Source organism: Sturnira hondurensis, unplaced genomic scaffold (assembly GCF_014824575.4).
Source record: "Sturnira hondurensis isolate 20B ecotype Veracruz unplaced genomic scaffold, ASM1482457v3 Scaffold0000780, whole genome shotgun sequence".
Lineage (NCBI taxonomy): Eukaryota > Metazoa > Chordata > Mammalia > Chiroptera > Phyllostomidae > Sturnira > Sturnira hondurensis.
Genome location: NW_028073411.1, coordinates 11,803,561 through 11,947,739, shown reverse-complemented (window position 1 = coordinate 11,947,739; position 144,179 = coordinate 11,803,561). Strand labels below are relative to the sequence as shown.

The window sequence follows — 144,179 nt, the reverse complement described above, 5'->3', positions numbered from 1 at the left end:
CATAGAAAAATCATCTCTTTATTTTAGCAGTAAGGGCCAAGGTCAAAGACATTCATTATTCTTGTGAGTAACTTTTGCTGAGAGCACCAGGCACTGTGTGCTCTCTATACACACATTCTCTCATTCGTCCCATGAAAGTCCTTTTGTCTCCATCCGGGATCTGCCAACCAAATGAAGGTGTCTCCTACCTACTTTTCTCAAATGCGCATTTAAACCATAGTTAAGAATGCTGACTCTAGAGCTTCCCCAGGTTTAAATTTTTGTGCCACTGTTTACTAGATGTGTGCCTTTAAACAAACTACTTCACCTGGCTCACAGGCTCCGTTCTCCTACCTGTAAAATGGAGGTGATCAGAGGACTTGCCCCATAGGGTTGTCATGAGCATCAGAGAAGTGAATCACTATTGAGTGTTTGGCTCCACGCCCAGCACATTGCAAATACCCCACACGTTAGACATTTTTCATGTTTTGATATGATTGTGCATATCAACGTAAAAGGATAGATTTTGCTCATTGTGACTTTTTCATTGAATGGCTACTAAAAGTACAGTTAGTGTGGCAACATGAAGACTAAAAGGCGGGGGCACAGACTCACAAAGATTACATACTACATGCCCACCTCACAAGGCTGCTGAGAGAGTTAGACAGCGATGGCACTGGGTGGCCACAGTCCAGGAGGTCCCACTCCCCTTCCATGGAGGACAAAGCCTGCAGAACCAGAGTGGGTGGGCTCTGGGGCTTGTGTGACAGTGACGGGGGGGCAGGGGTCTGACAAATCTCTTCTCAGACGCTGGATCAGGAGTTTGATAGGCCAGACCTGCCTGCATGTTAAGAGTTCTAAAGTGTAGCCGAAGGTTCAAACACACAAAGCCAACAATTCCTAAGCCCAGGATCCCACAGTGAGTGATAGGGGAATGGCTCTCAGGAATCTCTTGGGGTTCTGAGTTTAAAAAAAAGATATATATTAAAATAAGATACAAGAGAAGAACAAAAGAAGGCCAAATGAATGGCACAGACTGGAAGAAATACCAGGGAGATTATATTTTCATTCTACAGTAATATCCACATCTCTACCACAGCTATATTTAATTCTGTGCTTTTATCAATAATCTCATCTTTTCCATCAAATTAGGAGCCATCTTACTCAGACTCGGCCAGCAATGTGAAATTTGGGCATGGCCCTAAAACATAAATACCCACAGTGATAATTGCTTATTTTCCATCTCTCTCTCCTCCCTGTTCATACTGCTTGGCTTTTCTCTTTCTTGGGATATGGAGTCCTCATTTATACTCATCAAAATGCGTTAACGAGAACTTTGCAGAAAGAAAATGAGGAAAGAAAAAGGGGGAAAAGAGAAAAGACATATCAAGGGAGTTTAGATTCTATTCTAACTAATAAGCTAGAGCGCAAAGTCGGACAAACACAAAGTTGTAGTGTTTGGGCATGAACGCATTGTTTGTTTACTAAAGACGCTTATTAAACATTCCCTGGTTCCTGTGAGTCTAAAGAAAATTCTCTAGTGGCATGAATTTGCTTTTAATTAAGTAAATTTATTTTGAATATTTACTGGACAGAAGATACATAGCCAGATGTGTTGAAAAACATGAAGCTCAAAAATATGTCTTCTTTCTCCCTAGGCCTACTTGGGTCAACCGCAGTCACCCTCCAAGGTTCCTATGTATACAGTGCTTGGCATATAGTAGGTACTCAACAAATACTTGTTTAGTGAATAAATAGGTCTTCCTCGATACTCACACATAATCAAGTCACCCCATCATACCAGTGGGCAGGGCCGTGTCTCTTTGTTTAAAAACACTCAAACCAGCCAAACCATGACCATTCTTTTGTGTTTCCTTCCTTTGAGACACCCCTAGATAGAGATTCCCCTTGCCTCCTTCATCTTGTAGCTGCTGTCACCCCCAGTTCTTCACTCCAGTTCCGGCACCTTCCACCTGTGGCACGTTGTCAGCATGGCTATTGCAACCTCTGTCCACCGATTCTAACATCCCTGCAACGTTTCCCATCAGACCTGTTGGACTGGGTGTGCGGTGAGCTTTCAGCTCTTCAGAAAGGAACCCCCAGATGAGGGGGATGTTGGTCTCCCTCAGCCCTGCTTTTCCGCTCCACTCTGCCAGTTTTTAAAGGGCGCATCGACATGGTCAGAGCCGGGTGTGCTGGGAGGGTTACCCTGAAGAGAGTGAGAAATTAAAAGGAAATTAGACCAGAAGGCTGGAAGTTGAGAAGATATTCAGTCATCTAAGTGAGAAGAAGTGAATGTCCAGACTAAGGTGGCAGTGGGAAGGAGAGGGAGGACGAGATGAAGTAAGAGGGAGGAGGGGGGCAAATGGCCGGGGAGAGTGACCGGACAAGATCCAGGATCCACAGACGGTGGTGGCGACCTGGTGGTCTGAGAAGCACAGGCTATGTCAGAGAGCAGAGCTGTCCCACAAGGTGCCATAGAGGCTATCACGTGGGAGCCGAGTCCTGAATGACAAGGAATTCACACCCAGGCACCTTGGTGAGTGGGTAGGATTCCAGGTGGGAGACAGTGAGTGGGAAGCCCCGGCTGGAAACCCCAGACGTGACCTTGAATACTAGAGTGTCCTTCACACCTAGACAGGCAAGTTCTTGTCTGTCCAGCACTTCTTTCCTCTCCTTCTGGAAACCAAGCCCCCCTTTCCTATGGAGACCAAAACATTATGAGTCATGAGTAGCTGTGCCTCCTCAGCCAGGCTCCGGAGTGAACAAGTTACCCAGCCAAGTGAATGTGAGGATTCTATCACCTGACCTCAGTGATTGGCTCACTTTTGAACAATTGGCCCCAAAAGGTCCAATTAGAATTACTGAACTTGAGATTACTTATTACTAGGCATTAAGATGAAATTTCTTATTCTAGCTAGATTGTGAATGGTTTCGAACTCATTTTTCTCACTCCTCTATCCACACACCCACTGTTTCGGGCACAGGGATCTTTCGGTTACACATAATAAAAACCCAGTGCCAACTAGAATAAGAGCTTAAGAGCAAAAAAAAAAAAAAAAGCCTTATTCTAGTTCCTGGAATAATTTTCCTTCCACTATCCCCTACTATCTTTTTCACCCGTGTAGAGACATCAGCAAAGTTGTGTAATGGAGACAATTTATCCCTTCTCAGGAAAGAAATGTATTCTGATAATTACACAACTGTCCTTTTGACATTGCTGGTCTGTTACTTCTTTACACAATTAAAAAAAAATACAATAGAGAATGTTTCTTGCCCTTACACCTCAGTACACCCATGCCTTTGGAAAGTGCCAGTAACTTTCCCCTGCCTCTATTTGACTGTTTTTACAGTTCTCTTTATGTTTCTATGCTGGGCTTTTTGAAGCCCAAAATTAGCCTTAGAATCAGACGGAGGTTACTTATGACCAAGACCACCCATGTGTGATAGAGCTGAGGAGACTGCACCAAGCAAACACCCACGTTGTCTGCCTCGCAGGCATGGGCCGTGCCAGACCCCAGGGTCTGCAGAACGACTGAGAATCGGTCCATCAGTCCACGCCAACTAACCTCTTGCATTTCCAAAAGAACCAACTCTGTCTTGCTCAATAGCGGTATGGATGTATCTTTTAATATTACCCTCCAAGTTCAGTACCATGTGTGTCTGTTGTCGGTCACCTTTCAGGAGGCAAACAGATGGGTTTGGTGTCCACCCACCCAACGAAACTCCATTATCAACAGAGTGAGTTTTTCTAGGAGTTTAGAGCAGCACATTTAGAAGCTGCTTGAAGTGGTTTAGGTAGAGATATTTAAATAACCCCCAATTTTAAAAACTGCTCACTACATGACTTAAACAATAACAGTCTTGGGAGAAATCAGAAACTCACAAGAAAATTTGCCGACGTCAGGGATTTTCTCAAAGTAAAATTCTAAACATCTAATCTAATCACATAAACAGCTACTTGTGTTTTTCTAGGCTTTTGCCATTTTCAGGGATTTCACGCATAGGCTGTTATTTCCACGAAGGACAGGGAGCACTTTTATTTTTACCCGCTTCAGACAGATGCTGAAGTGGCCTGGTTTAGCAAATTGCCAAGGTTCAGACCACGAATAAACGGGAAGGTGTGACTAAAGTGTACTTTGCCTTTTTTGCCCAAAAGTCAAAATGAAGGAAGACGGGCTCTAAAACCAGGGCTCCCCGGCCTCCGGCTAACCCTGTGACGTTCACCCAGTGCCTAAATCTCGTTAACTTTTTCGTTAGTTTTCTCATTATGAAATACGGCTAAGATTTACTTGAAAGTCTCATTTTGAGATTTGACTAAGATAAAGTAAGATGCCCCACTGACAGTAGGTAGTCACTATTAGTTTCCTTCTTCCTTCTTTTAGAGTAAAATACACTGTGTGCATTCGATATGAACTACGATTGTAATTCTAAAGCCATAATTGCTATGTAGATGTCCACGTATTCAGAATTAAACCCATCTGAGATCCTTAGCCATCAGTGAAATAGTCATTCATGCTCACCACCACCAGGCCCACCCTGCCACTACTCAACTGTGTGCCTCTTACGTCAGCAGGTGGCACCACCATCCACCCAGGTCCCCCAAACTGAAACCTGTAGGGCAGCTCGTGCTCCTCCTTCTTCGTGCCCTTGACATCCCATTAGTCATTGAATCCCACTCATGTCACCTCCTGAACACACCTGCGAAATGTGCTGCCTCCCCTCCGTTACCGTGTCCCGTGCTCCGATGCACACCCCAGACACCGCTGTGGCATAGTCTGCTTCTGGTCTCAGCGCAGGCCATCCTTCCTCCCTACGCTTTTCCCTGGGAGTCTGTAAGAGACCGGTCTGATCACACAGCCCCTGCTCCAAGTTATCCCACCCTTCCAACTGCCCGAGGAGTCCACGCTCTCTAGCCTGGCACACAAGACCCACCACCAGCTGGTCTCTACCATGACCCTCTGCCTCCACGCCCATCCTTCTTCCAGAGCCTCCCCGGGCCAAGTCTAACTATCATGATTCCCTAAAGGTGCTTTGTTCTTTCTCATCCTCACTGGTGATCTCTCTGCTTGGAAACCTTTCTCCATTTAATTTCAGGAACAGTAGCTTCATCGTTAAAACTCAGCCCAATGTCATCATTTGCTGCAGGGTGCCTCCCCTGATCTCACCCCCAAAAGCTGGGCTCTGTGCCCCCTCACGTGCTCCTATAGCGCCTTATGTTTGCCCCATGTTTTCAAAGCATTCATCACAGTTACTGTAACTGGTAGCTTATATATCTCTATGCAGATAAAAAAGTTGCAAAGAGAGGTGCAATATTCTATTAGGTTTGAATGTAAGCTCTAAAACTGCTTGGGTTAATCTCCTGCGATATCACTTGCCAACTTGGGGATCCTAGGTAAGTTTAATTGAACTTCCATGCCTCCTTTATATACAGCACCAGCAACTCAGTGACTTGGAACAACAGAAATTTACTCTCTCACAGTTCTGAGGTGCCAAGGACTGACATCAAGGTGTCAGCAGGGTTGTGCTCCCTCTGAACGGGGTGGATGATCTGCCCCCTGCCTTCTCCACCTTCCCGTGGCTAGGCGTGTTCTTTGCTCGGGGCCACATCCTGCAGTCTCTGCCTCCATTGTTACATGGCCTTTTCCTCTTCCCTACGCGTCTTTCCTCTGTGTGTTTCTTATAAAAATCCTTGTCATTGGATCTATGGTCCATCTTGATAATTCAGATGTTGTCCTCATCTAAAGATCCTTAACTTAATTAGATCTTCAAAGACCTTTTCTCAAGTGAGGCCACATTCATAGTTTCCAGGGATTAGGACATAAACATGTCTTTTGCGGGGATCACCATTCAACACACTACAAGGTGCTACAATGGTTTGTCTAGCTCTTATATTGCTTGGCAACATGGAATGAGATGATGTATGTAAGGCTCTCGGAACAGTATCCGGCAGAGACTAAATGTTCAGTAGATAATAGCTCTGGTTCATATTAGTATTAGCATTTTTTTCCATAGTGGTCTTAGAGGTTGGCATATATATAGTCCTTTAATACCTGGTCACTTATTTTAAAAACTGTTTCTTAGATCAAAAAAAAAAATGAGAACACTTGAGACATAGTGCTAACAGAAAGGGTTTAAGTAGGTTTCACTAGCTAATCTTTGCTTTAACAAGAAAATTCATTTAGCCAGGGTTCTCACCACACCCCCGCCCGCACCCCGTCCCAGCACACACTAACCTTGGCGGGCTGTCTGTAGTGGCTCTTCCCCGAAGGGAGATTACCCAGGCCAAGGGCGGGAGGCCTTTGTTCTTTGCCAGCACCAGAATAATGAATGACTTTATTTGAAGTCATGTTGGAGAGGTCATGTGTGTGTGATTATAGACTTGGAAGGGCTAGGAAAGCAACCATCAAATAACCACTCTTCAAGATTACAAATGTGAGGGTTTATCAAGGTTGGCAAACCAATTACTTTCCCCAGATCACTTCCTGAGTTGGTGAGGAAGCAAAGCCTAGGACCCTGGTCCCTAGATTCACCCAACTCTGAGTCTCACTAATGATCTATCTCATCCTGTTGACACTATTCAGTACAAGAAATTAATACAAATAGTAACATCAGCTACTGAAAAGGATGGAGAAGGTCAAGAACCAATTTATGTGACTTACCACAGTCCTTGTCATTTTAATATTCTATTCCAATGGATCCCTGTAATGATACAGATAATAGCTATATGAACTTATATTTCACTTTTATTTGGTAATAGAAACAGAGAGAAGTAGTGAAGTATATTCAAGTCACCTTGTTTTGACACCCGAATTCCTCTTGAACTTTTCTTGATAATAGGATCACCTTCTCTTCCCCTTCACTTACCTTCTGCTTCAATTAAGGGAAGTATTCACTCATTGCCTACTTGTTCCATTCTTTCAACCAGTCAACATTTTGATCCAGCTCTTGTTCTTTGTATCTTACAGATCTTTTTCATCTGTGCATCTCCAAGCCCTGCTACCCTTGAAGGCTCAGTTCCAATGGCATATGCTCCAAAAAGCCTTCCTTGCTTCATGCTACATGGAAGTGACTTTTTTGGTCTCCAAAGGCCATTTCATAATTTTTACATCTCTCTTGTATGATTAATCATGTCTTAATTTATATTTTAGATCTTCTGTCTTTATTTAGCTCTCATAGACTTCAATAAAATGAAGTTAAATAATATTTCTGTTAGGTTATTACAAACTGGAAACCCCCATGTCCACGGGACCTTCTGAGAGAGTTTCGACGTGTGATCTTGATGTTGTGACCACGGCTGAATGGTCCAGGATGGTCTTAGCCCAGTCCAAGACCAGCTAGTCTCTGTGTTGACCAGAAACTATGCAGTGATAGGCATAATTGAAAGTGATATCCAAGTGGGTTCATACTGACTCTTAGGATCTAATTGTTAAATTATCAGGATTTGCAGAGCCAGGTGACAGCTTGAAATCAGCTGTAGCGGAAGTGTCTGTGCCATGAAAATTGGCAAATGTGACAGACCAGGGCTTCCCTTCCACCCTAACCCTTCACACATAGCCACTTATTAAACATTTCTCAACACCCCACTGATGCTAACAAACTAAATCTTCTCCCTTAGCAACCAGAGGGCGAGGCCTACAGAGTGAGCTAGTGGTCCTGAACAGAAACAAAAGCACAGGGACCCAGAAGAAAATACTCTGAGCAGAAGACAGGAGATGGCTAACATGATGAGGCAGCAAAAGCCGCAGGTGGAGAGACAGGAATAGAAACTAAGCTAATCAGTAGTGGCAGGTTCGGTGTAAGCAGAGGCGGAGGGTGGTGATGTTGTTATGATGACGAATTCTCTTAGCAGGAAAACGCGGATGCCTCCTTCCTGGATGGTGACTAACCCCACTCCTGGCATCTTGCTGGGTCCCGTGTGACCTTTCCTAAACCCGGCTCTTCCACGAAGCTGGCTCTGCAGGGCTTCCTGTTCTCCTTACTTTCCTGTCTCTCTCGGAAGAGGAACACTCATCCCAGAGGACTGGCCGCCAAGGAACATGACAGAGTGACTGTGCCACTGGGCAGCTCAGACAGGGCTCTCATGTCCATCCTCTCATTGAATTCACACAGCAACATTAGGAGACACATAGGCCACCAACAGGGCGGGACCTGTCAGGGTCACATAAGTTGTGCAACGCTCTGACACTCTCACTGCCCACTCCCACTCCATGAAGGACGAAAAGAATTAGTTAACAATCAAAAAGAGTAAAGAGGACGAGAGGCAGAAAAAAATGATAAAATAGAGAAAGGGAAACAAAGGGAAAATATAATTTTCAAGTTTAGATATCATATATAGATAATACGGTATTTAGGCATACGCACCTATGGCTATGGAATATCACATAGGTTGTATTTCATGTATATTACGTGGCATCAAACATACCTGGATTCAAATCTAAGCTCCCTACTCATTGCCCGTGAGAATCTGAGCAAATCGCTGACTCTGGCTTCATCCATGAAATGCACATTAGTTTCTCTGTCTACTTTGTAAGCTTCTGGTGAGGCTTAAAAAGAAAATGTATGTAAACCGTTTGGCACGAAGCTTGACACAAAATAAATATTTGATATATTTGCTGAATAATTGCTATCACTTTAAGTAAAATAATAAAAATAATGAATAACTATGATAATTTTAGTTAATCTGACTTTATCCTGAAAAACACTTACTGCAAATGGAAACACCGCTGTCCATAAATCAGTGGTATTTTATACAGGCACACAGTCTTCTCTACAAAAAAAAAAAAGAGAGGGAACACACAAGGCTCAAAATTAAATGTCTTTAAATAAAACATAAAGCAGAAACAGCTGCTGCTGAAACTCGGTCCCTAGGCAGATTTGATTTTTGAGCATGATGAAGAGGCCGAACTGTGCTTCGATTTCTGGGCTGTGTGCAAGTTAGGAAACGCGATTGCTTCCCCACACCGACAGCCTGCTGGAGGGGACGCTGGAGGGGATGCTGGAGGGGACGCTGCAGAGCCTCAAACAAAGGATATCGCGCATTCTGGACACACAGCTCTCCTGGACGCTCAGCCGCCTGGGAATTCTGCAGCCACGTCATCAATAGCATTGCTGAATTTCCTTCCACTTTCTGAAACAGCAACCACCACGAATGAGATACCCTAATAGGCACCGTAAATGCGAAAAGAGCAAATTCATTAGGCCGATAGAGGATAAAACTCCTGCCCTGGGCAAAGAAATCACCTATATTTCCAGGGACCTCAGTATGTGGCCTTATCATTTCCTAATAAAGCCTTGGCTAATGTGTCACAGGCCGAGACCAATTCCACCTGGGAGATGAGTTTCTTGCACCGCGTGCTCAAAATTAGACCCAGGATGTGCGTCAGAGATCTTTCTGAATACCATTCAAGTATAATTCTTTCTAATAGAATTTTAAAGTCAGTAAAATGAAACTGAAGAAAGCACACGATGCGGAGGCATGGATAAACGACACCACCAAGCACATCACCCTCACACCATTGCTGACTTTGGCATCTGTGCTTCCCGGCCTTTTATTTCTCACACGGTGGCTTTGGCAGGTCGGAAGTCAGCGTATCCACACGACTCTGCAATTCGAATCTTCAGGAACCAGGCTGGTGGGCTGGGAAGTGCAGGTCAACAGTGGGAAGTGATATGAAGTGTGTCCATTCTGCCCCACCCACCTGCCAGGCTACCAGAAAATAACCCTTGGAGGGGCCCCGTTTCCTTAAGGAAAGGATTTTCAATTCAGATGCTTCCCTTCCACATGAGTAGGACTGTATCATGGATGAAAGTGAGAAATGGCTCCTTTGCCGCACGTCCAGCTCACCTGTCTTGTGTCCTCATGTCACTTTCCCCCTGGCACCCAGTGTTCCTGGCCCAGTGAATGGAGCCCAGGTTTTGACCACCTCTCAGGGTATTTATCCACTCTCCCTGAAGCTCTGTCCGGTTTGCATCGAACTCCTTTGGTCCGTCCAGGCCTCATCGTCTACACTCCTCTGCTAGGAAGCCTTTCCTGACCTGGCTGACCACCGGGACTCTGGAGCTGATTCAGAACATGGCAGTTGCCTCTTCATGGCACTCTTTATTATAACTTCGGTTTCCACACCAATCTCTTTCCCAAAGGGAAGACAAAAAGTCATATCCAGAGGAGAAGTTAAGGACCAGGCACCTGCCCTGTGCCACCAACTGCAGTGTGCAGTGGCCTTAGAGATATGTGAGCGGAAAGAGCTTAGGCCCAAGGCTGCAGAGGGAGAAGCGAGGTCCAGAGGCAAGGCCACGATGGAGACTGTGGGGGTCTCCATTTGGATGCTCCTTTCCCAGAGCTCTGCAGGTCTTCCAGGCTGGATCAGTTCTTAAAAAGACCTCACCAGGAGAAGCTGAATCTTCGACAACTTGGAGGAATACAGTCATGATCAAATGGCCTGAGGCTCAGAGAGGAGGTGGGCCAACATCAGTTCTCACAGTGAGGTATGATTCTGGGGAGGAGTGAGAGCAGGAGGCAGCTGAAGTCCAGCCTGGGTGCTCCTTGAGATACTCCAAGATTCCGAACTGTCAAGAATGAAGAAGAGGACACGAAGCCATGGACGAGAAGAGCCATCAGCCACTGCCGGGTTCAGAGAAAGAAGCTGGAATGAACTCAGATCTGTGGTCTGTGGCTGTCCAGGAAGAAAGACATTAGAACTGCCCATAGCTGTCCTCAAGGGTAGAACTTGTCGAGACTACAGACCTCTGGAATAGTTTACTTGTCCGTATACTTGTGTGACCCCTGCCCCCAGAATAGCACCCAAAACAAGAGCTGGTCCACAGAGCATGTTAGATGAGTATTTGTTGGGTGGATGGGTAGATGGGTGGATGAATTGCTACTACAGAATTGCTTAGAGACAATTGTACGTTGGAAAGTAATACAAAAACAGCATTACCCAGGCAGTCACGTGTCAACCAGGTGTCCGAAAGGGCAGACCCACAAGCGCAGAGAGAAACAGCTTGCGAGAGCACAAAGGGAAGCCGTTCTGGCCCTGGTTCTCTTCGTCAGCTGCACCCTGCTTCTTCCCTAGGTGCCACGTGAGGGAATACTCGGGGCCAGGTGCCAGGATCCCGAGGCACGAATGAAGAGCGATGTGGACTTTCAGAATCCCAAAGGACTTCAGGAGTCCTAAATGGGAGCTTTTGCATCCCCAAATTATTCAATAGTTCAGCTGTCCTTATAGGAAATTTACCTTGATCGACCAAATTAACTTCACTTGGGCTAGCATGCCGGAAATCACAAAACTGCTCCTGGGTAGTAATGGGGGAACAATGGGAACAAATGCAATTGAACAACCATAAAAAAAAGTTTTAAATGCACATGGGTTGAATTCCTCTATTAGAGAACAGAGTCCGATATTTTTATTTTTTAAAATACAAATTAATGCATCATAATACACACTCCTAAAACAAAAGCATAGAGAAAAATGAAAGATTAGAAAATTAGATGGCAAGCAATAGTTGACAAAAAGAGAGGCAGATACAGCAATATTAGTACCACCCAGTCTAACCATAAAGTTGCCTCTTTGCCAATGATTCAGGTTCATTAACACACTGAGGTGTTAAAACAGGTCATCTCCTGCTGACTAGCTATTCTCATTAGCATTTCAGTACTGGATTTACCTAAACAAAAGTTAAGTAAATTAATACTATAACTCTATCACTTGATAAAATAAGGATAAGTTAATACAATAAATGTAAACTTTATAAAGTTTATAATAAAAAGCTAATTTGCTCTCTGTTTGGTGAATATCAACTTTCAAAACTCGGGTTCCTTGTGGCAACAGTAAACACAAGGGGAGGTGCCCTGCAGAGACAAGTATGGGATCCCCGACGTGGTCCGAAGTTCTCAAAGCACGGCACTGGGCCTGCAGAATCTCTGGAAGCTGCCCACGAACATACCACTGGGCTCTTTGACTCCAACACTCATGCTCATGTGTAGTCTGTCATTTCTGTCCTACTGAATGGAAAGGCTGGGTGGCTAAAGACCCTGCAGTCTCACTGCCTAGCCCCCCTCCCAACTCCCCGTGGCCACTCAGCACCCAGCAGGCGATGGTATGGAGTCTCCCTTCCACAGTCTATAGTGAAACAGCAGGTGCCCCTCAAACGCAGCTTGAGCCCGAAGGCTGGAAACTCAAGCAGAATTTCCATGTTGCAGCTGGGGCGCAGAATTCCTTCTTTGGGAAAACTCAGACTTTGTTCCACAGTTTAGCCAAGTTGACTCACAGCATTAACCCTCATAGCCACACTTCTCAGCGCCCAGAAAGCTCCTGCCGCAGGAAGGGAAAAGGCCCTTGTTTTTGAAGATCTAAACTTCTTTGACCTCGTTTCCAGATTCTGGAGATGGGGAAATAATACATTGGAGGTGAGAGAATTATGAGTTTTCAAAATGCCGACAAGGTGCAAACCAGCCACAAACGGCCTTCTAACTAGGTGACTAACCCACGCAGGGCAGAGCTACCCGGGCACCACCTTCTCAGCACATTCTTGCACCCAGGGCCCGCTGCGTTTGCCCGTGTGCCTTGCTCCTGTGGGGAGGGAGGAAGACCTAACCGTGCACGATGTAAAGGAGTTCTTTTATCATGAGATGTGACTCTTGCCCCAGCTTGCTCCACCTTGTTGGACTGCATTGCCAGGTTGTCATAAAGGTCTTTCCAGCCCCAAGCCACATGCCCTTTCTGCTTAGCTGCATTTTGGTGTCATGGGAAAGCATTCACACACCCCTTCCTTCTGTGAGCCAAGGGGAAGCGCCCGAACCGGCTGTGGGAACCTCTGGCTCGGGTGTCTGCGTCTCGGCTGCCTGGCGCTGACTGAGGCACTGGAGACTTTGTCGGTTTGACTCACTGACTCAGTCGTGCCCAAGTCCAAGAAATCACAGTTTTCCTTTTGATATTTTATTTATTTATTTTTAACATGGCATCTGTTGTCTCCTCCAGATATGAGCTATCTTTCTGCTCTGGAGGTTGCCCACACCCCCATAATAGACCTGGCAGCAGACTCTGGGAAGGCTGCTATACTCTTGGGGCCCTGGTGTGGAGAGCGAGGAACACAGCACCTACCCTCAGGGTCTTTTGAGAATTCTATAAGATACTGGTCCCAAGTTCTTGACAAAGAACTGAACAAAGTCCTTTTCCTCTTTCTTGTTATCTGCATAAAGCTCTTGTTGCAACCGAATTGCCGTGTGTTGTCCCACTGAACTACATGACATCCCCTTGAGAGAGGCGTTGACTGTCCCCAAATGGCAGAAGTGGAAAGTGAGAGACAGTTTGCCATCTTTCCTGCTTTGGAGTGAATGGGAAGAGGACCCACTTTGTTCCCAAATTTGTCCATTAGCACACTCAGGTCCTTTGTTTGACAGTATATGACACATCAGGACAGACAGATGTCTGAGAAAATAATGACAACCCACCAGGACAGGCTGGCCAAACGAGCCCTGGGGCCACCACCGCAAGGCAGGGCACAAAGAGGCTACAGAAGAGGAAGAAGGTGGGCTGTTCAGGCTTGGAGAGCACGTTTGGGAAGCTGGGGAGAGAAGGCGGGGATCTGAGCCATAAGGAGGAGCAGGAGAAAGAAAGACACCACTCTCGCGATGAGCCATCTTTCTGGGGTTCTGTGCACACTCACGAGAGACAGGCTTTCACCAGGTGAGAGGAGGTGTGTTGGGAGAAAGGCAGCTCTCCCACCCCCGCCGCTACGTGGAAGCCACTATCATCTCCAGCCTGGATGGGCAACAGCCTTTCAGCTGGTTTCCCTGCTCCCAACTTTGACCACTCCAGCCCAGGCTCCACACAGTGGCCAGGGGGAGCCCACAGCAGCCTCAGTCCGCATCTGTCACTTCTGTGCTCAAAACCCTGGAGTGGCACCCACCTCTGAGCAAAGCTAAAGTCCGCACAACGTCCTCGCCATGACCTTTGTGGTTTGCCATGATCTGCCCTCCATCCCTGACCTCTCCTATTCTCCCACATGTGTACTCTGCTCCAGCCAAACCAGCCATCTTGCCTTTCCACACACACAGGTCTGAGAGCCTTTGCATTGGGTGCTCCTCCCCCCCCGGGATGTTCTTTCCCCAAAGATCTACTTGGTTAAAGCCACTGCTCACATCTCATACTCAACCCTGCTTAAAGCTCTTATTTCAATGGGGCCCAATCTGCATGTCTTATTTCCTACTGCAAATTACCATATTTTTTTGGACCATAAGATGCACCTAGGTTTTAAGGGGAGCAAAAAATGTGGTAAAATATTTAATAACATAAATAACATAATATTTCACCAATGTAAATGTAAACAGAGCTCAACAGCAGCATTAACAACCATTATTCCTCCCAAATTTGGGGAGGAGGTGGGAGGAGGCCGCATCTAATAGTCAGAAAAATATGGGACTCCCGGTCTCCACAGTCTCAGTTCCCTTTCTCTGCTTTTCTTTCTTGTTTGTGTCCACATGTTCTTTTTAAATTGTTTACTCTTGATCACCTGTGTTACCTCACTAGAATATCAACCTCACAAAGGCAGCGTTCTTTGTCTGCCTTTTTGTTTACACTATATTCTAAAGTCTAAGGCTAGTCCCTGACAAATAGTGGGTGCTCCATAAATATTCATTGAATAAATAAATGAATGAAAGACAATGGACCTTGGAGCCAAACAGACTCAGGGCACGAATCTACCTCCACATTGCCCCTCTTGGCAGACATATTAATTAAGCTTCCTGACGCTCAGTTTCCTCATCTGTAACAGCAAAATCACATACACCTAATAAGATTGCTATGGGGATTAGCTATGAGAACTTCATATAAATCTCCTGGCATAAAACAGGCTTTCAATAAGTATTAATTTTCTTTAAATGTTTTCAGAGATGGCACTTAGAGTATCGAAGAAGAGAGGCTGCATACTTTGATGTTCCTGGCTGAAAGAATCAACAAATGTTTTTGAACACCAACCCAGTGCCAGGACCTATGCTAGGCCAGTAAGAACAGATAAGAAAGTAACTGTGCCCTCATGGAGCACTGAGTTCTAAGGGTGACATGTCCTACTAGAGGCATCCGGAAAGTGTTATGGGAAAGAAGGAGCAGCAGAAATTAACTTGTCAAAAAGACATGGTTAAAAATAACTTTAGAGTTACAAGCAATTGCCAAATTATAGAAAGTTCCTGTGTACCCTCCCCAATGGTAACATCTTACACACCCACAACACAGCATCAAAGCCATGAAACTGACATTGGTGAGTTTCAAGGACAGATCTTACTCAGAGTTCACCAGCTTCTACATGCATTCGCTGGGTGTGTTTGCTACTATGGCGCTGATAGAGAGAGTCACTGTTGAAGAAAGCAAGAAAAGAGTCGCAAAGGTAGCATCTTCTCTTGTTTATTTCTCTGATGTGGATTTAACATCTGCATTTAACAGATAGTATAACGAAGCTCAGAAAAGCTAAATGACGTGCCTAAGTCGACATAGTTCCCAAGTGCCAGACTTGGTACCTGCATGTGTTGTTGGGAGAAAACCTTAAGGTCAGAAATTGGGTGCAGTAGTATTAAGAAGACTGAAATCAGCGCTTTGTCTTCAGACTAAACTTGCCACAGACAAGCCTATGGCTACAAAACTGCTGTTTTCTAAGCTCTACCAAACTGCTATTTTCTTTCCTGTCACCCCAGCATTTGTGCTTCAGAATGTCTTTTACGAAACGCAGGGAAAAGAGCCATGGTATTCCAGTCTTTACTGGGGAAATGATTCCCCAGGAATCCCTACTTCCCTTATACTTTCCAGGCAGACTCACCTCTGAGCTGTCAGCTGGAATCCTACAGAGCAAAGAAGGCAAAAACATTTCAAATCGGGAGACATGGAGAGAGGTTTGAACAGCCTGGGAGGAATCCTGCGTAAAGAAAGTGACTGTTGTTCTTCCCTCTGAAGCTCCTTTTTGTTGCCCCGTCTGGCTGAAAGCAGCAGGAGCTGAACCTCAGCCAAGGGACAAAAGGCTTTTCTGGCTAGGGGAAGCAACTGTGGTAGGGATGGGCCAAAACAGGAGGGAAGTGTTTTACATGGTAACGGCCTACAAAATGTCACGATCGGTGCCTGCAGGATGTAATTGAATTCTGCAGGCATGTACTGAGCACCTGCTTTGTTCCAGGCACACTCACGTGATGAAGACACCAGCCCATCTCTCAGCAAACGTGCAAACTAGAACAGGAGTCATTCCTTCTGCCCACTGATGATTCATTCCATCTCTCACTCCTCTGGCCACATAATACAGTCGTTGAGAACACAGCCTGGAAATAAGAGAAGCACGTTTACTGACTCATTCAATAAGTATGTTTGGTGTCTACTAAGTGCCCAGCAAAACCCCACGGGAACAAATGTAAACAAAATATAGATTCTTACCCTCACGGATATCGATTGGTGGGAGGCTGGGAGAGGAACAGACAATGAATAGTAAACACAACAAATAAATTCTCTAGTACATTAGAAGCTGGTAAGTGCTCTGGGGTAAGTGCTCTGGGGTAAGGGCCTGGGGCACATGGGCCAGGGGTGTTTAAAGTGCAGAATTAAGTGGGGTTGTCAAGGTAGACCTTACATGTGAGCAGAGACAGGAAGCAGGGGAGGGAGTGGCAGTCACGGGGACATTGATTTGGGGAGGCAAGAAGACAGGCAGGGGAACAACTCGAGGCAGGTCCCTCGTGTGGGGCCACGCCTGCTCTACGCGGGAACAAGAAAGGCCATGCCCTTTTCAGAAAAAGTTTACAAGCCCTTGACCTAGATCAAGAGCTGTGTTTTTCACACGGGTTTTCACATAGCTACAGACGTGGAACCATTAAACCCTTTCTTCAAATGGAGCCTCAGTCAGAGGCCAAACGCACTGGAATCGGTGTGGATCTGGCGCCGGGAGCGGGGCTGGGAGTGGCATGGGAGGCGTCTCTTCTCACTCAGACCCGACCTCTCGCACATCCGAGGTGCACCACAAGGCACGGCCTCTTCGCCTTCAGGGTTCCTACCAGGACCATTGGAAAAACAGGAGCAAGTATAAAGGACGCATGGCCAAAAACAAGGTGGGGGTGGAAAGGAGAGGCAGGCAGGGAGGGCTGGGAGGATGGGCGGGGATGGGAGTAAAAAAAAACAGAAAACTGCACTTGAACAACAATGAAAAGAAAAGAAAGAAAACCAGGACTTTAAAATCGTCTCTAGCAGCTCTTCCAGGTCTGTAAGTCCAACGGCCTGTAAATGATGTTGAAACAAAGTTTAAATAAACTCAGATCAAAAGTGAACAGAATAATAAAAACAACGATCTCCAGCAGGGAAACTACGCCAAATAAACTCTACAAATTGGATAAACTAATACTTGGGCTGAGAGCCTTAACATTGTTTTTTCTCACTCACGGGAAGTTCATGTAAATCCAAAATTCAATATTTATTGTGGCAGATACTTGCAACCTCAAAAGTCAGAGAGATGGCATTTCTACATTCCTGGCTTTCCCTAATGATCAATTAGGTTAAAAGTTTCTCTTTCTCTTAATATTCTGAGAAGCCCTGGCAAATTTTCAACTTCAATCACTTTTGCCTTTTCTAAAAAACTCCTATAAAAAAGAATTTTCTGTATCCCGCCTTCCTCTACCTTTTCATGATTTGAATTCCTGTGTGTTACAGACTGTAATCACTCCCCCCACAATCATATGTTGAAGTCCTATCCCCCAAGGAGGCCTTTGGAAATGGGGCTTTTGGGGGATAATTAGATCACGAGGGTAGAGCACTATGCAGGAGATTAGTGTCCTTATAAGAAGAGACACAACAGAGCTTGCTCTCTCTTTCCCCACGTGAGGCACAGCCACCAGAAGCCAGCCCTCTGCAGCCTAGGAAGAGAGCTCTCACCAGAAACCAAATCGACTAGCACCTTGCTCATGAACTTCTGACCTCCAGAACTAGGAGAAGACAAGTCTGTGGTTTAAGGCACCCACTCTATAGAGACAGGAAGCAGCTGTGGGTCAACATCAACAGTCTATCCCACACAAGTGTCCTATCGCTAGTTTCCAAAATAAAATTAAGCATTCCCATGTCCTCCTGCACCCATCCTCCCTGCTCCCTTCTGTTAATGCCATCATCCTCCCAGTCATCCTGGTTAACAAACCTAAGGCTCTAGTTCTACATTGTGTTGCTTTGCGCCACAAATCCAATCAGTTATCAGTATCTATTATCCTGTCTCCAGAACATACCATACATTTGCATTCTTCTCATCTATTCCATTCCCACCACCATTTTCTAGATCAAGTACTGGTGAGTTTTTTTGAGACTGGTATATTTGTCTTCTAATTCACTTTCCTGCCTTTGGTTCCTCTCCCTTCACAGCCAACTGTCTTTCACAAGACTTCCAGTAAATGTCCTTTAAGTGCAAATCCAATCTTATTATTCCTCTATTCAAAAACCATCAGCGATTCTCCATAGCCAGTAAAATAAAGTCAGACCTTTGTTTCTCATCCCAAGCCCTCTTCATCTACCTTCCTGTCTTTAATTCTCACTGTCCCCCTATACACACCCTGCATATGAGACTAATGGTGTTCACGCTCCCCTGAGCACGGTCCTCACTTTCCTCTGGCTTCTTCTACCTGCATTACCTCCCCAGCTTTGCTACATGTCCAAATCCTTCCCAAATCCTTCTCTTTGTTGCTGTCTCTTCTGGCCCCCTCCTTTAAATATGCTCAACATTTTAACTGAACTTTTAAAGTGACCTAATTTTGATTGCTTTAAACTGTACCTGCCTATGGTTGATCCCTGGTACCTTTAGCATTTAGCAATGTTCTGCTTGTCAGCCTACTACTAGCTGTTTTAACAAATAACACCCACATTGCATGGCTTAACACAAGAAAATCTCTTTTTCCCCTCAGGTAAGAATTTAATGCAGGTGTTCCTGTTCAATGGATAACTTTCCTCGACGTGATGACTCAAGGACCTGGGTTCCTTCCATCTTGTGGTCCTGTGATTTTCTAAGACCTCAGAATCCTCTGCTCCCAGAGAGTAAAAGGGAAAAGACTAGAGGTGTCATACTTCCTAGTTACCTTTACCTAGGCAAGCGTCATGTACATTTCTATTCTCCTGTGAGAACCAGGCACTGGGCCCAAAGGGGAGGGAGCTGCCTCGGCCCAGCAGCGCTTCCCCAGAGGCAGTTCTATGCCTTAGAAGGAAGAGTGGAAACCTTGGGTGGAGACTCAGCCTCTCTGCCTCATGGTGGAACACAGGGGATGTTTTACACCAAATATACACAGCTAAAGAGGATACTATTGAAAATGCTCACCAGTTATTGATTACCCATAATGGGCTCTTTTGTGCTGGAAATCATATATTTCATGTCTTTAACACAAAGAGCAACATTGCAATAAAAACAATAATCACATTTTTGACATGGAAACATTTATTTCAGAGCTCATAAAGAATGATGATAATAATAAGCCAGGTGTTGAAGGACAAATACCATATGATCTCACCTTTAACAGGAGGCTGAACAACAAAACAAACAAGCAAGCAAAATATAACCAAAGACACTGAAATAGAGAACAGGCTGACAGTGACCAGGAGGTAGAGGGGAGGGAATTTCAGGGGAAATAGGGGAGGGATTTAGAGGAACATATATAAAGGACACATGGACAACAACTGAGAAGGGTGGAAATGGGAGGGAGGGGGGAGCACGGGGGGTGGGATGGGATGGGAGTAATAGACAGAAAACTGTACTTGAAAAATAATTAAATTTTAAAAATATTTTTTAAAAAAGAATGATGATAATAACAGCAGAACTTTTTGAACACTGACTTTGAAATGGACTAAGGACTTCATATATGTCCTTACCTAATCCTATATAAGATTACCCAAGGTTATTAGCTGAGCAAGGTTTCGAACCCAGGCGTGTTTGATTTAAAAGTCCATGTTCCCATTCATGACTACTTCAACCTGCTCTTCACGTTCCATAGCTAAAATGCGCATAATAATAGATGTTGGTATTTATGGAGTGCTTCCTTTTTGTCAGGCTCAATTATATACATTTCATATGTATTGACGGATTATATTACTCAACCTACATATGATATACACACATATATACAGAATGTGCAATATATATATATATACTGTTGTACATTCAGTATGCATGCAAATATACAGATATGTTTATATGCACATACAGTCTTCAATATACATATGTGTGCATGCACACATGCATATACAGGTACACACATACCATAGATACCATAATTAATATATTGCACGTAGATATACATATATTGTACATAGATACCATAATATATATTGTATAAGGTATGTGCACATGTATATATACACAAAATACACTATATGATGCCATTATCATGTCCATTATACAGATAAGGAAACAGCACAAAGAGGCTAAGTAACTTGTTCAGGGTCTCATGGGGAACAGTGACTCCTGTAGATGTGATTCAGGAAAGCTGGATGCCCTAGCCAGAGCTACAAACACAAAGGTAGGCCACCTGCACTGATTCTCTCTGCTCACGGGCCGGCTTGTCTGCCCTGACGTCAGATTCTGAGGCCACTGAGAGCAGGAACTCAGCCGTGTTCTCCATGACCCTCCCAGCACCTAACACTGCCCAGCACCACACTTCAATCGACACTTGTTGGATTGAATTCAGGAAGTTCAGGGAAAAGTGCTATGAGAGTAGGACTAGAGTTCAGAGTCTGTGAGGTTACAGGAGAAGTAACGAAATCTATGGGAGAAAGTAAATAGCCTGGCATTTCAAGAAGCAAATGAAAGTCCAGCGTTTAGTGAACTTCTCACTGTTTGTCTTTCTGGTGAACTGCGCTCTTGACAGTGAGCCAGGGCTGCAGAGCCCAGGCAGGAAGGAGGCCTTTCGAGCTCACCCAGCCGGTCGCAAATGCCCTCATAACCATCTCCTTGTGTGTTTCTGGGCCAAACATTGCTCACAGAATCAAGACACAGGGAAATGCATTTATTTTGCATTGCAAGTTTGGGGAATATGATGGAGACAGAGAGAAATCCCAGGACTTTAATGTTTATCTGTTATGTTTGGAACACAAATTAAAAATTGGGGCCTGTGTGAGGAAGGTTTTAGGATTTCTTAATGAGGTGACACAGGCACATAAACATAAAATAAACAATTAAGATTGACGAGGGGCTTTAGATACCACAAGGCATAGACATGTACAATATCCTGGTTAGTCCACCCAAATCGCATCTTACCACTTTTACCAAGTGAAAGGGAATGGGTTTTCATTTGTTTGGGCTTCTCTATGTTGTTCATTTTTGATGCACCAACATTTAGACTTTCAGTGAAAATGGTGTATTGAGTTCATGCTTTGTTTCTCTGATCCAAACAAATAGAAGTAACAGAAAAAATACACAAATATATATATATATATATATATATATATACACACAAAAAGACATTGTATAGATGCAAATATATATTCATACATATATACATTTGAATATATTATCTATTCCTACAGAAATAAAGAAGGAAGTAAAAATCATCTCTCTTGGATGAGGCATGAAACAAAGGTGCAAATGTGCAAAAGATGCAAAAGCCCCTAGGCTCTGGCTGGGGAGTGGAACTGAGGATTCAGCTTCTGTAGTGACTAAAATAAAACTGAAGCCGCCTCGCAAGACAGGGAGCCAGGACCAGGCTCACCACTCATAGCCAGCACATAGATACATGGGGTTTCTCACTTAAGACACTGCGGGAAATGCCTACGACCCAACTCGCACACTCCCCTGGAGCTACGGAGGAGAGCTGGGAGGACAGAGGCACCATCTCTCAGCTGGGAATGAAACCAAGCAACCTGCCGACTTGGAGACTGGGATCTACAACATCCCCTTTGCTGTTGTGTGTGAGACAGGGTTCCTGAGATGTCAGGGTGCTACCTGGAGATCTACACGTGAGCCTGAGGGCAAGGAGGAGGCAACTATCAAGCCATTAGAAAAGGTGGCATTAATATGGATGGAGGGAAAGAATAAATGAAATTCTCTCATTTAACTCCAAGCCTAAGCCTAGCTCTACTTCCTACTGTAATCCTAATGGAATAAAAACCAGAAATTAGAAATACTAGATGCCTCTGAATTTGGAGATATAGTAGATCAAAGACTAAGAGGACTCATGAAAAGTGAATAGTTATGCACCACTTAACAATGGGTAATTTAATTTAGGGTGAGCCCTAAATCCAGTGAGTGGTGTCCTTATGAAAGGAGCAGTGGACACGGAGGGACACTCCAGGAAAAGGCTTGGAATAAGAAAACGTGGAGGCAGAGATTAGAGTCAAACCACCACAGCCATTTCTCAATACCTTCTGAGAAATGTGTTGTTAGGTGATTTTGTGGTGTAAACATCAGTGTGTGCACTCACAGAAGCCTAGATGCTATAGCCTGCTATACACCTAGGCCATAGGGCACAGCCTATAGCTCATAGACTGCAAGCCTGTGCAGCATGTTACTGTACAAAACAAACTAAGATTAAATCAAGCACAACAGAAAATGATGCCATCAAGATAGGTGGTAAACAGGAGATATATATGGCTACTAATGGTGTAACACGACCTACTGTTTTACAGCAACCTTCTTATTTATAAGTAGAAAGAGTACAGTCTAAAATAACTCTGAAAAGTATATTGCAGTAAATACATAAACTAATAACACAGTCATTTATTATCATTACGAAGTATTATGTACTGTACATGATTATATGTGCTATACTTTTATATAACGGGCAACACATAGGTTTGCTTACACCAGCATCGCCATGGACGTCAGAGTAATGCATTGTCCTATAGCATTATGATGGTTAGGCAATGTTGTCAGGCAATAGGCATTTTTAGCTCCATTACAATTTTATGGGACGATGAGTGTCGGCATGGTCCGTCATTGACCGAAACATGGTTAGGTGGCACCTGCCTATGTATGTGTAAGGGGCAGGTTTCTAGGACACCTCCTGTACTCAAAAGGGTATAANATTTATAAGTAGAAAGAGTACAGTCTAAAATAACTCTAAAAAGTATATTGCAGTAAATACATAAACTAATAACACAGTCATTTATTATCATTACCAAGTATTATGTACTGTACATGATTATATGTGCTATACTTTTACATAACGGGCAACACATAGGTTTGCTTACACCAGCATCACCATGGACATCAGAGTAATGCATTGTCCTATAGCGTTATGATGGTTAGGCAATGTTGTCAGGCAATAGGCATTTTTAGCTCCATTACAATTTTATGGGACGATGAGTGTCGGCATGGTCCGTCATTGACCGAAACATCGTTAGGTGGCACCTGCCTATGTATGTGTAAGGGGCAGGTTTCTAGGACACCTCCTGTACTCAAAAGGGTATAATCAGTCTTCCCATTCCACTCACCCACACGGCCACAAGAAGACCGGAAGTCTACTGCGGGAGCCACCGAACCGCAAACCTCTGGACTCAGGAACACCAGGCACAGCTGAGGGAAGGCGCCGAAAACGAGAGCCAGCCCCTTTCTACCAGTCAACTCCCAGAAGGCCACCTGTCAGGCCTACACCAACAGGTGAGACATTGGGGGATTCTAGAATTCCTTAGAAAGCCAATAAATCCAAGTAAGAAGGCTTGCAGTTACTGGACAATTAGAGATTCTGCAAGGATATAGTTGATTATTTGTTCAATTGCCCCAAACTGAAACCCAGCACTCAACAAGTCCTGACGTCATGTGTTGGGCTTTCAGTTAGGTTTTCAGGGCCTAACTTTACCATATAAATGAGCAATGAGGAATCACCAGTTTTCAGGGAACACTTCCAACATAATAAACAGATCAACACTATCATTAAAGACACAAAATAGATAAAATGCAGGAAGCAAAAAAATTTTATGTGTATATATTTATATGGAGATTACATATGAATAATCAAGTTAAATTAAAAAGGGAGAATTCAAAAATCCATTAATGTAATACACCATATTTAAAATATAAAGGAAAAAATCTCAATAGATACCAGAAAAACATCCAGCTTATCTCAAAATTTATTCAAGGCAAAATGCTTAGTAAACAAGTACTATTAAAATGGAATTTCATTAACCTAAAATAATTGCAAGTAGCGTATACAATAATGTTGATTTAGAAATATTAAAATGAAGGAACGAGAAAATAATGCCCTCTTTCTCTGATTCCATTTGACATTGTACTGATGGCCCAGACAATGCAATAAGATAAGGAAAAGAAATAAGAGGAATGAGAATTGGAAAATAATAAGAAGCCTTATTTCACACAGTAAAATTTTCTCGTGGAAACACCAAAATAATTTATAGAAAAACTATTTAGAATTAAAAAGAGAGTTTAGCAAGGTTTCAAGATATAAGATCCACATATCAAAGTCAACATGAACCTCTAGCATCAAGTGGAAAAGAAGACCTCTCCCAAAAATGCTCATCGTGTCTATGTTCTCTGTACCAAAATGCTAGAAACCACTTAAGTGTTCAATAGGAGTTCATTAAATAAATGGTATAATGAGTTGTAAACAATAAAAATAGACAAGTACTAAATCTGGTAAGATAAATACATTTCAAAAATGTAACTTCAAACAAAAAATAAGTTGCAAAGTAGGTAAGTACTATTAGCCTTTTTTCTCTGCTATTGTCTCAAACACCGGTGTCCCTGTTTGATCAGAACAGCATAAAGACATCCATGGTCTAAAGCCTTCCCTTATTATGCTTCATTTACACAGCTATAAAACACTACAAATGCTCATCTGCCATAAACTAATCCCTAAATGATCATTATACAAAAAGGGCTTTTGCAATTTGCCTCCACTTGAGGTATCAGCATTTAGGATTGCAATTAATGGGAAAACAATTCCCACCCCCAACAGAAGAGTTTTTTAAAAATTCTACCAAGTTGGCATACTGAAGGATTTAGTGTGAATAACGGGTTGTCAGAATTTCTACATCATCAAAAAAGTTGGCAAAGAAGAGCAAAATCTCNTACAAATGCACATCTGCCATAAACTAATCCCTAAATGATCGTTATACAAAAAGGGCTTTTGCAATTTGCCTCCACTTGAGGTATCAGCATTTAGGATTGCAATTAATGGGAAAACAATTCCCACCCCCAACAGAAGAGTTTTTAAAAAATTCTACCAAGTTGGCATACTGAAGGATTTAGTGTGAATAACGGGTTGTCAGAATTTCTACATCATCAAAAAAGTTGGCAAAGAAGAGCAAAATCTCTGTCCAATGGCCAGGCACCTCATTCATTTTGCATTGTTTCCAGTAAATTTGCATCAGACACAACCCTTAACCTTTTCAGATCTCAGCTCTAGTGGAGATATATGAGTCTTCCCAAAGCCTTAGAAAATCAGAGCTGAAAGCATCTTAGGATACACCGTCTCCACCCCTTCTGGCACGCTTCCCAGAATCACACCGTGACAAAATCTGGGTTTGCGCCACCTTTTACAGGGCAATGAACAGCATACATGTGAGAAAACTATTATTCTATTTATCATCTATGTTAAGTTTAATGACTTAAAAACTGCAAGAGTGATATTATTGATAATATTATTACTACTATTTGTAGTAGATTGAATAGTGCCCGTCATAAATTCATGTCCAGCCAGAACCTCAGAATGTGACCTTATTTGGAAATCAGACCTTTGAAAATGTGATTAGTTAAGGATTTTAAGATGAAATCATCCTGGACGTAGGGTGAGCCCTAAATCCAGTGAGTGGTGTCCTTATGAAAGGAGCAGTGGACACGGAGGGACACTCCAGGAAAAGGCCTGGAACAAGAAAACATGGAGGCACAGATTAGAGTCAGACCACCACAGCCAAAGAAAACTCGGTGCTGCCAGGAGCCACCAGAAGCCAGAAGCAGAAAAGAAATACCCCCACCCCACCCCCGACCGAGACTTGGCAGGGGGTGTGGCCCTGCGGGTACCTTGAGTTCAGATTTCAGCCTCCACAACTGTCAAAGAATAAAGTTTCGTGGTTCTAAGACCCCATCTGTGACACTTTGTTATGGCAGCCCTAGGAAACAAAAATACTGCAAGTTTTCCAACATTAAACTAATGATTGCATCATTGGTTGAAAAATTATAAAAATATGAAACTGCTGGAAAACACAACAATAACAAATGACGTTGTCACTGGGAAGAATATGAGGAAGCAGGAATTCTTGGGAAGCATTAGGAAAACTGGGTCCCCCCGCCCCAGCCAGACCGGGTGTTCTCATCCGTGGTACTGAACACTAAAGTACTAATTAGGGGAGTCACCAGTGTTCTTTCAGGTGATCTCATCAAACCCATTCTTTCACAAAGAGGATTTTTTTAAACTGAAAGAGCAGTTGGGAACTGCAGAACTCTGCAAAGGCAGTGATGATGCTAGGTCATAGGAGCACTTTTTGAGTGCTCCTGTGTTTCAGACACTCGTCCAGTGTTGGCCCCTCACCACCCGCGTGTCAGGCCCGCTCCACGGATGCCTGCTCTGTAGATGGCACCCGTTGGATTGGAGGCTCCGTGATCACAGGGACGTGCACTTCTTTGTGGGATGGTGCCTGGCACAGTCCAGATGCTCAGTGAATACTTGGTGAACTAAATGGAGCTGAGACTTGCCCAAGGTAACAACACAGCCAGTGAGCGTTGAAACCAGGACTACAGGATTTGGACTGAGGTAATATGGCTTTAGGAACCACACCCTTAACCAGGGTCCCATCCTGTCACTAGTAGAAGGCAAATTTGCAGATCGAGAGAAGGAAATAGTTGCCCAGTAATCTAGCACTCAGTCGGTCAGTGTTAGCACTGTGTTGGTGTTTCCTACTGGGGCTGTTCTTCTCTTTGTGTTATATTATTTGCCCCCAGAGTTTTCGGCACAATTTAGAAGCATGTTCTGCTTTTTAAATTTACCATTGTAGCAAATCATATTTCTATGTCATTATAAACTCTTCATAGATAAAACATATACTTCATTGAGAGGCTGTTACATAATTTGCTTTAAATATTACCTATTATTGGACACAGGTCATTTCCACTGTTTTTTTTCAACTACCAAAAGTTCCCCAATAAGTATGTTGGCTCATAAACTTTTAACAGTATTTACAACTATTTCCTTAGAATAAGTTCCAAAACAGAAAAAAAATAGTCTCCTGGGTCAATTGGTATAAAAAGGTTAAAGGCTATTATTACCGTACACTGACAAAATGCTTTCCAAAGGAGCATAGCAATTTATTCTCCCACCACCAACATGTGAAAGTGAGACAGGAATATGTGGACATTCTATATGCTAACATATTTACTAATTGCTTAGGCAGTAAATGATATCTCATTACTTCACGTGCATTTCTTAGATGCCAGAATAAAAAGAAAAACACATGCCTACATTATGCCCCAGCTTTTCCACTCCTAAATGCCTTCGTATGTCCACCAGTTTAGTCCTACAGAGATACTGGAGGGAACTAAGTACATGTCTACCATAGTCACTTTGTTCAAAGACGCAAAGACTGGAAACAAATGTCCATCCTCAGCAGAATGGATAAATCAGCTGAGGCGCCTTCCTTAAATGCAACATTACAGAGCAATTTAAGGGAGGAGGAAGGCCATCCGACAACATGAACGCCTCTCACAGACATTATGTTACATGAAAATCGAGCACAAAGAAGAAGATACTGTAAAATTCCATTTGTATTGTATTCAAGGACGGGCAAAATTAGCCGATGATAACAGAAATCAGAATAGTGATGGGGGATGTAAAGGGTGTGGGACTGGACTGGGGAAAGGGCACAAAGGAGGCTCTGGGTGCGGGAAAGTTTCTCAGTCTTGATCTGGCTGGTGGGCAGACGGGAGTACACAAGTGTAGAAATTCATTGAGCTTAAAATGAGTTCAATTTATTACACAAAGGTTATGCCTTATGGAAAGCTAAAAATGTGAAAATAAAAATAAATAACAAAGCATGAATTCTGAAGAATTACATAAGTACACAGACCCTCCTGTGAAGGTCTTTTGAGGTAAATGGTTCATTACTCTATTTTATGGGAGTGAGAATTGCCTTTTGATGATATCATGCTTTGCTGTTCAGGGAGTTAGATAATGAACTCACTGAACTATTTACACATATGTTTGAAGGTTACAGGAAGCTGGAATAGTGCCCAAAAGACTTAAAGAGTAAAGAAAGTCATTTTAGCAATTACCATCTGGCAAATCTACCATTTCAATGATTATTTAAGTAACTCTTTTAGGGACAAGTAATGATAAGCCTAAAAAAAGGCACCACCAAAATCTTCCACGACAGAAGAGGAACAACACCAGGAGCCAGAATGACTGAGTTCTGCCTGAGCTACCAGGAGGCTCGTCAATGTGTTTCTATACACCGAGCGTTCTTCGGTGTCCCGGGCTTTCTCCTACCTCCCTTTTCTCTTCGGTCTCCTTTAAGTGCTGCCCAATCTGCCTCTCTTCCTTTAAATGTCAGTGTGCTCCAGGACACCATCTCCCAGGACAATTTCGTGTAATTCCATGATTTTATGGACCATCTATAAGCCAGTGCCTCCCAAGTTTAGACCTCCAGATCTGACTTCACACCTAGTCCTCAAACTCACGTACCCCTGCTCGACATCTCCATTAGGAGCCTCATAGGAATCCCAAATTTAAAACTGAGTTTCCAAAACGACTCCTCTCCCAGCTTCTCCACCTCAGGCCAAAGAATCACACGCTGCTCAAAGCTGCAAACCCAGAAACAGAGAAGGGTCGTAAAGTGATGAAAGGCATTTTCCACATTTGCTTTTGTTTGCACTTACCACCATTTTCCATCCCATATACGAGTATTTTTATTACCTGCCCCTTTAAACCAGAATTAAAGCTCAGGAAAGCAGGGGCTTTGTTTTGTTCACGGCTGTGTCATCGGGGCCTAAAGCAGAGCTCAGGGGTTACAGGTGCCTGGCATGTGTTGGTTCAGTGCACGACTGATAGAGTGAACATCAGCTATTCCTGACTGCAGTTGTTTCCCGTAATATAGTAAATCACTATATTAGTAGTACTATCATTTATTCATTGGGTTATTGGGAGATTTGAATAAGATACATCACAAAACATGTGGGGGGCTGGTTTTTGCAGTAAAAATGGCAGATTGCTTTGCTGGTCTCTGCAGGACAATGGCCTCACGACGACTCTGGCATTGACATTTGTAGGCGGAAGTCAGAATGGCTGTGTTTAAATCCAGATTCTGTCTCCAATAGTTAATTGGGAGAACTTAGGTTACTTAGAGAATCTCTCTGAACCTAGATAAAAGTATTAGAAATCATTAAACCAGTCTCACAAAGTTAGGATGCAAATTGCTTTAAATGATACAATGTTTATAAGTCTGTCAATCAAGCACAAGTTCCTGGAAAAAAAATACAAAAAAACAGGCCTCTGTATTTGTGTAAATGATGCCATTGATCATTGTGCTTTCATGGGAGGTCAAGTATAATTTTCAACCAATATTTATTATCCTATAAATAATATTTATTTATCCTCATTATAATACATACATGCTTATTACATAGAAATTTTGAGATGTGCATAGAAATATTTTTAAAATAATTTTGTATTTTTAAATTATAGTTGATATACAAAATTACATTAATTTCAGGCATACAACCTAGTGATTAAACATTTGTATAACTTATGAAATGAATATCTTTTAAATGAAATTTACTTAAAATTCTGCATCCCAGAAATAACCATTGCTAACATTTTGGTTATACATTTTTCAAGTCTGTTTAACATACATACCAGCATATATGGTATCCCAACCTGTCCTATGTTAATAATGTTATCTGAATTCTTAAAGAACATGACTTATGAAAGGTATTCTTCTGAGCTCTTATTGATAGTCTACAGGGCTGACTTGATTTACATGCTTATAACTATAACAATGTTGTTAATAATTTTTGTCATTATTTCCATGGGTGAAGTATCCAAATGGAATTATTGGATGAAAGGGAATTAAAATTATTGAAGCCTTTGATGCAGTTTGCCAAATTCTCTTTGAAAAAAGATTTCTCTAATCTACACTAAAACCAGTAGTGTATAATTGCCTATTTCCACACATTTTCATTCTATACTGAATTGCAATATGGGAGAAAAAAAAGCACAAATACCATTGTAGTACACACACACAAAGTCTTGTTATTGTTTTATCTTTATAAATATATAATAATATAGTATCAATTTGATATAATAATGACTTTATAATATTTGGAAAAGTGTGTACCGTATTTTTGTTTTTAAGTAAAAATTTAAAATTCCACCATCTAATGGAAAATTCCTGCTGAAATAAATGTTCCTTGTGTAGTCTATTTAGTGCCACGTTTTTGCACTGTTGAGCCTTCCATGGTGATTTCACTATGTAAATCGCCCCCTAAGTATTGAAGTGCTGTCCAGTGTTTTAACGAACAGGAAGGCTGCCACGTGCCTCGAGAACGAGATACATGTTTGATGAGAATGTCCTGGTGTGAGTTATGGTGCTGTTGGCCACTAGTTCACTGTCAATGTTCAACATGCTGCATGCAATAAGGTGCCTTCAAATAGACACACACACAAACTAAGGTTGCGCGCTGCTCAGTTGATGGAAATGCTGTGCTCAGAGGCTCACAGGAACCTAACCCTGTCAGCTCCCCTGGGAGCAATGGCTCTGTGTTTGCTAACTCAGTTTTTGCAGTGACTTTCTAGAACGCAACTACCACGGATATCAACAAGTGACTGTACTTCAGAAAACTTACAAAAAGGTTTTTAATGGGTCATGCTCTAAGTGCTACAATTAATAAAAATATTAACTTACTTTTACTTGAATTAACAGTAAAAGTGTAAATCATATAGAATGAAAGTATTTGCTGAAAATGACTCAATTCCCTTCTCAGCAAAAAATGTCAACTCTTAAGTGATGCCTCCAGATTGCTAAATCTGAAAGGATGAAAATGATTTTGAACTTACTGAGAGGCTGGATTGCTTCAACTTCACCATTCATGGACTCTCTGATACGGGGGAAATCGGAACATGGTTGCTTCCTGTCATGCACATCTTTCTCCACCTTTCACCCTGAATGTGTTCAGTTATCATTTTGGCATTATCAAAGTCCATGTCATTTGTATTGGAACTGTGACCATGAATTCAAGAGGTTTTCAGACTGATCTGTTTTTATTCCAATTCTGTGTCCGTCACCAGTGCTTTGACTGCAGTTTCTCTACTCCTGAAGTCGGACTTTGCAATGATGTGGTTTGGTACTATTGTTTCTGTTATTCTTATCACCCGTGATTACTCGACCAGAACTGTAATGGTATATTTAAAGCAGAGGGACATGCCTTTGGTACGCACACACACATACCACACAGACACACAGCATACCAAAGCACATCACACACACCTAGAACACTTCTCATTGGCCCTTCACTTGGGTACAAACTGTGATCAGTCTGGACAGTAACAGCTGCCCCCAGCAGGGTAAGCCAGCTGCCTGGGAAATGCTATCTACGTCCAGGTCCAGGGGCCACACAGCCTGGCACATATTGACAATCGGAAACTGACCTAGACAGAAACAATCGCCTTGCTGCATTTCACTGATCCTAAGACACACATTTTTGTCATATTTTAACATTTCATAAAACGAAGTGTGCCTTATAATTGATGTCATGTCAGAGTGTAATCAGCAGTGGTTTTTGTGTGTTGCTTACGATACACAAAAGTAACAGTGCATCTAAGAATGGATGGCATCTTTACTTTAACAGAATGTGGAGGCTCAGACCTGGAAAGGAAGCCATGAAGGAAGAGGGTGGGGGAACTGTCAGTGATTGGCAGGCAGAGAAGACGCTTGGGTAATTGGGGCAGAAAATGGCAAAGGTGAATGAGTGGGAAGTTTCACGGTCATGGACAGAGAACATGTTAGTTGAAATACTGTGTGTGCAAAGGTTACCTGTCCATGATCGTCATCCTCAAATATGTGATGGGCTGCCATGGGGAAAGAGAGAACTCGGCAGTTGCAGGCAGCTCCTAGGGGCAGAATAATGACAACCAAGAGGAGCAAATGTGGGCTCCCAAAAGTGAAGATTTTTTTTTATTTTAAATAAACCAGATGAACTTCCATGTGAGAAAGAGGTTTATTGAAAGGAGTCAGGAAGAGACATGTTGCTTTAGAAGGTACCTCTGCCTTGAATTTGAGATTTGACATAGCAACTTCTCTTCCAGTTTGCAGTTCTAAAACATCTAAGAATTTATACCCATTTTAGCCTCTTTTAGGAAATCATTTTATCTAAATAATCAAAAAGAATAAAGGGCAGATGTGTAGGATGTGATGTTCATTGTAGAGCAAGAAAAATTTAATCAATATTTATTTACTGGGATATGGTCAAGTAAATACAATGGGAGGAAATACACAGCTGCTTAAAATGGCCATTATGGAAACCACGTACCAGCGAGGAGAGCTGCACGTGACAAAACACTGAACAAATAGATTGCAACACAACACAGCATCTTCACTGACAGGAGGTAAAAACATGCTGGTAGGTGGACAAGGACTAGTTACAAAGAAGTTACAACGTGACTTCGGACTGGCAGAATTCTGAGTTAGTCTTTTTCTTTTCTAAATTTCGATTTCTGTTATCATCGGGTTGGCTGAAGCAAGCCCTGCCGTGGGGAAGTTGGCTCCAGTCCCACTCCCTGGATCCAACCTCTGTCAATCACTTAACCTGTTTCTCTTGGTGATTATCTCCCTATCTCCCAATAAGACGCCTATACTGTTATACCTTGTTCTACAAATTGAAGTTTTATATATCAACTTATTATTATGGAAGTAGGCTTTCTACACCATTCTAAACATCTTAATTTAATTATATATCAAATATTGGGTTCATAAGAAGCAGCATTTGCCTCATTATATATATATATAATTATATAAATATTATTACATATATATAATGTATCACTAAACCAATTAATACAGATTGCACATCCTTTCTCATAGAACTTACTGTTTTTTCTATACTTGGTAATCAACTCTGTTTTCATTTGTTCATTTTTAAGTGAACAAATTACTACTTCAGCATTATACTTTTTTTCCAAACTACCTCAACAGACATTTCAAAATCCATCAGTAATTGCTACAAACGATCAACCACAGATTCCAACACTCTGTCCACCCCTGCCTTGCGCTCTCCCTGCCACCCCTACACGCACACTCACCCTGCAGCCTCACTCCCTTGGTCCTCAGTCCTGGGCTCCTATCCCGACCCAGTCACGCCCAGGACCACTGTGCAGCCTTCACGCTGAGCCTCTTATTCTCCACCCCCTCTACACCAGGCATTAAATGCCCTGGGTTTTTAACCCCATCCCTTCCTCTTTCTGGGCCAACTTGTTTTACAAATTACACCCTTTAGCAGCTTCCTAAGAAAAGACGTGTAGTAGGAATGAATTTGAGCTTTTCATGTTAGAAAATGTCTATATACTACCTCATACCTGCAATTGATAATTGGGCTGAATATAGAATATTAACTTGAATATCATTATCCCTCTGAATTTTGAAAACGTTGCCCTTCTGTTTTAGCATCCAGTGTTGCCTTACTATGGTTAAATACGGAGCCACTGTGGATTCTGAATCTTCCCTGACTCTCTCTGTCTCTCTACCTCTCTCATTTTATTTTAAGTGTTCTGAAATTTCATAATCATGTGCCGTGGTGTAAGGTCCTTTTGCACAGCAATCTCCAACCCTTTTGGCACCAGGGACCAGATTCCTGGAAGACAATTTTTCCAGAGGTGGGGTTGGGAGGTTGTTTTGGGATGACTCAAGTGTATTCCATTCAAGCTCACCTCCTGCTGTGCACCCTGTTACTAACAGGCCTGGACCAGTACCAGTCCGCAGGTCCACGCAGACCGGGGTTGGGGACCCCTGCTTTGGCATACAGGGTGCTGGTCCATCAGGGACCCTGTGAATGTAAAAGTTTACATATGTCAGAGACATTCCTCCATTATTCCTTTGATAATTCCAACCTTTTCATTCTATCTTCTCTTTCTGAATCTCTTAACGTACAGACATGAGAGTCCCTGGATTGAGCTTCTACTCTTTTTATCTTTTCTTTTTTTCTACCCATCACTTTCCCTTTTGTTAGGCAACAAAGTTATTTTGCAAAACTTATATGTGCTTTTTAAAATTTCTTTGGGGTGGGGAGTGAAATAAAATCATTATTCCCCCTCCCCAAGAGTTCTTTATCCTTCTGATGTTTTCTTTTCCCAAGCATCCATTTGGTTTTCCATAGATGTAACAATTTTCTGGTTGTTCAGAAAATGTTAGTTGCAAGGTTTTTGTGGCACTCTCCTCCGTTGCCCGCATTGTCTCTCTTTCACCGAGCTCCTTTCCATTGTCGTCTTCTCTCGGTTTGTTTCACTGGTTGGTTGGGTTTTTAGCCCTGCAACTCTTTCACATGGAGCGCCTCTTTAAATAACTAGTTACCCTGGATCGTCCACTTGTTTTTCAAAGAGTAAAGGATTAACTGTTCTCCCTGACATGCTGTGAACATGGGTTTTACGTGGGGTCAGGAAAGGGCACGCCACCCTGTTGAAAGGAAGCTCCGTATGTCCGCCTCTGGAACTCTCTTCTCTGGACCTACTTCGTTTCTCTACAAAATAACCTTCCAGTCTGCTGCTCCAGAGGTTTGGGGGAAAGGACACAGATGTGTTCAGTGCTGGCCTTGTAAGGCAAAAGAGGACGGGCACTGTGGGTCCAGAGTCTCCCGTTAGTAGGTTATCCTCAGTCCTCTGTTGTAACCCAGTGCCACCCTTCTCGTTCTCCCAAGATCTTGGGGTCCCTGAAACCAGAATCTCGCAAGTTTAACTCTGCAAAGGCAAGGATAAAAACTCTTCCGGTTGCCAAGGATTAGGGAGGGACCTAGGGGTCTGTGGGTCACCCAGCTTCAGCCGGTGCTGCTCCAACTTCTGCTGCTCCTGGCACTCTCTGCAGGGCCACTCAGAGGCGGCGAGGGCAAATCACCTGCAGGCATTTACGTGGGGTCTTTCTCCGCTGCGCTGGGTTGTTTGCCGCGCCTGCCTCTGTTTCCTATCTTCAGCAAAGCCGTTGAGCCCCTCCGTGCATTGCTGTCTCTTCTGCTATTCTTGTCCCGGCAGATTAGTCTCTTTACTCTTCTGCCACCGTTTCAAGGGTTTGGGGAGGCAGAAGAGATACATCTGTTGTCAGCAACGTATTATGATTAACCAGAAACCTACTGTGTATTTTAAAGAAACAACAGGTTTAGCCAAGGGAGGAAACCAGAGTCTTCTAGGCAGGGTGCTACACAGCGGTCTTCGAGCAGACATCAGGAACAACCTGCCCATGGCGGAGACTTCCTGCCTGCTCCGGAAAAGGCACCGCAGTAGCGTAGCACTTAATTTCCAAGCTCAAGAGCTGGAAGGGCGCAGACTTCATCCCCGGTCTCTCACTTAGCAGTTGTGTGTCCATTAGAAAACCTTAGCCACTTTGGACCTCCGTTTCCTCATGTGTCACGCGTGGGGAATAACCAGACCGACCTCAGAACTTACTGAGCCATTCAAATGAGGACACGGCTTCACGAAGAGTTGAGCACTACATCCAGCAAAACAGCAAGCACCAAATAAATGTAAACTATCATCATCGTCGTCATCATCATCCATCTACAAAATATGCCATAATAGGAAAAATCTCACTGAAAAGATTGGCAGTAATAATTTAGATGGGCAGAAAAGAAAACTGTATGGAGAATCAGCCATGGAGTTATGAAAGCTTTACATTGGATTCTGTTTCCTGACTGAAACTGGAGTTATTTGAACCATGAGACTAAATACGAGTATTTGTGCAAGATGCTACTTCAGGACCTATCACACAGGCACGTGTTACGTGACAGTGATGTTGTTGTCCTTGCTGTTTCATGCGACGAGAGCAGGACAAGCCAGGCACCGTGAAAGTTCAGAAACGGAGAGTTGGGATCAAATCGCAAGGACTTAAAAACTGGCCTAGAGGTACACTCTCATAGTCCATTCAATCCACTATAAAACTGAGGTACCCCCTTATTTTCTCCCACAGGGGTCTGGTAATTATCTTAAACATTTCATTGTCTGTTCGTCTCTTCCTCACAAGAGACCAAGGCTGTTGGTGGGAGGAACACCATGGGCCTCGTTCTCCTCTGTGTCCCCAGCACCTGAGTATCTAGCACACAGTAGTTTTTGATAATAAATGAAAGCTGCTTAAACTCTCTAAATAAACATTTTTAAAGCAAATGAGGTAGTGGGAAGAGCAGAAAACAACTGGTTCAGCTTGCCTTTCACTTCATGTTCAAAGCCTAACAAGCCTCAAAATAGTTCATGCTCAGCCTTTTATTTATTTTTTAACAAAGTTTCTTGTTGATAAACTGGGCAGACCCAGCAGCACTGAACAAACAACCAAACTGACTCCAGCTCTCTTCACAAACCCCCACGGCTGGCAGATTCCACCTGAGCCCGCCCAGCAGGGCCGACCCCCGCTGCCCCACTCTGCGGAAGGAAGGATTGGCAGCAGAGGGTTTCGGGAAAAGCCTGCAGGATCGACTGTTTCTGTTTACCACATGCATCCACCCTGCTCCTCTTATTAGCTAGACATTTGGTCACAGATTGTTAAAATGAAACGATGCCTGTTAAGACAAATGGAAAAAAGATGCTCTCTGTAATGTCTTAAATTTTACTCTTTGTAGACCTGCCAAGTTGCAGGACTCTAAAATGCTTCCTGTCACTGAAGGGAATGATGGACGTTTTCTGCATAATTCCCAGGGTTGAGAACCATCCTATGATGAAACCTCATATTTCAATGGTGCATTTGGAATTCTCAAAGCCCCTTCAAGTGTTTATATCATTTGATTCTACTTAATAAGCCAGTGAGAATAAGTCCATTCTTGCAATGGAAAAACAAAGACTTGGCCAGGTTTAGGTGACTAAAATCAAGGTCACAGAGGGGGTTGGGAGCTCACAGCACGGCTGAAAGCCCCTGGATGAGCAGCAGCCTGGGAAGGAGACCCGGTTCTCTTCCTGGCCCCGAGTCTAAAAAGCTACGTAGCCTTGAGCATGTCACTCCATCATTCTGGGAATCAGATTCCTTATTTGCAAAATAAGAAGGTTAAACTAAGAAACTTCCTGGTCCCCAAAACTCAAATTGTAGAATCCTACCCAAATTTTCTGAGTTTTTTCTTTCTTTTTACACTTCAGTATGAGGGATTAAATCTCTTCTATCACTAAGAACCCAATGCATCTTAGCTTCTCAATTTTCAGTTGCTTACTTTGAAAAACAACACACTACAAATAGATTGAGTGACTACTATTTGCCAGGCACTACACTAGGTGAAGAAACCCTGTGCCTGCCCTCGAGGGGCTTCCTGCCCAATGGAGGCACGTATGCAGCTACAAAGCTATTCCATGGCTGCAGTAATGGTGAGATGATGTACAAGATACACAGGCAGCATGGAAAACAATCAAACTCAGGTCTGGCTTCTTTCGGAAGTGTTGACTCCTGTTAATGTTCAGGGACAAGACATTGCGGCAACAGCTGCACAATCAAGAAGGCACAATGCATCCAGAGAACAGCCAGTCCCTCTGGAGCCAGGACAGGGCTGAAAGAGAAGTACACACAAAGCAGAAAAGGTTGGAGAAGTGGGCTGGGATCCAACCATGAATGACTCCTCTTGTTGACATGGGCTTTCACTTGTTAGTCTTGTTTTGTTTACTTGGGCTCTGCCTTGCTCTCAAAAGAACTTGAAGTTGGTTGTTCAAATGAGACAAGCAATCCAGACCGGCTGAAATAATAAGGGAATGTACTGGGCTAAGGTAAGATGTAGATTAGAGACCAGTTAGATTTCAGAATTTACTAACCCAGAAACTCTAGCTCCGTTTCTCTGTAGTTTTGTGACCATCACTTCCTCTGGGTATTTATTTCCCTCCAACGTCCCGTGGTTTCCTACTTGGGGACAGAAAATATCTGACTTAGAGTTCTAAGAAACTTTCTCTCTTGTCTCTCTGGCCTGAGCTGGGCCCTGTGCCCATTCATGAGTCAGCCCCTGAGTCCAGGGACCTGCCAGACACTGACTGTGTCTTAGGCCTGGATCCTGAACCACTGTCCCAATATTGAAGGGTTTATCAGAGGACATGGCTCACATCCACCTCTGGAGCTGAGGGTGGAGCGATCCTTGCTGAGCTGTGGTGGTAAGGGGGGCATCAGTACAGGGACACTGGGATAGTTTACAAAGAATGGAGAGAGAAATGGCTATGGGAGCTAAAGAGAGTAATGTCCACCGAATTTAGAATGCATTAAAAAGTGATACCAGATATCATATATAATATTATGATATTATTATATGACATAACAATATCATAATAGTATTATCTTATGGCATATATAATAATATATACCAGATAATAATACATGGTGTCATATTATGTATAAAAATAAAGGTCAAGGGATAGTAAAGGTAAAATCGTAATATGACAATATGGGAAAATTACTAGATAGACTCTAAACAGGAAAAGTCACAAATATTGAAGACAAAATGGTAATTCAGTTTTCAGCTTCCTAGCAGCCAAGGCAAAGAAGAAAACTGGTCAGTTGAAGAGTCAAAGTGTACTATGGAAGAGTAAAGCTCTTTCCGGTTCAAGTCTTCAGAGAAAATATCTTCCCCAGGGATCTCCATAAAAGGATCATTAAATAATATTATAGAACTGTCCATACATAGGATTCCTACATACCGGCAGGTTTTAAAACAGCTGTCAACCCCAACACAAGTTTCACTGAGACTGCCCTGGGACTGCCCTGAGATACTAGTCTAAACCAAGGCGTCTCTCCAGTGCCTTGTGTTACCCCAGGGGTAGAAGCTAGATCGATGAGAGCCAGGTTTCCCAACTCAGGTAAAATGGGCATCAGGAGATGCACCATTTTGACCGGCCTGCTTTCCTGGTGATAAAGGATTTCAAGCATTAATTATATGTCTAAGCCAACATGAATGTGAGCAGAATAGTGTATAAAATGCATATGTGGTTTGAAAGAGAGAGCATGAAACCTCAGTGAAAGGAATGGCCCATGCTCTTCTGCCCTAGGGCTTTGTCCGGGGGAGAGTTCTGGAAACACTTTCCCCTGCCGTTGCTCCTGGGGCCAACTGGCAGTCATCCTTGCTGCTCCTTGTACTTCTCTAGTCACGCCCCTCTTCACACGTTATAGTGGTTGTTTGTTTACCACCTGTCTTCCCCCATAGAGAGAAAGGGGCTGGCTACCTGGCTGCTTTCATTCCTGGCAGTATCTGGTCTGGTGTGAGGAGTCAACAAATTAATCAGTTAATTAGCCAAAGATGTCTGGCTGTTGTGGATTGAATTGTGTCCCCAAGAAATTTATGTGTTGAAGTCCCAACCCCCAGGAATAAGAACTTCCTCCCCCACCCACACCTCCCTTTGAGGTCCTATTTGACAGACTCACACAGATCACCTTGTTTATTTTTTAAAATTGATCCTTTATTTTTCTTTTGTTTTTTTAATATATTTTATTACATGTATTGGGGTAGCATTGATTTCAAGTGTATATTTCTCTGACACAAGGTCTTCATACTGCACCGTGTGCCCTTCTTCTTTATACATGGGCTCTGATGTAGCTAGCTGTAGGATCCGGGCCCAGCTGGTTAACTGTTCTCTGTCCCTTTGTCTTCAGAAATGATATATTATACCTAAGCCAAAAGTCAAAGTAATGCACATAGAAACTCCTCATATGGTCTGTCGCATAATAGGACTCCAAACACATGAGTCTCCTTGCTCTCTTGCTCTCCTTATAATAGAATACATATTTTCCCACAGAAGGAGTAAGTAGGCCTCTAAATACTTTACAATTTTAATGTGTCTTTTTCCTTTAATATTATAATCTGGCAACCTTCTACAATAGGCCGAAAATCAAGGAGATGTTTAAGTAACAAGAGGACAAAGAAGTGGCATTTTCTTATGGAAAGAATTAATTATTGTGAACTAAACATCCACATTAGTATCCTAAAATGTTTCATTAAAAAGCAATCCCGGTCCACTGAGTTCTCTTATGAACTCTGGCTGAGGTTTACACTTAGAACAAATGTTTTTAATTTCGTCATACACTACCAAATCAAGCAAATCATGTGTGTGTAAACTCAACCTCCATACCTTGCAAATGTGTTTTTTTTCCCCTAGTGCCTTACTTGATGTGATTTTCATTGTTTAAATTTTTTTTCTGTATTGCTTCTCAGTAGCTGAGAGCTCCTTAAAGTAAGCAAAGACCAAAAAAAGGACACTTTCAACAACGGGTTTGAGGTCACTTAATCTCAGTGATCTTTGGCTTTCCAGGGATTAAAGCCAAATTTAAACCAGAGTGCTTTTCCAGAACTAGCAATAAAGAGATTATTTCTTCTAAAGTTCACTTTCTATGGGAGAATATATAAAATTCAGCACTATATTTACTCCAAGTCCTAAAAACCTTAGTAAAAATTCCAAAACTCCAGGTTAAAATTCTGTTTCACTTAATATGACCCAGTATTAATAACTAGTCAACAAAGATGAACGTGCTATAAAGATTAAAGAACTTTGCTAAGCAACCTAAATGCCCACCAATAAATGAGTGGATAAAAAAACTATGATACATTTACACAATGGAATTCTACACAGCTAAAAGAAAGAAGGAGCCTCTACCCTTCACAACAGCATGGATAGAACTGGAGAGCATTTTGCTAAATGAAATAAGACACTCAGTGAAAAACAAATACCATGTGATCTCACATATAAGTGGAACCTAATGAACAAAACAAACAAGCAAACAAAAGCTAACCAGAGACATGGAAATAAAGAACAAACTGACAGTAACCAGAGAGGAGAATGGAGAGAGATAATGGGGGAAAATAGGGGAAGGTCCATAAAGGAACATGTATAAAGGACACATGGACAAAGCCAAAGGGGGTTAGGTTCAAGGCTGGGAGATGGGGGTGGGTGGGGCAGAGGGCTGAGGTGGGATGAAAATGGAGACAACTGCACTTGAACAACAATAACAGAAAAAGAACTTTATTAATAAATACTTAGCATCATCTATGGAGAATTCAAGTACCTGTCACATATTTGGAATTTAGGTATAAATTATGAAGTATCCAACAAAGTTTAAAGATAAGAGAAAGCAAGCCAGGCTGGCTCCAGGCAGGGGCATTTAGGGCAGGGTGGAGTGATCATTGACATCCTTACAACAAACTTCAAGGTAAGCAGGAAAACCACAAAAATTGGTCACGAGCTTATAAATCCTCGGCATTCTTTTTTTTTTTTTGTACAAGCAAAGAGTATTAAGTATACCACAGGCTGCAGGACATTATTATGATGTAACCCAGTAGAAAAAGACAGGGCAGCTGCCTCTTCTGCCTCAAGGCACAGGGGTCAGGAGCCCCACTCTTTGAAGGGCCCTGATTAGCCAGTCATTTGAGAAGTCATTTCAGTCTCTCAAAGACAATCTTTATCTCCAACATGAAAATAATTCTGTTGCTGCCTATTGCACATGGTCATAGTGGGAATCAAAAGTAAACGAGCTATATGGAGTCACTGACTTGATTTCATACCTCGGCCAGCCCTTTCTCCTCTCTTGGCTTCTAGGACCTCACACTGTCCTGTTCCCCTCTAATGTATGGGCTAGTTCTGTTCAGCCTTCTGTCTTGGTTTCACTCTCTGATCTCCACATTTTGGAGTACCCTACAGTTCAGTCCTCGTTATTTTTCTCTACAGTCTTTCCCTAGGCAATCTCGAAGCTTTATGTAGGATTCATTTTGCTCATCACTCCCATGTTCATATCTCTAGACCTAACCTCCTTTCTGAACTCCGGCCTCGTTAACCCTATGGAAAATCTGAATTCCCACTTGCTGTGTAATAGGTATCTCAAACTTTCCATGGCCAATGTTCACCTCTTGATTCTTCTCTCTGTGAATCTAGTCTTCTCTATTCTAATCAATACCATTCACTCAACTGCTAAAGCCACAAACCCGTAGAAATTATTTTGTGTCTTTTCCCTTCTTTTCTCACATCCAATCCATCAGCAAAACCTATCAACACCCCCTCTAAAACAGGCCGCAGATCGACATACTGGCCCCCGGGCTGCCTCACAGCCATGCTGTTCTCACAGTCATGCTGCAGCACAGTTGAGCTGTTCTGCACCAGATAAAGCTTCCTCTTCACCACCCCCTCCCCACAAAGTATCTGTCTACTTCCTTCTTCTTCCATCGCCACTTGCCTCGGCCAAGCCACCATCTTGGCTCATCTGAATGTCCACAATCAACTCTCAACTGGTTGCCCCGGTTACCTATTGGCCTAGGCAATCTTTTTCTTTGCATTTATTATAACTGTTATATAAATGTAATGGTATTTAAACGATGCATATATAAAAGATACCATTTTTATTTTTTAAAGATTTATTTACTTATTTTTAGAGAGATGGGGTGAAGGAAGAGAAAAAGAGCAGGAGAGAAACATATATGTGTCTGAGATACACCAATTGGTTGCCTCTTGTATACCCCCAACTGGGGACCTGTGCCCTGACTGGGAATTGATCCAGTGACCTTTTGGTTCATAGGTCAGTGCTCCATCCACTGAGCCACACTAGCCAGGGGTGGACAAGGACAACAGGGTGGGGACTGACTGTGGGAGTGGCGGGTGGGGAGGCAGGGAAGAGCAATGGGAGAAAATTGAGACAACTGAAATAGAACAATGATAAAAAAATTCCTTCTTTTTAAAGGAAATAAATAAATAGAAGCATTTTAATGCAAAAATCACCAAAGAATAAAAATACATGTTTGTGTAAAGAGTCAAAATTCAGCAAAGACCTAGAAGGTTACACACAAAGTTTATGACACACTTAACTTCATAGAAAGAAAATAGGGGAGGAATGAAGAAGAAAATGGACTTTACTTTTATGCATAGTATTTCCTTATTTTATTAAAAACAAGAACTATAAGTGAGTATGTCAATATATTATAATGTCAATTCTTAGGTTAAATATTTAGATATTATTTTCTGTAATTTTTTTCTAATTTTCTCAAGATAAAAACAGAGAAGGAAAGATAAAGGGCAATAAAATAAGTAAAAAGGTAAAATATCCCTGAGACATACACTGAATTAAAAATTTAAATACATCCTATGCATGCATAAACAGCTGACAAAATATTTTAATTTCATAAATAAGAGAGCAAAAGTCTTACTGTATTCCTGATACTAACTGAAATGCCCATATTGCCTTCACACCACATAGTATCTTGAAAATATGCATCATAATAGCCTGTTTAAAATCCTCCAATGTCCTCCCAGAACATTTATAGTCACATTCAAATTCCTCACCAGGACACCCAGACCTACTGAGCTGTCTGTCCCCTGAGTGCCTCCCCAACCTCCCTGTGAGCAGACACTCCAACCATCCAGGTCACGGCCATGCTGCTCTTCTCTCTCTTGATCACAAGTTCTTTCCCACAGGAAGCCCTTTGCCTTGGCCCCTCCTTGGCCTGGACAGTTTTTCCCGAGACCAAACTTGGCTGGAACCTTCTTGACATAATAAGCCCTTTCAAATACGACGGCCATTGCTACCAGACTTCCCTTCCAAGGGATCTAGAAGAACCACTGCCCCACCCCCAACCATTCAGATTTGAACCCTCTGTAACATGCTCCGCAGCACTCGACTGCAATCTGATCTTTCACTGTGCGCTTGTGTTGGCTTTTCTTCATTGCATCTCCTTTATCCCCCATCCTCCCAGAATATGAACTCTATGATTATGGAGGCCATTATATTTCCAGCACCAAGACCTATGCCTAGTACACAGAGGGTGTGTTAGCTTTTATTGCTGCATAACAAAATCAGCTTTTATTGCTGATTCACAAATTCCAGTAAATCACACCAACATTCATTATCTGCTCAGAGTCCTGGAGGTCAGAAATGCAGGTGCGGGTTGGTTAGGTTTTACCACCTGGCCAGGGCAATTAGACACTGAAATCCAGGTGTCAGCCAGACTGAGTTCTTGTTTGGAAGCTCTGGAGAATCTGCTTCCAGGCTCTTCAGCTTGTTGATAAAATCCAGCTCCATAAGGCTATAAGACTGAGATCTCTATCTCCCGACTGACTGTCAGCCAGAAGCCATTCTCAGCTCCTGGTGGCCACCCACCATCCTTACCATGCGGTCCTGTCTATCTTCAAGCCAGCACGACGATCAAATCCCCCTGTGCTTTGAATATCTGACTTCCTCTTCTATAACCAGCTGGAAAACTCTCTGCGTTCAAAAGAGCCATGTGATTCCATCAGGCCCACCTGGACAATCTCAGTATCTTAAGGTCAACTTGCCAAGTAACATAACTCAATCCAAATCCATCATATACACAATCCTGAGGATTATATAAAACATGTACACCTTGGGGGGAGGGAATCTCGGGCCCACTGTAGAATTCTGCCTACCACAGAAGTTATTCTACAAACATGTGTTGTATTAAAAAATGAATAACAAATGTGCTCAGATAGAATCATAAATAACCTCACAAGTATTAACATTAAAGTAATTATGATTCATAAAGATGTCCCTGTGATGTCAGGAAAAAGTTAAAGTGGAGATGAGTTGCCATATCTAAGACTATTTTTCTTTAAGTTTTGGGGTTCAGAAAAATAAACTCTAGTGAGATGACAAAGTTTAAAAAGACAAAAACAAAAACAAATAAGCAAAACCGTAGGCTGATCCGTAAGCCTGGGTGTTCATTTGACTCAGCTACTTCCTAGCTTGGACTTCGGGCAATTTATTTAACATATGGAGTTCAGGTCGCTTCTGTCCAAAATGGGTGGTGATTTCACAGGTAGTTGTGAGGTTTAAATTAATAGATGCATGCACATTACCTAGCATGTTATCCAGAGTTTAGCATTTGCTCAATAATTATCTCCCAGCAGTCTGGAGAAGTCAGCTGTTTAGAGGGAAAATTCACAGACTTGTTTCACCCAGGCAAGGCTTTTTGGTGAAGTTGCAGGGTAAGAGAGAGGGGTCAGGGGTGTGTTCTAAAGTCAGGAGGTTAGAGTGGGTGTGATGAGCATTCTTTTCCTTTAGGAACTTGCCACACTGAAGACTTTCTTAGTGAACTCAGTGCAGCCAGTTTTTCTGCTAGCATTAGAAGAAATTCTGTTTCTTTAGCTGCTTATGATGCAAGGAATTGACTAAAGTTTAGAGGGCATATTTTATTAAAAATACTTATCTTTAGATGCTGCAATCTCCGCGCAGCAGGGAACACCTGACATGGGGCACAGCACAGTGCAGTGGCAGTAAATTCCAGCCCTGCCACTTAACAGCTCTGTGACGTGGGACAAATTTACATTAATCTCTGCCTACCTCACTGCTCTCATTTGCAAAATGGAAGTAACAATTCACCACAGGGCTGATGTGAGAGCTAAATGATTCAGCATAGGCAAAATGCTTACAACTATGCCTGGCATGGAATAAATGCTACAAAATATTTATGCTACAAAAATTGCAGACTGAGAGAAACAAATGGAACCTGGCTGAGGGAACAGTGCATCGGCACCTCCTACTCACTCCATTTCTGTTTAGTAGCCTCTGAAAAGTGCCTACCCTAGTGGTCACTCTCCTTTCCTCCCCCCACCCCTTCCAAGGAACAGCGGACTGGCCCCAGAACAGATGCACCAGAGATTTAGTGGGGGAAACACTTACAGGATAAAGGACAAGGGAGCAGGAGTCGGCAGGGAGAGCACTGGGACCCCGAGACAGGTCAGACACCTGTGAAAGGAGCGAGGGAAGGAAGGAGGACTGGTGAGGAAGAGCCACGAACCACGGTGCAGTTCTTAGAGAGTCTCAGTCTGGCCAGAGCCACGAGCAGACAGTGCCTGTTAGGGGAATCCCATGTCGGGCAACACAGGGCCAGGCTCTGGTGCGCCTGCCACGCTCAGGTGTTGGCTAGGAGGAGCCCAGGGGAAGTGCAGCCTTGGCACATTCGGACAGCTGTCTGGCAGCTGTCATCAGCTGAGCTCCCCAAGCCAGGGCTTGTGGAGAGGAAGAAAGATCTGGGTGGCCCACCTCCATGACTGCCACGGCCCTGTGGTTTCATTCATGCAGGTGAAACGTACATAGAATGTAATGGCCACCGGACACCCGGACACTAGGTGTTACTGCACATCTTGTTATTCTTTGGGGACCAGCCAGGAAGCGGCAGCTGAGGCCAGTGGTGGCCCTCTGGTGGGACCCATCCATAGGCAAAGCCATTGCCTTGCTGGTTGCATGTGTCTGGGAACTAATGCATTGAACCCTTCCTGATTTGCACATTTGCTCAGCATGGACTCCAATGGTAAGCAACCACCTTTTGTGTGAAGGCAGATTCAGGGATAGTATGTATGTATGCTTGTGAATGCATGTGTGTGTGTGCCTGTGGGGGTGTATTTAGAAGCCACATTTCTTTCCTTCTGAACAAAACCAGCCTTACTGGGTTCCACAGAAAGTATAGCTCTTCTTGGAACTCAAATTACCTACTTAACTGAGTAGAAGAATGTCATCGGAAGAGCTGGCATTGCTTCTTAGCCACCAAAATTGTAAGATGGTATTCAGACTTGTTTGAAAACCATCAGTAACAAGGTAACTCTTTAGTTTTCCTTTGGAAATGAGATCACAAATAAGAGTGTCAAGCTGGACAGCCCCAGCTGGCTCTCGCCTGGGTGTTGACAGCGTCTCTGTGCTGTGCCTGGCACTGTGAGGGCACAGAGGGCACAGAACGCAAAGACTCAGTGCCAAGGCCGGGAGGAACAGAGCGGGACCAAAAGGGTGTTTACAGGCACTGTCAGGACTCAGAGGAGTGAGTCACCAATAACGATTATGGGAACCGCAGTGAAGAGCTCAGGCCTGCAGACACTCAGCTCCACCTGGACAGGCCGCTGCTCACGCCCGCCAGTCAGCTTTTTCTTCATCTCCCTCCGAACCTCAGCCTCCAGCTTAACCTTGGCTCGCCCAGGGCAGAGGGGGTCAGTGTGATCCTTGCTACCCCACCCCTAAACGATACTATCATTCACTCATTCATCTACCCACAGAGTCAAGAATATATTAAGTACAGAATGCACTTAGATTACAGTTTGTATTAACATCAGGTCCCTTACACAAAAACATCTATTTTGTTGTATCAATGTGTAATATTAGCCAACTCAGATCCCTTTGGGAATGAATAAAAGGATAAAGAAGGTAAATTCCAGTCATTGCAAAGGACCTTCTTTCTCAGCTCCATGTCGCCCAGACAGCATGGCAAGAGCTTCCATCCTGGTTCTCAGTATCGACCACATGTGTGACCTGGTTAGAAACCTCATTTTCCTCCTCGTGATCTGAAAAGCGAGGATAACACATCTTGTAGCATATGTGTTAAATTAGATACGCAAAAGGCAAAAATTATTGGAGCAAAATAAAATGTAGAAAATAAACTTATACACATGCAAAGTGGAAATTTAGATTCCTTAAAATAATCTGATGTAGGAAGAGTCCTCTTAAACATGTAAAATAATCCAGAAATCATAAATAAGAAGTATAATAGATTTTAATATATAAAAAATTGTTCACCTCTATATAGTAACATATAACATAAACAAAATTCTTTAAAAAGCATGTAACCGATGAGGAAAAACATAGTTGCAAATACATATTATACATGTATATGTACATGTATTAAAGATTAATAGTCATAGTATTTAACGATCTCTGCAGATTAATAAGAAAAATGCAATTCTAGAGAAACATGACCATACGCATATGAGCAATTCACAGAAGAATTGCAAGGAGCCAGTAAAGACTTGAAAACATTCTCAGCCTATTTCTTAAGAAACACAGATTTTAAAAATAAGGTGATATCATTGTTTTAACCCACATGTTGACAAAAAGTATTAACTATTAATAAAACCCCTTATAGGCCAATGCATGGGAAATGGGTACTTTCACACGTGGCTGCATGAGAAAGAGCTGAGGCAAGGCGCTTGCTGTGCGGTAGGCTTTGCTGATACATCTTGGTCCCAACGTGGGGGAAAGCTAGTTTACAATAACTTGAAGGAAAAAAGAAAAGAATGACTATTATCACAATACAGAGCTTAGGGTAGTTCCAGAATCTCCTGCAGTTTGTAGAAAGACAGGAACCAGGCACTCAAACTGCATTCGGACTCATCGTTCTGCTCTTCTCTGCATGTTGACTTTAGATTCCCTTCTTTCCTTCTTCTTCTTCTTCTTTTTTTTTTTTTTGGTGCTGACTGACTCTCCATTTGGTGGCAAACACGGCAACCAGAAAATTGTGAGTTCTATGTCTTACAGCTCCAACTTAACAGAAAATGACTGACTCCAGCTTCAAGTTCTCCAGGTTCAGAAATCCGAAGGAAGGCCTCACTGGCCCTGATTAGAGTCGATGACCATGCCTGGACCAATAGTCAATGACCAGAGAGATAGAATTCCTCTAGTCGTGGCCCGCTCCTGTTCCAATCCACTTCGTCAGAAGATGAGGACGTACTTCCTTGGCATCGCCCACCAGAGGGATAAGAGAAGGCAGGATTCCTAGAAGAGAATGCTATTCCTAGAAGTAAAATATGCCACCATATATAAAATCGTTCAAAATATGCAGGCATGAAATAGTTTTAAATTAGGCAATTAAAAGATAACTAGGTATAGTCAATTGGAAGAGATATTTAGCAATATCTATCAAGACTAAATAGATACATAGCCTTATGTTTGCTAATTCTACTTCTAGCTATCTATCCTAAAATTTAACATATATACAAAAAAGATTAAATTTTTAAACTACTCAACAAATATTCAGTGAATACTGTATGTCTACACTCTTTTAAGAGCTGGAATAATAATAGTAAAGATAAAAAAGTTTTATATATTTATATTTGAGTGGGTAACACACAGAAAATAAGCAAGTGATTGACACATTGCAATTGTTTTTTAAGCATTCTATCCAGTTTCAATTTCTAGGCTTCATAATCTCACAATATAAATGTATTTTCTTTAATGCTCAGAGAGTTTTCATTATCTTCAAGCTCCATTTGTGATACCGTATATACTTGCAATTGGAAATAGTATTAGATTATGTCTAATTTTTATAGAATTGTATACTTCACAAAGAGCTTTCATATCTACTATCTCATTTCTTTCATGCCCCAAAACTGACTTAAATAGAGGCAGGTATCATTATTATTCTGATCACCCTTGAATCTCCAGAACCAAACAAGATGCAAAGTGTAAAGCAGGCATCAAGGGAGAATTAGTTGGAGAGTTAATCAAAATTGAGAAGCATGGCTAAGGACACAGAGCCAGTTAGGTAGCCCATGTTAGTCATCTAACTCAAAACTGCTAGTTCCAGTTCTTGGGCTTTTCCGGTGGTACCATGTTTGAAATTTCTAGAATCATCTAATCATAAGATTTTAGTTACCCCCATTTTATTAGTAGCTGCCATTTCTTCTAAATTTAAGGATCTTGGAGATTTGCTTTTTTGTTTTTAAATAAATTATTGATGGTTGATTCACAAAACACGAACTACTCTCATAAAACCTGGAACCAGTAGCAGGTAGAGCTCGGAGTGTAGAAAGAGGTGTTGGTCACACTCATATCTGAGTCTCATGAGAAATCTAAGACTTGTGCTAAATTTAATGACATATGTGTGACTCAGACCAGTCATTCTGTCTCTCTACGAAATGAATATTTTCATTGAATGCTGATTCCTTCTATTGCTAAAATATGATGTGTCAACTTTTCCAGCCACCCATGCTGGGTAATTGTGGATAGCAAGGGTTGTGTTTTAGTTGACCCCGGAAGAGAGGAATACCCATTGCAGAACAAAGGTATTTCAATCAGTTATTTCAGCAACTGAGTGTTCTAGGCTCCACAGATGCAAACTTAATTATGACAAAGAACAAGCATTAATTCTTTTATGTGATGAAATGAGTCAACAGAGGAGAGTCTGTCTGGGCCCATCCTCTTCCTTGGAGAAGTAAGACTCATTGAATGTTATGACATGACTTTGCAGAGGCCCAGGTAAAGGCAATGGACATGAACTACAGAAACGGAAAGCCTGTTCTTTGGTAATGGCTTTGTACTGGGGGTCAGCTGACAGAACCAGTCTTTACACAGGAAGTAACACCATTAGTTACATCCTTCCAGGTCACAAAGAATAACAAACAATCAGAGTTTCCTTACCTAACATCCATGACAGCCTCTCTACTGGGAAGCAAATGAGCTTTGGAATATCAAAAGGCCTGGTTACAAATTCCAGCCTCTGCCTTGAATAACCTTGAATAAGGTATTTAATCTGGCTAAACCTCAAGCTTCTAATCTACAAAATTAGGATAATAATATTTACCTTCCAAGACGTAAGTCACAAATGTATTTAAGCACCTGGTAGGGTCCTGACACCAAACAGACGGTGAATAAGCAAACGGACGTGCCACGCTTTAACCATTCTCCCATCGAAGGATATCTAGGCTGTTTCCACTTTTGCCTATTACAAATAACACATCTTTAAACATTCATGCACAGATTGCTATGTAGCATAAATTTTCATTTCCTTGAGACAAATGTCCCAGAGTGGAATTGCTGGATTATATGGTCCTTGCATGTTTAGGCTATAAATTATTTGCCAAACTGCTTTCAAGAGTGGCTGTAGCATTTTACATTCCCACCAGCAACAAATGTACAAGATCAAGTTTCTTCACATTCTCATCAGCATTTGGTGTTATCACTATTTTCAATTTTTTTAAAGATTTTATTTATTTTTAGAGAGGGGGAAGAGAGGGAGAAAGAGAGGGAGAGAAACATCTATCAGTTGCCTCTTGAATGTGCCATGCTCAGGGACCAAACCTGTAACCCAGGCATGTGCCCTGGACAGGTATCAAACCGGTGACCTTTTGCTTTGCAGGACCAATATTGTCACTATTTTTTATTTGAGTCATCCTGATAGCTGCATAATGATATCTCACTGTGGTTTTGATTTGCATTTCTATAATGCCAAATGATGTTGAACAGATTTTCATAAGTTTATTTTCCATCTGTTTATCCTCCTTAGTGAAATATCTATTCATGACATTTGCTCATTTTTTAATGGGCTTATCTCTTTCTTTGCTGTTGTTTTTGAAATCTTTTTTTTCCTTAAAGATTTTACTTATTAATTTTTTTAGAGACAGGGGAAGGGAAGGAAAAAGAGAGGGAGGGAAACATCAATGTGTGGTTGTCTCTCCCGCGCCCCCAACTGGGACCTGGCCCACAACCCAGGCATGTGCCCTGACTGGGAATTGAACCGGTGGCCCTCTTATTCTCAGGCTGATGCTCTATCCACTGAGCCACACCAGTCAGGGCTGAAAAGTCTTTATATATTCTAAATATTAGTTATTTGTCAGTTATTTGGTTTCCAAATATTTTCTCCCAGTCTGTATTTTGTCTTTTCATCCCTTTAAGAATGTCATTCCTACAGCAAAGGTTTTCAGTTTTGATGAAGTCCAGTGTACCCACTTTTTCTTCTGTGGATCATGCTTTCAGTGTTATTTCTAAGAACTCTTCACCCAACCCTAGGTACAAAGGTTCTCCTTTACATTCTCTTCTAAAAGATTAATGGTTTATGTTTTATATTTAAATCTATGATTCATTTTGAGCTAAATTTTGTATAATGTGTGAAGTTTGGGTTAAAGTTCATTTATTTGCCTGTAGATTATAATTGTTTTAGTACCATTTGTTCAAAAGATTATCATTTCTTCATTGAATGACTTTTTCATCTCTGTCAAAAAATCAGTTGGGTGATTTTGTGTGGTCAATTTCTGGATTCACTCTCCAGTCTGACCCACTGATCTATGTTTCCTTCCTTCCACCAGCAATATGCAGTCTTGGTGACTACAGTGACACAAGTCTTAAAACTGGATAGAGTGATTCCCCATACCTCAGTCTTCTTTTTCACATGTGTTTTAGCAATCTTAGATCCTTTGCCTCTACATGGATTTCCCCTTTACTCCTAAAGGATATTCTAGAGATCTAAAATTTTGAGTTGCTAGTTCTCTTCTTTCATCACTTAAGAAATATTATACCACTTCTTCCTGGTCTCTGGGATTTTGGATGAGAAATCTGCTGTCACTTGAACGTTTTTTCCTGCAGAGATGACAAGCTGTTTCTCTCCTGTTGCTTTCCGGATTTCTCTTCATCTTTAATTTTTACATGAGTGACTATAATGTGTCTTGGCATGGATTGTTACTTCTTTAGTTCATCCTGTTTGACATTCACTTAACTTCTTGAATCTACTGGTTTGTATCCTCTGCCAAATTTAGAAAGGTTCCAGCCATTATTTCTTCAAACACTCTTTCAGGCTCAACCTCTTTCCTCTCTCCCTCCAGTCCTTGGTGACACAGATGTTTTGTCATGGTCATACAGGTTCCTAAGTCACCGACCACTTCAGCCTGTCTTCTCTCCTTATTCAGATAGGGCGATTTCTATTGTTCTTTCTTTCCATTTACTGCATCTTTCCTCTGATTGCTACATTCAGCAGCTGAGTTCATCCACTGAATTTTTTATTCGTTATTTTATTTTGAGGTTCTAAAATTTAAGGTGTTTTTGTTATTATTGTTGATGCTATTATAGATGTTCACCACTTCCCCCTCCCTTTGTCCCCTTCCACCCAGTCCCCATGCCTGGGCCTTCACCACATTGTTGTCTGTGTCCATGGGCTGTGCATTTATGCATTTATGTTCTTTGGCTCATCTCTTCCAGGCTCCCAACTCCCTCCCTTCTGAGATCTGTCAGTCCGTCCCATGTGTCCATGCCCCTGGTTTTGTTTATCACTTTATTTTGTTCATTAGATTCCACATATGAGTGAGATCAAATGGTATTTGCCTTTTTTCTAACTGGCTTATTTCACCTAACATAATATTCTCCAGGTCCAATCATGCAGTCACAAAGGACAAGAGTTCCTTCTTTTCACAGCCAAGTAGTGTTCCACTGTGTAAAGGTACCACAGCTTTTTTTTCCACTCACCTAATGATGGGTAATTGGGCTGTTTCCAGATCTTGGCAATTATAAATAATGCTACTGTGAACATAGTAATATTCAAGTTTCTTTATAAATTCTAATTCTTTGCTGAGGTTTTTACTTTTTAATTTGTTTCAAGCATGTTTGTAATTGTTCATTGAAGCATTTTTATGATGCTTTAAACCTTTTCCCAGCTGAACAGAAGGAGAGAGAAAATAGTTGGTGAACTGAAGGAAAGAATAATAAAAATTACCCAATCTGAACAACAGAAAGAATAAGCTGGAAAACAAAAAGGCAGAGAGACACTCAGAGACCTGCATAGCTATAGTACAAGTTCTACAGTTGTGTCCCCTGAATACAGAACGAAGAGAAAAAGGAGGGCAAAGCTGGAAAAACAAATGGCTAAAGACGGCCCCAGTTCGAACATCTGTCACGTCAGTGTTTGTGTTCATCATCTTTATTCATTCGTGTTGGAATTTTCCTGGTTCTTGCTGTGATGAATCATTTTCAACCGAAACCTAGACATTTTCTGTGTTGTTTAGAAACTTCAGATTTTATTTCAATTTTGGCTGCCTTCCTACGCTCTTGCTCTGTCAGGGGAAGAGGGCGTGTTGCTTCATTACAGCCAGGTGGAGAGAGAAGCCCAGGCCCCTCGCTTGGCCTCCCCGGACACCAGAGGAGGGCAAGGGTCTCCACAGTCTGCCCGGGAGAAGTGGAGAGCGGGCTCCCCCCAAGCTTCCTCTGATGCCCCTGAGTTGGAGGAGCATGAGTGCCCATTCCTAGTCCTCACATGTCCTCCACTGTTACACAGGGTCCTATGGTCTCATTACCACTGCGTACTGGAAAAAGTCTTGACTCTCTCCTAGGTCTTCTCTCTCATCAGCCTGGTGGGGAGCGGCAGGGGAACCCCACTATGGCAGGGCGCAGGTGGGAGTCCTGGTCTCACACATGGTCTCCCCTGACGTTGTGGATGAATGGGGAGCTTTGTGACGGCTGCGCAGGAGGGACAGTCCTGGCACCCTACGCAGCCTGCTCTGACACCACTCTTGTTACATCCTAGCTAGAGTGAAGCTCTAGGCTACCCCCACCTGCCTTTGCTGATTGTCTTTGTCTAGGCTAGCCACCCTTCATGGAGGTGAAGCCACACTTTTTTTCATGGTGTTTGGCTGAAACAGAACCATCAGTGTCAAAAAGTTTTCCGTGGTGTGAGATTTTGCTTTTCCTGGCCCTTTGGCTATAGGAAGAGGGTCTTTGGGGACCTTTTTTGTTTGCACCCAAGAGCATTTTCAGTGCTCTAACTTCTCTGGACCCAAATTTAGAATATACAAGCCAAAAGAACACCCCAGGACCCCACTATGCTATTGCTCCCCAGGTTCCAAGGTCCCTGCACAGTTCACCTTCCTCTCTCCCCCTTTCAGATACCCTACTTTTGTTTCATACAACTGCACTTAGTGGGAGAAATAGGGAAAATCATCTATTCCATCTTCATGGAAGCAAAAGTTCTGAATATTCATTTTTAATAACACCTTATTGTAAAAAAATTTAAGTGACATTAAATAAACTGTTAAAAACAGAAAAAGACTTCTTATAATTTTTACATTGTAATTACCTACAAGATTGAGATTTGCATGTGGTATTTAGTTGTCCATGTCCACAGTAAAGCTATGTACATGTCTGGCCAGTGCTCCAAGCTAAAGGCTATGTTGGAAGGCAGATAAGTAACTGCCTTAGGTGTGTGGTTTGATGGTACTAAGTAAGCCAGTCTTCCCCAAACAAATCAAATCCTCTCTCTGGCTAGCACATAGCATTACTAGGCTTAATCTTTATCTCCTTAGCTTATGCCCACAATACCAGTTGGAATACAAACAGCCATGGAGAATGTGCAGCAGTATCCCACACCGATAGTGCTGCAGGCCACGAACACTCATTAGTAAAGAGGAGCAACCAGATACTTAACAGAACCAAATAGATACGAGGACAGTTCACCATGTCCCTCAAATATGTTCTTTCAGACACATGTACATAGTCACACACATACACCTCTGACAACCAAAGGAACAAACCCAAATACCCAACTTAAAAGGCACGCTCAGTTATAACTAACATATTTACTGACAGTGGCTTGATGTGTTGAAAAGGTCACAAGAAGTTGGGTGCAGTATGTCTTCCCCATTAGCTAGAGGAGAAGAGAATTAGCGTCAGCCATTCGGAACTAAGCTCGATAAGTGTTTATTAAGCACTTACTGTGTGACAGGCACCACATTATGTACTAGGGATAAGAATTTATAAATCACTTCTCTATGCTGTCTCTTATTTGATGGCTCTTATACCAGAAAGATGTTTTTAGGAAATTGGATTTCTTTATCATAAATCTATATTGCATTTTAGAAACTGCTTTCCTTTATCTCAACTGACCAATTCTTAAAATAAGGTAGAAACATCACCTGTTATTGCTCATATTTAACAAATGAGGGAAGTGAGGCCCCAAATTTGGGTGTCTTTCCCCCAGCCCCCCAACTAGGAGAATTGGGGCAAAGTTTTAAATGGCGTCTCCTGACCACCCGGCCCAGGGCACTTTCCACATCACACCTGGGCACTGCTCAGCTCTCGAGAGCCATTTTCTCCAAAAGATCTGTCAGTCTTTAGTTAAAATCCCACCTTTAGATTATGGCCATTTGTCTAAATATTTCCACCAAACCAAAAATCCACAAGGGTGAAAACTTTATCATTACAACCCATTACGATTTTATACATCTGTCTTGGTTGGTATTCCATTAGTATTCATTGACTTAATTTCGATGACTGCAAAGGACTCTAGATTCTGAAATAACTCTTGATGTTCTTCACCATAATCAACCCACCAGCCTCGGATCCTTCCTAGCTCTGTGAGCTCAGTTAAATTAATAAAATTCTCTTGTTTGCAAAATGGGCATGCTAATGCTTACTTACAAGGTTGTTATGAGCATGGAAGACAGTAAATGCGAATTATTATTGTAAAATATGTAAAGTTCCTAGGTCACTGTTTGGCATGGAATACACTGCCCTTCCCTCATTCTCTAGCCCCCGTTGGACAGCAAACTTCACGAAGGAAAGGGCGTGTCTATTTAAAACCCATAGTACAATGCCCTTTACTTATCAGCCATTGAAAACCGATCTGCTAAATGAATGGACAAATTAATACAATACCACAAAAGGAATTTTTTAAATAGCAGTGTTACAAAGTATTTAACTTTACTGAGATCAAGCTGATGCAATATTTTGATAGTACAGTAAATCTATGTATATCTTCTAGACTAAAACAAAACATATGATCACTTTAACACTTTTACTCTATTATTTATTTTCACTTTGAAGTCCTATCAGCTCCCTACTACCTGCCTTCATCCTTTCCTACAAACTAATCATTCATTCATGCATGCAATTAACATTTACTGAGCACTTACTGTCTACCACAAACCAGGTTGCAAAGATTCATAAGGCTCTCTCTCTGCCTCTAAAGGATTTATATGCTACAAAGAAAAGCCAACGCATAAACAATGTATAATTAATGGAGGTGTTATGATAGAAGTACGAAAAAGTGCTATGGTAATAAGAGTGATTCATTCTGCCTGGGGAGTTTGCTTATGGGAGCTTACATGTGGGAAAGCGATTTTTCTCTTTGCAAACTAAATTGACTTACTGGTAATAAAAATAGTTTCCATTTGTGTAGTATGTTGCAAAATGCTTTCACATCCATTTATTATTTTAATCCTTACAATGAAGGCTCCATAGTTTAGTGGTTTCAAAAATATATATATTCATCCAAAAAGGCAGCTAAAGGATCAACAGATAAATAATATGAAAATTCATTCTAAAGCCCATGGCTAGGTGATACAAGCCAAAACTAGAAACGAGAATAGCTAATAGCAAAGACCTGCTCCTTTCCCATCATCCTCAGTGTCATGGCCTTACTTCAAGCCTGAGCCAACTTCTTGCTCATAAGTTATTATAACAACCTTCTAACTGGATTCCCTGATTTGTGTTTCATTTGCCTCCAAGCCATTTGCTACATTGGCCACAAAACGATCATTTAAAAATGCAAATTGAACTATGTCATTTTCCTCTAGAGTTGTTCATTTCCTATAGGATGAAGTCCAAATGCTTCTGTGTGGTACAGAAAACTTTCAACCACCATCTAAACCTATCAAATGTTTCAAATTCTTTACGGGTCACTCTTCCAACAATCTTACTGATTTTACTCAAGGCCACCACACTACTTCCATTTCTATGCCTTTACAGTGTCTTTGCCCTGCAGTGCCTTTAGCCCCCACTATGCTGTTTGGTAGGTTGACAGTGGGACACAGACAGTGTGGCTTTTTTGTTGTTGTTTGTATTAGACATAATGCAACAATAATGGTAAAATCCTGGCAACACAATTTTTGCTCTTGCTTTTTCTTCTTAATTTATTACTGCATGAAACACAGGTTGGGAACCAATAGTGTTAGCATTTTCTTCTAAAATCTCAAGAAAAGACCAATGTGTTTTTATTACATATCAAAGGTTCATGACATTTATATGCATTTAACGGAACTAAAATGTGTTCTTTTGTGAGGCCAGGCTGTGCCTAATGCTAAGGAAGCAGCTGAGGATAAGTCAAAACAAGGCAGATATAAGTCTATGGTGGACCTTACATTCAATGAAATAAACAATAAAATAAACTAATTAATTAAATCTTATAAATTTGTGATAATGCTATTAAGGAAATAAAGGTTGGTCTGAGAAAGGAGGTACTTTGGACTGAGCAGACAGTCTGTGAAGATCTCTCTGAGGAAGAAACATTTGAGGTGGGACTTGAAAGATGTGAAGCCAGCATGCAGCCAGCGGAAGGGTGTGCTGGGCTAAGGGAGAGCCTCGGGGGGGTGAAGAACTGAGAGACCAGTGTCCTCGCGCCTAGAGAGTGATGGGAAGAGCGGGTCAACAATAGATCATGCAAGACCTTCTAGGCCAAGGCAAGGAAGCCGTTGAAAGATTTTAAGCAAGTGAATGATGAAGCTGAATGCAACACTCGCTGCAAGGTGCAGGATAGAGAATGGATTACAAGAGAGCTGAAGAAGCAAGAAGACCAGTTAGGAGGCTATGGTAATGGCCTATCGAGATACTTTGATGAACGGGACTATCGTGGTGGCAATGGCAGGGCTGAGTAGTGGATGGACTTGAAATACACTTTGTAGATGAATCCAACAAGACCATCTCAGAGGAGGGCAAAAAGAATCAAGGATGAGTCCTCGATTTCTGGCCTGAAGAAACAGGAAAAATGGTGGAGTCATGAACTGAAATAGGGGAGACTGGGGGAATTTTAAAAAATGAAAAACACATGGAAGTTTCATGTTGGAGATGGGTGAGATGAATTAATGCATTAAATGTGTCTACTACTACATGGGAAGTACTAGACACTTCACTTGGAATGTAGCAAACATGTGCTTAAAAATATTAGCTATGAGATGCTGCTTACAGTCAGGACATTCTTTGCACAACATAGCCCAAATCTTTTCTACTGAAGACAAATTGCCCTTCTGTCAATGGTTTCTCCATAGAAACACATCTAGTAGTCTTAATGAGCTTAGTCATGATTTAGAGGCTGATTTAGAACATTTATGTATTCACATGTGGAAATACAAAAGAATAAAGATAAAAGTATGCTAATACAAATACATGGCATATAATAGAAAAATGTGTGTATATAACAGAAAAAGTGTATACCTCTGCATAATTTAGTTTAAAAAGTATTTTTAAAAAACTGAATATCAAGGTAGTTAAAATATTCAGATTTACAGAGTTTTAGCACCTATATGTAAAATAAATACATTTTAGAAGGCTGATCCATTTATGATACAGTAGACTAATTAATTTTTACACTGTGGGAGGCACAGTGGTTATGGTTAAGAAAATGTGGTTTCACTTCACACATCCTGTTTCTGTTATTTACTAGCTGTGCAATTTTGGGCAAATTATATAGCCTCTCAGTTCCTCAATTTCCTCATCTGTAGAACATAGATAATTATAACACCTACCTAATCAGTCTGTCACAAGAAATGACAATGATGTGTGTAAAATATGCAGCACGGAGCCTCAGGTAATCAATAAATGATCTATCGATATCAGAGGTCCTCAATCCTGGGTGAATATTATAATCACCTGGGAGTGTTTAAAATACTGATATCCAGGCTTCATCTAAACCAATTAAATAAGCATATCTGTAGGCAGGACTCAGGATAACAACAATATTTTTAAAAACCTCCCTAGGCAATTCTAATGTGTAGCAAGGGTGTACAACTACCAAGCTGTAATAAATTATTGTCTATGAAATATAGGAATGAAATATTTGTATTGAGTTATATCTATATAATATAGTGCGATACTGACTAAATAAGTAGTCAAAAGATTTTCAAAATCTGTCTAGCGATTTAGTTTGAGGGAAAAACAGTAAATTGGAAGAGCAGGTAAATGACAACAGGAACAAAGAAATGGCCTAGCGTCTCGAACACGGAGCCCACCCTCAACTCCCAGGTCCACCACTTGGCCGTTCCTAATTTCAGTCAAGTCACCCAACCGCTGTTTCCTCATTGGCGTAATGCGGGTGATGACAGTGCTACCTCTCACTGTGGTGTCCGAGTGTTGCATGATTCAATATTTGTAAAGTGCTTAGAACAACTCCTGGTACGTAGAAAGTACTACATTTGTTTAAAAATATTAATGTGGAAATATTCAGATTCCAGTAACATACTTTTGCATTAAATTCGTACTGAAAAATAGGCACAGTCTGAAGTTCTGACTAAAAAAACACAAAACACTCTTTATACCTTCTATCAAAGATCACACCGGTCCGCAGTTCAAACTAGCTCTCTCGCATGGAGGAAAATGGCGTGTTAATCTTGCCAGAATCTGTGTAAGATACCACAAAATATATTAGTTCAAGTGTCCCTTATGCCTGAAGCCCTGAAGATCAACTATTATATGAAAAATTTAAAAACATGATCACCATCTACAGGTGCTATATTGGGTTTAGGCCCTGGGGGTGGGTCTTCAGTGACCGGTCCTCTTTGTCTCACCTGATCTGGCCCTGGTTGGCTTCTCTAGCTTCGTTCTAACAACCTCGCCTCACACCCTCCCTCTCCCCTTGGACAGCCTTCTCTCCGCTTCCTCCACCTGCCCCACTGTTCTCTCCCCCAAGCCTTGGCTGCTCTTGCCGCTGCATCTTCCCAGAATGCTCTTCTCATTTGGCCCTGACCAGCCCATCCCTAGCCCACACATCTTTTACGACTCAGACCCAGTACTAACCTCTTCTGTGAAGCTTTTCCCAATGCCCCAGGTTTAAGTAAGGATTCCCTCTTTTTTTAAAATTTAATTCTTGTTCAAGTACAGTTTTCTGTCTTATATTCCCAGCTCTGCCCCCACCCAGTGCTCCCCACCTCCCTCCCATTTCCGCCCCCCACCCTTAGTTATTGTTCATGTGTCCTTTATACTTGTTCATGTGAGTCCTTCCCCTTTACAGGGGAAAAGGGGAAGGACGATTCCCTCTTTTATACTTGTTTATCCTGTGAGCAGATGGCCTTTTTTAAAACTGTTTGATTCTTCTTAAAGGCCAGGACCTTTGTCTTATTTATTTACATATGTACTTATTTAAGGATTCGCACCTGGTACAGAGCCTGGGTAGTTTAATTTCACTGACTCAGAAAATGGAAAGAAGGGAGAGAGGGAAGAAAGAAATGGCATCCATTCCTACGGGGCTTGACCAAGAGGAGAGGAGCCATCAGTGGGCACAAACGTGTCAGTGGGCATCCGTGGCCCCTGGTTTTAGTAAGATCGACAGGAAAACCATCCCAGCACAAAGCCGTAGGCTTCTCTAGCCCTAAGACACTGTCTCGCCTCCACTGTGCAGAGAGACACTGTCCAGATTTCAGTGAGACTCGGTGGTCTGAGACAGCAGCAGAAGGGTCCCTCACACCTACACCACAGAGTTCATTTGCAAACACTGCAATTTCTCTAGCTTCCCATTTTCCTCAATCCATTCTCATCTTTGAAAGGTTCTCTCAAGTTCCACCACTTCTTGGAGGTCTTTCCACGTGAGCAGAGACAAAGCTCCAAGACTCACAATAACTGGAGCACAACAGGCCAAGTGTAGGAGCTCCAGGATTCTGACTCTGCTGTTGGCTCCGCGGTGGGAGCAAGCTGCTTGTTCTGTCCTTGGTTCGCTCGCCTGTGATACGAGGACAGTAACGCTGCTTACCGCGGAGTTGTCAAGCAGAGTAAATGTTTGAAATTGCTCCTTACATGAAAAGAGTACTAAGTCCATGTTAATATTTGATATTATAAATTATTAATATTATCTGTTAGTTAATATTATGGACAAGAACTACCGAATTCCCTTCCTTCATTCCATCTTTCCTCAAGCAGGAAGAATGTAGGTGCCTCTGTTTTAATTAGCATAACACTGCTTATTTTAGAAGTTAAGGAATTGTATGTGTTGGCCATATTGAGGATATACATTCACCTTCTGTATAAATAAACAGGTCTACACTGAAATTAAATACAAAATGAGATTTTTCCATATACGAGTCCTATGGTAGTTGTTGCTTCTGAGTCTGTTTAGCAACGGCGACACTCGACAAATGACCAAACTTGTACAATGGCAGAGAAGTGGCAGGACAGCCTGGCCTACGATTCACTAAAATCCGAACAAGGCAGTATCTATCAGATGCACCAGGACACTTTCATTTTCTAAACTGGAACAAGCTGAATACAAGTGTAAAGCTTATTACCTACCTCATCTCAAGTTCCTCTGAAGTCCTTAGTGAGTCACTCCCAACCAAGGAGACCAGCCCTCCAAGGAGAGTCCACTTGTGATAGGGGACCAGGCTGCACAAGAGCCAGTAGAGGCCTGGTACTCAGCGCTCTCTTTCCCCAAGAGGGCCAGTCTTACCCTCCCTAGTAAATGAATGACAGGGAGCTTTAAAGAGGAACCCCGAACATTAAGTCTGAAGACAGGTCCCAGGTTAGGTCCCCAGCACTGATGAATAAATGACAAGTCATTAGGTTATCTTTCATTAATAACCAATTGTTTTTACACATGAGTTGTGCTTAAGTTCTGAGTGTTAATGACTATTAATAAAAGAGCCTGTGTTAGCATTCACAAGCAAAGTCAACCCACAGGCATCTTACAGTCTCACCAGAGCAGAGTTCCTAAGTCCTTCAAGGAATACGTCCTGCTAGTCAAAAAGTTGTCCTGCTTCCTCCACGGTCTCCTTCTCCAGATTCTGCCTTCCCCGGCCACCCACTGCAGCAGTCCGTCCTGCTGAGCAGTAGAGGGGTGTGACTCAGAAGATGGTCGTTTTACTGTTTTGTCACGTACTAGCTGCGTTTCCTCGTGAATGCACTTAACTCTGGCTTTCATTTATTCAGTAGTAACATTGCTGCCTCCCTCCCTGTCGCAGAATCACTTGAGGACATTAGAACTGTCAACAGAGGTAACCCTAAGCTGCACGCTGCCAAACAGCTGTCACTCTGACTCTGCGCATCCCACAGTGTGGCAGGCAGGTGCCAGCGGTCTGTGGTGCAGACTGAGTTTAAGTCCAGGCTCCTGTTTACCAGTTTTGACCTTGAACGAGTTTGTGCTTCCATTTCCTCATTCGCAGAATATAAAATGAAAGGGCAGCTGTATGGCACTTAGGAAAATGACCAGAATCTGGAAAAACATCCCATAAAAGGTGGAATATGATCCGGTGAAGGTTTTTTGCTCTAAATGGCTGCCCCTTGGTTGCGTGTGAGCGGTGAGGGTGCAGGAGGATAAGACCCGGTACCCCCTCTGGGGGTCTCAGACTCGTGAAGGGTGGACACTCGGGTAAACATGTGTTAGTACAGAGATAAAATGTCGGGATGCATGGCTTCATCCCTGAGCCCCTGCTCTGTCCTCCTGCCCTCACTGTTTCCCTGCTCTCCCTAGATAAATTTCCCTGTAATCGCATTTACTTCCATGGATGGCTTCAGCTATCAACCGTGCACCAACAGAGCTAAAATTCATAACCCAGAGCTCCGCCCTCACTGCAGGGCGTCTCCATGTAGCTTCCTCCCTTCCCCCACTCCTGAACCTCAGCTAATCCCTCCACCTAATCATGGACCAAACCATGACAGTTCTGTCAGAGAAACACTGCGTTTTCCACTTCTCAACATCCATACACATTACTGCCTTCATCTTGACTACTGCAGGAGCTCCCTAAGCATGTCAGTGCCTCCCGTCTCACCTTCCCTACCCAACATTCATCCCCCATTCGGCCATAATAAAACATTTTGTTATGGATTATATTCATTCCCCATTCAGGTCTGCAAACTTAATGCAATGACTTGCACTGATAGATGAATTTTGGATGTCAGGGGGACATACATTCCCATGGACCTATTTGAAGCATCATGCCCAAAGTGGAGACTTAGTAAGACTGAATTGATATAGAGAGGATAGGACACTAACCTGGACCAAAACCAATCCGCTCCTTTGCTCAGAGTTCTTTTAACAAATGTAGAATATGATGATATTTTACACTTGCTAAAAATAGGATAAAAACTTCCTGATTTTTTTACTGAACATTCATAGTCTCCAAAATAAATATTTAAAACTTCTAATCTTTCTACAATTCTGAAAATATTAAGACAAATTTGATAGATGCAATACTCTTGACCTACATAAAACCCAAATATTCAGTATTTAGTCAAAACGCATCTTTACTTTTGTCTACATAGACTAACTTATCGATTGAAGGAGTTCACTTCCTAGAATGTAAAATAAAAGAATTAAATGCAGCATATACAATCTATACCACCAGGCCTCATTCTTCAAATAGGAGAAGATGAGTAAGTACATTTGAGTTTTCTGAATTTTTATGGGATATGTATTTTGAAAATAAGACGGTATCACTCTGAGATCATTACTGCCAATTGTTATTCATTTAGTCAGGTGTAACTGAGAAGGCTTCAGGGATTATCCTTGCTGTCCCTTATCCTTTGATAGAAGTAGCAACCATTGTTTTCAGGGGCTGTCCCCATGGCTCTGTTTTGCTCCGACGTGCTGCATGTCTCTGGCGATGGCCTGAGGGACAACACGCAGAGCAGGAGAGTGAGAAATGGGGAGGAAGGGATATTAAGCACAGGCTACACACACTGTGTAGATAAATTACTTTGTTTCTAGGTCTTGCTTTACTAACTATAAATAGGAATATTTTCTTTTTCTACTCACAAAGCATATTATAACAAGTAAAGGAGATACATGGAAATCTCACTGCAAGCTACAATTACAATGATTTGGTGTGTAATTTCTTCTGCCTTCCTGCTGAATTTGCCTTCCCTCCACACTCCCTCGTCATCTTGGAGCTCCGGCCATGACCAGCCCAGCAATGCTTTGCCGGAGCATGCAGGACTGCAATTCAGTAGGTCAGTTCCAGCCGAGAATCTCACTATTTATGACTCTGTCTAGACAACTGGGGCTGGGATTTATCATAACTAGAACTGATAGCAAATAATTATTTCCAGTCTCTCTGATCATGCACAGAAAACCTAGCCCCTCACACAGTGTCTGGTACATAGTGGTTACTTGATAGTTTCCAGATACAAAAATCACGAATTAGGAAAATAAAGGAATATATCAGACATAACCACTGCCTTCAGAGACTTATAATCTAGTCAAGTCGCCTAGCACTAAAGAAAAAAGGCAAGCAACAAGGGAACAGTTAAGTCAGTCTCCACAGGTGCCCAGTGAGCATCACGGGAGGAGTTACTGCAGTTACCCTCTGTCTCAGGTGGGCACACGGCAGCCTCCTGACAAACTTCTTATGCACCACAAAGAGTGACACTTCCTGAAAGACACTGTATCATATTTGAGGGTTATCGTGTATTATCAGGGGAAGACTCTGGATCATGTTCTTTTTCAATGTGTCAGCCCACCCTGGGTGGCCTGGACCAGGTTGTTTGTGGTGAGAAGTACTTGGACACTGGATATAATTTAAAGGTAGGCCAAGCAGCCCATAAGGATGGCTTGGATATGCTGTAAGAAAAAGAGAAGTCAAGGATGACCCCAAAGTATTTGACCTGAGCAACTACCACAATGAGGTAGCATTTACTGAAATGGGGGATTATGGCAGGGGTACTCAATTTGGGGGTCATCACGAAACATTGGGGTGTCATGAAATATTGACATGTCTGTGAAGACATGTCCTAGGCAGGTGGGGGAGGATCTGGAGCACCAGTGGAGGGGCAGGCCTCAGACCTCAGACGGGAGTGTGGGGCAAGTAGCAGCAGGGAAGGTGAGGGATCCAGGGACAGAGTGACTGGAAAAGGGGGCGGTGAGAAGCTGTGGAAGCCATCCTGCTACTGTGGCTGGGAACGAGGATGGGAGAGAAGGCTTTAGGATGGAGAGTTTTACTGGGGCTCCCAGTAAAGCCCTGGACCTCCCCAGCTGCTCTTCTAGTACATGGTGCTTACACGTCAGCTTGTGACCTAATCACGGGTCTCAAAATCAGCTTAGTGATTTGAGACCAATGCAGGAATTTATAAAACAGAATTTTAAAATAGACTTTATTGCATGTATTAAAAGTAAGAATTGCTTAATAGAAGTTTTATTCCTGTTGCATGTTTGTGTATGGGCATGAGTGGGTTTGTACCTTCCCTGGGTTATAGCAAAAATATTTTTGAAAACACTGCTCCATTGCCCTGGCCAGTGTGGCCCAGTTGGTTGGGCACTGACCCTCAAACTACAAGATCACGGGTTTGATTCCTGGTCAGACTACATACGTAGGTTGTGGTTTTGGTCCCTGGTCGGGGTGCATACCAGAAGCAGCTGATTAATGTTTCTCTCTCACATCAATGTTTCTCTTCCTCCCTTTCCCTCCTCCCCCCTCTCTAAAATATTGCTTAATATCAATAAACATGTCCCCCGAGTAAGGATTAAAAACAAAAAACAAAATACACTGGCCCAGGACAGTGGGAAGAAATGAACAAGGAACAGTCAAAGTCAGGGACCAAGTTAATGGTCATCTAGTTAACATTTGCACATGAGAAAGATTATAATACAGACTCATAAGACCTTGACATTGGATGGGTTAGAGGACCACAATCCCTCCCTCCCTCCCCCTTCCTACTGCCACCCTCCCACCACTCCCTCTACATGGAAGATATGGTCTGAATATTATCAGTGATGGGATGCTCACCAGATCCCAAGCTCTACATTTCAGAAGGCAATTTAAAAAATAAGGCCTTCTTAACACTCTCTGCGAAGTGAAAGCAGTGAGTGGAGGCCTGGCGTTTGGAGTTTGGGGTTTAGTGTGCCTGGAGTTTGACCATGTTACGTAACAGCAAACCTGCTGGCTTCCCTCGATTTGGATGAGCTCCCAACCCTCTGAGACAAAACCAGTATCAGAACACCATGAAATCTTTTTTTGGTCAAACTTTAACCCACAGTGGTACTGGTTAGCTTTTAAATGTATGCTCTCTGCAATTTTAATGGGTGATTGAGTGAAGGTTCATGCCTACATTTCCTCTTTCAAGATTTATTATTGGATCTGCAGCTCATTCCAACCAAATACAACCTTATTTAGAAAAAAAAATTGTTCATTTTTAAGACTTTACATGCTTTGGCAGCTGAAAGTTTTTCCTCTAAAATACATTAATGAATAATAGTTAAGAATGTGTCAATAAGTGCTGTGAAAATGGCCATTTATAGTTTTAATTCTAATGAGCTCAGTTTATTTTCTTGGCAATATAATTTAGAATAATAAAAGTACTTCCAGTTCTATATTTTGCCTGATTGTTAAAAATGGTTTTGAGAGTATTAACTTGAATTAATTTCCTATACACCTAACCAATTTCTGAGTCATCTATGAATTTTAAGTACTTTTTTCTTACTGTAAAAGGCACTATCAGATACACACATTATACATAAAATATATTTCCCCCTTGCAATGTTGTCCTCTTTCTACTGTATTTATTCTGATTCATTTAAATTTGAAGCACTGGAGTAACAAAAGTGGAAGTGAAATTGAACTAAGAGAATGAGGATTCATAAAAATGTACACTCTGCCTACATCAGTGAGTGTATGCTAATTTATGACACTATTTTATCTTAGCCCAGTTTTAAGCAAAATAAAGTAGAGTGTGAATCCATTTTCTCTCTCTTTGGGAGTACTCTGCATTCTAGGATTCATTCAGTAGTTTCACTTACATCTAAGTGCCCGGAAAACATTAACATTGCAAAACAGAAACAAAAATATCCATATCTTTTATGTTGTATGAATCATTTTGCTATTAGACCCTCATAGAACTGTTTTTCTGTATGTCAAATTTTTATTTGTGAAAGGACATATACAAAATCAGTTCTACTGCTTCCACCAAGAGCGCTGCCATGGAGGGCTCACTGCCCCCTTCCATTTTGCAAGCCTCAACAAGTCTGTTGCTGAGTCAGAACCTCCTTCTTTCCCCTGATGTGCGAAATCTTTCTCCCTCGAATTCATAAAGCTTCAGAAATGTTACAGCCTCCCTAGGGGTAAGGGGTGGGGGTGGCCGCCGGAACGCGGCGGGGAGGAGTCCCCCCAACAGCAGTCCTGATGACAGCACATTAAGCGCTTTTATGAAATAGGAAGACTTGGAGCTGGCCCAGGGTTGCCATGGGAGCTCATTATATGTATATACGTGTGTAAAAAACCACAGGGAACCGTGTTAGGGTCCAGGAGTGAAAATGTTTGCTGTGCCGTGGAGGCTTCACTTTGACTCACAGAAAACACCTTCCCGCGGCTGCAGGAAGGTCGGTGACCGCACGCGCGCGCGCTGCGAGAGGCTAAAAACGGAAACGAGCCTGAAAAGGCGCTTTCTAGGGCAACCAGCAGGGCTCCAAGTTGGAGCCGCGATGGGGCCAGGGATGGAGGCGAACTGCCCGGCATTCTGCAGGGCAGGCAGGGTCCGCACTAGCGAGAAGGCCACGGGACCCCGGTGCTGAGCCACCGGGGCCGGAGAACTCCGCCGGGACTGGGGACCGCTCCGGGTCACACTCCCCGCCTCAGTCTCCCCCGTGGGCCAGCCCCATCCGGGGAAGATTGTGTCCCTGGAAAGCCCCTGTCCGTGCGGCCAGGCCTCACGTGACCAAGGGTGGGGAGTAGGTGACACGAAGGAGAAGCGGCAGCGAGCGCAACCGGGCAGGAGCGGCAGGGGGCGCGTTCAACGAGGAGGGGCCGTTGCTCCGGAATCGTCGGCGCCGCGGGTGCCTGCTCATCCTCTTTCGCGCGCACGTCCGGCCCTCAGAATCCCCCCGGCCGCCCGCCGCCCCAACCGGCCGTTCCTTTTCCCTGGGTTCGGAAAGGTCGTAAAGCTACACGCCACCCGCTCCCGCGCTCCCCTCCCTCCCAGGAACGGGAGCGCGCCCCGGCCGAGCCTGCATATTAATGAGGGGCGGGGCGGGGGCGGGGCAGCGGGGGCGCGGCGGCCTCGCGCCAGCGCGTGCCGGGACGCACCGCGGGGGGCGGTGCGATTGTGAGGTGGCGCTGACGCACGTTCCGGGATTCTTAAGCCGCGAGGGCGGCGGTAGCGGCGGCGCCCGAGCCGGTCTCGGGAGCGGCGGTGGCCGCCTCGAGGGGTGGCGGGGCCGAAGTTGGTGCCCCAATTTCAGTCACGGTGTCCCTTTCTCACTGGCTTCCCCTCCTTCCACCAGCCGCCCAAGATCTGGCGGCTTTTTAAGGGGACAGCGGACGGGGCGCGTCTCCTCCCGTTGCCGCCAGCCTGATAAATGAAGGACTTGGGGTTTGGGGTGCTGCAGACAGCCCCGCTCCGAAACAGCAGTCCCGGGTCCCTGTTCGGCAGCGGGGCGTACCGCCCCGCGGCCACCGCCCCGCTACCCTCCGCCACGCCCTTCGGCCCGCTATCGTCGCCGCCGTTGCCTGTCACCGTGTTCTCGGAGGCCGCCTCCCCCTCCCTTGTCCCCCTCGGCTGCGGCGGCGCGGGCCGCTGGGCCGCCGCCGCTTCCTCTTCCTCCCTGCTCCTGGCGCATCAGCAGACCATGCAGGATGAGCTGCTGCCGGGGCTGACACTGCGGCCGGTGGCCGCGGAGAAACTCCCCAACCACCGCCCCGGCGGCGGCACGAACGCGGGTGTGACCCACCTCCTCCCCTCCCAGGACTTCAAACCGAGTCTGCACCACCCCTCCTCCGCCTCCGCCTCCTCCTGCTGTGGCTGCCGCACCTCCTCCCCGCAGGACTTCAGTAAGCGGCAGCAGCAGCAGCTGAGCAGCCAGAAGAGGAAAGAGTTCAGCCCTCCCCGCCTTCCCCACCCTCCGGACTCGCAGTCGCCGCCGCTCCACTGCCCGGGCCGGTTCAGCACGCCGCCGCCCGGCCCGCCACTCCAGCCGGCGCCGCTCGCCCCGTGCCATCAGCAGCGGCAGCAGTTCAGCCTCCCGCACCCGAAGCGCCTCCCGCCGCCGCAGGACCTCGCCCCGCGGCAGCGCCCGACCGACCTGCCCCCGCTCCCGCAGCTCCAGCCTTCGCCGCCCGCAGCCCCGCGGCGCCGCCACGGAGGCGCGGGCAGCCCTCGCCAGACCCCGGCCGCGGGCGAGGGCAGCGCTGCCCAGTCCCCCGATGCGGGCTTGGCCCCCTCGACGCCGCCGGTGAACCCCGCGCCGGACTCCATGGAGTCTCCCAACCACCCTCTGCTCAACAGCCCCAGCAACCTCCTGCCCGGCGGGGCGCTCGGCGCGGGCGCTTTCAGCAGCCTGCAGAGCCCGGACCTGCCGCACCCGGGCGGCGGCGGCGGGGGCGGGGGACCCCCCGGAGGCGGCGGGGGAGGCGGCTCCGCCTCGCCGCCGCCGCTGCCCGGCTTCGGCACCCCTTGGTCCGTGCAGACCGCGTCGCCGCCGCCCCAGCCCCAACCCCCGCCGCCGCCGCCGCCCCAACAGCAGCAGCCGCAGCCTCCCCAGCAGCCGCCGCAGCAGCCGCCGCCGCAGCCCGGCTCGTCGGCCGCCACCCCCGGTGGCAGCGGCGGAGGCTCGCTTAGCGTCATGCCGCCGCCCAGCCCCGACTCGGAGAACGGCTTCTATCCCGGGCTGCCGTCGTCCATGAACCCGGCCTTCTTCCCGAGCTTCTCGCCCGTGTCCCCGCACGGCTGCGCGGGGCTCAGCGTGCCGGCCGGGGGCGGCGGCGGCGGCGGCGGCGGCGGGTTCGGCGGCCCCTTCTCGGCGCCCGCCGGGCCCCCGCCGCCGCCCGCCATGAGTTTACCTCAGCAGCAGCCCGCCCCGCCCGCGGCGCCGCCGCAGCCGCCGAGCCGAAGGTCGCCGGTCAGCCCGCAGCTCCAGCAGCAGCACCAGGCGGCCGCCGCGTTCCTGCAGCAGAGGAACTCCTACAACCACCACCAGGTGCGGCGGGCGGCGCGGGGCCGGGGGGCGCGTGCTGGGGGGGGGGGCGCGCGTGCGGGGGCACGGACACCTGGCTCGACCCCGGGGGACTAGCGACGAGGGCTACTTGCTTGGGGGACCAGGGGACTGGGAAGGCGGAACGGGTGACCGGACTCGGGACGCCAGTCCTTGGCGGGCGGGGCGGCTCCGGAGGCGGGTTGGTGCTCGAAGCCGCGGCCGGCGCCCCCTCAAACGCCCGGAGCGCCGGTGAAGCTGGCGGCGGGCGGGCGGGCGCGTGACCTCTCGCGTCCGTCACAGCGGGCCACACCCGCGATTTCGGCCCCGCCGCCCCCCCTCCCGGCCGGGAGTCGCTGTCCGGGGGAGAGTCTCGCGGGGTCCGGCGGGGGACGCGGGGCCGGCGGGCTCGGGCGGCGGCATCGCAGGAGCGGCCGCGGGAAGAAAACTTGCGAAGGAGGGAGATGGTTCCCGGGGACCGCGCGAGTCATCCAGTGAGGGAGACCCGCGGAAAGGCGTTTTCTCTCCAGTGGGTTTCACCCCTAATCGGAGGGCGAGGGGCGTCGCGGGGGAGGCGGCGGCGGGCCGGGAGCGGAGCCCGGCGGGGCCGCGCCCTCCGGGCTGTCAGACGGCGGAGAGAGCCGCTGGCAGCTCGGCCGCCCTGGTCTCCACCAGGCAGGCGCCCGGCGGTGTCGGTTCCCGGGCTCGCTGTCGGCGGGGTCGCACTCGGTCGCGGGAAGAGCGGACTCCAGTGGAGTCTGGGGTGGGTGCTGGGGGGGGCGCTAAGGACACGTGCTGGGGGCCCCGCGACTCGACGGGCTGGGGCAGTGGGAGCGGGGAGCCGGCGGGCCCCCGGGGCGGCGTCTGAGCGCCCGGCGGGTCGGCGAGTGGGCGCTCAAGGCGAGTTTAGTTCTGTCTGATCCAGTCGGCGCTTGGGATAGCGACGGGTCCGTGCTCGGCCATTTCCGTGGTGAAGGGCGAGCGACGGCGCTGGGCCCTCCCGGGTGCTCGCCGCTCCCGCGACTCCTCCCGCCGACCAGCTGGCGTTTCCAGCTTTTTAGAGGGTGGGTAACTAAGCTAACCAAAGTGACAGTTAACAGTTTATTCCAGTCAGTCAAACCGGTAACAGTTTTTGTTGAACCACTGGTTTCTCCCTGAGGAAGGAGAACGTGGCCTACAGGGATCGAAAATGGGGAATTTTGAAATGACACTCTACCTACTCCCGATTTGCATAATCGCGAGCGGCTCTCCCGTGTGTGGCAGGGTCTTCGTTTCTCCGCTGGAAACTTGCCACTGACATGCTAGGTGGCTTTCGGTTCCTGGAGACGTGATGTAGAGCATTGGAAGAGCATAGACCGTGATCCCTAGTTGGCAAGGAGCTGCTGTTTGTCAAAAGATGGGTCGGGCAGGGGAGCGCGGGGTCACGCGCTGTCACGGAGTTTGGGTCTCGGGGAACCTGGCACACAGTGTCCTGAGCACCCAGGGTCCTCCGGCGGGTGGCGGGCGGTTTCTCCTCGGTCTCCATGGAGCTGTGCTTTTGACCTGCGTGGAGGCTGAACCTGCGATATAGAGTCATGATTATTTTAGTATTTTAAATTTTTAAATAGGCACTATTTATTGGGGTGTTTTTGTTTTTGTTTGTCTTGTAAGAAGCAGGTTTATTTTAAGGATACTGTATTTGTTGACTTTTAGTAACCGCATGGTCCATACTTGTTTGGGCTACGTATTAGCACAGAATTATTCAAGTATAAGTTTATTGATAATAGAATTGCTAGCAATTAAAGCATTTTGAAAACCTACAACTATGGGTGGCTTTTGGTGGGTTTTCCATTCTTTGATGACTTAACTTTTTTTTGCCACAGGTTCTGGTTTGGAATATAATTTACTTTTGAAAATGAGTGAAGTTAATGGAGACTTATCAAGATCTTTACTAAAATAATCAAATCATATAGTTATTTATCTTTATATATCTCAGTGGATCCACCTATGGGTAACATTAGATAATTGCTTAACTGTTCATGGATATGAACTTAATTATCATGGATAATTAAGTGAAAGAAACAAAAACTCTGTAAGAAACTACACTAAAATTGGGATAAAAGGACTTAAGAGTTCAGTAAATGATGCTGAAAAGGACATTATTTCCCATATGTCCCTGTTCCCAGAAGGACTTTTTAAATTTGTACGACAGAATAATACTAGATCTTATTATTCACTTTTGCACTGATACAACGTGTTTTAGAATCCTAAAGTCTAAATACTGTACCGATATGGTTGGTATGTTTTGATTTTTTAAAAAAGACTATTTTTAGTTGTGTGTCTACCAGAACGTGGTTGCTTTAAGATCATAGTGTAGGGTATATCTTTAAGAGCATTCAGAGTTAATTTCAATTTAAATAGATTTTTTTCCTTCATGTGTATCATGTGTATGGTTCTCTCTGTAGGGAAAAGATGTATTTGCATGCTTATATTTTAGTAATTGTCATGAAATACCTTCTTGATTCACAATAATTTATAACAAACAAGAGGATGGAAACTTGCCACATACTAAATGAATGGTTTAATATAGCAAGATCTGAAGCCTATTAGTTTTTAAACTAGTTAAGGATATATTTTTGTATATTCTATATCTCAGCATTTAAAGATTGTATAAACTCATAGCTCAGGTCTAAAATTTGAATTTCAATCATAATCTCTTTAAATGTCTATAATTTAAATGTGTTTTTCCCAGCCTCTTCTGAAACAATCTCCTTGGAGCAACCATCAAAGCAGTGGCTGGGGCACTGGAAGTATGTCCTGGGGAGCGATGCATGGCCGAGATCATCGTAGAACTGGAAACATGGGGATTCCAGGAACTATGAATCAGATCTCGCCACTGAAAAAACCGTTTTCCGGTAATGTCATAGCACCACCGAAATTTACTCGCTCTACACCATCACTGACGCCAAAATCTTGGATTGAAGATAATGTGTTCAGAACAGACAACAATAGTAATACACTCTTACCCTTACAGGTAAGAATGGTATGTAAATGGCCTTATTTCTAATGTCAACCTTTCAGAATTGGAAATTGGGTGGTGGTGGTGGTAGTAATAGTAAAATAAAATGAACAGATTGAAAAAGAAAAAGTTTTAGTTTTAAGCATATATAATTTTATCAAAATATAAAATACCTATACAAAGAAAATTAACACTACAAATTCTTTACCCACACTATAAAAAATAAGCTTCATAAAATGTAGAAAAACCTGCTATATGTGTTAAATATGTATTAAGCTTCTAATTGGCAACTCCTTCAGAATGCCTTAATTTACTCATTTTCAGTGGGGCACCAAAATGAGTGCCTCCTGTAATATGGCTGGAGGCATAATTACTCCTTCATAATCATGCGTACACTAGACTGTGACCTGGTCAGCTGTATACGGATTGGAATATACTTAAAAGTACAGCTGTGATTATGGCAAAATAACATTAGGGCTTTTTACATCAAATTAAAATTTGTCCTCACTGGTTCAGTGACGATTTTGTCCCACATGTGGCCTAACAGTTATGATGACTGACATTTTTTCAGGCCTTTTAGTATTTTGTTGATATGTCAGGTGAATGAAGCTCCCTTATGGCTATGTAAAATGAGACTTTCTTTTTCTCTCTAAAACCTGTAGAAGACAGAATAAAATTAGAACTTTTTTCTTTGTTTTCTTTCTTTCCTTTTTGTTTGTTTGTTTGTTTGTTTGTGGATGGGTTTGGGGAAGAGAACTGCTTATTTCTGATGAAAACTTCTATGCTATTGAAGGTGAGATCTAGTTTGCAGTTGCCAGCTTGGGGCTCAGATTCACTCCAAGATAGTTGGTGCACTGCAGCCGGAACATCCAGAATAGACCAGGTAGGCTGCACAGTGTGTATTTTTCAGGATTTTGGCTAGGAGTTTAGTATTTATATTATGAGGAGGATTACTTATTTATCTTCTGATGATACCTATTTTAGCATATATCAGAAAGCATGAAAGTAATTTATTTTTCTAGGGTCAATTGACATAAATTAATATAAAAAATGTATTATTTATATAGCTTCATTTTTATGTTTAAAGTAATTTATAATTATTTTATATTTTCAAAGCATAATAAATTTGTTTTTGGGAAAAGGAATTATATACCCAAGAGCACCTGGCTTTAAACATCAGTCGAATAGAACAGATTTTTACCTCTTTTCAGATTTATTTGCAATTAGATACAAAAATCATATGTTTACTTAACCTCCAACTTTACATTTCATCCATGTCTTATGGAATTTGTTAGTATATTTTTTCATGAAATCTGTTACATTGGTCTTGAGATATGTTTTTAAAAACTTTAGCTGTTTCAACTGGATAAAACACTTTATGATACAGTATTTTTTCTAAATTTTGTTGCTGCCCAAATAATCATTTTCCCAGGGAAAACCCCTGAGTTAGAAAGCTGGAGTCAGTCTTAATCAAATTCCTCTCAAGCATTTTGTGGTTACAAAATGCAAAAAGCCAGTCCTTACCTATGAAAGTTCTTCTACAGAACACGAGCTTGAATGAGCACAGAGTTGACATTATGGGCGTCCACTGAATGGGCGATATTATCCTTAGCTAAAGCTCTTCCTCAGTTAGTGTATCATCATGAGATAATTTTACAAAAATTGTATAAATAGTATAAATTATATAAATACTGTAAGTTGTATAAATAATGCCTTTGTAAATAGTATTCTAATCTGCAGGGTTAGCAGTAACTTTAATAATCAACCAGTAGCTCTTGTTCTAGGTAAGTCCTACCTATTTACCCAAGTAGTCCTGTCAGGATCTCCACTTAGAAACAAGTAGTTATCTCATGTAATTTGTAATTTATTGTTTTGTTCATGGGAGTTAGCTATCCATGTATTTCTACTGTTTTCACCCTGGTTCTGTTAAGCCATATTAGTGTCATTTTTACGGGGGCATTTTTGTCATTCAAATTGAGTATATAAATACCTAGGAAATGTTATGTCGGAAGAGAAAAATTATAGTTATTTTGAAGGTGGTAAGGGATGTATTTTTAGAGAAAAGACAAACACATAAGAGAGAGATACATCTCCACAGAAGAAGGAATACAAACTACCTGCCGTATAACGGGTCCGTGGGTTGAGGGGCCGTACGTTGAGAAAGGATGTGACTGAGACGGTGTCAGTTGGTGAGGTGCTGGAGAGCAGAGGTGCTAAGGGAGTCGGCCAGCTGGGCTCTGCGGGCATGCCTCTGGGGCTGCCCCCGGTGAGGGCCGCTCAGCCTCCTCCTTCCACTTCCATCGAGGCTCCTCTTTGCTCTTTACCTATTTTGTAGTCTGGGGTTTTCAGTAAATTCATTTTGTTGATTAAAGTTTTTTTCTTTTGTAAATTGCTGAGATATTGCAATTCCTTGTGGACTCTTTTAATTTGTAAAAAATTGTTGTTCAAGTACAGTTGTCTTCATCCCCCCCTGCCCCCCATCTCTACCTCCCACCCTCAATCCTACTCCCCTTTTGCTTTGTCCATGTGCCCTTTATACATGTTCCTGAGGACCCTCCCTGCCCTCCCCCTAACCCCCTTCCCCCTTTCCTCTGGACACTGTTAGTTCTTTATTTTAGTGTCTTTGCTCATATTTTGCTTGTTTGTTTTGCTGACTATGGACTCTTAAGCAAGAAGTGTGATGTGATAAGTTGAAGACAGTGATAAAATAAGGGAAAAAATAAGGTGGTGACAGTGAACTAAACTAGGAGGAAAAGTTGTTTGAAACCTGAATTATCTTCCACTTCTCTTCTAATTTCTACAACATTGTATCATTGTTTATGGCCTCCATCTGTTTGGTTCATAGTTTCATTGTACAAAAAGAGCCTTGAACTAGGTCATGTTAGAGCCCTTTTTTAGCTCTTGCACTTTCTCTGATCTCTTTTGGCCATTTCTTTTCCTCCCTGCCTCCTACTACCCACCCCTACCCCTTATTTTTAGAATCCAAGGGTCTTGGTTTACTGGGGGGAATAGACGGATCTTGATCCCAAACAGTGGGGGTATATGACCTCGCAACTGGTCTTGAAAACGTTGCTGTCTCCTTTGAGCACCCAAAGAGTACTTACACAAAATTTGTTTTGTTTTTCTCCATAAAAGGCTGAGGTATTTGAAGTTGAGGTTTTTAAAAGTACAGTAGCAGCTACAAATTGCAACTGGTATCTTAACTGGTTGGGTAGCTCCTCACTATTTGACAAAGTTAAAATTATAGAAATACCTAAGCACGTGAATATCTGGAGAGATTATTTTTATCTCTAATTGTTTTATGTCATAAACAATATTTTCATATCAATTTTAGTTAACAAATACATTACTTTAAAACATTTAAGTTTTCCTTTAGTCTCAAATTGATTAGGTCTAAAAATACTAAATTCTAGAACTGAAGTCTTAATTCTTACTGTTGTACTTCAGGCCTTACCTATAATTGAATTCAGTAAATGGGAAAGAAAGAACTTTGTAGATCGGTTTTATTTCAGAATGTATGTAATATTTGAGAGGCTGGCATGTTCTTATTTTAAATAGTCTGTTTTTTATGGAAAAGGTTCAATCTTAAAACTTTTAAAAAACAAATACAAATTCTATGCACATTTCTAACTTTAAAGTGAATATTAGATATCTTTCTTAACATCTTTAAGGCTAACAATTACTTTAAAACTCTATTAGCTAGTTACCCTTGCAAGAAATTGTATTAAAAAATGTGAATTCTAAATTACCTTAAAACTGAATTTCCCACCCTGACTGTTGTGGCTCCGTGGGTGGGCATCATCTCAAACACTGAAATGTCACCCGTTGGACTCCCTGTCGGCACACACCTGAATTGGGAGCCCGGCCCCTGGTTGAAACATCAAACCAATGGATGTTTCTCTCCTTCTCCATTTTCCTTTCCCTCTCTCTAAAATAAATTAAAAAATATTTTTAAATAGAATAAAATTGAATTTCTTTTTATGTTTCGTATCTTGTGTTCAGTTCTTCAATTGTACTTGACATATTCTTAAACCAGCATTTTCCACTTCTCTGTCCATTTTCTATAACTCTTGTGGGTCCTAGAATACCATTGGCCATTTGGGTCCTTTAAAATTAAGTTTAAAAAATTCGGAATCACTGAATTTAGTGCTTTGTTGAGGATCAGAATACTAAAGGAAGTTTAAGAAATGAATGTTTATTATATATGCAGCACTGTGTTAATTACCCTTGAGATATATGAGGGGAAATACTATTCTTTACCCTTGAAAAGGTGAAGGTGCAGTGGGGTGAAGAGGGGGGATCTGCCGTGGAACAACTAGAGAGTGTGACACTGAGCGCCGGCTGTGTAGTGAGGGCAGGTGCACGCATGAGCTGCTCATTCAGTGCAGTGCAGCAGCGGCGTGTGACCAGGCGTGGAGAGCCAGTATTCAGATTGAGCAAAATGCTAACGTAACTTTGCTCTTTAATTTTAAAACTGGAGAACTAAACACAAAAATAGGATAAAAGCTGATCTTTCTGCTTAGGCAAAGGAATATGTGCTCAGGCACCTGGTATATCTTTAAAAATGAGGATGTAGGATTTTTCTGTAATCTTCTTTTTCTTTGGGAGAATACTTCGTTGTCAGGGCTCTACGTGACCACTTCCCTCTTTCAAAATAGAACAGGGTTTTGAATATATCAAAGTGAAAATATGACATCCCATTAAAAAGTTCCCTTTTAATTAAATTGGAATTTCTCTTATACTAATTGTAATCTCATTGACGTCCTTAGTTATTTTTCAGTGTGTATAGACTTTTCTTAGGCCATCCTTTTTAAGATTAGGATTTCTTTGTGTTTTGGGTGTTTTTCAGTTTTCTAGGACTTCTGTCACTTCTGTAAGTCTTTGTGGTAAATGTCTCAGTTTACAAAAACAATAAAATACTAGAATATAAGATATTAGAGTTTTTACACTAGTGCATTCTAATTTTTGCCTGTTCATTGTTGTAGGATTCTGTAATTTCTGTTTCTCAAAGCCTATGTAATTGATTCTTTGCCAAATGGATTTTGTACTTTGTATTTAAATAGATTGGAGTAAACGTCTTTATAAAGATTCTTATGTGAAATACCTTGGCCATTTTCAAATAGTCACATAAATGTTAGTCGGATTGCCATGCTTTTCCCATTTATGCTAATCAGTATTGGTGTGTTTGTGGTTACTTTAAAATGATTTCAGGATTCCAGTTTAGTTTTTAAACCAGTATCAGTGTGTGTGAACACAAATTTGTTTAGTAATTATCTAGTAATGTTTAGTACAAAATGTCTAGTAATTGTATTTCAGAAGGACGCATGAGTGTTTTATAATCACATTAGTTTGTGTTTGAAAAATTTTTAGAAGTCATTATCTTGATTCCCCACATTTTATTTAATGAAATTATCTGTAGTTTTGAGCATGTAACTCTAGGTCTCATTAAATTCAAATAGCAATTTTGGGATGTCATGAGCTCTTTGCCTGCTCAAGGCTATTTTGTATTGGGTGCTTTAAAAATCACGTGGGATGCAGCTGATGAGTAACAAAGTAAAATTAAACTAATAATTTTTAAATAGCTTTGCTCTTTGCTAAAGTAGGACTTTGTTTCTTAATGAAAAGACTTGACTGGGAAGAAAAATAAGGGATTTTATGAGTAGGCCTCTCAGCTAAAGCTAAAACAATAATATTGTATAGACCACATTTTTGTAATATAACAGTTGTTGGAGCTGATTGTATAATGGTCACAGATACAGCCTATTGACTCAGATTCTGTAGATGGGCCCCAGCAACCTGTGTTTAACAAGCCTTGCAGATGATTCTGGAGCATGCTCACGTTTGAGAACCTCTGTTTTTGCTCAGCGATTCTCTGGGCCTCTCTCACCAGTCAAGGTCACTGTTCTAGTGAACTTGTGTTACTAATGGGTGTGTTTTACCTGAGGAGTCCAAGTTAAAATAAGGAGTTAAACTATAGCTAATCAGTGATAAAGTTGGAATAAGAGCCTCTAGTGTCGTAACGTTTACATCATTCAGTGTGACTTTTCACAGTTAAATACCTTGACAGCAACTTGTTTAATCTACAATACTGATTCCCGGTCCCCTAGCTTTAAAAAGCTCATAACCCCAATTTAAACCTCAGAGTAGAGTAAATAAATCAACATATTCTCAGGAAAGCTTATGTTTTTCTTCAGCTTTCTAAAAGACTGGTTCTGAATCTTCTCTGGATTATAGACCCCTTTCGAAAACCCATAAACCTTTCTTCAGGAAAAAAAAAATGATGTATACATACACATACAAAATGTTGTGTATAATCTCAGAGATTGCACGATCCTTCTCGAAGCTCATGGACCCTGGCTAAGAAGTGCCAAATTCTGATTTCTGTGGAGGCTTTCCCCCCAACTCTTACAATTCTTTTTTTTCCATGTTAATCATTTTTTGAAATTTAAAAATGGCCTGCTTCGCCCACATATTCATGCACTTGCACAAGCATGCATACACACACACACTTAAATGGGTGGGGGACAGTGCTGACACATTGATAAAAATCTCCGTGGTCATTTGGACGGCATGGGCCAGAACTTGCTGTGGCCCGTATGTATTTGTTCAAATGCATTGATTGCATGTTGAACAGAACACTGTATGAAATTCATGAATGTTAAGGATTTACTAGGCAGGTTGAGAGATTTAACATTCAGGAAACTAAGCTTCTAATGACACAGAAGATTTTGTTTTGAGACTTGATGAAGTAGGAAACTTCATAAAATGAGATTGTTTTGCTCCCCCTATGCTTTTTGCAAAGGGGGTGGATGGGAAGAAGGTTAGGAATGCAGGAACCAGTATGTGAGGACTTCAGAGAGCAAGACTTGAATGTCAATATTCTAGGTGTTAACCTTTGTTTTGATATTGGTATGTGATTAGCCTTTTTGATACTTGATTTTTTACTGTATAATATGTTTGTGCATTCATTATTGTAAAATTCTGAGTAAGTCAAATCACATACAGTGTTTGATGGATGTTTAAGGTGTGGTGCAATTGAGTTAAGTCCTTTCCCCAAAACTACTCAAGTGCCATCTTCCTAGATCTGTGAGAAAAGTTTCATGTTATTTAACTTTTACATTAATAACAACTAAAAATGCTTTCTGCATGTATCACAGTTCAGAAATCTCTACGAGCTGAGAATAATAGCGATAAAAATTGTTCTACTGTATTGCATTAATGCTGTCAATGAAATAAGATTGCTTTTGATATGTGATTTTGGAAATAAATTTATTAAATCTATTCTTCACTGTGAGAGATTAATTTATAAGATCCTTAGTTACTGGTATTGTCTTGGGATGCAAACTTACTAGTACTGTTAATCATATGTTATATTTTGTGTAAGAAGATTAACACAGTATATTTATCATTACTTTTTGAAAAAATGCATAGATTATTTTGAGTCTTTTTCTTTTCTTCTCTTTTAGGATCGCAGTAGAATGTATGACAGTTTGAATATGCACTCTTTGGAGAATTCCCTTATTGATATTATGAGAGCAGAGCATGATCCTCTTAAGGGTAGGTGACTTTTAAAAATATCCTTATCATCCACCAGTTTGTCTGCTTATCTTGCCATTTTTATATGAAAGAAACTCGGAGCTTGAGTAGCACCTTGTACAATTCCATTGTAACTGTTAAGGAGAACCTTTGTCTTGGTGAAATGTCATACTTTTTCCTTTGTAGCCTGTTTCAATTTATGCTGATTTATACATGAGATTTATACATGTATAAAGAGAGAGAAATGTAAACTCATCTCTTTGAACTTGTTTTGTAAGAAAGAGTCACTTTTCATAGATACTCTGCAGTTTGCAGGGGACAAAGAATGGATGTGAAAGTGTGTAGTATAGTCACTTTTCTGAAATTCTACCAAATACTTAATTTTTTAAATCTCTTGAGTACTTTCATTCACAACTTGCAGTGATTCCAACCTAGAATTGTCCTGTGTTAACTTCCTTACTTTTCTTCTGCTTCAAAACTCTTATGAGTTTTGAAAGGTGGTATTTATAGTACCTTCTCTGAGGTAGGAAACTACTCTTCAGAAAGTTGGGGCAAATTAGGAAAAAGAATCAGCCCCACTGATCTTATACATCTGATTGCCTTTTACATTACTGATGAAAATCTAGCAAACTGAGATTGAGTGATGAGAAATATTACTTATCTATTGCTGCAGAATAAAGTGCCCCAAAACTTAGAAGCGTGAAACAACAATGAGCATTATTACCTCATGCGGTTTCTGTGAGTCATGAATTCAGCAGTAGCTTAACTGGTTGGTTTGGCTCATTGAATCAAAACCATGAGTTACTTTGTAAACTCTCTGCATTTTTAATTCTTTCAAGTCAAGTAAGAATGCCCTTATAAACTTGAACCTGAACACTCTAGAACTTCAATGTTGGCAGCAAGTGGGTGGTTCAGGGCTGACTTGGCAGTACTGATCAGATACGTAAACATTTTTGTTGTGACTGGATTCTGCTTGTAAAGGAGTTTCTGGTTTTTCTAATTTCTTTATTTGTAAGGAGCTTGAGAAGAATCATTAGTGATTATTGACAACATGTGGCAATGGTAATTCTCATAAACAAATGAAGATAGTTATCGTACTCTGTTTTGTGTGGATATTTTTTGCTTCTAACCAGAATTGAGGCTATTTTTTTAAATTGTTTGTGGAGTACTGGGGTCTTGTTCTCTTTCACTATTATGTTGACAGTTCCAATAGCATTTGTCTTGGGTCTACTTTTTTAAAAAATATATTTTATTGATTATGCTATTACAGTTGTCCCATTCCCCGCCTTCATTTCCCTCTATTCTGCATACCCCCTCCCACCCACATTCCTCCCCCTTTAGTTCATGTCCATGTGTCACAAGTTCTTTAGCTTCTACATTTCCCATACTATTCTTCCCCTCCCCCTATTTTCTGCCTATCACCTATGCTCCTTATTCTCTGTACCTTTTCCCCCTCTCTCCTCCTCCTACTCCCCTGTTGCTAACCCTCCATGTGATCTCTATTCTGTGGTTCTGACCCTGTTCTAGTTGTTTGCTTAGTTTGGTTTTGTTTTAGGTGTGGTTGTTAATAACTGTGAGTTTGCTGTCTTTTTACTGTTCATATTTTTATCTTCTTTTTCTTAGATAAGTCTGTTTAACATTTCATGTAATAATGGCTTGGTGATGATGAACTCCTTTAACTTGATTTAATCTGGGAAGTGCTTTATCTGCCCTTGCATTCTAAATGAAAGCTTTGCTGCATAGAGTAATCTTGGATGTAGGTCCTTGCCTTTCATGACTTGGAATACTTCTTTCCAGCTCCTTCTTGCCTGTGAGGTCTCTTTTGAGATATCAGCTGGCAGTCTGATGGGAACTCCTTTATAGGTGACTGTCCCCGTATCTCTTGCTGCTGCTAGAATTCTCTCCTTCATTTTTATCTTGGCTAATGTAATTATGATGTGCCTTGGTGTGTTCCTCCTTGGGTCCACCTTCTTTGGGACTCTGAGCTTCCTGGATTTCCTGGAAGTCTATTTCCTTTGCCAGATTGGGGAAGTTCTCCTTTATTATTTGTTCAAATAACTTTTCCACTTGTTGGCCTTCATTTTCCCCTTCTGGTACCCCTATAATTCAGATGTTGGAACGTTTAAAGATGTTCTGGAGGTTCCTAAGCCTCTTCTCATTTTTATGAATTCTTGTTTCTTTATTCTTTTCATTTCCACTTTTTATGAATAGAATCCAGTAGCTCCTGATTATGAAGATTTCTATTTCCTTAACTATCCAGAAAGAAAATTCTTTGAAATTTTTAATACAAAATAAAGCCGACCTTAACTATTAGCAATGGATAATGAAAAGTTTTCCATTGTTGTTTCTCCCAGTCATCTTTAAAAAGGCCTTTTGAAGATGTTCGGAGAAAACATTCTCTGTTATGCTATTAATTATCTCAGTCTTTCTTTCTCTCTAGCCTGTGTTATATAATAAAAGTGGGGGAAAACCTATTTTTCAAACAAAGATGTTGAAAAAGAAAATGGAAGCAGCACAAGGCTAAGAGGAATTTAATAGTAAAAAAACATCAAGCAAATTTAAAATTCTTTTATTAGAAAAATTATCTTTGGCCCTGAGAAGGGAAAAAAACATGCTCACCGCCACCCTTAACAATCACAGTGAGAAATCTGTTTCTAACTGGAGCATTTTATGTTCCACATTTATTGTGGCAGGGAATAAAAAGGGAAAAAGCATTTGAGAAACCTTCTGTACAAAAAATAAAGAAGTAAGACTAGTACTTCTGCAGGTTGCTCTCATTTACCTATTTCATACGATCCTGATACACAGGCGCTGCCATTTGAAGTTTTTTCTCGCTTTTCTCACTAGCACAGACTCTGCTAGCTTCTGGTACCATAATTTGGGTCCTCCCCACACTCTCATCATTTCATATTTGTGTTTGTTTGGTTTTTTTAGTAAAATTTACTACAGCAGGGTTGTGACAAATGGAAGAAACCACTTTCTAACTTTGTTGTGTTTTCCCTCCTCCCATTCCTGGTCTTCAGGACAGTACTTTTCCTCTCCCCTGTCTCTTCTGTTCCCTCTGTTAATCCCGTTCAGAAAATTCTGTCTTCTGTTTGACACAAGGAAATTCTTTTTTCCAAAAAATGGGATGAATCTTCTTTTATCCTTTTACAATGTTTTCAAATAACCAGATGTTACTTTGTCTTCCTTATGGGATCTAGTGAAAAAGAGAGAGAGAGAGAGAGAAGGGAGTGGTAGTCTAAAATATTTTTAATGAATTACTGTTTCCCTTTATATTAATGGTCAAAGTTTCTTGAGAAAATGTCTTTGTGAACTTGAGTGATAAGAGCTATTAGTATTTATTACTGCATAACAAATTATCCCTTAATGTAGCAGCCTAAAACAAGAATAAACATTTATCTCGTACAACTTCTGTGAATTAGAATTTGGGAGCAGTTAACTGCTTGGTTCTGGCTGAGGATCTCAAGACGTTGGCTGAGGCTGCCGTCTTCTGAAGGGTTGCCCGGGGTGGAGGATCCCTTTCCAAGATGACTCACTCATGTGGTTGTTGGCCGGAGAGCTCAGTTAATCACCGTATGGCCTTCCCACTGGACCGCTGGAGTGTCTTCATAGTGTAGTCGGTTGATTCCCCCACAGAGAACGGTAAAGCTCCAGGGGAATGCCCAGGAGTCTCTGTGGCCTAGCTTTAGAAGTCACACCAGCGTGCTCGCTCTCAGTGTCAGCCCTGCTCAGCTGGGAAAGGCTCTGCGCTCAAGAAATGAGAATACTAGGCAGCGGAGCTCAGTGGAGGCCATCGTGGAGGCCGGCTCCCTCAGAGATGGCAGGCAGAAAACTGTAAAGTTGTATTCAGTTCTACTTTCCTGAAGGAAAAGAGAGAAACTGCTCAAGGTGAGAGTCAGTGTCAGTAGAAAGAATAGCAATCACGCAGATCTCTGGAGTCCAAACAAGGTCAGCAGCAGATTACTGGCCCGGCTGAAACCTGACTGTACTAACAGAAGGCCCCTCCCATCCCCACTTGAGCCTACAATACTTCACTACAGCTTGTGTCTGTCTTCCCCACTCCAGTGTTTTTTACAGGTCATAGAGGGCCTCCATCGTTTAATGTTCAGGTTTTTATGGGTTAGCATATCAGGTGGGAAGGGACATGTGTTGTTGGGCCTCTATAGGTGTGAAGTGACGACAGCCAAAGGTGCAACTCTGAGTGCACTTCATTCCACTGAGTGTGCCCGTTTGTGCCCGTCAGTGCCCAAGACTGGCTGCACACACTGTGTGAAACAGATAGAGTCTCGTTCTCTTGGAAAGGAGAGAGCTTATAGTTACATGCATAATATACTAATATAATATAACATAATGTAGGATATAGTATCATATAAACATACACGAGTGTAATGTATAGATATAATATACATATAACTACAGAGTGTCATAAATACTATGGAGGGAGGATTATAAGGTGCTTAGGGAGGAGTAAGTGGGGAGAAGGGGGTACCTAATTTACCTGTGGAGTAAAGAAGGCTGAGACCTGAAACTTTAAGCTTTAAGGGCACAAGGGTGAAAAAATATTAGGGACAAAGTGTCAGCCGGACCGAGTTTCTCACCTGGGGACCTGAAAGCAGACCAGTTCTGACATACCTGCCCTAGAGGAGCCCCATGCTGTCTGGTGCACCAGCCGGCCCTGTGGAGCGGGCGCTGTCCTTTGTCTGGGTCGCAAACCCTAACACCCTGCCGTGTGCTTTGCTTAGTGTGAGTGGTGCTGACCAGTCTGTTCTGTTTATTCTGCAGGGGTTTCTCACCATTAAATCCCACTTTCTAATGACTGTTTTGATTCTTGGCAGATACTTTCCCTTTCAAAGAAACAAATGGTTAAAATAAATCTTGCTTTGTCGAGTCAGTTTTGTGATTCTGCCATATGGTTTTGCATACCTATATTAACTAATCTGAGATCTTTTTATGTATGTGTGGGTCAATTCAGTCTATTTTAAACAAAAGAACAAGATGGTGATTATTGTTAAGCTCTTTTCCCTCCCTGCCTCAGCAATTTGCAAAAAGGTCTTACTGTGTAAGCATTTTTACCAAAAATTGCTTACCCCAGGCCCAAAGTATAAGGGCAAACAAAAAAATTTTAATTTCAGCTCGTAAATGTTGATGTGAACATTGTAGAAAGAAATGCAGTTTATATAACAGTTGTTGGGAGGATCTGTCTCAGCAAGTCACAATGCCATTACCAGTGTTCCCAGAACAAGTCAAGGGAATTCAGGGGAGGGATTTTTGAGCATGATTTTTATGCCAACAAATGTTTAGGAGTGGATTCCTTTAAAAATTTTTTTTAATTGATTATGCATTTTTGTATATCCACATTCATTTTTATTACTTCACTGCTAAACTCCTCTAACAAAAATAACCTCAGAGAAAATAAGTAATTATTTTTGTAAGGTGCTAAGTTGTAGTAGTGCCTCTTCCTTTCTACCTTTCTTTTTCCTTTTCTTTTTCTCTTCACCTGAACGTAACATAAAATTGAAGTGCAAAGCCCTAAAATAACCTGTATGAATTTCTGAAACTCTCTGATGTGAGAACTTACCTTTTAGATCTACAGATTCTATAGGAGGACAGAGGTTCCCAAATTTTGAGAGCATACTTATCATCCAGGTTCCAGGGCCCCCTTCCTAGAGATTGTGCATTGTGTGTTGTTGGAGAAACTCTAGTATAGGAGAACAAAACCAAAGAGATCCGTGGAAAAAAAGGTAACAGTTGTAGCACATTCGTTCAAATACAGCGAAGTGCAGGCTAAAACTCAAACAAGTAATGGACATTCCAAAGCAGTTGCAGCGCTGCTCTTACTTTGCCCTCCCTGCTCTCTGACAGCAGGGGACTGCGATGCTCAGAATTCTACTTCTTAGTCTCCTATGTTTCCCAGAGTCAGAACTTGCACAGGTACCCCCAAGAAGTATGGATGAACATCATGTGTGTTAGAATATCTACCAAAAAAATTAAGGAGGAATTGCTGTGTGTGTATAAAATGATTTACTTTTAAAAGGAGTAGAATTTATATATTATTTTCCCTTCAACTCATTGGTCTTCTTTCCCCTTTTTCCTGTAGACCATTGGCCTTTGATAAGAAGAAAAATATCATTATTAACTTTGGAATAAATTATATGGATGTAGAAGCCATATACATTTTAGTAACTGTATTCTAACTTTAATAAATGATCACTGTTGTGATTGTACCTGTTACCTTAATATTTTACTGTCTGACTTGTCAGAGTTTAGTTTATCTAAACTAAAGTACAATTTATAAGAAAGTACAATTGTACTTTCTTTTAGGAAAAGAAATTTATAGGAAATTTATAGGAAAGTACAATTTATAAGAGTTTAACTGCTGTTACCAGTGAGAATATCTGGAGAGTGAAAAGGTTATTATGAAAATGTGGTTGGAAAAGTTCTTGTTTTAGAAAACTTATTTAAAATATGGTGTCCTGGATAGTGACTTTTAAGTTTTACTTTTATTTATTTTAAGTAATTGTCTTAATGATATTAAATTTGAGAACATAGTTATTTCTTCCAAGCTTTGTTAAATATTTAAACAATTTGAGTTACAACAGACTGCAGTTTTTTTTAAAAAACTGAAAACAGGCAGAAATCACAATAGATTTTCTTCAACCCTTATTTATTTAGTTAGAACTTAAATGTGTTTATTAAAACCCTATTATTTGCCACAAAGCATTTTCCTTAGGACTTTAAATATGAGCTTACAACTTACTCATTTTTTTTCTATAGATGTCTCCAATTTACACCTCTCCTTTGCCCACCTCTACCCTCTGGCTTATAACTTATTTTTAAGTTGAAAATAAAACAATAAAAATAATATTTCTATATAGAGCTTGAAGTGATAAAGATGAGTACATGGAATAATTAGGCCTATGAATTTTAGCTGTTTATAGTAGTTGAAGAGTATCTGAGAATGTCTAATGAAGATTTTATTCCTCCAGAATATAAGACTTTATCTTTTTAATTTTTAAAAAATGTTTGTTTTTAAATATTTTATTTATTTATTTTTAGAGAGAGGTTAAGGGAGGGAAAAAGAGAGGGAGAGAAACATCCATGTGTGATTGCCCCTCACACACCCCCTTCTGGGGACCTGGCGTGCAGCCCAGACATGTGCCCTGATTGGGAATCAGACCAGCGACCCTTTGGTTCACAGGCGGATGGGTACTCAATCCACTGAGCCACACCAGCCAGGGCAAAAAAAAAAGTTTGTTTTCTTATTACAAAGAGTAGTATGTATTCATTAAATGAAATTTGAAAAAAGTAGAAGAAAAGTGTTTACATTTCCTACATTTTAAGTATTATTTGTTAACTGTCTATTAACTGTTCCCTAACACTTTCCCTGATTTGTCCTCTCACAATGCTTAGGACCATTCTTTTTTTTTTTTTAGGTTTTTTTTTAGGGTTTTAGGGTCTTTTTTTAATAATAAATTTTATTTATTTATTTTTTAGAAAGAGGAGAAGGGAAGGAGAAAGAGAGTTAGAGGAACATCACTGTGTTGTTGCCACCCATGTGGCCCCCACTGGGGACCTGGCCTGCAACCTAGGCATGTGCCCTGACTGGGAATTGAACCAGCGACCCTTTGGTTCACAGCCTGTGCTCAATCCACTGAGCTACACCAGCCAGGACAGGACCATTCTTTTGTTTAAATTAGGAAGTATGTTACTGTGATAATGCTAATACTTCAGTAATATTCATAGATAAACCATGGGTCCTTTATACTGTAAGACACAGATTTTTATTCAGTGTGCAGCAAAAATATTTAAAGCATGCAGTACATGACTGTTTAGTCAGGGGCAATAACCTCTTTTCCCTTAGATTGTCAAATTAAGAAAGTACCACAGGCAATACAACAATAACCATTTGTTGTGAATGAATCAAAATTATACCTATTTTTTGTTGGATCAAAATATATTTTTTGGTGTACCACAGAATTTATATAATTTATGTGCACCACAAAATGAGAGTTTATGGCAGTTGAAAATCACTGCCATAACATATTTTTTCATATAACTGTTTTTCCTAGAATTAATTATGGTCTCTTGTTATTTGTCACTAATTCATCCCAGAATTTATTAACAGAACTCTGAAGATTCTCTCTAAACATGTAAAACCATCAAGTAATTAATCTAGATTGATTTTTTTGCTGCCATCTGAGGCATACTTTTTGTGACCCTACATCACTGTCATTTTGGGACATCGCAACTCCTGGGAATTCCTTCTTCTCCTAGAATCCATTGCCTGACTCCCTATTCTTTCTTAATGATTTAGGACTTTGTTTTATTGGACCTGTTTTACTGTGCCGTCCTTCAGATGGGACATAAATTTTGACCCTACATCAATGAAAACATCTTTCTTCTACCTAAGATGATAGATTGGTATGGAATGATACATTAGTAATTTATAATATTGAACGCATTGCTTCATTATATCCAGGGTTACTATAATACCATCTGAAACCTGTTCACTTGTATGATTGATTGCTTGTTTTGTGTTTTTGAAATTTTTGCTCTTCTTTCTAGAAGCTTTTAGGATATTTTCATGCCTGTACTTCTGAAATTTTATATAAATGAACTATATTTGGTCTTTCAGGGTGTGCGGGGGCGGGGGCGTTGGGGGAGCTCTGCCTGCCAGGCTTCCTTTTTCTTCCATTTCTGTGTTGTTTCCTCTGCTGCACATGCTGTGGTCCCTTTAATTGAGACGTTAATTTCCTTCAGTTCTTGGACATTTTGGTATTTCTGTGATAACTTGTTTCCTTCTGTTTTTTGTATTACCTCTTACTGGAATTCCTGTTCTTCAAATATTAAGCTTCCTATTCTCAACATCGCCTTCCTATTTTTTATTTTCTATCACTCTATCTTTTATTGTTTGCTTTTGGAGCAAATTCCTCATCTCTTATTTCTCAACCCTTCTATCCATATTTTTTGTGTTAAAATTTTTTCTCTGAAGAACTTTCAAGATTCTCATTTAAAAAATTCTCAGGACTTTTCCTGTTACTATTCTTTGATCTTATTTCACTGGAGTATCTATTTTTAAACACTGTATTATAGTATTGAAGATTATTTTTCCAATTCCTTGTATTGTTTGTGCTTCTAAACTTGTATTGTTTATGCTTCTTTCTCTTTTCTACTTGTTTGTTTTTTGCTCATGCTGGAGGCTTTCATCAAATGTCTTTTGGTCCTTTGCTATCCATTATTTAAAGACAAAAATGGTGATTGGAAGCTCACTGTATGCAGTTGGGGCTTACTAGTAACATTGCTGTAAGTGGGTCAGATGGAATTCTCACATATCTGCATCTCTTGTTCTTTTCTTTTGATCTGGGAACTGGACCTGGGTGTGTGTTTTCCATTTTGTCTGTCAGCTGTAGGCCTGGCTGCTGGCATTCTTAGAAGGGCCGGGAAGAGGCTGTGTGTGTCTCTGACTCATGTACAAACTAACAAGCAAGCAGTCATGAGCCTTCCTGTTTCCAGCTCCACCCCACATCTGCACTCTTTGATAACCAGAGCCCCTTATTTCTGAACCTCTCCAGGTATCTGCTGCAGTGAATGACTGACTTGCTTCTCAACAGCCTTCCCCTTGCACACACCAGTTTAAGTTTCAGTGTTTTCAGGGATTTCTGGTCTAAAAGTCAGTTACCACTCAAATGTACATGTTCATAGCCTCCAAAAAAAATGTGTTGACCTGTCTCTTCTGTGATTCTATTCTGTTCTTTTGTCCTGATGGGGTTATGCTTCCTTAAAATTCCTGCATTGCCATTTTAGCAGTTTCAAAATGCATCAGTGATGAACACCTGTATTTAATCCTCCACTTCCAACTAGATGTTTCTCTAGTACAATCCATAGTCTGCTATCTCCTTAGTGAAGCTTCCCTAAAACTCTTGGTCAGCAGTAGATTACTTTGTGTAAAGAATCATATTTCCTTTTCAATCAGAGCATCTTTCTTATATTTTTTGTGCTCAGGACTTTGGATTTGTGTTCAATGTTATATCCATCTTTCACAGTATATTACATCATGGGACCAATGACAGCTTCTCCTTGGGCTTTATCTTTTTTTTTTAAGATTTTATTTATTGATCTTTAAAGGGGAAGGGAAGGAGAGAAGGAGAGAAATACCTATGTATGGTTGCCTCTCGTGAGTCCCCTGCTGGGAACTGGCCTGCAACCCAGGCATGTGCCCTGACTGGGAATCGAACTGCGATCGTGTGGTTTGCAGGCCCGCGCTCAATCCACTGAGCTACACCAGCCAGGGCTAGTACCATTTTTGTTGTAATACATTATCTTACCAGATGATTAATGACTTCAGTTTGGTCTTTTGTTATTGACTTTATTTTGTTACTATATTTTACAGGAAGCAAACTTTCTGATATTCTTTGTTCCTTGATGTTTCTTAAATTTTTCTACTGTAGATTAGATAGAAGTTTTAAAAATTGTAAATAATTATTCAGTGAAAAAATTATGATGGATCCTGATTTAAGAGTGAGTTAACTAGGTTAATTTTTCTGGAAACTAAAGTAGATTGATAGCTTTTATTAGATGTAGCTAAGGTATGATTCTCTTATTCTCCTGAGATATCTGGTTCTTTGGATCTAAGGGTCTTTTCTACCTTTTTATGATCTTATTCTTGGGCTTTTATGAGGCATGCGTTGAGATTTGGGAGTGAGGTCAGGAATGACTGTCCTGCCCCTTGGATCTGAGCAGAGATAGGAGTTTTCAAGGTTGGTAATGACCACATTCTAAGTGGATTTTACCAGACTTTCTGTGAACCAGTTTTTTTTTTCTAATTGAGTTTGGAAATAAAGGTGAAGTGTAGAATATGAAAAAAATACTAGAAAATTTTACCAAACCAGTGGAGGCAATGCATTATTTAAAGCACACAAGAAGGAATTAATAGATCTTTTTATTTAATACTTTGTATATATATGTATTATATATATGTAAAACATACATAATATATATAACATATCATACATATCATCAATTGAATGCTTGATGTGTGTGTGTGTGTGTGTGTATCACACACACATATATATGCCAGGCACTGTTCTGAGGACTCTACATGTATGTATTAATTTATTTAACTCTCACAACTAAGAGGTAGATATTTACTCTTAATTTACAGTTAGGTGTCTGTGCAGCTTATTAAACATAATTGCTCAGTTTCAGTGCTCATAAGTGGTGAAATTTAGTAGCTATTGAGTTTGAAGTTTTAACCACTGTAAGCTAGGTAGTATGCTACCTAGCTTATTAATTGGTCTAATGTTAATTCTAACTCAATATCTTTATGATTCTAAATGGCACTTTGACACAGCAGTATAGTAGTTACCACAGGGAAGGGAGGTAGGGAGTATTAAAGGGTGTGGGGAGTCAGTATGTGGTGGCAGAGGGTGATCCGACAGTGGGTGGTGGGTCCACAGTGCACTATACCAACGATGGATCGTAGAACTGGACACTTGAAACTTATATCATCTTAGTACATGGATTTTTAAAAGGAGTTAGAAGAATGTGTGGCATCATTCTCTAGCATTTTCTCATCACTAATGAGGAATGAATTGGCATCATTAACTATGAATATCATGGCTTTAGAGATATTTTTTGTTTGTATTCATTAAAGAAAAGGAAATACTTATAGAGGAGAAAATTTATCTTGGCAAAGAAGAAAGGGCAGGATCTGATTTTAATAGGTACCTGTCTCTTGAACTTTCCACACATGTTAGGCCTTTTAACTCCCTTCAGGGCCAAGAAGTCAAAAGACTATTAGCAATAAAAGTATCTTGTTACCTGTGTCTTGGGATAAATAAAATGAATGGTGAATCTGTTACAGGACAATTATATGGCATATGAAAACTGAGAGGATTTTTTTTGGTGTGTGTTTGTTTTGTTTTGTTTTTGTTTTTGTTTTGCGGGAGTGCAGAATGGAGCAAGGCTTTAGGTTTTGTTCAGTTTACTTTTCTTTGGAAGTCTTACCTGAATCCCTGGAGATGGTTAAATACTCCTTTGCGTTTATTTGTACACACACACACACACACACACACACACATATATATCATACTGTACATAATTCTTTTCACACTTGGCAGATTTCATTGAAATTGTATACTTTTGTCTGTCTCCACTACCATATCTTAAGCAGAAACTGTATCTTATATTTGAATTCTCAGCCCCCCAACACACTATCAGTATGCAAGTCCTAGTGAATTGTTACACTGAGCAGCAACAGAGGTTGCCCCTTTCAAAGTTTTGAGTTTCATTCTCAAGTCAGAAATAACAGTAATTTACTTCATGGCCTTAAGTTCTTCACATTTGCTCATCTGCTACAAGGTGTTTAGAAATAGTAACGTTTCCACAATAACCTGTGTATTGCTCCGTGCTATTAAAACCTGGTTTAGGAAAGCTCTGCTTCCTACTTCTTTGTGTCTTGTACTTTCTGTACATATGAAGGTATCACAGCAATAGACGTGTTTCTGAGTATGGCATCTTTATTTAAGAGATCATTTAGTTAACTAATGCCATGCTGCATGAAATTGAGAGTGATAGGAAGTGGTCAGTTGTCCTTTGAAGGATGATGACATTTATTTTGTTTGTGTTGGGTCTGAAAACACAATGTGCTGTGTAGTAAAATTAGAGCTCCGATGAAGTGTGTGTGTATGTATAGGTGTGTTTTTATATCTGTATATCTATTTACTAATATGTATTTTAATGTCAAAATTGGATTATCTTTGCCTCTCTCACATTGGTAGATAATCAAATTCTTTAACTTCATAATTAAATCAAAAGTCAAAGGCCATCTGTCTTATGAGGAATGTTTGGATAGAATAATGGACCCTAGAAATGCAGAGTACTTGTTGAAGTGGTAAAGGTAATGCAGTTAGTCTCTGCTCCTTAGTAATCATGTCAAATCCACTCAGACATTTATTGGTCACTCTTCTGGTGACAATAATTTGCTGTTATAATGTCTTTTTAAAGGGACTGTGCTGAAAGTTGCTAAAATGCAATCTCACAGACATTTAATTTTTAGCAGAATTCTAAATGGATTTTAATGTGCCTTTCAAAAGGTCTATCAGAGATTTAGGCATTAGAGAAAAGTGCTATATTTTAGTGGACCAAAAACAGTGCTCATTCTCACTGTTGGCACATGTACTGCGGTCCTTACTGCACTTAGTCACTGCAGAACTCCTGAGTGCAGATGACTCCGAGGAAACACTGTGCTACTACACTCTGAAGCTTTCATATTTATCATTGGTAAACTTTGAGCAAGTTAGATTTTCAGTAACATTTGTAGTAATATATTTAAGTTAATGTTTTCATTAAGCTTCTTTACAACTATATAAAATGATAATTAAATGGCAAGTTGTCATGAATTTGTACTGCTTGTTATTTTAATGTTTGGTTGTTTTTTATTTAGGAATAGAAATTACTTTTCTTCAGATTCTATTTTTGGAGAAAGAAAATTTCAAACATTGTAATATTAAGAAATTCACAAATTCTCCGTTAGGTTTGAAAGATTAGGATACCCGCATTGTTTTTACATTTCAAAAACAAATATTCTTTATTCTATAGGGATTGTTCCCAAATCTCACTGTGCTCTTAGGGTCAAGGAACCCAGGTTAACTAGTTTTGTGTTTGACTTTCAAAGATAGTTTTACTTTATATATTTTAAGTTAAACATTACCTTTTTAGTTCTTAAGAAATATGCTATGTTCAATAATTTCCTTCTTAAGCGCCTTTTCTCTTTTCAGTTTGCAAATAGATCAGTAATCTTTAAACTTTTGTTCCTCTATTTTTAAAGGTCGATTGAGCTATCCACATCCAGGAACTGACAATCTGTTGATGTTAAATGGTAAGTTTATAAAAACATTCTTATTTTTCCAATTGGTTTACATAAAAATAATTGAATACCTTTCTCTAAACCTTCTCTCTTGTACATACATTAGTCATTTTTTTTAGTACAAAAATAAAGCTGCAACTCTTCCTGAACAGAAAGCAGAATTGGGAATTTGAGTGTATTCTGGCTGGAAAAGCAGTCATGGAAGTGTATTTGTGATAGTGTGATTTAATTGAATGACCACAGACTTTGCAGGCAATCCTGAATTTGAATATTGACTTTCCAGTTTATGACTGTGACCTTGATCAAGTAACTTTTGTGAGCTTTATTTAGTTTTCCATCTGTGAAATAGGAATAAAATCTCAAGGTTTATTAGGAGAATTAAATGAGATGTTTGCAAAGTGCATAGAATTTGTTATTATTTAGTATAGCACTTGTGTTAAGGAGGAAACTGGTGATTCTGTAAATATAGTGGTCACACTAACTTAATTTACTCTTAACTAGAAAATTTGTGATGTAAAGCTCACCAAAGTTAGAAAAAGAATTAATAAACATCCATTAAAGTTTGTTCTCTTTCCATTGGACAAACATTGTATTCAGAGAGTTGCAGGACTTGACACCTCCATGACTGGGAGTGGACATGGAGAATCAGAGTGTCCTTCACACAGCTCTTTTTAAATCAGAGCGCGGGTGATGAGCAGGAAGTAGGAAGAGGTGATGACAGAGAAACTTTAAAATATGTAATTATTAGAATAGCTTGACTCTTCTGTTTCAACTAAAGCTTTGTTGGAAAAAAAACAATGAAGTTGGGGGGCAAACAATGAAAAAAAAGGCCAATGTAAAAGCTAGACCATGTGAACTAATATTAAGTAAAGACTATAAGTAACAGAAAGATGGGAATAAACTCCTGACTACCTACCTGGGAGGTTGTCAAGATGAATAGGATTTTGAAATGAGAAAATAATGGAAGTATTAGGTAAGGTGACTTACTCATTCAGTATTTGACCATTGTGTATTGATTTGTCCACCGCATGCCTGCCTAGTGTAAGCACAAGGTTATCTATTAGAGAAGATCTTTAAGTATAGTCACAGGTAGAATTGTCAAGGTCCTAGCATTGGGGCTAGACCATGCTCTCCAGTCTGAAGCTATGTCCATGCTAGACCTCACAGCAGTCTGGTAGGCCAGGTGTATGAATTCAGTGAATCACAGTGTTTACATAGACTTTGACCAGAAAGCTACTGGAAATTACATTCCAGGACTTTATTCAACTGTTTTCCTACTGCAAAGTTAAAGACAATATATTTTTTGAGTAGCTGGTCTCTAACATCTGAATCTATGGCTAAAAATTACATTGTTTATAGTGAGTTTGCTGAAGTGAAAATTGATTGTAATTTTTCTTATTCTCATGGCTCGAATTATAAAATAATGATAGGTTTAGGTCATAATAAATTATCTATTGATCCTTACTTTAAATACTTTTCTTTTGATAAAGATCATTCACTTAAATTTTAACTTCTAAAAAATAGCAATTCAGTTGAAAATTTTGAATTTACAAATGTTTCACGTATTGTGTTAAAATTTATCTGAAGGAAAAAATCCATCTGAGGTAATCTCTTAGATCATTCACAGATATTCTTAGATTGTTAAATGCATAACAAACTAGGATAATTTAGAAGTATATTATAATCACATTAGAATATGTCAGTTATGTGTGAGCAAAGAACTTAGTTGCCAAACTAATACTTTTCTACAACTTACACTTTTGGTAACACTAAACATAACTAAACTAATTGATTTCATCAGTTGCTTAAATCCCTTGTGAGCAATCTAGATATTAGATTGAAAATGTTTCATAGTCTGACACTTTAGGGCCACGACACATACTCAGTGCAGTAAGCCATCCTGAACTTCTTCTGGTAAGGGACTGGGGAGATAAAAATTCACAAAACTAGGACATTACAATATGTTTAGGTCTGTAGAGGCAATTGGATCCAAAGAGAAAACATTTCTTTTGGTCATTTGAGATTATTGGTTAAGAGGGGAAGCAAGAATCAGAAGATTGGGTGTATTTTTATAGAATAAATATTGAAGTATTTGAATATTAAAGATTTGAAGTATTTGAATATTAAAGATTTACATATTTTTGTAGCCATTAAAATTTATGGAAAAGAAAAGTAGGCAAAGGGCACTAAAAAGTAAGGGGAAAATTTTTTTGAACTACTTTTTCACTGCCTCTAATTCAACTATGTTCTTAATATATTATCTCCCTGAGAAATGTAGAAATTAAGTGATATTAATAACAAGCCTCTGTACTTATAGTAAGTTATTATTAAATATGATTAACAGATTAAAGAAATTTTTGTGCATAGACCTGCTTCTTAAATTATTATACTTTTAGTTATCACAGATTTAACTATTGGGTAATTGATTAAATAAAGTTGTATTATTTAACCAATAAGCATAGCTAATATTGCCGACTTTGAAAATCAGTATTTGATAATACACTAGTATTGGTTTGTGGTGATTTAACAACAGTTGAGAGTGGTTGGTGTCACAGACTCTGGAGTCAGATTCTGAGTTTAAACTTGGGTTTGCTCTTTATAGCTGTGTGACCTTGGGCAGCTTACCTAACTTCACTTTGACTCAGCTTTTTGTCTAAGGGAGCATGCTGCCTGCCCTAGGGAGACTGTTGTAAGAAGTGAATGCATTCATTCATGGCTAGTATGTATCTGGAACAGCTCCTGGAAGTAAAAGTTAGTGAGGCAGAGGTTGATGATGAACAGTGACAAAAATCACTTTGAAAGAGTAAAATCATATCCTGTGAATAGATAAAGGAGTTGGCTCTGTTTACTTTGGATTATATAAAATTAGAGAAAACATAACTGGTATTTTCAACTTTGTGAAGGGTGTTACATACAGTGAACAAAGAAGGTTTGTTTTAAATTATTGCAGAAAGCCAAAACAGAACCATGTGGAAGAAGCTATGTAGGGACAAATTTGGTGTCAGTAAAGCAAAATGACAAAGGCAGTTTCCTAAGTATGGTATGCTTACCCCTATGTTGTTACCCAAAGTGACTTGATGGTACACAAATACACATTAAAATAAATGCATGGCTGTTACAATTTGAGGTCATTCTATAGAAAATACAGTACTGGTAGAAACCTGTGATGTTACCATGGTACTAGACTTGCGTTCATTTAATGAAAAAATAATATGTAAATAGTATAATTGTTAATACAAATAGACAAATATTGTAAAGGTTTTATGATCCTATCTTCCTAGTTAATTAGCATTATGGTTAAACTTTAAAATATTATTTAAGTAAGGGATGAACAGGGTAAGGGCTAAAGGTCAGGAAGTAGATCGAATTAGGTGAAACTGTGAAGTACTTCTGGCAAATATCTCATGAAGTTGGTATATAGATTTTTTTTAAATGTTACAAGAAATGCCAAAAATATATAACTGCAAGCAGGTCCTACTTCTGAATAGACCATGTCCCTGAAATCAAGTGGAAATCACTGGCGACTGCCATTATTAATTCAAATATAGATGAGTCCAACTTGAACATTCTGAGGCATCATTTTAGGCAAGTCACATTATATAAGAATGGGTATATTGTCTAAAATTCAAAGGTTAATTACTGTCTGAAGATAAAATGACAGTTTGAATGTTTACATTTCTATAAGTGTACACTTAATACACTTTATACACTATACACATACACATCTTATACACATCTATACACTTTATAAGTGTATAAATCTTACACTTTTTATTTTCAATAGTAAAAATATTACAAAACAAAACAGAAATACTCTGTTTTCCATAGTAGTATGGAAGAGTACAAAATGCTGTATCATTTAAGTATTTGTTTCTATTTGGATTATATTTCCCCCTTTACCTCTTTCTCAAGGAAAAATGGTATTTTTATTAGTACATATGGCTTTCAAAAGGAGAATAGATAGAGCAGAAGTATGGGAGGATGGTATTAGCAACCTAGTTTGAAATTTAAATTTTCAGTTATTAACCACATACAGCCATGCTTGTAATCAAGAGCGTGGTGTGCTTTTGGAAGGAAAGAAGTTCTATATATCTTTTAATTAAGAAAATTTACTCAGAAATGAAATTCTATTTCTGAAGGCGGAAACTCTAAATACACTATATTAAGACACGAACATAGGAAACTTGAGTATGCAGTCAGTTCTTTTTTTATGCTGATGAAATTGAGTGGAGTAGACAGATTTATTTTGGATCTTGAAAAGGATTATGAAGGGAGTTGGGGGCGGGAGGGATGGCATATTTCTCTCCTGGGTTTGGCTCAAGCTTTTAGAGTAAGAAATAAGAATTTCTTTACTTTCACACCAGGATAACTAACCTTTAAGTATTTCCAGCCGATTTGGTATGTTTATCTGTCACTTACTCCAGCTGCGGTAATTCAGGTACCACAGCTGAGTTAAGAGCCAATACATTCGGGCAAAAAGACCCTAAAGAGAACATTAGAAATTTTTTTTAACTCTGTGTTAGAACCTAATAATAATATGGGTAACCCAGGACCAAACTGTAAAGCCACTTGTGTAGAGAAGATCTTCAGCCATTTCTCCCAGCCTTCTTATAATCATTAAAGAAAAGATAGATATACACATAAATATATATAATACACATTTTAACACACATGTGTGTACACATACAAAAATATATATATATTTATTTACACATGCATGTATGTTGAAGAGCCAATTCCTCACTTTTGTATGAGGTATTTTTATAATGATTTATTTAAGAAACTAAAATTTTATATTTTAAATACAATTTTAACACAAAAATTATTTACTTTTTGTGTTATTATTTATATAAATCATATTCTGAATGAGTTTGGAGGGGGATATTGGTTAAAGAAGACTTTTTAAAAACATAATGAATAGTAATTTAATGATTACTGATAAAGTTATAGCAGAACATATCCCAGAAATTCACATAAAACATTTGTACGAAAGTGAGTGCACCCATTATTGTTTAGCGTGATGGCAACAGATTGGTTATTTCCATGACAGGGAATAGGAAATGTTTCACATGGTTTAGCTCCATCTGCAGTCAGTTCTATTTTTGGTAATGTAGAAACTTGGAATCTGAGAATTGTCCAAAAAATAAGCGGAATAGCTCTCTATAGGATTCTAAAATTCCTCAGGTATGACATAGATGGAGAAATTTTCTAAATAATTGTGTTCAAGCCTAGGAGTGAGATGGAAATCTAAGGTGCTGGAGCATATGTATTTATTTTCACTATTTTAGTGTTGAGTAATCTTAGCTAAGAACATGAATACTAAGATCATAAACTGATTATGGTGTCATTAATTTTCTCAGGTTAAGAATTACATGCCACTTTATGACTTCATAATTCGTAATTTGACTTCAAATTTGATGAGAATAGTTTATTTGCTCTATAAATGTTTGACCCTCTATAGCCATGAGTGAGATTCCCCAAAGCAAATTTATACTGGATTAGTATGATTAGACCACACTAGGCACAATCAGGAACCTGACTCCTAAGATTGTGCTGTGAAGTGCTTGAGGGTCTATTGATTATTTCCAGGCCTAATACGGCATTAAAGACTTAAGGGAATTCACTCTTTTATAGCCTGTTTTTAAAGCTTTATTAAAACTCCTATTTTATTGGTCTTATTTTCCACATTTGATATCCCATCTCTTTGAGACCCTGTTTCTTTTAAGGCCTTTGTAAGTCTCAGAAGACCTAGATAACAAAATTCTAAACGACACTTCCACCTCTACCCTCACCCTAAACTAATATATAGGTAGGCAAGCTCTATGTAAATTAAATCCAGAGAGTGGGACAAAAGTAGGTTTATAGTTGTTTGTATGGAAAATAGTAGAATAATTAATAAATAATAATAAAAAAATAAATTGAGTTTCATGTACTCAACTGTAAATGTACTTTGCCCCACCCTGTACACATGTATTTGTACATATACACATATGTAATTGTGTGTATATAACTATATATCCACATATAAACCACATATGTGTATACATATAGGCAATCTGTATAGGTCAAGTTAATCTGTTGAGTTTTGAAATACTTATCACTCATGGACAGGTTAAATCTGCTATAAATTTTACAGCTAAATAAAGACAGTAGAATGGCAGATTGGAAGATATGCAAATGAAATTATTTTCTATAAAAGACTCTGATGTGAGCCTTACATTTTTGACTTCTTGAACAGTAAATGACTAAGAGAACTGACTGGTTCCTTTATCCCCTTTTTTATATGGGGATATCCCCTTTTATAAGGGAACTAATGGCTATATTCTTAACTTGTAGACATACTTATTTACTATTAAAACCTTAGTATAAAATTTAAAATATATTTTTGAAAACTTCAAAGTAGACTATATTTAATGAGATGAAATGTTTTGTTTTGGTCTTTAAGTTTCATACTTTTAGGGAGACATTTCTGACAACTTTTAATATACATTTTTATTTGAGATTTATTGAGTATCAGTTTTTCTCAGGTTTAAAACACTATGAAGTGAGAAAAGATGTGAAATTTAACACTCATTTTTGGCTTACTGCCTTGGTTTTATATATTAATTCCAGGGTACAAGTACTCATTGTGTACTCAGATTTGGGGGGAGGAGTTATTTAAAAACAAGCTGTGAATTTTAGCAAGCTGGTAGTTTCGTTATGAAAAATACATTGCAGTATCTTTTCTTCACAAGGAATTATATAAACTGCTAGTAACAGATTAAAATGCCTTACTGCTCTATACTTTACAGTATTTAATATACCTCGTATTCTGGGATGATGCTAATAAAACTTGTATCCAAACCCCTATTATCCCAAAGGTAGACACACAAGCACTTTAGATACCGGTTATAAAATGTACTAAAAGAATAGAAAGCATTATTAGCTGTAGTATTACCATTAATAAGTTCTTCAACTAAGCAAGTCTGAATATGGATTGAATTCACTATGTCTTCTGGTACTTTTTCCATGCAGGGTTTGGTATAATGTGAACTGGATGTGAATAACTTTGTTAGACTACATGTGCTATATCACATTATAATATATAGAAAATAAGGGTTGAATTCAAGTTGTTCCCACTCATCTGAAAAATTATTTGTGATGCTATTTAAGTGTAAAGTGTTACATATTCCTATCCTTACCTGATGAAACAAATATTTATTCATGAATTTTAACATGAATGAGAATAAATTGTATATTTCCTATTAATTTCACAGTTTTTATACAGTTCAGATGAGATATGAAATAAAGTGCTCTGTAAGTGGTAAAACACCATGCACATGTCATATATTGACATTATTATAGCTCTGAAAACAAAGTAGCACTAGTTTCCAGATGCCCACATAGCTTTTCATGTCACAAATATTTGTGTATGTGGGCTTATTTTTAGTTCTGACATTTTACAATTTGTCCTTTGTTTACATGCAGCAAGGAGTTATGGGAGAAGACGAGGTAATTCATTTCTGTTTGCTATGGTATAATTGTTTCTAATTGGGTTTTACTGATTAATGTTATATTAATTATCACAGATTGCTTATGAAATGTCTGAAAACTCACAGAATCGTGTTTTGATTTTTGAACACTTATTGTCAACGTTTTGAATCCTAAATCTCTTAACCTTTAAAGAACATTTCATACTAATATGGCTATTTAATAAAATTATCCTTTTTAAACTGCCCAGATTTTAACTATTTTTAAAGTTACTTTTTACCTTTTAAAATAGAACTGTCATTTATAGTTTGCTTAAGAAATATTTTAATAAATACTAGTGAAAGTGACATGTTTTCGTAATCTCTAAATCTATAACTGATTGTCTTATGGTATATTATTTTTGTATCTAGTTTATTAGTTTTATGTTTGACCCAGTTGAAAACAACAAGTTAACATTGATATATAGAAATAGTATTGCTAATATTTCTGTTTTCTCAGAATGTAGTCCTCCCCCCCTCCACTAAAACACACACACATTCCTCACACACACTCTTTTTCTCTTCCTCACAATAGTCTTACCTTCAGGGTTCTTATTATCTTAAGAAAAAAGCTGGGACTGAGTGATGCTGGACTATTAAACTTTCTAGGAAAGCAGCTGACATCTTCTTTGGCTTAAACTTTGTCTCTTATTTTACGTGCAAAATGTAAGAGGTAGAAAGGTCAATGGTATGAGAAGAAGCAAAAGTAACTTTATACTACTAGATTGTTCTTAAATGAGTGATAATTGTGATATTTATATAGTTGTTATAAGTGTCAAACTAAATAGGAAGTGTATCCCTTAGCCCCTAAAACCTCCCTTGAGCCATGGAGGGTAGACAGTGACAATAGTGACTTTTTGTAAAGGTTAACACGTTTGTGCTAGTGCTTTGTTTTCTTTTTATCTGGTCCTAAGTTCATGTACTTTGCATTCGCCACCACTGAAGACAGAAACTGGTATTTTGTATTCTTAAGTAATATTTTTAGTTTTCTAAGTAAAAAGAGCTATAGAAAACTTAAAACTTTCTAAAGATTGTTACTAGCAACTGAAAGGAGAGGGAAAGTTTAGAATTTTAGGATCTGTCTTCAGATCTATGGACTATCTCATTTCTATCTCATTTCTGTGATGTTTTAATGTGGAGCTTCAATTCTCATGGGGGGAAAACCCCACTTACCAAGCCATGATTTTAAGGTACTTCTGAAACTACAGAGTAATTTAGGATTTTTCTTATACGCTTTTCATCTATTAACCTTAGCAATTTATGTTTAATCTAATCTGCCATTCTCCAGTGTAAATGTCATGATCTAGGAAGTTCTTAGGAGGAAGTTAACAGAGTGTCACATTACTTATCTTCTTTCATCTAAGTTCTGTAATAGTAGACTATGATTATAATACTAGATAGGAGCTTGCTACCACTCTTATATACCTCCATCTTCTGGGAGCCGTAAAGATTTTCTCTGTTTCGGAGCTGCCCCCCAGAATTGGGAAAAAGAAGACTCTCGCAGGATTTTAACTTGACCTTCTTTGGGACAGAACTAACAGCTGTCACACTTAGTTGGCTGAATTTTCCTCTCAAATTATGTGGCATTAGTAATTTTTTTAGTTGATACTCTGTGAATAGTAGGTGTCTGCTTTTACATTTTTGATTTTTATGTGGTCAAATGAAAAGTATAACCATTAGAAATAATATTGAGAGATTTTATTTGAACTTGAAAATATTTCAACTGTAAATAATAAAACATTTTTTAAGAATATACCAAACCAGTAACACAGAAAGGTCTAGAAGTAAACTGGTTCTCTTATTATTTTTTTACTCATTTCCCCCTTTCTATTTAGTTTGTATACCTTATTCATTCTCTGTGAGAAAAGGACAAATTGTTGGAGCAAGATATTTTACCTGACAAGTGTACCTTATAGTTTCATTCTAAGTTATTTGGAGAAACATGCTTGAGCAGTGATTCTGTTTGAATAAACAGGTGATATCTAAGAGAGATCAGTCCTGGAACCAGTTCTTTTGCTTTGTTTTTTTTTTTATTCTTGCATATTAAATAAAAATAACACTGGTGGGTTATCTACCCTAATAGAAAGACTGCTAGGCCTTATAAAATGGGAGGCATATTCCTATTTATGCTTAATTGATATGTTTTATATCTTTATTTTTAGAACAACTTTAGTAAATAAAAGAAGAGGATAATACATTGAGATCAAGGAATAATGCTTAGTTTCAGGCTATAAATTGACTAATTTGTGCACATGTTTTCATTTTCTCTCCTGCTTCTCCCCATTTTTGTGTTGGGAATTGCCTTTATTGGGCTTCCAGAATAAAGTTAAAATATGCCAAGTCAAGGATATTTAGGTGTATTAGCATAACCACCACAGTCAGAGTTAGAATCTTATTGTAATCTGAGTTATAACTAATCTCATTACATTATATTAATTATTTTCTATTTGCAACTTTTCTTATTGCAAAACTTTGATTTGCCTTCACTTGTATGCATATTAAGTATGTCAACACACATGGATGTGTTGAATAGTTTTGCATTTATAAAGATATAAAATCTGTAACTTAAAAACAAACTTTCCACAAAGAAATCTACAGGCCTAGATGGCTTTACTGGTGAAAGAAGCAGACTTTTAAAGAACGAAAAACAGCAACTTCATAGAACTGCTCAGTTCTGTATTTATTTATTTATTTATTCAGCTCTGTATCTATTTAGTTCTACGTATATATGTATACCCATTGTGTGTGTATATTCTTGTGCCAATTTTAAAGGTTATTTGTTTAAGCAGTTTATTTCTACTAGTTGTTGAATTTATTAGCATAAAGTTGTTTATAATATTCCCATTTTTAGCCTTTTATTGCTCGTAGATTCTATATTGAGGTCCCCTTTTTCATACCTAGTATTGGTGATTTGAGTTTTTTTTTTCTTTGTGATAAAAAAAGATATATCAGTTTTGTAGTTTTCAAAGAGCCAACTTTTGACTTTATTTTTTTTCCCCATGTGATTTTTTAAAAATTTATTTAATTATTTTTCAAGTAAAGTTTTCTATTACTCCCATCCCATCCCACCCCCCATGTTCCCCCCTCCCTCCCATTTACACCCTTCTCAGTTGTTGTCCATGTATCCTTTATATATGTTCCTCTAAATCCCTCCCCTATTTCCCCTGAAGTTCCCTCCCCTCTCCCCTCTGGTCACTGTCAGCCTGTTCTCTATTTCAGTGTCTTTGGTTATATTTTGCTTGCTTGTTTGTTTTGTTGTTTAGCTTCCTGTTAAAGGTGAGATCATATGGTATTTGCCCTTCATCACCTGGCTTATTTCACTCAGCATAATGCTTTCCAGTTCCATCCATATTGTTGCAAAAGGGTAGGAGCTCCTTCTTCCTTTCTGTGGCATAGAATTCTATTGTGTATATGTACCATAGTTTTTTGATCCATTCATTTACTGATGGGTACCTAGGTCGCTTCCAACTCTTGGCTATTGTAAATTGTGCTGCTATGAACATTGGGGTGCATATGTTCTTTGGGATTGGTGTTTTAGGGTTCTTAGGATACAATCCNGGTATAATTGACATAATTGAGGAACCATCCTCACCTAAAATAGTAAGACTTAATGTAAGTCAGGTGATTTAATATATGTATACATTGTGAAAAGTTGTCCCCATTTGGCTAACACACCTGTCACGTTACATGTTCATGTTTGTGTGTGTGTGAGAACACTTAAGTTCTATTCTTTTAGCAAATTCCTAATATACAAGACAGTGTTATCAGCTATAGTTAGCATGTTTTACCTTAGATCCTCAAACCTAATTCATCTTCTAGCTGAAAATGCATCCTATTACCAGCCTGTCTCTACTTTCCCCACCCCCAGGTCTCTGGCAATCACTTTCCTACTCTCTATGTCTTTCGTATGACTTAAATTTTTCTAAATTCTGCATATGCAATATTTGTCTTTCTCTATGTGGCTTATTTCACTTAGCATAATGGCCTTGAGCAAATGGCGGGATTTCCTTCTTTCTCATGGCTGAATAATTTCCACTATATATGTACAGTGGAATTACATATATTTTCCATCATATATACAGAGAGAAGAATCAAGAAGCATGATGCCTCCAGCTTTGTTCTTCTTTCCAGGACTTCTTTGGCTATCAGAGGTCTTTTGTGGTTTCATAAAAATTGTAGGCTTGTGTATCTATTTCTACAAAAAATGCCATTGGGGTTTTGATAGGGATTGTACTGAATCTCTAGATTGGCTTAGGACATCTTAAAATATCAGTTCTTCCACTGACTGAGCATAGAATAGCTTTTTGTTTAGTTGTGTCTTTTCCCTTTTCTCTTCATCAATGTCTTACCATTTTCAGTGTACACATCTTTCACCTCTTTGGTTAAATTTGTTCCTGGGTATTCTATTATTCTGATGCAATAGTAAATGGAATGTTTTTTTTTTTAATTCTATTTCTGATAGTTCATTGCTAGTATATAGAAAGTCAACAGATTTTTGTATATTGATTTTGTACCCTGCAACTTTACTGAATTTGTTTACTAGTTCTAAAATTTTTTTAGTGGAGTCTTTAATGTTTTCTATATATAATATCATGTCTCCTGAAAATAGAGACAGTCTCACTTCTTCCTTTCTGATGTGAATGCCTTTTATTTCCTTTTCTTGCCTGATCGCTGAGGCTAGAACTTCCAATACTATGTTAAATAGAAGTGGTGATAGTGGGCAACCTTGTCTTGTTCCTGATCTTAGTGGAAAAGCTTTTAGTTTTTGCCCATTGAGTATGATGTTGGCTGTAGGTCTTTCATATATGGCCTTTATTATATTGAAGAATGTTCCCTCTATTCTCATTTTTCTGAGTACCTTTATCATAAATGGTTGTTGTCCCTTATCAAAAGCTTTTTCCGCATCTATTGATATGACCATGTGGTTTTTGTCTTTGCTTTTGTTTATGTGGTGTATTACATTTACTGCTTTGCCAATATTGAACCATCCTTGCATCCCTGGGATGAATCCCACTTGGTCATGGTGTATGATCTTTTTAATGTATTGTTGGATGCAATTTGCCAATATTTTGTTGAGGATTTTAGCATCTATGTTCATCAGCAATATTGGCCTGAAGTTTTCTTTGTTGTGTCTCTTTCTGGTTTTGGAATTAGGATGATGCTGGCTTCATAAAAAGAGTTTGGGAATTTCCCATCATTTTGGATTTTTTGGAATCGTCTGTGAAGAATAGGGGTTAGCTCTTCCTTAAATGCTTTGTAGAATTCTCCTGTGAAACCATCTGGTCCAGGGCTTTTGTGTGATGGGAGTTTTTTTATTACTGCTTCAATTTCATCTGCTGTTACTGGTCTGTTCAGGCTTTCTACTTCTTCATTGAGTTTTGGAAGATTAAATTTCTCTAGAAATATGTCCATTTCACCTAGGGTTTCAAATTTCTTTTCCTTCCTTTCCTTAAAGCAGTCCTTTTAGTATTTCTTGTAGAGTTGGTTTGATGGAGGCATATTCTTTTAGACTTCTTTTGTCTTGGAAGCTCTTTTTTTGGCCTTCTATCTTGATTGAGAGCTTTGCTGGGCAAAGTAGCCTTGGTTGTAGTCCTCTGGTTTTCATTACTTGACATATTTCTTGCCATTCTATTCTTGCTTGGAGTGTTTCCATTGAGAAGTCAGTAGCTAACCTTATTGGAACTCCCTTGTATGTTACTTCCTTTTTCTCCCTTGCTGCCTTTAAGATTCTCTCTTTGCCTTGGAATTTTGCCATTTTAATGATGATGTGTCTTGAAGTGGGCCTCTTTGGGTTCCTCTTGAATGGGACTCTCTGTGATTCCTGGGTTCGTGTAACTTTTTCTCTCATCAAATTAGGAAAATTTTCCATCATTAATCTTTCAAGTAAGTTCTCTATTCCTTGTTCTTCTTCTTCTCCTTCTGGTATTCCTATTATTCGGATATTATTACGTTTCATATTGTCTTGCATTTCTCTTAATCCCTCTTCATTCTTTTTGAGCCTCTTTTCCCTTTCTTGCTCTTTCTGGGAGATTCTTTCTACTGTGTCCTCCAAGTCGCTGGTCCGATCTTCTGCCTCATCGATCCTGCTTTTCATTCCTTCTACTGTGTTCTTCAGTTCCAAAATTGTATTCTTCATTTCCTCTTGGCCTTTGCCAATAGTTTCTGTTTCCTTTTTCATGTTGATATAGTTTGCGGAGAGTTCATTGTAGCTCCCCTCTAGTTTCTGGTAGCTCATTGTGAGCTCTTTGAATTTCCTGATAAGTAGTGCTTTGAATTCAATATCTGATGGCTGACTTGCCTCTCTTTCATCTAACATTATTTCTGAGACTTCCACCTTTTCTTTCATTTGGGCATTGTTTCTTTGTCTTCCCATTGTTTATGAGACTCTTCTTGTTAGCCGCAGCTTCTTAAATTGATCTGTTCTGACTCCTGAGTTTATAGTGTGAACTTCTGTGGTAGGATACCTGTGAAATTCAGTGGTGCAGTCTCCTGCAGGTATCTTGATGTTCTCCGCTTCCACCTACTCCTCTTTTTGTGTGTGTGTGATCACTTGGAGGGGGAGGCAAAATGGTTTATGACAGCAGGAGAGTATTTATGGTATTTATAGTCACAGAGGTGCCGGGCTCCCGATGAGTCCTCTGTGGCAGATGCCCCGACGCTGGGCGCAGACGGAAGCCTCTGGGACCCGACTGCTGTGGCAGCAGTGGCTCCGAGGTCTTTATGCGCCGGCCACGGGCTGCCGTCCCGCCGCTGCTACCCTTGACTTTACTCTGGGGTGCCTGGCTCCCGATAAGTCCTCCCTGACAGGCGCCCCTGTCGCTGGGCACAGATGGAAGGAAGCCTCTGGGCTCCGGGGTCTTTATGCTCCGGCCAATGGCTGCCAGCGGCCTGGCCGCCTCCGGCCTTACTCGTGTCCCTGAGACGCCACCGACCTGTAGCTGTCTGGTCTGTCACTATCTCTGGTCTCTTATTTTCATAAATGCTGGGGAATTGTTGGTTGGGGAATTGATTGTGCTGTTCCTCAGCAGATCTGCCAGGATTTTCTCCCAGGGGTACGAGAACTGGAGTCGCTCCGTCCTACTCCGCCGCCATTTTTTCTGACCACTTGATGGACAGTCCTTGACTTTATTGATTATCTTTCTGTTGGTCTGTTTGGGGTTTTTTACTTATTTATTTATTTATTTATTTTATCCTACTTTATGTTTTTAATTTGCTGTTTTTTATCTTTTTTATGGCATAGACTAGGATTATTCAAACATTTCTGGTTGTCTAGTATGCATTTAAAACTATAAATTTTCCTCTAAGTATGGAAATTTTCCTGTAAGTGTATAGCTTTTGCTACATCCCACAGATTTTATATTGTGTTTTTATTATCATCCAGTTTCACTCTTTTGGGGTGTACGAACCTAAAAAAACACCCTAGTTTCAGAGCAAAAAAGAAGAAAGAGAATTTAATTTTAGTTGAAAACCATTGTAAATATTCTAGTCCAAATCAGATTTTTTTAAATAGTTTTTTATTTAATTCTTGTTCAAGTACATCTTTCTGTCTTATATTCCCAACCCTGCCCACCCCCCGCCCCATGCTCCCCACCTCCCTCCCATTTCCGCCCCCCACCTTAGTTATTGTCCATGTGTCCTTTATACTTGTTCATGTGAGTCCATCCCCTTTTCCCCTATGATTCTCTCCCCTCTCCCCTCTGGACCCTGTCAGCCTTTTCCGTATTTGAATGTCATTGGTCATATTTTGCTTGCTTGTTCCAAATCAGATTTTAACCAAATTCTACTTCTCTCAGCTCATATGATTTTACCACCTTTGTTGCCAGTAATTTTCATGCACTAAGTGTATGTGTGTATAATTCTCAGAATGTATGTTTGAAGTATACTATACATGGAAAATGTAATTATTTACTGGTTCCCCTTTTATAATGAATTTAATTTGGGTTAAAGGAAAGGATAATTGGCAAGGTAAAAAGTAATATTTTTGTTGGTGGCATTTACTCAGTTAACTTCTCTTTTAAATAATTCTATAGCTTTTACGTATTCTAAAAAGAAAGTGGTCCTTTTTTAGCAGTGAAGATTCTGGTTAGTATGGCGAGTGTGTGGTATATTCTCAGCCTTTTAGTATGTCCTTTGCTCAGCTGAACTTTGGTTAATAGATTGTAGATGTTTGCTATTTTACTAACATAATATTTTAGTTATTATAGTTAGTAGTATGGAATAATTATAAATGTAGTTATAATATAATTATACTTAACAATATTAGAGTTAACACTAATAGTTTGTCATTCTGAGTAACCTGTATTACCTGTCATTGCTCGTATTGCAATTTCCTTAGCCACTGCATTCATGGACCCTAAATATTTATAACCTGCACTTCTTTCTCATGATAAAAATCTGTTAGACTTTATTGTGTTTATGGGACTGCTAAATTTGTATGTTTGTTAGAACACCTTAAAGTGAAAAAAATTCTAAAGTATTGGCATATCTGAAAGAACTGTAAATTTGAGTCTATCACTTTTTTAATCAAAAACAAGTAGGTATGTTGTTTTTCCACCTCATATTATTTGTTTTTTAAATATAAAATTATTTATTTATGAACCAGTTACTCACAATTAATATTGTTTTTAATAGATCTTGATGAGGTTCATTTTATTCAGTAAAAGTATTATTTTGAAGAGGTTTCTGTCCATTGACCACAAAGAAGATTGACATTTGTTTATTAGTCCTTATTTCTTATAGCAAAGGAATTGGGAAAATAAAATTAATATTTACAAAGCGCTCAGTACACGAGTATCTTTCAGAATAACTTACGAAAATTAAGTTTGAATTCGTGGAATAATTCTTATTTCTTATATTCAGTATGAATTTTGTCCTTGTTTTATGACTTATAAACTTCAAATTATTATTTCCAACATCTGGCTAGCTATAGTTCACAAACAAACCTGTAACCCCTTCTTTGTCCCCCCAACCCCAGTACTCTGCAGGCTGACATATTTCAGACTGTCCTTGTTTATATCACTTGCATCGTTGTGTGTCATATTTGTCAAGATGATAATGATATTTATATTGAATATCTTATTCATGTATTAAGGCACATGCCATTTATTATATATATTGTCTCCTTATCGAAAAACAAAATCTTTCACTCCACTTCAATGGAAAAACAACCTGTCTACATTGTTTTTTCCCTTGTTTAATGAATTTCTGAAGAATCATCATTTGATATGTATCTGTACTTTACAAAGCTCTACATGCATTGTGATTCCCTTCTGTTTATTAAAACTGATACTTTAAAAGATCATACATGTTCTCAAACACAGTTATCATTTTTTAAAATCATTATCTTAACATCTCATATTGTTACTTTATTGTTCTTTTTTGTGTTACTACATTATTTTTCTTTGGCACTCTGTCACAATAATATTTTGGCTTTACTCTTACTTTTCTTAGCAATTCTTAATCTCCTTGAGTGTTCTGTTTCTTTTTTGTAAATTTTCCAAAGAAATTTTGGAAAATTGTCGTCATCATTTTTCTCTGGAGTTTTTATCTGTGATATTTCCAAGAACCTTAAACAATCAACCTCTGCTGAGTTGACTCCTTTTAGGGGGGACACAAAAAATTGGAATTATTTTCTGGAGGGTAGCAGGCCCCTTGGAATACAGGCTTCCCCAGCTAGGTGAGTGTTCCAGGAACCCATCTGTATCACTTTACCAGTTGGTGTTGTGAGAGGCAGTGTTCAACGTCAGTGAATTTTTTTGTAAGACTCTTTCAGTGTGTTTGTCCCTTTCACAATGAGTGATTTACGAGCACACCTGCCCACACCAGGCAGAGTGTTCAGCAGTTTTTGATGAAAAACGGCAACACTCCTGTGCCCCACCTTCCCTATTCACCTGATCTCACCCCAGTGACTTTTTTGTCTGTTTTGTTTCTCTGGATGAAAAAAGTCTTCAAAGAGAAATGTTTTCCAGTGTTCAATAGAGGTTGAAACAAAAATCGCAAAAGCACTAGAAGGCATTGAAATTAGCAAGTTCAAAAACTTTTGAGCAAAGGAAATAAAACGTTTTGTTAGGTTTGTGCATCAAATGAAGAGTACTTTGAAGGTGACTGAAGTTTAAACATGTAAGAGTAAATATTCAAATTCTAATAAATAAATTCCAGGGCTTTTTGGCCCCCCCTCAAATATGACTGATTTCCTTTCTCCACTTCATTTTCAGCCTTCATATATTTACTTTTTTCCCCCGGTTTTTTTAATTTTAATTGTTGTTCGAGTATAGTTTTCCACATTCTATCAGCTTGTGAAACTTCACATATCCAAAGCACAGCACTTCCTACACCAGTTTCTGGTCTTTACTGTTTTTATGTTTAGTCAGTGGTTCTTACTATTCATGTATTATAATCTCCTTTTGGTTCTTTCTTTCCATTATTTTTCTCTTGTTTTGTTTCTCATATACAGTATTTTTTCCTACTGTAGTCACCCCTGCCATCCATCCATTCTGGATTTTTTGAAGGACTTCTGACCTGCTCATTTCCACGTACCTTAACCATACTTGCTAAGTCTTCTTAAAACACGAGAAGAATGTCATTAGCTTGTTTGAACCCCTGTATTGTTATTTTCTTCACACACTAAATAAAATGCCCTTTAGCCTGGCTTTTAAGACAGAGTGCTCTGACTAACCTCAGAGTGCTTTTCTAGCTTGACTACTCTCTCTCTTAAATAAATTTATTTTCCTACTTTCTCTTAGGAATGTATCACCTTCATTTATTAAGCCATTGAATTTGTCATTACTCTGTGTGTGCTTTAATATATCATTTTCTAATATCTGAAATTCAAGTCAAATTTGTTATGTTTTAGGTCGTTCTTCCCTCTTTCCTATTGATGATGGCTTGCTGGATGATGGTCATAATGATCAAGTTGGTGTTTTAAACTCACCCACATGTTACTCAGCTCATCAAAACGGAGAACGAATAGAACGCTTCTCTCGAAAAGTTTTTGTTGGTGGTCTTCCTCCAGATATTGATGAAGGTAAGTTGATGATTTGGACTTATAAAAAAAACTGAAATATAAGGTGAATGGAGTAAAGAATTTTGTACCTCTAGAGATTTTCAGTTAGAATAGACATCCATCTCTGTTTAAATATTTTAACTATTTTGTCACCTGCTGAAATGTAGAGGCAGTTAAACAGAAAACTTTTTTAAAGTTTATTTCTTTACATTATGTTATAATGCATATTGCTATGGTGAGTACTTCCTTAATAAATAGGATTTTCATACCCTAGATGATATTCCACTTATATTTTTAAGGATAGAACCTATTTTATGTGGAAAATCTACTGTTCTCTTTCACAACTAATAGATGAGTCACTGATTCAATAAACTGGGAGATTATTCTGCATATTAATCAGTTTAGTAAAGTTCCCATGGGATAAAATTACCTAGAACATATATTGGATTTGGCCTATATATGTTTCAGTGAAATTGCCTGGCATGTGTCAGATGCAGTAAGTATTTATGAGTATTATAGATTTTCACATGTTGTTTTAGCATTCTTTTTTTGTCTCCAAAACCTTACTTAGCAAGCAATAGTGGATCTCTATTTAACTTAGCATAATGTTAGCATGTTTTTCAAGCCAGTGATATTTAAGATTTGCTTTTCTATATGCATTGTTATCCATACAGTTTTATGTAAAGTTTTAAAAATCATACTGAGTTGATTATTCTGGCCAATGTGCTACTTAAAAATGACTTTAGTTGGACAAAATAGCTATTTTTATGTATAAGTTTAATAAGAATATCAAATATGCTTCAGAGTTTATATTGTAACTTTGGCTATTTGGTACTTTTAAATATTAGATCTTTGAAGTAATAAAATATGGAATTTTTAGAATGAATCATTAAATCTAACTTCTATGCATATTACTGTACTTTCTTAAGATGAAATAACTGCTAGCTTCAGAAGATTTGGACCTTTGGTAGTAGATTGGCCTCATAAGGCAGAAAGCAAGTCCTATTTTCCACCAAAAGGTAAGGGTTTTTATTATTAATTTTTGCTGGAGAATTAATTATATATAAGCAAAAGAGACAATATCAATTACTTCATCTTTTCTTTTTTTAAATTCATTATGACTGTTTCTTTATCTAAAAGTTAACAGTGTGATTTGTAGAGGCTGGTAATATGTATCGGGTGAGGCAGAGAAGTCAAGAGACCTAGTCTAGACTTGCTATACTTTTTCTATAAGGTTTTGATGATGATTTTAAAGATTCAAATGTTTCAGTACTTTTTGTGTGTAAAGTGCCTTTTTAAATTTTTTTAATTATATTTTATTAATTAGGCTATTACAGTTATCCTGATTTTTCCCCCTTTGCCCTCCTTCACCCAGCATCCCCTAGTCCCTCAGGCAATCCCCCCACCATTGTTCATGTCCATGGGTCATGGTATAAGTTTTTTGGCTACTTCATTTCCTATACTATACATTCCCATGGCTATTCTGTAACTACCTATTGATACTTCTTAATTCCCTCACTTCTTCCCCTATTACCCCACACCCCCTTCTCATCTGACAGCCATCAAAATGCTCTCCATATCCATGATCCTATGTGTTCTGGTTTGCTTAGTTTGTTTTTAGACTGAATTGTTGATAGATTTGTAGTTATCACCATTTTATTGTTCAAAGTTTTGATCATCATCTTTTTCTTAAATAAGTCCCCATAACAGTTTATACAGTGATGGTTTGGTGATGATAAACTCCTTTAGTTTTTTCTTGTCTGGGAAGCTTTTTATCTGCTCTTTGATTCTAAAAGAGAGCTTTGCTGGGTAGAGCAATCTTGGGTGTAGGTCCCTGCTTTTTGTGACTTTGAATATTTCCTGCCAGTCCCTTCTAGCCTGCAAAGTTTCTTTTGAGAAATGAGATGACAGTCTTAGGGGATGCTTTTCTGTTGCTTGTTTTAAGATTCTCTCTTCATCTAACCTTTAGCATGTTAATTATGATTTGTCTTGGTTTGGTCCTCTTTGAGTCCAATTGTTTGGGACTTTCTATGCTTCCTCGACTTACGTGTCTATTTCCTTCACCAAAATAAAGAAGTTTTCTTTATTTTTTCAAACAGATTTCCAATTTTCTTCTCTTTCTCGTCTTCTGGCACCCCTATGATGAGAATGTTGGACCTCTTTAAGTTGTCCCAGAGGCTGCTTATACTACCCTTATTTTTTTTTATTCTTTTTTCTTCTTATTGTTCTGATTGGTTGTTTTTTGCTTCCTTATATTCCAAATCATTGATTTGATACTCGGCTTCATCCACTCTACTGTTGTTTCCCTGTAAATGGTTCTTTATTCCAATTAGTGTACCCTTCATTTCTGATTGGATATATTTTATGCTGCTGAAGTCCTCACTAAGTTCTTTGAGCATCCTTAAACCAGTGTTTTGAACTCTGCATCTAAAAGATTGCTTATCTCCATTTTGTTTAGTTCTTTTTCTGTAGTTTTGATCTGCTCTTTCATTCGGCCTGTGTTTGTCTCTTCATTTTGGCAGCCTCCCTACATTTGTTTCTATGTATTATGTACAGCTGCTTTGACTCCATGTCTTGGTAGTGTTGCCTAATGTAGTAAGTGTCCCATAGGACCCAGTGGCATAGCCCCTGCAATTACCCAAGCTAGGCACTCAAGGTGCCCCCTCCGTATGGGCTAAGTACACCCTTCTCTTGTAGTTGAGCCTTGTTGGCAGATCAAGGGGAGGGATTTACCCTTGATCTGCCAGTCAGCTGGAAGGATTGGCTGTGACCACTGACCACAAAACTCCACCTTCTGTGGAGAACTAACTGTGCAGGGACAGGGCGGTGGTGCTCTACCATGGTCTTTAGCCGTCCACTGGGTGCATTGGCCCTGGGGTTTCCTGGGTGGTACAGGCCAGGGTCACCCCACACCTGCGCTTTGGCAGGGGACCAACCTGCCTGAGCTATAAAGCAATTTGAGATGGCTGCTACTTGTGCTGGGCTTATAGGTTCCCAGGCAAAGCCGCGCTGTGAAACAAGGCTGGCTGCTGCTAGTGCTGGGCCAGGGCTCACTGAGGCCCCTGTCGCTTGTTTCAGAGGATTTAGGAAGTTTTCAGCATGAGCCAAGACTAGCCATTCATATGGAAAAGCTCCTTGTGTGGACTGATAAGTTGGGTAGGGAGCTGTTTCTGAGGATCTCCAAGTGGGGGTCAAACAGGGCTAGCCAGGTTGATGGAGTCTCAGGTATGGCACCAGCTTGCTGGCTCTGTGGGGGAAGGATTTAGAAAAAGGGCAATGGCCTATGTTTGCCTCGATGCCAGACCCTTCCGTTTCTCCCAGTGTGCCACTGGTGCCTTTCAAGCTGCTACCCCCACGCTGGAGCTCAGGGGGAGTGCATGTGTGGGTTCTTTAAGAAGAACCGCTTGGGTCTCCAGCGGTTTCCTATAGTGCCTCAATTCCTGCTGGGTTTTGCAGCCAGAAGTTGTGAGGACTGACCAGCATCTTCCTGGCACTGGGACCCTGGGCTGGGGGGCTTGGTGTGGGGCTAGGAGTCCTTGCTCCCAGGGTATCTCTTCTGAATTTTTATCCACCGCACCTGGGTATGGGACCAGCCCATTCTGCATCTTTTCCCCTCATTTCATCTGTCATTCTGGATGGATGTGGTTCATTTAATTCCATAGTTATCGGGCTTCCATTCAACTTGATTTTTGATGATTCTGAGTCATGGTGGTTCTGTTTGTAGTTTTGATGTAGTTGCGCAAAGAGGCCAGCTATGTCTGCCTACACTGCCATCTTGACCGGAATTCCTGTAAAGCATCATTTAAAGTAACTTGAGTACAGAATTGTAAAAAACTGCCTCTCTACTCAGTGAAATTAAGATCTGTGTGAAGTGACACTAAAATATGAACCCATGAGTAGTTTAAATATGGCACAATTTACTTAAATGTTCCAAATGACACAGATCACAAGAGAGCACATCACAGATCACATCTGTTGGTTAATTCTGGTAGAGGAGAAAGTATCTGGGCAACAGACATCCAATTGTATAAAGACATAAGATGTGAAGAAATACCTACTTGTGTTAGTCACTTATTGCTAGGATACTGCTGTGGCCAATCACCAGATTACAAGAATCACAAACCATGCTAACATTTATTTGAGTAAAACAAGACCACCATCAATGGGGGAAGGAAGAATTCCCTGGCCACAATACTCAGGGAAGGCGGAAAGAAGTAGCTTAATGTTCCAGCCAGTTAGATTCCTAATGGCAGATTCTTGGAAGTGAAAAAAGGGGCAGGTTGAAGGACCAAGACTTTTCTCTGGCATTATTGAAATACAGTTTTGGGGGGGGAATAATATTCTCATAGCTGAGTGAATTTTCAAGCCTGGAAAAGACTGCAGTAGACCTATTGAATGGTCTGATTTTGGCTGTAGGAAAAGAAACATGTTAGAATTATTGGTGCACAAAAATTAGCTAAGGGTTCCTGATGGTGAATTACATGGGCCATCTCTACTTTTTGTCACTGAGAATTATAGAACCTCCATGGCTAGTTATAATTTTTTAAAGAAATACAATAATACAATGATTTTTTTATGCCTTTAGATCATGTACTTAAGGGCTCAAGAACATCTTTTGAGCAGGGATTCTAGATTCCAGGCCTGTATGAAAATTTAAAGCTATAGATGTGTTTTCATATACTCTGAATTTTCACATGATTTTGGAATTTACTAGACTTGGAGGTCCCAAATCCTTGGTTTAAAGAAAAACTTAGGTCCATATAGATATTTGTTAGTTTTAACCTACTGTTATCCACAGTTTTACTATCTTACTCTTTTATAAAGTTTATTGTGTGTGTGTGTGTGTTGGCTGTTGTCTTTTTTTACATTTTTATCTGTTTTTTATATTTTTAAAATTTTTTAATTGCAGTTGACATACATTGTTATATTAGTTTCAGGTGCACACTCCAGTGATTAGACATCTATAACTTACTAAGTGACCAACCTGCTAAATCTTGCACTCATTTGACACAATACAGAGTTATTAGATTATTGACTCTATTCCCTACGCTGTACTTTACATCCCCATGACTGCTCTATAACAACCGATCGGAACTTCTTAAGCCCTTTACTTTTTTGACCCATCCCCCTAACCCTCCTCCCATCTGGCAACCATCAAAATGTTCTCTGTATCATGAGTCTGTTTTTGCCTTCTTACTCATTTTGTTTAGATTCAATTGTTGACAGATACGTAGTTCTTGTCATTTTGTTGTTCATACATTTGATCTTCTCTCAACCTTCTCCCCCTCCCCCTCATATGCCTATTAGTGTCAAATGTTCCTGTGTATTGTCATCCCTTGCCAGGACTCCTTCAGATGTGTATGTGAACTACTTGTCTGCATCTGGGGCTCTTTCCAGTTTTCCTCCCTTAGCACAGCTCGAGTAATCTCTCTGACTCATCTGATTGTGCCATTCTGCGCTCCCCTGCTTAAAATCCTTCAGTGGTTTATTTATTGCTAGAGTAATGGCAAAAATGCTTTTGGCTCTCCAGGCTCCTCATCTTTCTACTTTTCTTCTCCCGCTATTGCTTCTTGTTCCTTTCTGATTCCATAATCTGGCCTCTCTCGCACCTGCCTCGGGACTGTAATGTGTGGTGTTCCCTTGCCCTGAAGACTCTTGACCACTCTCTTTGCATCTAAATCCCCTACTTACCTCACCTTAAATATCAGTAGCTCACAGGAAACTTTCAGGACGCACCTCATGAGTTCAAATCAGGGTATAGCCTCCCTAGCCCTGTCCTCTTCCATTGCACTTGTCACTGTTGCAATAGTATGTTTTTACAATTCTAAAAATACATACTTATTTTAGTAACATCATGTTCTTCCAGTAATCTGTACGATTGTCTTTACTCATCTTTGTATTCTCAGTAATCATGGATTGATAATTGCCTAATATGTGATACATTGACCTGAAGTAGGTGGGGCAAAGCTTCACTGAGGTTTGAACTAAATCTGAAAGGTAATGTGCAGTTTAGATAGATAAAAACTGTTAAAATTGAGTTCCATGCAGGAATTGAAATACAATTTTAAAAAGGAGTTAGAATAGGTTTCTGTACAGACATACACATTTTTTACATGGGCCTTTTGTTCATCTGGAGGGATAGTGGAGTGTAAGTCTAGGAAGATGTGTTGGCAGAAATGTAGTGAAACCGAATACTTGCCATCTTTGTGGTTATTGTTACTGTTGTTATTGTCGTCGTCATCTTTGTGGTTTTTAAGGCAGTTGTTAGTTTGTTTTCTCAAACCGAAAACAAAATGTGTGTGTGTGTGTGTGTGTGTGTGTGTGTGTGTGTGTATTAGCATGGCAAATCATAGGAGGGTTTTTTTGGTACAATTACACTTAATTGTAGCCATTGCCAAAGACCAGTTTTCCCAAACCATGTTCTTTCAAGCATTTTTGTCATTGCTGTAATTCATCATTTTTCGTGGTTTGGAAAACCCTGGTGTAGAAGCCTCCAGTTGGTGTTGCAACCTTGTAATTAAGGCAGGGACTTAAGCCCTTGGGTACTGAGCCACGCAGGTATGATTCCTTTGCAGTAAATGAGGTTCACCCTATGTGACTATTGCTAGCTGGATCTAATAAGTTCTAGAGAACTATAGGTGGTTTATTTTTAGTAAGAGTATTGCAATATTCAGTGGCTTTCCTTAGCAAGCTCATAGCTTACCTGTCATGTTGCTTAATTAACTTTTATGATATAAACAGTTCCTAATAGTCACAAAAATAATTAAGCAATATTAAAAATACTGAACTTAAGGTATTGTTTAAAAATTAATATGAAAATAATTGTATCAAAAAGTCATAAAACTTAAGCAGCATTAAAATATTGAATTTAAAATACTATTTTAGTAAATTAGCCTTATGTCCTTTCTATTATTACAAAGCAATTATAGCTTTCAAATGCTCAGCTTTGTATCAGAATTAAAGCCTTCACTTAAAATTAGTCTTCATTTTTTTTTATTTTTTCAAGCATATTTATATTGTCTCTAGCAATTAAAAAGTTTTTTAAATGTGTTTCTTAATCCTACATAATTGGAAGTTTCTATTTGTGTAGGTTGGTTTGATGTCTTGTTTATGCAATCAAACAATACAATTGTATTAAAATGAAGTGCTTTGTGTCACATCAGACCTTTGTGGCAGTAAAAGCTGTTTCGGCAACAAGCAGTGTTTTTTGAAATCTGTGTAAAACATGACCCCACACTTCCCATTGTTCGATGGAACAGATGTGCATGGCCTGCTCGGTGGCTTCGTTTTCGGGCTAGATTACAGTGCTCCATGTTTGCGCAGAATCCTGTCAAGGAAAGGGGTATTTTTAGGTATTTATAGTTATCAACTGCTGGGAATAATCACATAACACTAAACTTGGAATGTAAAGTTTGTTGCCTTTTTATAATAAAGTCTGCTCTGCCTGCTAGATGCAGGATTGTTTAAAGATTGACAATTGGTTGTTATAAGAAGAGGGGAAGATACCTATTTCCCGATGATACAGGAATTTAAGCAAGAGCTTGGATTTTTTGTACAAGTCTAAATAGTCACTAGACTGAAAAAATTGTATATCCAGGTTGAGACTTGATTTACAAGTTCTCACCCACCGTGAAGGAACCTGCTCCTGCCATCCTCCCTGAGGTAGTTTTCTTAGTATCAATTGGAAGTGGTCGAGTTGACTGTGGATATCTCCCTCTGCTCGAGGGAGTTCCTGGGCCTTTCCCAGTGTGCTGTAGCCCACAAGTATGCTCTAGACCTTCTTGCCTTGAAGACACAGGAAGCTTCAGGTCCTGATATGCTCAGTGATGAATCCTTCCCAATTGTTTGAGGATGGGACTGACCTGAGTTTGAATTTACTCAGCCAATTACTTGCTTATGTGACTTACTTTGAGCAAATAATTAACCACTTGATACCTCAGTGCTATATATAAAGTAGCAAATTAATTTATTGAGTATATGTTTTTGTGTGTATATGTTTTTGTGGCTATTGTGTTCTATAAATAGTACAATGATTCTAGTCTTATTTGATAGATTTTTTTTCATTTAAAAAACTTGTATTTTCTAAGCAGTAATGAAATTTGGGGTATAATCACTTTCCTTGACAATATTGCCTTATTTTTCTTGGATATTACAGGCTATGCATTCCTTCTCTTTCAAGAAGAAAGCTCAGTTCAGGCACTAATTGATGCTTGTATCGAAGAAGATGGAAAACTCTATCTGTGTGTTTCCAGCCCTACCATCAAAGACAAACCAGTAAGTAAACCCTACATGAACTGGAAGCTACAAACGCAAGTTTTCCAAAAAGTGTTTTAAAGTAGACGTTAGTGGAAACAATTTAACCACGATGTTAAGAGGTCAGTTTTTTAAAATTTGGATAATTTATCATGCCTATAGTTTATAATAATAATAATAATAATAATTTGTTTCCAAACCCAAGTATCCAAAATTTTAAACAATGAAAAAAACCACTGTTAACTGGCACAAAACAGCATAAACTGTAAAGGGAATAAGACCCAATAAAGCAATATCCTTTTCTTCATAGGTTCAGATCCGTCCTTGGAATTTAAGTGATAGTGATTTTGTGATGGATGGATCTCAGCCTCTGGATCCCCGAAAAACAATTTTTGTTGGAGGTGTTCCCAGGCCACTAAGGGCTGGTGAGTAGAATGCTGACACTATGTGTGTGTGTTTTAAAAATCATTTAAATACGAATTAATCATTTCAGTAAACATTTGGTAGCTATTACAGCCATGGCACTATTGGATGGGTGAGGGGCAGATTCTTTATGTCCAGTAGTTGCTAGAGACAGATTCTGAGAACTGTTCTGAAACCATCAACTAACTGGAGAATTGGACCTCATCTACTGATAATTAATAGCTAACGCCAAGTAGACTCTATAAGAAAAATCCACTCAAATACTTCTGACTTCTTAAGTATTACTTGCTAAGATATGAGAATTTGGGGTCTCTTTATTTTATGTGGGTTGATTCTGATATCTGAGGAAGAAATTTTGGATTTCAAAAATAGCACTTTAGACAAGTAAATAATAAACTTATGTTGTCAGGAACCAGAGACTTACTGGAAGATGTTATAGAGGAACATAATTATAGATGTAAGTGGCCACTGTGCAGGCAAGTTTTTGGATACCATGTGTCCTATGAAGTGTATCAGTGGCCCTTTCATTACTGAGAACATTCTCTTCTAGTATAGGAGGTGTAGGTTAAAGAACTACTCAATGTAGAAATACTAATAGAACATAACTGCTACAAAGAAAGGCTATAGAGAATAAAAGAGCATATGGCCAGGGAAGGTGATATAATCTGTTATTTAAATATACTTGTATTTAAGCTGACATATAAAGATGGAACAGAAGGAGTAGGGGGTGGTAGTGGAGGGTTATGAGGAGTTTTCAGATAAAGAGAACCACATATTCAAAGGCCTTCAGTGGAGAGAAGCAGAATACATTAGAGGGACTGAAAGAAACCCAGAGTGCCTGACAGGGGTTAGAAGGAGGAGAGAGACACAAGAAGACATTGAAAACATCAACAGGAAATCTGGACATACAGGTCTAATATACTAATTTAGTCTTTATCCTCAGAGCAAGGGGAGACCAATGAAGAGTTTTTAATAGAAGAAGATATCACATTTTCATTTTTGAAAGATCTCTTTAGCTAGTGACTCATGGAGGATTGAGAGTAGATACTGGTAGACCAATTTAGTTACCTGTTATTGCAGTTCAGGATACAGATAATGGCGGCTTGGATGAGTGGTAGTAGTGGAGAAAGAGCTAAGTGAACAGCTGTCATTAGGCAGATGCAAAGACAGAATCCCAGCTTTCAGTGTTAAGCCACTAGGTAGTTAGTGGTATGTACCTTTTACTAAGTTAGGAAATACTGGAGAAGGAGCATGTTGTTGGGAGGGTTTGGGTATTGGTTTTGGAAGCTCTGACACCTTTCAGAGCTCCCAAGTATAAATTTCAGCTAAGCCATTGGTATCTAACACCAACGGCTTGGTATCCCTGACTTGGTACTACCAAAGTCAGGTGTCCCTGACTTTCAAAAGTTTGATTTACTTTACACTACTTCACTTTTATAAAACACATATAATAGCACCCATTTGGACTAACCAAGAGAAATAGAGGAATTTTGCTTTTAAATGTTCCTAATTTTTACAAAAGGTTTTGTAGGGAACCCTCTACTTTCAGATAGTGAAGGAAACCTGCATATTTTTTAAGATTATCACGTGCTGCTCTTTGGCAAATACACCAAGGGTGGGGTACAGGGGGTAGATCACCAGCAAAGAGATAAGGCTACTGCCATGATCCAGATGAAAGCTGGAACAGGATGTTAGTGATGAAGGTGAAGTGATTGGATTCCAGGTATGTCTTGAAAGTCAGTCAGGTTCACAGGATTACACATGCAAGTATGGAAGGAGATAAAACCAAGGGTCCTGACTTGGCAACTTCATGTTTTCCATTGCTTACTAACTGAATAAGCAAAAAAATCACTGGGGCAGTTTGGTGGGATGGTGGAAGATCAGGAGTGCCATTTTGAATGCACTGAGTGCTGCAGTATCTGTGAAATAGCAATATGAGTTGTCCAGTGGATAGGTGCATAGATGAGGGTGGAGTCCGGGGAAGAGGCCCAGACTGGAGGAGTGTAGGAGCTGAGAATAGGTAGGTGGTGATTAAAGCCATGACACAGGATCGAGTCACCAAAGCCAGGGTATGGAGAGAAATCCAAGGACTGAAACCTGGGGTATTCTGACATTGAAAAGTCAAGGAGTTGAGGAAGAACTAAGAAGAACAGCAGGAATTATAATGAGGCAGGAGGAGAATTAGCAGAGTAATGTATCCTGGGAGCTATCTATGGAGAAAATATTTCAAGGGGAAAGAAGAAAAGAACTCTGTTCAATGCTGCTTTGGGTAAATTGACCATTGAACTTGATAGGAAAGTGATCTTGACATGAGCAATTAAAGTGGAGTTATGGGGTGAAAACCTGATTATGAAGGGTTGAACAAAGAATGGGAAGAGAGGGATTAAGGAGTATAAAAATTTTTTAGCAATCAGGGGAACGTGAAGAGAATTACTGTAACAGCAATTAGAGAAATGAAGCAGTCACCGAGAGGAAGAAGCAGTTAAAGGTGGGACGAATTACATATATTGGGAGGGAGCCAGTGTGGAGAGAAAAACTGAAGATACAGGAAGTGGAGAGGAGAATTGCCAAAGTATGGGTTGGCCAAAAAGTTCATCTCTTTTTTTCCCCGGAAGATGGCTCTAGTGGCACTTAGTTGTCTTTAACTTCATTTGAAACAGCTTTGTTAGATAGTATTGTGACAGCTGTCCTATCAGCGTGCATTTTTTTAAAAACTTGTCAAAATTGGTGAATTTTTGCATAGCCATTTTAATATTGAAGGTAGAAGAAAATACATAACATTTTTGGCACAGTATGCTTTCGTATTTCAAGAAAGGTAAAAACAACTGAAATACAAAAAAAAGATTTGTGCAGTGTATGGAGAAGGTGCTGTGATGACTCAAACACGTCAAAAATGGTTTACGAAGCTTCATGCTGGAAATTTCTCTCTGGACAATGCTCCACGGCGGGTAGAGTTGATAGCGATCAAATCAAAACATTAATTGAGAACAATCAGTGTAATACCAGGGGGGAGATAACCAACATACTCAGAATATCAAAATGAATAAAGTTACTGGTAAAAATGAAAAATGTATCTTTTATATTACAGAAAAAACTAGATGGACTTTTTGGCCAACCAAATAGTTCTTCTGTAATGAGAACAATCGATATCTAGTGTACAAGTGATAAGAGAGGATTTAGAAAAGAATGTGAAACTGGATATCAAATGACTTTGACTTTTTTATTATTATTTTTAAATATTTTATTTATTTATTTATATTTAGAGGGGAAGGAGAGAGGGAGAGAAACGTCAATGTATGGTTGCCTTTCGTGCGTCCCCTGCTGGGAGTTGGCCTGCAGGGGACCAGCTTGCAACCCAGGCATGTGCCCTGACTGGGAATCGAACTGCGATCCTGTGGTTCGCAGGCCCGGGCTCAGTCCACTGTGCTACACCAGCCAGGGCTTGACTTTGACTTTTTTAAAAAGCACTTACAAGTTGTTGATTTACTGTGTTCTCTCACATTTGATCGAACTTCTTTTTCTTTTGAAGTGGAGCTTGCTATGATCATGGACCGGCTGTATGGTGGAGTTTGTTACGCAGGAATTGACACAGACCCTGAGCTGAAATACCCAAAAGGTGCTGGTCGAGTGGCTTTCTCCAATCAGCAGAGCTATATCGCAGCCATCAGTGCTCGGTTTGTTCAGCTTCAGCACGGTGATATCGACAAACGCGTAAGTTGCACACTAGAAAGTCATTTTTGTCCTATAATAAGGTGCTAATAATGATGAGGGAAATACTGAGTTAATGTAATTCAAACACTGAATATTCTTATACCCCTTTAACTCTGAAAGATATATACCGTATCAAAATACCTCTGAAATGTAAAAATTTTCAATGTGCTTTAAGCTTCAGGTATAATATAAAATATATAAATGGCATTTTAAGGCATGTCAAAAATTTGTATTAGCCAATAAGGTCTGAATATCCTTCTAACTTTGGGCGCAGAGCTTGTTTTAAAGCCTGTGTTGTGGAGCTGGACTACCTGGGGTCCCATTTCCACCGTTAGCTCTGTAATCCTGGGCAAAGCGACCTCTTTGTGCCTCGCTCCCCTCACTGCAAAATGGAAACCAGTAACGCTGTCTCCCTCACAGTTATTTTGAGGGTTAAATAAATGAATTCACATATGTAGCAGCACTGAGAACAGAGCTTGTTACTAAGTGCTATTTAAGTGTTACTTATCTTTAATTTGTTATAAGATCTAGAATAAAAATATATTGTGTACATTTCCCTAAAGACAAATAATATGCAAATAAACTAAATATGTAAAATAATTGTCCCAAACGAAGAATGTTTACATTTATAGTACACATGAGATATACTGTTAGGTAAATTAGCTCTCATATACTCAGATTAGTAGCTATCACTGGAGTGGGTTCTTATTTTCCCAGTGTAACAGGGTCTTGAAGGTTCTTCTTGGAGACTGTACAATAAATGACTATTTGGGGAGGGGGGCTGATAAACCAATGCTAATTGACTAGACCATGAACTCTTAAAAGTGCCGTCAATTTAATTACCAAACCATACTGTTTGGAAAAGAAGTACAGCACATGTTCAGTTTGTACATGCAAAGTGCTTTTTTTGTTTAGCATTGTTTTGTGGCATCGTTACTTAAAATATTGTGGTAAAAGTAAGAGAAGGGGTTCTACTTTTATTCTGACATGCATACGAAATTTTTTGAACCAGTTTGTACCTTAGAGTTTCTCTAATTCAGTGGTTTTCAACCTCAGCTTCACACTAAAGTCACCAGAAGCTTTAGAAAAGCCTTGATGTCTGACTCCTACCCAGAGATTCTGCGTGGTCAGTCTGGGATGCAGCCAGGTGTCCCCATCCCCAGGTGCTCCTTCCTAGTGTGCAGCCGCGCTGTAGACTGCTGTGGTAGTCTGACCCTGCTTTTGCAGAGAGGTGATACAGTCACGAGGAAATTATTTGCTTCATATTTTTTGTAGTTGTCTAACATGCAGAAGCAGAGGGAAAAGATTGTTGCATGGTCATACCTCATACCTCTTGTTTCCAAAGAGTGAAGGGCCAGTATTTGGGGGAGAGTGTCAATTCCTAAATAGCAACCCAGATGCAGAACAAGTGAGTTGAGAAACACAAGCCATCTTAAAAAGGCATTGAAATCCCTAAGAGAAGTTTTTTTTTTTTTAGATACGTGATACTACTAAAGTATTATGGAAAGTAAGAATAGGTCAAAAATTGATGAAGCTGTTTCGCGTACAAAAGTTAATTGTTAAAAGATCATTATTAACCAGAAATAGATATTGAAATCATCTATTTTAAATCTAATTTTTCATCTTTGAAGGCTGTGATTTTGAGTTAAGTAGATTAGCTTCATAAAATAATATCTACTTAACTCAAAATCACAGCCTTCAAAGATGAAAAATTAGATTTAAAATGGATGATTTCAATATCTATTTCTGGTTAATAATGATCTTTATTTGTAAAGAGCAAATGTATTTGTAAAATTGTATTCAATAGTTTGACATTAATTCTTGATACTTGCTCTTAGCATTTTATGAGGTGTCATGGAAATAAAGTAAACAGCACTGAAATTATCTTCAGTTTGCTTAAAATCCATGGCAAGAAATGCCCGTGAGAAAGAAATCTGGAAAGCGTGTATAAATGGGCCACTCTTATTCAAATACTTGGCAAGTTTCTACCTTGTGCTGGGTACTCTGCCAGGTACCAGGTACTGAGTACTGAGCAAATGGACACGTTCCCTGTGCTCACGGAATTTATCATGTGACGACGTGAAATCCAGTAGTTCCTATGCGACTTTCATATATTTTTTAGTCATAGTGAAGTTCCTCCTTCATTATAGTTATGATTAAAATACTGAATCAAAAATAATAGCCTAGCAACCAAGATAGAATCCATAAGGAAGAAGATGAAAGATAAAGATGGAACATAAAAAATTTAGAATTTGTGTCAAAGATAATTTTAAAAAGGCCAAATGGAAGAAAAGGTTAAAAATCCTTAACTGGCAAAGAGAACTTAAAAATTTTGTTTTAACTGAAGCAGGAAAATATGCCTAAGATACAGACAGTTCAGAAAAGCAAAATGTTTAATATATGTAAAATATTTTTATCTTAACTCTAATTGATGAAATACAAATATAAATAATGTAATTCTATTACTCTCAAACTTTCTATGAAAGTTTTTTTACAATTCTTTTTGTGAACTTGTAGTTTATTTCCAGTTGTCATAATTGTAGTTATTACAAATAATGCTGCAGAAAATATTCTTACAGGTTCAATTTCTGCACACATACAGGTATTTCAGTGACTCCATGGTAGACGCGGTTGGGTCACTGTTTACTGCAAGTGAACACTACTTTATCTAAACCCAGGCTCTTAGGACACTCAGTTTCCTCTGCTCTCCTATGGAAAGGGTGAAATTTCAGGCTGCCTGTCACTATTTCGTTAGACAGAGGTAGTAACTTTTCATTTGTAGTTATTCCAAACAAGAAGGCAAGGCTATCTCAGCTAATAGTAGCTAACACTAATGTACAGAGAGTATTTACCACGTGCTGAGCACTGTCTTGCGTGCTTTTATTTGCATAATCGAATCTTCACTCCGTTGTACAGCTTCTTTTATCCTCAGGTTAAGAGATTTAGCACTCAGACCTTTTTGAGTCTGAGGTCTTCTACTAAGTCAGGCCGTCCCAGTGGGACTTGGACTTTCTATCTGCCAAGTTCACAGAAGTCTAGGCACGGCCTCAGTAACGTTACAGGGCTCTGCTTCTGAGGCAGCTATTCACCAGCAAGGCGCGGCTCTCGCCTGCAGCAGAGAAGCACCGCTGTAGCCAGTGGCTGTGTGGGCTGTGCCATCTCACAGGTGGTGTTGGAATGAAGGGAAAAAGATGTGAAAGTCATCTGTCTTCCGTGACCACTTCATACCCTTTTACTTTTTTACTCAGAATCACCTCTGAAAATATTAACACACAGGTGCTTCTAAGATGTTACTTCAAGAAAGGCGAGGGTGGAATGCTTTGCAAATCAATTAGACTTTTATAGATTTTAAAAGTATTTTCTGTCGTTGGAAAATACAGTAAATACCAGTCAGTTTATAGTCTTCTGAAAATTACATTACCGTAAATACAGAAAGATTACCAAACTAAGTGCTCATTCAATCACATGGTCAATTATGAACATGAAACATCATATAAAAAGATGATTAGTTCAAGAACAAAATGAGTGTTTTAAACTTACTGTATGGTAAAGTATTTCCCCAGGAAACTGCCTACTTTCTCAACATTCAAGCTGGTCTTTTTTCTCGACAAGACATTTTAAATTATCACTACAATGATTTCTGAAGCAGACTTCATGAGACTTTTTTCTCTCTTTTTCCAGGTAGAGGTAAAGCCATATGTGCTAGATGACCAGATGTGTGATGAATGCCAGGGCGCACGCTGTGGTGGAAAATTTGCTCCCTTTTTTTGTGCCAATGTCACTTGCCTGCAGTATTACTGTGAGTTTTGTTGGGCAAATATCCACTCTCGTGCAGGACGTGAGTTCCATAAGCCATTGGTAAAGGAAGGTGCTGATCGCCCACGTCAGATCCACTTCCGCTGGAACTAGCGTAGCAAACCTGCCTCCGTTTAACAAGGAAAGAAAGGCTGCATGTGGCTTACCGTGTCGGAAGGTACTGACATGCAGAAGAAATAAGTGCATTCTTCTGCTCTCACCCCAGCTATCAATACATGCATCTTTATCAGCAGCCAAAACACTACAAGCCTCTTGTTTTTCACCAAAACCCTACATCTCAGGCTTACTAATTTTTGTGATATTTTCATGTTAAAATAAAATGTTTTTTTGTATTTTCTCCAAGTTATTTTTATATGTAAAGTTAAAATTAGATATGAGAATGTTTTGCGTAGGGGCAAACAGTCTGCTGCTATATAGTGGGTGAAGCGTGCACTTATTTCTAAACGTGGGTTTTTAACTTCAAGATCTGCCCCAGTAATTTACCAAAGGTAGCAAAATAATAGTGAAGATGGAATATGTCTGCTACAAATGCTTATTTTTATTGTTGCTATTTTCAGTGTATACATAAACTAAAATTAGGGTTGATTTTTTTGCTCTCCATTTTGACTTGCAAGAAATAATACCTCAAGATAATCTGATTTATTAGCTATTTTTAAACATTTTTAATCACAAGCTGTATTAGCTTTGCTGCTATATAGGTGTTATGTGTAAATGCCACCTATTAATACGGGATTGAAAACGTTAGAGACACACTGCATTGCAGATAAAATGCAGGCAGCACAATATGGCCTAAACTGCCATAGTTTTAGAATGTGAAAAAAAATGCATGTTTACTTACCTGTATACACCATATGCATGCACTAGAGTTATTAACTAACAAGAGGTGAGGTATTGCAAATGTTCAAAAAAGCTCTCTTGAATCTAGTTAGCATGAACAAATTATTAAAAATTTGTTTTAAAAAAGCAAACTTGCATGCATTATTGTGACTTCAAGTTTTAAAAAATTGTCCTACATGTGTATAATATGCAAATTAGCTTTAGATTAGAGAGTGCAGCCATTTTTGTGATCTGGTCAGTAGTGGAATTCGATTTTATGCAGACTGGATGTAATATTTGTAATCCCTGTGCAATTTTGTGATGTGCGGTTCTAATTCATGTGCAGTGATATAGTATAGGTAAAAGATTGAGTAAAAGAGAAATACTAGAATTTTAAACCAAGTTGATTTTAGCCCCTTTGATAGTTCATGGTTAAGACATCCTTTATAAACCAAAGATGGCCAGCACACTGCTAACCAGTCACCAAATGTAAGACCCACAAGAAGCCCATATTTAAACAAATGAACTTTTATAAAAGAATGCAAAACTTTAGTAAATCTAAGTAAAGTCAAAATGGAGATGGGGAAATATACAGATGGCTAGTTGCATAAAATTCAATTTTACCTTAAAGACAATGGTGAAATCTGTCTTGAACTTGCTTACATGTTTGACCTATATATATTGGGGTCTTCTGTCTAAACTGGGGTCACTGTTGCATGGAACACTGTTGTTCTTAGTGGTTAAGAATTGCTTTTTAAAAAAATTTTGATGAAGGAATTTTGGTAGTGACTTTGCTTGCAGCTTTTGGGAAAGTAGCATGGAAACATGCGACAGGTGATGAGTTTCTCTCGGTACTGAACACTATTAGAGTATCATTAGGGACGTTTTTTCTCTTTAGAGCATTTTTAATGCAACCAGCCCCTGTATTTTAATGTAAAAGTTACTCTGCAATCTAAGCAAAGCACCAACAATGGTAGATGTTTTTTTTAATGCAGAACTAAGATTCTTGACTCTAAAGAGAGAAAATTGCAAGGGTATTGTCTTAGAGCAACCCCTTGGGACAATCCTTCATGTGAGCAAATTGTCGATCTTAACATTGGTTGTCCGTGGTGTGCTTTTTGTACTGTAAAATATGGGGTTCATGTCTAACTCTGCTGTTTTATTGTGGTTGTGGTTCAAGTTTTTAATGTTTAAAGTTGATGCTGTTTTCAGAAGAGCTTTTTACTAATTTATTTGTCGATGTTCCCTACTTGTTACTTAACCATGATCCTCCAGGTTTTTGGAGTGTTCCTTTCTAACCTTAGCCCTGCCAACCTTGATCCATTTGACATTTGTTATGCACTATTTTTATATCTCTGTGAGAGATTTTTCCAACAGTCAGCTATTTTATGGCACACTTTTTTTGACTGATGACATCTCCTTTGCTATACCTCAATTTTTGGAATTTAGAAAAGAAATCAGTAGTTTTGCAATGTTAATTATTTAGATATTTAATTTCGCAGATTTTTAAACTTTATTTTCATAATTTCTGCTTCGTGTTTAAAATTGAAGAGCCTTTTCATGTATTAAATAATGAACAGTAAAATAAATTATATGATGCAAATAATTGGAGATGTTGAAAATCACATTCCCTTCTTAAACAAAAATAAATATTGGGAATGAAGGGAAATGTAATAGAACACCCTCTTTGCCACGGGTAAAAATGACAGAAATGGATGGTTTGTTTCACCTTCATTTCTGTTACAATTAAAGCTGTTAACCTAATATTTTGACCCTTTCCCACCTTACCCCTACCTTTTTTTTTTTTTTGCCTTTTATGTACTACATTCTTATTTTCTAACTGTTGAACACTGTATTGGAGGGTTTTTTTAATTTACAAATCATATTTATTTTACTATTTTTGTAGAGATTATTAATTTTGATTGTATTTTTGTATTTTCAAAGCTTCTTCAGTTGTGTTCTCTAAATGTTCTTATTGCTGCCCAAAAGTATGACTATGGAGGAAAAAATACTTTAAAAATCCACACTTTTTGTTAAGAAGGAAACATTTAGCATTTATATATTTGTGTATGGAAAACACTTGACATTTTATCCCTGTTGCATCTGGCTGCACAGAGCCTCTCCTCAAAGATGCTACAAAACTTGAATATAACACATTTTGGAAGGCTGACTAACCTCGATTCTGTGTCGTGATGTGCAATACTGTTTCTAATGTTTGTATAAAAAAATAACAGTGTAAACCTTTTTAATGCAAATTTATTTTTTTCATTGCATATTTTGCAGATTTTATCCACAGTGTCATTTTTTACTGTCAGAAAAGATACCCCTTTTGTCATTGCAACTATTTTTTAAATCCAGAAATCTTTGTACTGATGTAAATGATTGTAGTTATTTTGGATAGTGTTTTGCTAACAAAAGGAGAGACTTTTTTCATGCATATTTCTATTTTGTTTTTTTGGGTTTTATTTTATTTTAATAGTAGTAAAATACTTGGAATAATTTTTCATATTCTTGTCATTAATATTATTTTGTATTTTTATGTGGAAATATATAATTTTATGACACTAATTGCTAAAGTTTATTTTATGTTGAATTATTTTTGGAGCTGAAATCTTTGTAATATTAAAGCAACTAGTTTCTAATTCCCAGTTTCTGTATAGAATCGCACAAGTGGTTTATGGAGTGTTTGGATTGTAATTATAAATGGTTCTTTGATATGCAAATTAATATTTTCAGTTGATTTTATTTTATATTCCTAATGGGGTGTTAAAGCTGTTTTTTATTTTTTTCTAAATAAAAAGAGAACCCATGATTTTATGGACACTAGGTAAACGCCTTCAGCTTAAATTTTTTAGTTAAACTATTTTAGTTTATTTTATTGTTATCTTCCAAGTGTCTAAATCTCCAGTCTGTCTGTTGTACTGGTAATTTAACTCTGTAATGGAATAGTTTGCTGCCAACTATTTATATTAAGTAATTTTTAAATATTTGTAATATTGTTGACTGACTAATAAACTATTAAGTTATTGGCATAGTTGTGGAATCTTATTCTTCACTTCAAATCTATCAAAATATCCATCAGTGCAAGAAAATCTTGCAGGAGAGTTTAGCGACATGAATATGCTGTGAAGCCCAGGCTGACTCTACATCTAGAGCAAGTGCAGGGAGAGAACTGTGGAGATGATCTAATCCAGCAGTTCTGCCCGAAAGACCCTTTGCATCGGCCCTCCCACGCTCACCCCCCACCCCCGCCCCTGCCACCACACGTACATGGAAACTTCGCTGTTGCAGGCATTACAGACGGTCAGTGTGACCATATCCAAAGTGATGCCGCACTAAAAAAGCTGAAAAGCTGTGGACCATTTTACTAAAGGCACAGTTTCCACGGTGCTTCCTCAGAGACCCTCCAGTTGGAAGTCACTCGTCGGTAGTTTTTCAGTGCACTTTCTGCGCAGCCTCCGAGTTCTTCGGTGACCACGTTGGAGAGAGAGAGGAGGTACAGCGAGAGTAACCGGGACCCAGGTGTCTTGTGCTCATTGTAACTGGGACAGCTCTAGTTTTAACTTCAGCAGAGTTGGAGTTCTACTTAAAAGTGGAGTGCAAGCCCGGGGCAGAGCAAGGAAAGGAGTCTATTGCTTCTTTAGAAAATGTTGGAGGAGCAAGTGATCATAACCAACTTTCCATTTTACCTGTGAGGACATAGATATCCCAGGGAAGGTAAAATGGTATCTCCTCGTGTTCTGCAGCACATCACCGGAACTCCGTACAGGGTCTAACTCAATAGCTGCTGTTCTTCTATTTGGAATCTTTCTTTTTGCCAAACAACCCCCTTCCCTAACAAAACCAAGAGCTTCCTCCCTCTGCATTCTGGCTTATTTTTATGACTTGGCAGGAACCGCACATTGTCTTGACTCTTACCTCTGCTGCTGGCATAAAGATCATTCATCTTCCTGAACTCTGCCATGCCTTTGCTGTGTAAGAGAAGAGTAAACTTTGAATACTGACCAAGTGTAGGATAATAACCATATGGGATCCAGGGTTGCCTGGCCATTGCATACTCTGGGAGGCGAAAAAATCAGACTAATTCAAACTCAACGTAATACACTACAAAAGGTAAAATATGCCATAACAACTGTGTCAGGTGTAATCGGAAGGACTTTCTACCGAAAGGAGTTAATTTCTTTGACATGATTTTACTTAAGAATTCACATAGGAGTTAGCATTTGACTTGAATTTTGGCATGAGGAAAGAACTAAAGAACTCAAAGTTTTACCATTCAAATTGTTTCTGAGAGAATTACTTAAAGATCTATTCCACCAAAAGAAAGATAAAGTGTCCAGGAAACAGGAAGACATGACATTGTGATTTATAATAAATATGTATTTAGTCTTTGTCCTCATTTTTGACACAGAGCTCCTATAACCCTGGGAATTTCCTATGTGATTGGAGCAGTAAAGGTATCTTGATATTTATAACAAACCCCTTTCTACTATACTTGAGTTTACATTAATGAGGGAACTTTTGGGAAGCACCTAAGGATAGCAGCTCATTGCCAAGGAGACCAGTCTTAGGTGATTAGAGGGTTGGAACTTTCAGTACCCCTAACTCACACCCCTGCACCTTGTTCCCACTGACCTCCAGGGAGGGGAAGGAGCTGGAAGTTGAATCTATCTCCAGTGGCCAATGGTTTCATCATGTCTATGCAGGGAAATCTTAGTAAAAGCCCACAGGGCAGAGTTCAAAGAGCTTCCAGGTTGAACATACGGGTACATGACAGGAGAGGGCATGGGAGCTCTGTGCCCTTTCCCCGCTGCCTTGACCTGTGCATTTCTTTCATCTGGCTGTTCCTGAATTATGTTCCTTTATGATTAACCAGTGATCTTGTAAATGAAATGTGTCTCTGAGTTCTGTAAGCCACTATAGCAAATTAGTCAAACCCAAGCTGGGGGTCGTTGGAACCTCTGATCTATATATAGCCTGTTGGTCAGAAGCACCTGGACTTGTAATTGGCATCTGAAAGTGGAAAAACAGTCTTGTAGGACTGAGCCCTACTCCTGTGGGGTCTGATACTGTCTGCTGGTAGATAATGTCAGAAGTAAGTTGAGTTGCAGGATACCTACCTGGGGTTGGAGCAGGGTGGTGGTGTGTTGGGAAAAAAATGCATAGTGTGATTGGCATTACAATTGTAACGTGGTACGAGCGCTTTGATAAGTGTATTCAGAAACCCATTAAGAATTGGTAAACTAGAGAAATTCCTTGCACAGGACATCCCCAAAGACCAAATCCTATGGGTCTTGCATATGTCTGTTTTTGACATTTGAAAGAATATGTATTTATATGCAAGATAGTTTGGTTAAATGCTATCTCTTGTAATCATTATAAAACATATGTACCAAGCAAGTAAATAATTGATTAATATTAATCTTGGGAGTGTTGATATTTTTAACCCTCTCTACCAGCTGATGAACCGTGGAGACTACGTACTGCCCTTCAAAACCAAGGCCTCCCTCCTTGTTGCTGTAAGTTCTGTAGTGACTGTAGCTCTGCCTTTGCTGGCATTTCATATCTTTGGAATCCTAAGACACATAACATTTTGTTTGGCTTCACTTAGGGTTGAGATTTTTGAGATTCCTTCATGCTATCGCAGGCCCTAATGTCATTCTCTTAATTCCATGTCAGTATTTCACGGCACACAATTTACCCACTCGTCAGTTGATGGACATTTGAGTTTCCTTCAGTTTGGGGCTATTATGAACAAGGTCCACAGATTTTTTTTAAGATTTTATTTATTTATCTTCAGAGGGGAAGGGAAGGAGAAAAGGAGAGAGATATCAATGTATGGTCACCTCTCATGAGTCCCCTGCTGGGAACTGGCCTGCAACCCAGGCATGTGCCCTGACTGGGAATCGAACCGCGATCGCGTGGTTCGCAGGCCTGCACTCAATCCACTGAGCTACACCAGCCAGGGCGGTTCACAGATTTTTATATGAATATATGTTTCATTTCTCTTGTATAAATACCTAAAAGTGAAATTGCTGAGTCATATAATCAATGTATGTAACTTTATAAGGTATTGCCATTCTTTTCCAAAATGGCTAGACTATTTTGCATTCCCCTAGCAATGTATCAGAGTGTTCCAGTCACTCTACCTTCTCTCTAACCTTTGGTCTTGTTGGTCTTTTTACTGTAGTCAGTTTAGTGGATGTGAAGTGTTATCCTTCTCACCATGGTTTTAGTTTGCATTTTTTATTATGGTGCCATTGAGCAGCCCTTCATGTGCTTATTGGCCATTATCTATCTTCTTCTAGGAAGTGTCCATGTCTTGTGTCTAGTTTTTATTTTTTAAACCTGGCTATCTTATTAATAAATCATGAATGGTCTTTACATACTCTGACTATAAGCCATTTGTTAAACATACATATATTTAGCAAAAACTTTTCTCCCAGTCTGTGACTTGCCTTCTTGTGTTCTTAACTGCCTCTTTCAAAGAGCAACTATTTTAAATCTCAATTAAATTAATTTTATCCTTTTTTGCTTTTTTTAGATTTTTTGTTTTTCGGTGTTTCATTCAAGAAATCTTTGCCTCGTCCAGTGTCACAAAGACTCTCATATTCTGTCTTCTCGAGCTGAATAGTTTTAGCTCTTGCATTTAGGTATATGGTCAATTGAAGTTAATATTATGTATGTTGGGGAGTGAGGTTCCAGGTGTTCTTTTTTTAATACAGATGTCCAGTTAGTGTAGCACCATTTGGAAAGCACCTTACCTGTTCCAATTGAATTACCTTGACATCGTCGTCAAAAATAAATTGATCAGATCAGTGGGGGCCTATTTTTGGACTCTCATCCTCACCCGTTGATCTGTGTGTCTGTGCTCACATCAATACCGCAGCCTGGATTACTGTTAGACTTGCATTTGCAAAACAGCAACTGCTAAATCCTCTGGTCAGTTAGCAACTGCTTCAGGTCCTAGAACAGCCGTCAGTCCTACCTGAACACGCCCACCCTACAGCCTTCCAGAGGCCAGCGTAGACCTTAGAGAGAACACCGCAGCTGAAAAGAATGGGTCCTCCATAGATGGGGAAGGAAGGGACTCAACACGTTGAAGTCAGGGCAGCTCACAGCACTTGGAAGCAATCTCCGTGCCAACGGAATCTGTTAAGCCTGTGTATGGCACGCAGTTCCTGGTGAGCAAGGGCTGTGCAGAGCAGTAAGTTTGGGAGTTACTAAAGCAAGGCTTTCCAACCACTGCTGGATCGGAGGGAAGTTCCGTTGGAGGCAACATCAGTCAAGCCTACAGTTCCTTGGAGGAGAGTTTTAGCATACAGTCATATTGCAGTTCAACTTCAGAATATTTATCGAGCATGTACTAGTGGATATAAAGATTAGAAATATAGATTAGATTAGATCAAATAGGCAGATAGATATGGAGATACGAATATTACAAAGGCAAGGTTAATTCTAGTAACAGACTAATAATTTCAATTACATGTTAAAGTAAGGGTGAGGTGTATGCAATGGGCCACAGGAGCAGAGAGCAAGGTAAGTAGCCTAACCTGATGTTTCCTGCCAGAGATGAAAACTGAGACTCGGCGTGAAGGATGTGTAAAGCAACCACAACCACAGAGGTGAGGTGAGTGTTTCAGAGAGAGGGAAGAGTCTGAGCACAGCTTGAAACAGCTCACTACGTGCATCCCTGGGGCAAACTGCAGAGCTGGGCGCGGCAGACAGAGACTGGAGATCTTACTGTGCCTGTTTATGGACTTTTTCAAGACACAGCCCCATTGGCACCTCCTCCAGGAAGCCTCCTTCCAATTAGCTTTCTCTCCACTCCTCATCCTCTCGAGTTGGGGTCCACCCTTTTCTCCTCATTTCATCCCCACTGCTTGGCGTCCTCCTGGTGCCCAAATCCTGGCCTGTATCTCTCCTGTGGCGTGACTTTTCCCAGTGCGAACCAGACACATGGTGTGTTAATAAGGGGGCTGGTTCAACATGATGCAAGAAGCTGCTCTCGGTTAAAGTGCAGTTGGGCAGTTTAGTCATGAAGGTAAAACAGCTTCACATGGAGCCCAGTTGTTTTGTTTGGATGTCCCTTAGCTTCTCAAGACCATGTCAGGCTCTTTCCTCCTCTGGGCCTGCACATTAGCTATCCCTTCCACTTGCAATGCTGTTCCCCCAGATCACTTCTAAGTCTTCAGATCTTAGCTTCCAGAAGGCCTCCTGTGCCCACACCATCTAAAGTGACCCCCTCCTTTCCACCTCCGTCTCCGTGTCCTATCTAGTTCAAGTACACCAGCTCGCACACTCCTGCCATCACCTGTAATCCCTGCCAAAGCTTTGGCGGACAATTCCATGCACGTTTGAACCTGCTGCAGGTTGACAGCACCTCCACTCAGGTACCTGCTGCTCTCCTCTTGTGTTTTGCCCCAGGTCGTTTCTCTGCCCATGACAGCCTGCTCCACACCCATCCATGAGAAACACAACTACCTGGAGGCCTGTAACAGCCCATGGGGCCACCGTCAGATCACGGGGGCTCGAGACAGTGGTCAGATACTTCTTTCTTGCTCCCCTCTGGTGGAAAACGCTGAGGTGCATTTTGTGTCCTCTCAGGACCACTTAGCAAGACCACTAGGGATTAAATACCAGTCGTTGACGGGTAGCCAGCTCTGAAGTCCTTCCAGTGACTTTGCTTCCTCCCTTATTTGAATCTCCTTCATCCTTCACTCCTGCTTCCTACTGTCACTTTCAAAAGAAGCTACCTGAATGTGAACACTATTCTTGGACCCTGCTTTTGGGGGAATCTGGGAGCAGACATGCCCTGACCCCCCTGAAACCAACCAGAAGTCCGAAGGCAGTAATGCACCTCCTAACAGTCAGCCTCTTCCATCACAGAGCCAGGCAGAGGAGCGTGAAGTGGGGTCTGGGGGGGGCAAATGGAAAATAAAAACAATGCTTCCCCAAAGTTTATTACCTCCTGTCTTAGGCCCAGATAAATAAATGTCGTTCAACGTGACATGTTCTCATACAAATCTCTAATTCAGTGACACATAAAGGCTGCTGTCAGGACGTTCTATGTCCACCTAGTTCATGGGCAAAGAGCTTTCTTTCAAAATGAGGTCATTTGAAATTGTAACGAGGAGCTTACGGAGCAGAATGAAGGCAGAACAGAGCCACCACTAAGCCGTAATAGTGCTGAGCACTCGCAACCCCCACAAAGGGGAGCCACGAGAGGGGCTTCGCTGACGCCCCAAGTCTAAGTCAGGGCACGTTCCCACTAGTAAAATGGAAACGCCCTCCCTCCACGTGGAGACGGAGGCAGCTTATTGACAGGCATTCCAGTTCTTTGCAAGGAATGTGTTTCCAAACAGGCACCACTAACAAACACTCCCCACCCCAGCCAACAGAACACTCTGCCGTGCAGTGGTGGAGGGAGAGAAGTTTCGGAATGGAGCTGCGGTGTGTGCAGCAGGGGTCGGGTGTGGAGAGCTGTGCAGTCTGCGGTCTCCACAGATACGTGCGAAAGTGAACAGAGATGCAACATGGCGAAACCTGAAACAACGTGACCCTGGATTCAGCTCTCCGGTGGCAGGACCTAAACAGGCCCTTTGTTTGATAGTTGGCACATTGTTCCGAGGCAGCAATGGTCCATTTCAGGGCGACACATGACACCCTCAGGGAAACGGGACTTGGGAGAGGCAGAAGGCACAGCCCCTGCAGGAGAAACAGAGTGATGGTGTGTTCTTTCCCTGGGCAAGGCGGCTCCCTGCACGCCGGGATGCTTCTCCCAAACAAAGATCCTTTGGAAAAGAAAGAGCAACTCCTAGCTGTTCTCAGTTCTGAGCAGACTCTTTTATGTGGAAGGGAGTTGTGAGAAGTTGGCCCCTACTGAATGTCAGATGATGGTGCTGATTCGATTCTGTGTTGGGCCATGACTGTGCAAGCAGTCAGGTAAGTACCGAGGGCACAACATTTACTTGGAGCCAGAAAGATGGGGGATAAACCCCAGTTCTATTAATGGTGACATCAGTTCTGCTCAAGATCTCATCGAATCCTCGGAGCAGCTCCGTGAGCTCAGTGTTAACCCCATTCCACAGATGTGTAAACTGAGAGAAGCAGAGTAATGACCATGGGGTTACGACACTGGCAGGTGTCAAGTCCAAGATTCTGACTCAAGCCTGTTGGACCCTTTATCCTAACTCTTCACTAGCTGAAGGACCTCAGTGGATTCACTTCACTCCTTGTGAGGGTCATTTCCAAATATTTTAAGCATACCTAATGATGCTCATAGACTTTAGACAGGAGCAAATAAGTTTATTCAACAAGCATTTCCAGAGAACTGGTGGTGTGCATTCAGGACATTGCACATCAAAAAGAAATTGCCCGGAACAATGCCTGGTACGTTGATTGTTTACTTAGTTAAATATGGAAGCACTTGACCCTCCTCTCCCCTCCCCCCACAAATGCCCAGCCTCCATCTTAAAGAACCCCCAACTGAGTGCACAGAGGCGGGAGGCAGGACCCACTTCCCACTGTGGAACTCGGTTGGGACAGACCCTCTCTCTCTCTCTGCACCACAACCCCGCTTTTCTCCACCAGCCAGTGGCAGGTGTGTGACAAGCTGGGCCAACCGGTCCCATCCTTAGTTGACACCCCTTCCTGATCACCATGGCCAAGGCACAGAGGCCAGGCTGCCTGTCCAGGCCCGTGACCAGTTCCCCTGACTTTCACCCCTCCCTCCCGCTGCCCCAGTCAGGTCTCAGGGAGGCATGGCCCCCACCCCCGTCCACAAAGCACAGTGCCTCTCACTTGGAATCACCGAGACAGCCTCTGACCTCCTCTTCCAGCTTCTACTCTTGCCTGCCCCACAGTCAACTGTCCAGCTGGCGTTTAAAATATAAACCAGGTCAAGTCGCTTTCAGGCCAAGGACCATTCACTGGCCCCCATGCCATAAACCCTTCCCCGTTTGTAGGCTGAACTTGCCAGTGACCTCATTCCCTGCCACACCCCGTCTGCCCTCAGCTCCAGCCTCCTGGGCGAGTGTGTCCTCCTCAGGCTTCCCGAGTAGAATCCCACCTGCCAGCCACCTTGTCACAGGCTCATTCTTGCTCCATCCGGGTTTGTGTTCTAATATTATCTCCCCAAAGAGATTTTTCCCTGGCAGTGTTACTGAAAACAGCACCTCATCTACTACATAGTCTCCTTCATTTTTCTTCACAATGTGTTTTCTAACCAAAAGTTGTATTCTTTCTTCATTTCCAGCCTCTCTGTTTCACTCTCTAGAATGTAAGCTCCCTAAGGGTATGAGTTTTGTCTGCCTGTCTCTCTAGGGCCCGGGACTCTGCCTGGCACATAAGAGATAGGAGAGACAGACAGATGGAGAGAGGGAGAGAGATTAAGTGAAATTAATATATGGTACTGTGATCGAAATTAATATATGGTACTGTGATCGAAAATTTGATACCAGTGATGATCCATTTTACGCGTAGACTTTACTGGGCCATAGGGTGCCCAGATATTTGCTTACAAATTACCCTGGATCTGTTTGTGGGTCGGGTCAGCATTTGGGTCTGTAGACTAAGGCAGACAGCCCTTCCCACCTTAGGCCAAATAGAACAGTCCTTTTCCCCGGAGGCCCAACTAGAGCAACAGGCCGGGGGAGGGAAAGTTCACTCTGTTTTCAGGCTGGGACATAGGTCTTCCACTGTCGTCAGACTGGAACTTACACACACCGTCCGATCTCCTGGCCCTCGGGCCTTCAGACCTGGGCTGGAACCACCCCGAGGCTTTTCCCAGGTGTCTCACTTACTCTCGGCAGAGCGAGGCGCTCCTCGGCCCCCACAGTTCACCAGACAGTAATAAACATCTCTCTACACAGCCACGTATGTGTTTGCATATATATGCGCACATCTCTGTTTTCCTAAAAAATCCTAATATAGTACTTTCTACACTACTGAAGGCAATTGCTCCAGTTTTTAAAATTATGTGTTATAGAAATAGCACCTTATGTAAATTTAGCAAGGTAAAAAAGACTGAAAACTTGATAATCCCAGTATTCAAATTCAGCAATTGTTCGCATTTTATTACACTTCCTTCCATTGTTTTCCTACACACATCATGGTTGTTTTTCAAGGATGTAATTATACTGTATACAGTTTCCTATTATTTTTGTATTAAATTATAGACATTTCTCATTGTTACTCTAGTCTTCAGAGCCATCATTTTTAACTACCTGTGCAGGAGAGTATATGAGTCACAATCGACTTAAATTCCCACTGCTTGTTTCAAATCTAATTTGTTTCCATTTTCATCATTACAATAGTAAACACCTGCCTGCATAAAGAATTTTCCATATTTAGAATTATTTCCCCAGGATATATTGTCAAAAGTGAAATAATTGCCTTGAAGTCTGCAGATTTACTTAAGGCTCTCTTGACAAACTTCCAAACACTTTCCTAGAAAGGGCCTTCTGATTTATACTCACTCCCGCAGAATAGGAGCGTTTCCATCACACACACAGTGGGTGTAGAATAATCTTTCAGTTTCCTAATTAATGAGGTTGGGGGGTAGCATGTGATAATTCTGCCCCCCACAGCCATTCTTACAGGCTTCTCTGCCTTACGGTAACTCTGACACATGTTACTGTGGGCTCCCCTTTAGGAGATAACCGAATAATTGTATGTGCTACATTGCCATACATACTCCTGCAGAAAAGCTTGTGTTTTGGCCTAGGCATTGATGAGCACCGAACTTTATGTTGGTGATTTTACATGGCAAGATGGAAAAGGCTTTCCGAAGATTAGCTTCCGGCTCTACATTTTTCAGACTTCGTTTCCTCTTCCTTGCCTTTGTCTGTCTGCCAACAAAAGGCACGTTCTCTCACAATGAGTTTGGGTACATGTCATATCTCCTTAGAGCGTATAGGGGTCCCCAGCTCCTCACCCACAATTCCCAAGTCCAGGCAGCTCTCCAACCAAGGCTTTGTGTAAATGGTGGCAACGCCTCACTTGAACCGAAGTGTGGTTACCTCCGGTCCTTGTCGACCCCAGTGTCGATTATAATATGAGTCTTTGAAGAAGGGCTGGTGATTGGTTGTGAGGCGCCACCCATAGTCTTCTAGGGGTCTTACACACATCTAGGGGTCTAAAATTCTAAATTCAGAAGCAAAACAAATCTCCTGCCCTAAGGATTTCAGATAAGAAAGTGTGGACTGTTTTTAAAGGCTGGGAGACCCTGGCCTGTAACATTGTTTAACAGGCACATAAACATGGTTATTTCTCAGGGAAACATGGGTTCCATCTGGTCTGACACCAACTGGTGTACAACAACTTCACTCTGGCACGAACCACCGGAGTTAGTGCGCACCCCACAAGCTGAAGGGCACAGCTCCAGCAAGACTGTCCTCGCGTTAGACATCTGCCAGGAGTGGCGTCCCCAAGGCACCCACACTCCTGACCAACAGGCTACAATGCAGGGGTTCCCGTGGGCCCTGCTAATTTGGCAGTTTGCTAGAATGACTCACGGCCCTCAGGAAGGCGCTGTCCTTATGTACCATGTAAGGGATACAATTCAGGAACAGCCACATGAAAAGGAAACTAGGACAAGTGCTGGGAGAGCCCTGAATGCACAGCTTCCATGCCCCTCCCCGAGGAACCAGGACGTGTCCCTCCCCCAGCACATCCATGTGGTGGCCAGCCAGGAGCTCGAACAAGCTTGGCGTCCAGCTTCCATCGTGGGGCCCCTCCCTCTGCAGGCACGACGGACGAAATTCTTGGTCACGTGATCATGCTCAGCCTCCAGCCCCCTTTCCTTCACCA

General features: G+C 40.6%; 1 protein-coding gene and 1 long non-coding RNA gene across 9 annotated transcripts; one reads left to right on the top strand and one right to left on the bottom strand.

The window, feature by feature from the left end:
* Window positions 1–8,651: 8,651 nt before the first annotated feature.
* Window positions 8,652–16,036, bottom strand: LOC118986691 (uncharacterized). Of its 2 annotated transcripts, XR_005066434.1 has the most exons (3): window positions 15,790–16,036; window positions 8,780–9,109; window positions 8,692–8,705 (listed from the first exon to the last, which is right to left on the bottom strand). It is a non-coding gene; the product is annotated as an uncharacterized LOC118986691 (long non-coding RNA). The 2 variants fall into 2 exon arrangements; XR_005066433.1 differs by having other exon boundaries at window positions 8,652–9,109; window positions 15,790–15,990.
* Window positions 16,037–68,620: 52,584 nt separating this feature from the next.
* CPEB2 (cytoplasmic polyadenylation element binding protein 2) lies at window positions 68,621–133,401 on the top strand. 7 transcript variants are annotated; one of them, XM_037045660.1, is made up of 12 exons: window positions 68,621–70,440; window positions 73,166–73,447; window positions 74,226–74,315; window positions 80,899–80,989; window positions 94,800–94,850; window positions 102,306–102,329; window positions 113,199–113,369; window positions 114,278–114,367; window positions 121,504–121,622; window positions 121,912–122,026; window positions 125,554–125,735; window positions 129,417–133,401. In XM_037045660.1, the coding sequence occupies exons 1-12, from the start codon at window positions 68,824–68,826 to the stop codon at window positions 129,642–129,644; spliced, it is 3,060 nt and encodes a 1,019-aa protein (XP_036901555.1). In that variant the 5' UTR covers window positions 68,621–68,823; the 3' UTR covers window positions 129,645–133,401. The 7 variants fall into 7 exon arrangements, with proteins under 7 accessions (XP_036901555.1, XP_036901578.1, XP_036901564.1 ...); XM_037045710.1 differs by lacking the exon at window positions 68,621–70,440 and adding an exon at window positions 70,775–70,963; XM_037045683.1 differs by lacking the exon at window positions 74,226–74,315.
* The last annotated feature ends 10,778 nt before the right edge of the window (window positions 133,402–144,179 follow it).

Excerpts from the sequence above, each read along its gene's own strand:
- CPEB2 (XM_037045660.1), top strand. The coding sequence starts at position 68,824 with ATGAAGGACTTGGGGTTTGGGGTGCTGCAGACAGCCCCGCTCCGAAAC. Across the intron at positions 73,448-74,225 it reads ATACACTCTTACCCTTACAG|GTGAGATCTAGTTTGCAGTT; the intron begins GTAAGAATGGTA and ends ATGCTATTGAAG. Across the intron at positions 80,990-94,799 it reads AGAGCATGATCCTCTTAAGG|GTCGATTGAGCTATCCACAT; the intron begins GTAGGTGACTTT and ends CTATTTTTAAAG.